Source organism: Dermacentor silvarum, chromosome 3 (assembly GCF_013339745.2).
Source record: "Dermacentor silvarum isolate Dsil-2018 chromosome 3, BIME_Dsil_1.4, whole genome shotgun sequence".
NCBI lineage: Eukaryota > Metazoa > Arthropoda > Arachnida > Ixodida > Ixodidae > Dermacentor > Dermacentor silvarum.
Genome location: NC_051156.1, coordinates 41,383,396 through 41,527,574, shown reverse-complemented (window position 1 = coordinate 41,527,574; position 144,179 = coordinate 41,383,396). Strand labels below are relative to the sequence as shown.

Sequence of the window (144,179 nt, the reverse complement as noted above, 5' to 3'; positions counted from 1 at the left end):
GGTTAGAGCACTGCACGCGCTCGGGCTTACCCGAAAGCCCAGGCCCGGCGCGGCCCGTGGGCCGGGTCGTGCCGGGTAGGGGAGTTTTTTCACGGGCTCGGGCTGGGCTCGGGCACGGCATGTGCTTTTTGACCCGGGCCAGGGCCGGGCTCGGGTATTTTGACGCGGGCCCGGGCCGGGCTCGGACTTTCTGGTGGTGTGCATGTAACGTGCAGCGAGTTATCCTGGCGCGTCTCGACTCTGAAAAACCTGTTGGCCCGGCGCAGCTCGAACCTAGCAGTGCTACTCCTGTGTACTTCCCTTTTCTTCTTCCGTCGTATTTTGCGTTGCTTGAACAGAATGTAAAAGTCCAGGAAGACCGAAGTCGCCTCAAACCATAGGATGTCATTGTATGCCTTACCAAAATCAATGTGATTATTGCTTTCAGCGCGGTGTAATCGCGTTCGCGACTTGCTGATTCTTCAACGGCGAATTGTTAGAACGATGACTGGTAAGATAATTCGTCACGTGGCTGAAATACGGTACTGCTTCCATCCATGATTGCACGCATGTTCTCAACCGGCAGCCTAGTAGCAGCGCATTACGCTGTACCATGGCGTAACGAGAAACTTTCTTTTTCCAGTTACTCCATCCATGCGCTGCGCTCCCTACCGGTCGTGGCTGCGCTTGGGTTAGAGTATACTAGAATACCGGTCGAGTGGCACGAGCGGCTGGGGCGGCGCATGCTTTACAGTGAGGCGCCCGACGTGGGAAAATACCCTGGCGGCGCTGCGATACAAGTGGATTGGGCCGCATCAAGGTCGCTGGCAACTGCTGGCAATACAGCTCGGCAGGGTCATTCGTACTAGTTCGCGCGCTGGTATTTGCGTTCAGACCGCTCAAATGGTGTTCATAATTGAATATGACATGTATTTATGCTTTAAGAATAAATTCCTTTTATTCTCTTTATTATTTTATTGTTTTGATGCCGCTCGGTGGTCATTTTGGTCTCGGACCGAGTTCAGCCGGGCTCGGGCCTAAGGTAACGAGGTGGCGGGCTGGGCCGGGCGGGTAGGGTATATTTTATCCGGGCCCGAGCTGGGCCAGAGTCTCACCATAAAGCTTTTGGTCGGGCACGGGCGGGCAGCCCAACGTAAAAACGCGCCCGGGCCGGGCTGCACAAAATCGGCCCGTGCAAGTGCTCTAATATAGGTACAGTAGAAATCGAAAAGCAATATATATATATATATATATATATATATATATATTGTAGTGGGGAATATGCATGTAGGGGCCGTGGACTCTGCCATCGCTCCGGCGCGAGAACCGAGCTCGAGCTGCTGATGCCAACAGCTAGGCCTGTGCATAAAAAGCCACTTGCGATCCCTCGGACGAGCTTCAATAAATCCCCCGTTCATTTGGTGGAAGTGCTGGGTAACCTCGAAAACTGGAACTCAGAAGCCGGACGCTACCCACTGCTGCAACCATGCCTGACGACACCGCCCAGGAATATTCACTTCAGCCTCCAGGGGTCATCGTTTCTGGTGTGTTGCGCCAGCGTGATCCTGCCGTCTTTAGCGCCACCGATGATCATGACGTGGAGGATTGGTTGTCATCGTACGAGCTGGTAAGCCGGCGCAATAAGTAGGACGACGCCACCAAGTTGCACAACGTGTTGTTTTACTTAACCGGCGTCGCGAACCTCTGGTTCCGAAACCACGAACAGGATTTCAACGCATGGACTGCATTCAAGACCACTTTTTCAGAAGTGTTCGGGCGCCCCGTTGTGCGCAAGCTTCGAGCTGAACAACGCCTACGTGGGCGCGCACAACATCACGGTGATACGTTCACCAGCTACATCGAAGATGTCATTGACCTGTGTAGGCGGGTGAATTCATCAATGGCAGAACAGGACAAGATAAAACACATTATGAAAGACATTGAAAGGCCTTTCAAATGTTGTTAGCGAAAGACCCGCGTACCATGGCCGACGTTATCAATTTGTGCCAAAGTTTTGACGAGCTACGGAAACAACGCAGCTTAGCTTGACGCCCACCACCTACGGAAGATTCGCCAGCAGCATTGGTTATTGGCGACAACCAGGCAACTTTTCTGACGCAGATAAAAAAATTAGTGCGGGAGGAGGTTGCCCGACAGCTCTCCATTTTGCCGACCACGGAGAAGCCTTCTCACTCTTTGGCTCCAGCGATCCGACAGATGATTCAAGAGCAAGTGACCGAAGCTCTTCCATCTCCGTGTCAGCCGGCTCCCGTGGCCGCACCTCTAACGTATGCTGAGGCGGCTGCACGGGCTCCTCGCCAACCGGTGTTCTCTCCTCCGCATGTGCCTCGGCAGCCGGCGGCTCACTTCTTCGGAGCTCAACAGCAGGATACAAATCCTTGGCGCACTGATGGTAACCGCCCCATATGTTACACCTGCAACACCCCGGGACATGTAGCGCGCTTCTGCCGCCGGCGTTCCGCAGCCTTCATGGGCACCACGCGAGCTGGGCCCCAGCTACGGATTCCGACCATATCGTATGCCACAACAGCCGCCACCGAAAGTCTACGTTGCTGATGACGTTCCAGCTCCGGAGTACCAGCCCTTTGGTGCTCGTCGCTCGCCTTCCCCTCGCCGCCGCTCTCTCTCACCTATGCGTCGTCGGTCCAGTGCCAGTACTGAGGCGGAAAACTGATTTCCGCAGTTCCTGAGGCACGAACTGCGTCGTCGTCGGAAAATCGAAGTCCTCGCTTCTCCCCCGCTAACGTTATTGAAGTGTCAGTGGATGGCATCAAATCTTTTTGCCCTCGTAGATACAGGTGCCGCTATATCCGTGATTAGTGAAAAGATTTGTCGTTTATTACGGAAAGTGACCATGACGCCTTCGGTACTATCGCTTCGAACAGCCACTGCTCAACAAGTTCAGCCAGTCGCTATGTGCACTGACAGGGTGCTGATTCGAGACATTTTGTACTCTATTGAATTCTTTGTGCTAACCTGTTGCTCCCACGACGTGATTCTCGGCTGGGATTTTCTGTCGCGCCATTATGCCGGCATTGACTGTACACGTGCTGAAGTTCAGTTCTCCGTTCTGTGCGATTTGCCATCTCACAACTTGCAAGTTCCTGATGTTAGCAGGATCTTTGTAGCTTCAGATACTGACCTTCCTCCACACAGTATTTGTCCCTCTTTCATGCACATCGCTTGCCGACGCGACGGTCTTGTTCACACCCGCTGCCGTCTTCAGTCGCCGCCACCCTATATCGTTGCATTTCGCCCTCCTCATGGATTCACCATGGTGCTATGGAACTACTGGTTTCTAACCCAAATTCGCACACTTTGGCTTTGCGCTGTGGCGAGACTATTGGCACCATCCAGACTGTTGACGCTGACGTTATTGTGTCTTTCCCTGCTGCCGACGACCGGGCTACAAGTAACCTAACAGCACCTGACGCCCCATGTGCCATCTGACCGGATCTCACCGGATGTTTATTGGCGCTCTATTGCCGATGACCTTGACCCGACACAACGTGAGCGCCTACTTACCCTTTTAACTGACTTTCACGCCTCTTTTGACTTGAACCGAGCGTCAGTAGGCCGCACCAGTACCGTTTTTCACCACATTGATACGGGGCGACACGCGCCGTGGACTCGGCCACCGCTTCGGCGCGAGACGCGAGCTCGAGTTGCTGATGCCAACAGCTAGGACTGTGCATAAAAAGCCACTTGCGATCCCTCGGACGAGCATCAATAAATCCCCCTTTGTGCATCTGACGTTGGTCTGCAAGGGACCACCATGAGTTGCACTTCGCTCCTCGAAGAGGGACAGGATGCGACTCGGGTGGGCTCATCATTGTGCAATGTGGTGAACGTGGTTGAAATCGTGGGCCCGCGACCACTAAGAGGTTTGCCGTAATGCCTAATGCCTTTCTCTCGCATTTAAAAATAAATTGCCATTGAAACTTTTCCTGTAACAATTTACAAATGTACAGCGCACAACCACAAAACGAACTGGATGTGCACAACAATTGCGGTACAATTCCGTTTCCATTATGCTTCTTATAAGGTAGATAAGCAAGCTGTCATATATAGCTTTGCGGTGTTGAGGCGTCGCTCTTGGAAGGATCCAGTCATTGAGTGTGACGACTGACCTCTGCAGCCCAGCAAGGCAGATTCTTCGCAGTCAGGAATCTAGGCACCTCACCGGAAAGACGACTGGTGTTGCCTTTTCATGCATGTACAATTTTCGATTTTTTATTATTTAATAGAGGTCTTTCTCTCTGTCTGTTTCCATTATGACATTGTGTAGATTTCCAATGTGTGAGCACCTCCCTTTGAATGTAGGTTGTTTTCAAAAAAATATTCTTTCCGTCTTTTTACTCCACTCATGTGTTAACTGTTCTGAAGACAGCATTATTTCTGGAGGATAAATTTGTTCATCTGGACATAATTGTATGCGCCACGGCCAACAACGCGAAAGAGAAGCGGCATGAAGAAAAAGCACGACAACTCTTCGTAACACATCTGAATTAGTAATGAACTATGGAAGTCTTTGTTGCAATATTGTACTGACTGCCTGCATAATGTGGTCACGAGGGAGCCAAGAACGCCTTTTTTGTCAGTGTTTCAACGCTTTCTTCAGAAATTGTCGCGCTGCATTAGAAGTAGCACTGCATCGAAGTGAATGATGACTATGTGATCACAGTTCCCTGGCAACACTCCTTCAACCTTTTTGCACCACTTAAGTGATTCATTATTGCTTTACATTTTTTTTCTAAAAAAACACCAAAAAAATTGCGACCTTGCATCGCGGGGGTATCCAGCCTGGTTTGAAACTAATATCTTTCATGTGTTTGCAGCGCGTGTACGTTATCGCTAGCTTTATAAGGAACGGGAAGCCTTACACTTTGGCTTCATTGAACATCGTCACGTGCTCCAGTATTGCACTTCTAACCGCAAGGTGCACAAACGGTTTCATTTCTCTACGACAAGCAATATTACCGTTGATTCATCCTGGAAAGGCCCGAGGTCAGGGTTCAGGTCTAGAAGTTCCACACTGGCCCCATGCGACAAGACGCTAAGAAGCAAGGCGAGGACGGTTGAGTGAATAAACATGGTCGGAGCAAGAAGTTTACTCAGCGCTTCGATGAACACTTCGGTTCACAGAATGCAGAGAACATTTTAACGATGGAGTATATATATGCTTCGGCCGAGTGGGCCGCACACGTGGTATCATTTTTAGCTCCGGGGAACGAGGCTACGAATTCCATGCACGGTTGATGTTAGCACCAGCTGACGAAACTGACGTCCGCGGTTAGATTTATATTGTTTTATTCAGTTGCTGGGTTTTTTGACGAGGTACGTGCACTCCGTGTCAATGACCCCCAAAAAATTACTTCGAAAGGACGCCATGTTGATTGAAATAGTCGGACACCATGGGCTGCATGCACCATGGGTAGTCGACAAAAAAAAAACACGAAACAAACTAATTTGAGACATGCCACTTGTACGGCGGCAAACCCTATCATACTTCTGTACGAATAAAAGGCAAAGAAACTTTACTAAATATAAAAGCACTTCATTGGGGCTATGGGCAGTGCTATGAAAGCGATCCAGTCTGTGCGATCGCTTAGACATTTGACAATGCGGGTGTTTGTCGCGTTGGGCGGGAGCGTGCAGACCCCGGCCCTTGATTTGGAGTAAAAATTAATTAGAAAAAGCACGTGAGACTCTATTTTAAAGCTGATCCTATGTATTGTATTACTTCTTCATTTTTTGCAATTACAGAGGTGTCTCTTACTATAGTGTCACGTTTGAAACTGTGTAAAGGTGCAGGCGGAGGTCTATTTCGCGCACTCTGGCCCTCTGGCGTTGCCATCAGGACATCGCTGCTTTTTAAACTGCTGGCCGAGTTGTTTATGAAAATGCCATGTTCGCAATCCAAAATTAATTCTCGGAACAAAGCGAACGGAAAAGGGCAGAAATAATTACTCTTTCGCTGCAACAGAAATGATGCGGCAGCTTGGAAAAGAAGAATATGTGGCTGATCACGAGCCAGGCGTTTAATTTCTGTCAGAAACTCAACAGATGGAACTCTGGCATTTGTGGAAACCAGCTCGTAAGCTTCCTGCAATATATGATGCAGCTTTCTTGCACGCTACACACACAGAAAAAGAAAAAAAACATGGTATTTTTTAAGGTGTTTAGATGACATTGGGGTTAAGGCATAAATATTTATTTCGTACAAGCCATGTTTAACCACAACAGGAGTAAATACAATGTTCACAAACAATACGAGAGAAAGCATTATTTTTTTCATCACTAACCATTTATTATTATTTTTTTCATTATTACCATAGATTGTGGGAGGGCGCCGAAGATTTGCAGCAGTACAATGGCCGCATCGGCTTCCAGCGTCAAGCATACGCAACGTGTTGGAACACTGGCGGACATGATGCATTTTGGAAAACCTATTGGAGGGTATCAAGAAGTTTTAAATTGGAGCACATGAAAGAAGACGTTAGGCATTATAATCAAACGTACTACTCGTACCAGATAAATAAGGCAAAATATGAACTCCGTGGGAACAAGATGGTCGTATCGAAACATTCCACTGTGCCATTTGATGTCAAGAACTTAGATTTTGCTTCATTGCAAAACAAGAAAGAAGGCACCAGAAAGGCAGTCACATTGCAGTTCTCATTGCAGTCACAGTTCTCATTGCTTTTTATGAATGTACGAGAATGGCTGCAGTAAAAACACTACTACAGTCATTTAGCTGCTTAAAAGACAAAGGTTTAAAAACACGAAAGTATTGGTCGCTGACAATAGCCGCACATTTCACACTAAGGGCCCGGCCCATTCACACTTGCGACTAGGCGAGGTCGCGCGACCAATTACGACTGGCGACCAGAAAACTACTCAAGACGAACGATGTTCACACTTACAAATGCGACCGACGAGTCGCTAAACCGAAATGTATCACGATATGCCGTTCACGTCTGCTTGAAATGTCATCGCCGCGTAAAATAAGCGTCAGCGTATACGGACGTCCTGTTCCTTCGCATCTGATTGGTTCAGCTGTTCTGCGACTGTGGTCGCGCGACTGAAAAATCGAGCATGAGCGACTGGCCCGAAACGGTCGCATTTCGAGAAAAGCGACCATTTGCGACTACATGCGACTGGTTGCTTTGCGACCAACTTGGTCGCGCGACCTCGCCTAGTCGCAAGTGTAAATGGGCCCTAAGAGACACGCAGAGTAGGGTAAGGAAAATGACATAACCTACGCTTTCCGGAGGAGAATACATTAGCGAAAATAGCGATCAGAGACATCAAGTAATTCGTCTCAACGTGTCCGGATTTCAAGGGCGGATGCTACGGAAGCGGCAGCCGCGCACCATAGTAACGTGCACACAGTGGCACTAGGCTGCCTTTTGCGGCCTTCGGAGTAAGCACATGGCTCCCAGCTAGCCCAGCATTGGCTCTGCCAGACATGATAACGTTACCTCATGTCTGAGTTTAAGCATCGTCTTAGTGTTGCCACAATTGAAAGACAAGAATGATACTTGTATGCCCGAACCAGTTTCCTGTCATCATGGAGGTACACACACTCTTTCCATGTTCCACAAACATACGTCCAATAGGTTCTTCTTCTTTATGGGGTTTTACGTGCCAAAACCAGTTCCGATAATGAGGCACGCCGTAGTGGAGGGCTCCAGATTAATTTTGACCACCTGGGGTTGTTTGACGTGCACTAAAACGCAAGCACACGGGCGTTTTTGCATTTCGCCTCCATCGAAATGCGGCCGCCGGGGCCGGCATTCGATCCCGCGACCTCGTGCCCAGCAGGGCAACGCCTTAGCTGACTGAGCCACCCCGGCGGGTCATAAGTCCAATAGGTTATCATGCGAGTTCCACTTGTGGTTCAACGTACCACGTAGTTCAACTGTCATAGGTTAAAATAAATAAAAAGAAGCGCAGATTCTTTATGTGTGATAGATTTGTCAAGAGAACTGACAGTCGGGAGTGGAGTTCAGCGTTGTTTGTGCGGGCGGCTACATGTAAGGGCCATGCGGGCTAGACAAATGCAAGTTAACCCCTTGCAGTCAGCGTCACAGCCTTGCCGACTGCAATGTGACTTCGCGACACCCACAAAACCTTCGTTTCTCTCACTGATATCGAGGCGAATATCTACTCCGAGCTAGTTCGTCTTTATTCATCTTTATATTGCCTTGTAGAGCGAAAGAAACAACACGGACAACAGAGAAGCACACACGGACAGACTCGGCGTTATCTTGGTTTGTGTTGCGCATGCGTATTCACGTTCACGTTTATTCGCATGCAATACATATTCACTTGAGGATCAGCGCCGTTAGTGTGCGCTTCTATGTTGTCCGTGTTGTTTGTTGCGCTCTACAAGTCAACTGAAAGGTGATTAGTTGATAAGGTTAGATATCGCCAGGCTGTCCCATTGTATTTCAGATACGTAAAAATCTCCAAATCCCATAATGTTACGCTTAGGATGGGAAGTGATGATATGTTCAATTGATTGTCGACACTCACGGAATGAAGATGGATTCGGCGAGGGTGATATGCGAAATTCCCCTAATAGCATATGCTCTTCCCCACCCCAGGACAGATCCATCCAAACAGAGTCGGGCTAAGATTCAAAGTCAACGCGCCGCACGCATTCATGCGTACTACGCACAGTGATCAGGACTCCTGCCCCGATGCTCTTACCACCATTGCTGTCATGGTCGCTGTAGTAAACGCTATAGTTAGACGGAAAGTAATCTGCACAATGCGTTGGCGGGCTAGTTGGTGCGAATCCATAATTACTTCTTTAGCGCAAAAACAACGCACACGTGAAAGACGACAGGACAAGGCGCTACTCTCAACTGACATAATTTTATTGCATCCATCCTTTATATAGAGCAGAAACAAGAAGAACATGCGCAGTCAGCACCATGCGCGGCCACCACCACAACATCTGAACGCCAGAGTGCACTCATGACACATAATCCAAAAAACCATATTCAGCGCTGTACAAGCTTAAGGAAGGCACACTAATGCACTGCGAACCCAGTGACTGTATGAAAAAAGCTTCTGGCAATTCTCGGGCGGTGGTATCACGGCTCTTTTTCAAAATCGTAGTGTCATGAAACATAGCTTTGCACTTGCACATTTTGCAATGTTGAGCTAAATGGGAACTTGTGCCTGTCGGTATAGATCGCTCGTGTTCTCTAGGGCGCTCGTTAACACAGCGGCCTGACTGCCCTACGTACACTTTGCCACATGACAACGGAATCTTATATACTACACCGACGCTACAATCTACAAGCTTCGCGTGGTTCTTTTCACAATCCGGTTTCTTACTTGTTTTTGAAATACGGCTGCACAACATTGACAATTTCTGAGGAGCAGAAAACACTACTGGGATATTGTGTCTAGTGGCGACATTCTTTAGATTGTGAGCCACTCTATGGCAATACGGCACAACTTCAGGCCTCTTCTTTTGAGTAACACAGTTACTTTTGTGACACTTCCCTTTCAGTCTCTAAAGCAATACCTCAGAGACCGAGGTCACCATCACACTTGGATAACCCGCCACCTTCAGCCTATTTAACTGTGCAATGAAACTCTGGTTCGTACTGTGATGACACGATTTCTTTAACGAAGATTCTAGACACATCAAGGCAATGGCGCCTTTGACAAGCGTGCAAGCGTGCAAGCGTGCAAGGATGCTTTCCTTCTGCACAAAGAATGGACACGTTCCTCAAGAAGTGGCTGTTCTCTTCGGGAGCGTCAAGCCTTCCATTGGTCACGTGCGGCGAATGTGTCGGATTCTCCGTTCTGAAATTTGGCGGCAGGTACGTCTTCTGTACGACTGGTTGAAGGCCGTCTGCTACTCGCGGGACGCCTCTGTTGTGGCCGATAGAAAGCTTCGTTCCTACAGACGTCTGTCAGCTCAGACTACAGAATTCTGGTGGACACGGCTTTTGCTAGTCCTCCGGTCCAGACCCCCGCACAGAAAGGAAAAAACACAACCTGTCGTCACTGGATTTCAAGTACTCGGTGACGTCAGGCTTCCTGATGAAGTTGCAGAGGTGTTAAAAAATGGGCCAAAGTTTAGCACGGAACCAAGAATTCCTGCACATGAGCTGCTGGCCTTGAACAGGCGCATCGCAAGGAAAGCAGAACCAGAAGACCAAGAACGGTGCCTCCTGGATGGAGTGGATTGCCTTCGTAGGACCGTCACCAAGAACGCGCCACCTTCGACAGCTGTGATCAAGAGAGTAGTATCTTTCTTTAGACACAATGAACTTCGGTTGTTACTGAGTGACAAGGAGGGCGGGTTCGTAATAGCTCCGGCTGTTGTCTTCAACAAAAAAGCCATCCAGGCTGTCGACAAGAACTTCCTTCTGGCAAACGAGAAAGCTCAGAAGGTAAAACGCAAAGCCATTTCTTTGATGGAAAATATTGGCCTAACCAAGATTGAAAAGATGTCAAACAATGTAAGGTGCTTGCTCTGGAAGTTTTTTTCACTGCAAAAACGCACAAACCGGATGTGCCATTCCGTACAATAGTCAGTGAAAACAAATGTTGGCAGGTTTTGGTTAGCCGCTTTTTGCAAAAACAGTTGAAGCTTTTAAAAATTGATGATCCTTATGGTATAAAGAATTCTTCAGATGTTGTTTCCTTTCTGGGGGACAACCAATCAGTAGCCGACTTTTTTTTCTGTGGACGTCGAAGATCTTTATTACTCAATACCGCATGATGAGCTATTTCGTAGTGTGAGGACCTGCATCGAGGAAAATGGCGAGGTAGATTTTTGCTATGGAACCGGGTTGTCCTCGGAAAGTTTTTTGTCCCTTCTCGAATTTTATCTAAGTGCAACTTTTATCTGGTTCGAAAATAAGCTATATATTCAAAGAAATGGTGTTTGTATTGGTTCATTTGTGGCACCTGCTCTGTGTAATATTTTTTTATCGTTTGTTGACCGCGCTCTTAAGAGTGCTTTAGACAATGACTTGGTTGAAATTTTTAGATATGTTGACGATTTTCTTGTTGTGATAAAACAGACTAACGCTGACAATGGCAAAGGTCTGACTTTCACACATGAGCTATCTAGGGACGGGAAACTGCAGTTTTTAGATTTGCAGCTATCTTTACAAGCAGATCACGCATGTTGGATGTACTCGCCACGTGCACGTAAGGAACTTTTACCTTATGCGTCTGCGCATTCAAAGATTGTCAAACGCACCATTGCCTTGATGTGTCTAGAATCTTCGTTAAAGAAATCGTGTTATCACACTGCGAACCAGAGTTTCATTGCACAGTTAAATAGGCTGAAGGTGGCGGGTTATCCAAGTGTGATGGTGACCTCGGTCTCTGAAGTATTGCTTCAGAGACTGAAAGGGAAGCGTCACAAAAGTAACTGTGTTACTCAAAAGAAGAGGCCTGAACTTGTGCCGTATTGCCATAGAGTGGCTCACAATCTAAAGAATGTCGCCACTAGACACAAGATCCCAGTAGTGTTTTCTGCTCCTCAGGAATTGTCAATGTTGTGCAGCCGTATTTGAAAAACAAGTAAGAAACCGGATTGTGAAAAGAACCACGCGAAGATTGTAGATTGTAGCGTCGGTGTAGTATATAAGATTCCGTTGTCATGTGGCAAAGTGCACGCAGGGCAGTCAGGCCGCTGTGTTAACGAGCGCCTTAGAGAACACGAGCGATCTATACTGACAGGCACAGGTTCCCATTTAGCTCAACATTGCAAAATATGCAAGTGCAAAGCTATGTTTCATGACACTACGATTTTGAAAAAGAGCCGTGATACCACCGCCCGAGAATTGTCAGAAGCTTTTTTCATACAGTCACTGGGTTCGCAGTGCATTAGTGTGCCTTCCTTAAGCTTGTACAGCGCTGAATATGGTTTTTCGGATTATGTGTCATGAGTGCACTCTGGCGATCAGATGTTGTGGTGGTTCCCACGCATGTTCTTCTTGTTTCTGCTCTATATAAAGGAGGGATGCAATAAAATGATGTCAGTTGAGAGTAGCGCCTTGTCCTGTCGTCTTTCACGTGTCCGTTGTTTTTGCGCTAAACAAGTAATTAGGAAAAGTAATCTGTTGATTATATATTGGAGAAAAACTACGTCTCTGTCAAAACAAATATACAAGTGGATGAAAAGAAATTGCAGTGAAATTGATTAGCTATTCTCCTCAGTCAGCGAACATTCTATATTAAAAATTAAGATTTATTTTGAGGATCATCATTGCTAAGACTTTCTAACTTACTTGCGTCGAGCAAATTGTCGCGGAGATGCCCTTTAAATAGGTTAAATAACCAGTTTTTGGACACGCTGAGGGGTCTTGCAGGCGCAGAAATCTTCCTTCATCGGTGCTGACGCTGAAAGAGGCATACGAATTATGCTTCGTATTGAGGAGTTTGCAGTCAATGGCGGTGCTCCGACGGTTGAGAGGTCCGCCATCTATTCGGCAGACGAGGTGCCAGGAGAACATCTGTACAGAAAGACGGATGTCGGACATGGGACTATTTTGACGATCGACTATTTTGGTCCTCGGTGAAGCAGTCTGGACGGTCGCTGCATAGGTATTATTTGGCGAGTTATTTGACGAGACAGTGAAACAGAAAAAAATAGCCGAAGTAGGCGAATATGGCTTGGGTGAAGTGCCAAGATAATGACGCAGGGAGCACCTGGACCCTTTGCGTACCTACACTCTAAGAAAATAAAAGAATATTCCTGACCCCTTTGTAAGAGTCTGGACTCGTCACCTATAGGACGCACTTTGGAAAAGACAGCCGAACTCTCTTTCGGCGGAGTCCCGAGGCTGTGCTGTATAAAAGGTAGTTAATTAACTCCTTACACAGTAGTCATTCACACTCGGCTCTAGTAGTCTACGGGACCCTTTCAAGAGGGTTGGAAGACAACTGCTGAGAGAGTCCGTTAACTATTCTAGATGAGTCAGACGACTCTAGAAAAAGGGTCACATGATCACTGGTGAAGGATGCAGCTAACTATTCTTCATAAGTCCGATGACTGCAGCAGCTTGTGTCAAGTTACCCTTTGTGCGTGTGCAGGACTCTTGCAAAGTGTGGTCCGTTGCATGAATGGCGGCACGAGAAAGAGCGTCGGCAACGGCGTTGGACTTTCCGCTGACGGGCTCGCGGTGTGGTGGTGCTGATGACGGTACTTGACCGGAAAAATCACATGCCATGATTTAATGGATAGATGGCGGACTGCGAAGACAGTGGGGCTCGAGCTCCGAGTGGCCGTAGGCTTAGCGAAGCGGCTGAGGCAAGTGTAGGGCAGAAGCTGAGAGTGATGACATGACGTCTGGAGTCACAAATTTGTGCGTGAGGAAAAACAAGACAGAAGTTGGTGACTGGTGTCCCCAAATTATAAACTGGGCCCGCTAAATCAGGCGGGACCACGCGCCGCTGGAATTCAATCTTGCAACTGCCAATTCCACTGCTCTTGCACCGTCAGCGTGCTGGGCCTGTCGTCGTTGTCTTTTTGTCGGATTGTTATGGCAAGAAGTAGCGCGCTACAAGGGGGACAGGAGTGGGCAGTTAGTTGGTGCACATTATCGAAGAGCTGTATACTAACAACTGTAACCGTATCGTGGCTGCCGATGGGTTCACCAAGCCGATTCCCATCTTGGCGGAGATCCGTCAGGGCTATCCAGTAGGCGGCCTCCACATTAAGCTCTCCATCGACCCCATCGTCCGTCACAACCAGGGGGGCGAGCGTCGTCACAACATCCTGGCGTACGCCGACGACCTTACTCTCACGGCGGCGAGTCCATCGTCTTTGCAGGCTTGGATTGACCGAGTTGACGCACTCGCCACAGAGTTGGGTATGTCGCTCAACCCTTCCAAATACTCCTCCCTCCACCTGAGTGGCACTCGCCCGGTCGGCAAAAGGCCCTCGTTATTCTCGTTCGCGGGTACCACTAACCCCTTTATGGTTGGGACGCCCGGTTAGCTTTCGGATCCTCCCCGATGACGTCACCATTCTCAACCAGGTGATCCTGAGGAGCACAGCGCTACTGACATCCATGCTGGCTCGCTGGCAGCGCCTGGATTCTGTCCGGACGTTCGTATTCCTGGCATTGAAGTCCATGTTGAGGTGCGGCAACCTGGGCAAGGACGATTGGCAACACCTCGACGTTATGCTGCGTGGCCTCACGAAATGGACGTTATACCTCCCTGCGAATGCATCGAACGAATACACCTATGGCAGTCCTCACTCAGGAGCGGCGGCAATGCCATTGCTGCTTAGCTGAGTGACATTTGCCATCTCGAGAGTGCGTTCAAGCTGCTAACTTTCGGAGACCTCGAGCTGCCCGACATGGCATCCGAGGGCTTGCGTGAGATGGTGTCGAAGCGTCTCCGCCGGCTGGCTGAGAAACGAGACGTAGAAAACTTGCCTTAGCGGGGCCACAAGGGGAGAATTCCAGGGCGCCTGCGGCGCAACTTCGCTCGATCCGGACGGAAGCACGCAAGGGTTCACGCCACCTGGATGTCCTCTAGGAGGTGCACCCGGACGGAGTTCGGATAACCTGCGGTGATCACACTCTCAACCACAAACATCGCAGGCGGGTCATCCGTACACTCTGGGCCGTTCAATCGGCCTTCCGGGATGCAGCCCTCCATAATAAACCCAACCGGGGCAAGGGTCTGCCCCGGTTGGGCAGCCGCCGACCCCGCCCGTTCGCACTTCATGCACACCGGGCGTTTCATCTGGTTTCCGGACTGGCGGTTCATCTAGAAGGCCAGGCCCAATCACGTTCCACTCAATGGAGCCTGTATGTGGGTGAGGGCTGGACGGGACCAGTGATGCAGGTTGTGTGGCTATACCAGAGAGACGCTGCCCCACGTCCTGTGTCACTGTATGACGAAGAGTGTTAGTACACAGCCCGAAACAAGACCATGGTGGCTCGTCTGCGCACTGCATGTCGGTATCGTCATTCCATGATATACAACAACCGGCCCGTCGGAGACACGAATTTTCGGCCTGACATCATCCTCGCGCGTGGCGAGGAAGCAGTCGTCATATGCCTGTGTTTTCCTTTTGAAAACCGCCCACATGCTTTCACCGAGGCCCGACGCGCCAAAGTAACCAAGCACGAGCCCGTACGTCGACATCTGGCATGGCGATACCAGCGAGTTACAGACCACGCAGTCATAGTTGCTGACTTGGCTTCCTCGGACCTAGCCAACGACCTCGTGTGGCGGCACATCAGCTGCCGGTCTTACCTCAAGTTATTCAAGAGGTGGCCGTCAGCGACGTGATTTCTGCATCACGTGAGATCTTCCAGCTCCACGCCGCCCGCCGCTAGCGCCTCGCTGTTAGTGCGTGCTCTACGTGGACCGGCCTGTGTCTTTTTCATCTCTTTCGCCCTTTCTCCCGGTCACTATAAACTGTCTGGTCCTGTTTCTTTTGCCAAATATATTGTAAAGAAAATTTGTTCTTACTCTTGCGCCTGGGTTCTTTTCGGATCCCACGTCTGACAAGGGTAGTGACCAGGGCGCGTTACAGCTCTCGGAGCCCACCACCCGGCGTCCACAGGGGTACGTGCCATTGCGCTTAGATCCTTTCTGCACTATCACTCGTAGGGACCCGTATTTTAACGCGAGACAGCGTTAGCGCCCAGTGTTGCAGAAAATCCGGCGTCGGAAGTCGGCGGGCGCGCTGGCGTCGTTGGCGGGAATGATCATCCATATAACCACTCCGATCGCGCAGGTCCTCCACGTGGCCCAAGGCGTGAGGGAAAAAAATTAATTTCCCATACTAAAATTCGTCAGAAAAATCATAAAGTACGATTAAACACAACCTACAGGCGTGATAGCGTCGGATTTTAATATTGACACATGTATTTGTTTATATTTCACCGGTGACCGCTTTCCACCGGCTCACAAATGTTAAACGTTATCGCTCGGCACAGGACGCGCCTGCATGTATCGGAAGTTTTTCGAACGTTATCTATGCTTCTATTCGTCGTCTATGTTCTCCGACGCTTATGTAATCTGACTGTACGAGCGACGCGAATTTTCTAGTACCTTCTGGAAGGCACGCGGGCACCAGGAATTATTCTGTAACCTTAGGTGACTCATGTATAAAAGCCGATGTATTTCGTCGCTATTCAAACTTCGACGATCGCCGACGGTGTTCGCCGCTTTCGTTGTGCTTCGAGTGTAGCTTGCTTTTGTGGGCACAGGTTCGCCCAATAAAGAATAAGTTTCGTCATACACAGTTTTACGACTGTTTTTCTTTCACCGTCGCTACTACGTGACAATATGAATATACGAGAGAACATTATTTTCTTACGCGAAGCTATTGAACATTGCCTGTTTCTTATGCCAGGCTATTGAACATTACCTTTGTTTTGTGCATATTAATCTTCAACCCCACGCTTACACTTTCTTCTTTAAGGTCCTACAATTCGTCCAATACCGACACAGCAAAAATGACAATGACTCAGCAAGAAAAAGATTAACACCCAAAAGCCCCTGAAATGGGTTCCGACGTGGCTACTAAGTGAAGAAAACACTAAAGGATGCTGATAGAAGTCATAGACATGACCATGACTGAGCAAAAATGCAATGAGCCAGCGAAAAAGATTAACACTCAGACACCAATGGACTGGGTTTGGACGTGGGTTCTAAGTGAAGGAAACACTAAAAGATGCTGGTAGAAGTTATAGTGATGAGCATGACTCAGAACAAATAACAATGACTCAGCCAAAAAAATTAACACTCAAACCCCACTGAAACGGGTTCTGACGTGGGTACTAAGTGAAGGAAACAGTAAAGGATAATGCTAGAAGTCATAGTCATGACCATGACTGAGCAAAAATGACAATGACCTACCGAAAAAAGATTAACACTCAAAAACCACTTAAATGGGTTCGGACGCGGGTACTAAGTGAAGGAAACACTAAAGGATGCTGGTAGAAGTCATAGTCATGATCATGACTCAGCAAAAAGGACAATAGCTCGCGAAAAAAAGATTACCAGTCAAAAACCACTGCAATGGGTTCGGACGTGGGCACTAAGTGAAGGAAGCACTAAAGGATGATGGTACAAATCATAGTCATGAACATGACTCAGCAAAAATGACAATGACTCGGCGAAAATAAGATTAACACTCAAAAACCACTAGAATGGGTTCGGACGTGGGCACTAAGTGAAGGAAAAGCTAAAGGATGATGGTAGAAGTAATAATCAAGGGCATGACTCAGCAAAAATGACAATGACTCAGCGGAAAAAAAAGTATAAAACTTAAAAACCAGTGAAATTGGTTCGTACGTGGGCAGTAAGTAAAAGAAACACTAAAAAATTGTGGTAGAAGTCATAGTCATGACCATGAGTCAGCAAAAATGAGAATGGCTCGGCGAAAAAAAGATTAACACTAGAAAACCAATGGAATTGGTTTGGATGTGGTAGTAAGTGGAGGAAAAGGCTAAAGGTTGGTGGTCGATGTCAAAGTGATGACCATTACTAAGTCTCTCTTAGGTGTAGCTAAAGGAACTCCTGAGGACTCATCAAATGAATCATTACATGTGTGTCATGTAGGTTATGAAAGAGCCGCCTACGTCTTGGTGCTGGCATGGTCGTTTCGATAACTTGGTAGGCTCCCCGCACACTGCTTTTCATAACATCGATGCCCACAGGGCGCGGGATCTGCCGGCTTTTTTCTTTGAGAAATTCAATTTTTGTTCACTAAGCCTTGCGCCACGCGGAGGGCCTGTGTGGTCGGGGCGGTGCGAGATGATGTGAATCGGCATGCTTATTTCCGGCAGACGTCGATGCCGAACGCCGACCCCGGATTTTGAGGGACACGGGGCCCTTAACGCTCTCGCGTTAAAGAACGATGCCATTAGTGAACAAAAGTACGAATTTCAGCTTGGTAGATCGACCCCGACAGCACTACTCTACATCAGGGATTGCGTAATTAATGGGACACTAAATTCAAATAAAAAGTCAAGCTAAAGTGATAGAGCAATGCCCTAGAATGTCTAAGGCGTCAATACAATCGCGAACAGAGCTTTATGAATCGAGAAATTGAAGTAAATGCAGCACACGATAAGAGACTCCCCAGGGACAATCCGGTACTTACCCGATGACGAAGGCACTCGTCAAAAAAATTATGTCGCGAGTCCTCAACCACTCATATTAAAAAGATTGTTTCATTGGATTATAAGACGGAAAAAAATGCTACTTGTCTACTTCTATTAGGTACCTTGAAAAAATACCTTTTTGGCGTTGGACTTGATAACGACGCGGGCGGTCAAAAGGTTTCGTTTTCGCTCGACTCTGCACCGCGCGCGCTTTCGAGTTTCAGAAGTTTCGTTATCGCGTAGTGCTGCGCTGGTGTTACTGGCTCGCTAAACTCGCACTTGAATTTGCTCGCAGCTTGAGAGTGGCCACGGCACGTACAGGCGGTGACCAGCTTCGTCGCCCGACATCGCATTGCTGGAGTCCTCGCTGCTTTCGCGCTCGGAAGAGTGGGTGTCGAAGCCGCCGTCCTAGTACGCAACGACGCCGGCAGCGTGCGCCCTCAGCCGCATTTCACGCTCATCGGAGCTTCAATCGCTAAAATCGAGCCCAGCATCGAGAGCCAATGTGTCGTTGTCAGGGTCGTCAACCAGTTTGTCCATGGCGACGAGCGTCGACGATCACCGTGTTCACGATTCGGCGCGCGCTTTACCTTTCTCTATGGTGGCTAGCCATCATACTTCTGTTTTCACACTGCCGTCGGCTCTGTCTTGGCTCTGTTTCTGGCCGCGCGTTTACGCTTACTGCAAAAAGAAAAAGAAAGCCGTTGCGCCGTCTGCGGGCGCCGTTTTACTCACCGGCGGTACAACGTCACTGTATGGCCATGACGTCACCACTCCTCGCTCGGGCGGGTGAGTGGAATTGCGTTAGAGGTACGCGGACGCTTCACACGCAATTTTCTGTTCAAATAAATCTTTTCTTGGCACGAAACAACCGTTTCGTGGTTTCTGGTATGATGTTTTAACAGTCCACGTTGAAATAATATTTGCTTTTAGTGTCCCTTCAGCGGGGACGCCCTCCAAAACACCAATCTGAGCACCTACCCTGTGAGTCTATCACCTTCCGCCTTCAAGATGGCAGTCCTATACGACACGTCCCTAGTATCCGGGTCCTCGGTCTCACCATCTCTACCAACGGCTCCAATGCCTTGGCTCTCAACAAGATCTGCGCCCAATCTCAAAACACCCTACGGCTTCTTAAACGCATCTCCAACCGACGAGGGGGACTCAAAGAAGAAAGCCTTCTCCGCCTCGTGCAGGCCTTTGTCATATGCCACATCACCTACGTTGCTGCGTACCGCAACTGGTACCGGGCTGAGCAAAACAAGCTCGACACCCTCATACGAGGGGTCTAGAAGCAAGCACTTGGCCTCCCGCATTACACCAGTACTGAACTCTTCAACCAACTAGGAGTTCACAACACCCTTGCTGAACTCATTGAAGCACAACAACACTCTCAGCTTGAAGGGCTCACCCTTACTGAATCGGGACGCTTTATTCTATCTACGCTTGGCTTTACATACCACCAGCAACAGGGCCCCAAACAATCGATCCCGACTGACATTCGTAGCTGGATCCACACAGACCCTATTCCTAGAAATAGGCACCCTGAATATAACAGGGCCCGGCGCCAAGCTCGGGCCGGAGCAATCATAAAAGCCTTTGCTCGTGTACCTGGCGTTACATTTGTTGACGCAGCCCAATATTCCCATGTCACACGATTTGTGGCAGTCACCACACGCGATGGAGTCCTACACCACGCCTCCAGCGTCACTACCCCCCCTGCCGAAACGGCTGAAGAAGTGGCCATCGCCCTGGCCACTCTAGATCCCACCTGTCACACCATCGTGTGTGACTCTCGCTCAGCCGTCACTAACTTCAGCAAAGGCCGTATTTCTCCTCAAGCTCTTCGTATCCTCCGCCAGGCACCACACACTAAAGAAAGCATGATCTCCCTGACATGGATCCCGGCCCACGCGGGCACTGTCCACCCACACCTCCCCAACCTCAACGAGGTAACCCACTCCATTGCGCGAGGACTAGTCAACCGTGCTGGAGACACTGGAGACGAGTTGTACACCAGGGACAATCTGACAACTTATAACGATCTCGTTAAGGCATTTTACCTTAGTCGCCGAACCTTCCCCCCACCTCACCCCAAGTTCACCCGGGCGCAGGCTACCACCCTGCGTCTGCTACAAACAAATACGTACTCTTCACCCGCCCGCCTCCACCTTACATTCCCTGAAGTTTACAATACCCCCAACTGCCGGTGCTGTGGCACTCACCCGGCTACGCTTCCGCATATGCTGTGGGAGTGCCCAGCACAGTACACACACATTAACACCACGACCCTCTCGTCGAGGTTGCGTGAGGCTCTGCGGAGCTCCGCCCTCGACGACCAAACCTGGGCGACCCAGCACGCCCGTGAGGCGGTGGCGAGGCAAGCCCTCGACGTTCCCTCATGGGAGGCTTAGGCCCGGCCATCTTAAAGTGCTGGTTCCGCAATAAATGTTTATTCCTCCTCCTAGTGTCCCTTTAACAACATTCAAGAAAAACTTTACACTACGGCGATCTTTCTTGATTTACAAGAAGTGTTTGATTACCTAAAAAGCATGATATTTTGATTCGGAAACACGAAATATATGGTATATGTGGAACTACGCTTGCTCTAATGAAAAGCTACCTCAGCAATTGCAAACAGTATATAACCATTCATGATATTAAATCTCATGTATTATCAAGTATGGTGTACCACAAGGGTCAAACCTTCGTCATCTGCTCTTTATTCCGTACATAAACGACGCAGTAAATACCTATTTCATTCGTCACCTTGTCATGTATGCAGACGTACGCACGTCATTTTTTCTTGCGTAAATTTACAAGCAGTTGAGGAAAAAGCAAACCGCTGTTTGCACGAACTAAAAACATGGCGTATAGCGAATTGGTTAAAATTAAATGTAAAGAAAAGAACATTTATGCTTATTCAGCCGCAAAATAGGCCAACAGGTTACAATGTTCTTTGCAATTTGATAGTGAAAGCATCACACAGGCGTACTCGCATAAATTTCTCAGAGTACGTTTCCGAAGTGATCTGAGTTGGTCAAATATCAACGTCTATAGGCGTAATTCGCTGCTTACATAATATCCTTCTGGGTAGTTTTAAAAGCCACCTATATTTTCCCTTATTCATTCTCAAAGTATATACTGTGTTTTGGTCTGGGCCGGGAACCTTTAACAAAACGGATGCCGAGAAGCTGATATCACTGCAAAAGCGTACTGTACATTTAAAAAGTTAAACAACTCAAAATGATGTGTCACTCTTTCCTGCGAATAATGTGGTGCAGTTTTCATACTGTTACAAACATCAACTAGTGGGGATAGTATTCAGGAAGATAAAGCAAGATTTCGAACTCTTTTCTCATATGTTCCTGACAGAAATATCTCATATAATCTGCGGGTTAAGTCACGTTTTGGGCCGATATGTCGTACAATCTATAGAATGCAGTCAATAAATATCCAAATTATGGCGCTATGTATCCTGATATCATAGAATATGCAAAAATAAACCACTAACATGTTGAAATTTAGGAAGAAATTTACCAACCTGTTAAAAAAATCAACTATCTACATGATGGCGGTGCCCTTGGCGCAACACTGCCAATCCAAAGATGTTCGGATTGTAATTGCATTTCTCAGGTAGGTTCTTCGAAAAAAAGTTAATTAGTGGCGTTGAAAAAAAAATAACTTGGAACATTTGGGTCTGGCTGGGAATCGAACCCGGGCCTCCAGGGTCCGAGACGAGCACATTTCCCCGAAGCCACGGCTGTTTTCGTGTGTTTGTTTAAAGCGAAGCTTAATGGGCTCACAGGTGTGGGCGGTGGCGGTGGTGGCGTTGGTAGCGGCAGTATCACTCTGAAAAGTGAGCCGATCCTGGCGATAGTGTTGCAAGGGCCCAAGCAACATATGCATTGCCTTATACCATGTGTCTCAAATAAGTACAAGTCCGTATTGCCACATTTGTGAATAATTCATCGTATATTGCTAATTTAGGTAAATGTGTGAGGTGCTTTACACATATTAATGTATAACTGACACATGCTCTAGTGGTGCAAGGCTGTAGTAAAGAGCGGAGGTGGTGCTAAACCTAGCTTCTGCCAGGTTTTACTAGGCTTGGCTAAGGCTACATGTGTTCGCCACAGAGTGAACGAGACTTCTCCCGCCGTCGCGGCGGCTCCGAGTTTTATCTCCCTGGTGACGTCATAGCCAAGGTGCGACTCCGCACTTTCCGGGGCTACCGTGGTCGTAACCTGCCGAGCCGCCGCCGGAGGCGCCTGCTGAAGTCACGGACACTGCGCGCGTTCTTCGCCAACGCGGGGAAACGCGGACGGCGTTGGAAGCAGCTCTGGGCGTTGTCTCGTTGGTATTTCTACAATTTCTTTCTCTCGCTCTCATTCTCTCTCCCGACCATAGCGCGCGCCGCGCGCATGCTCTCCGTCCCTCTCCTTCACGCGCCATGTCAAGGCAAAGATAGATAAACTTTAATCCAAAGATAGTTTTGTCTTGCCCCAATGGGGCATCGCTAATGGTTGGGCCCCTAGTCCAGGGCTCCGCTGGCTCTTGCCATCTCTGCTCTCTGGATCAGCTTGAGCTAGTCGTCGAGGGCCGAGCTGGACAGCAGTGCCTCCCATTACTCCCTCATGGTATTCTTGTCATGGTGTTCTATGTTGTGTAGCGTGCACTCCTACGTAATGTGGTATAGGGTTGGTGTGGCCCCACACCACGGGCATTCGTCCCTGTAGGCTGTGGGGTGCATGCGATGTATTATGTGTAGGTTCGTGTAAGTGCCTGTCTGGAGCCTACGCCAGGCAGCGGCATCCTCCGTCTTTAGTATTCGATGGGGTGGGGGATATCGCAAGCGACTCCCTCTGTGGTATTTCAGGATTGCTGAATACTTGGGGTCAACTGGGTCAGGGTCATCTGCAGTCGGCGTGATGAGTGCTAGCTCGGTTATTTGCAAATTCTCGAGCTGCTCTGTCGGCATACAGGTTACCCGTGATGGCAGCGTGACCCGGTATCCAAATGATGGTTTGGATGGTGTTGTCGTCAGTGTCCTCCTTGGGTATTTGGACTAGGACTTGTGCCGCAGGTCTTGCGATTCTTCCCTGTAGGAAGTTGCGGCAGGCCTGCTGGGAGTCCGTGAGGATCGTCAGTGGTTTGTTTGCGTGTTGGCCTTCGCGGATGGCTAACGCGATGGCCAGCTCTTCGGCTTCCGTGATCGTGCAGGGGCGGGTGGATGCACTGGAGCTGACGTGGCGTCGGCGGTCGCAGACCACTGCCACTGCGTCCCCTTTCTTCGTTCCGTACATAGCGGCGTCCGTAAAACGGGCCGTGGTATGGAACCTGAATGTTTTGTCTATGTACTGGGCCCTCACTTTCCTCCTTCCGGAGTGTAGGTTAGGGTTCATGTTGCGTTGTATTGGGGCAATGTGATACCTGTCCTGGACGTGACGAGGTATCGTGCAGGTTTCTTGGGTTCGTATTGTTGTGGTTTTGAAGCCCAAGGTTTGTAGGACCTGCCGGCCCTTGAGAGTCCGCGCAATTCTATGTTGTTGTGAGACGTGAAGGGCTTCTGTGAGTTCACTGAGGGTGTTGTGTAACCCCAGCGCCAATAATTTCACAGTCGATGTACTCATGGGCAGGCGGAGAGTGTCTTGAAAGCCATCCTCAAGAGCGTGTCGGCCTGTTTCGGCTCGGATTGTGTGAGATGGTAGTAGGGCAGGCTGTATGTGATTCTGCTCACCACCAGGCTTTTGACCAGTCGGAGGGTGTCCCCTTCCTTCATGCCTCTATTCTTGGATGTTACACGGGATATCATGCGTGTACGACCCTCAAAACCAGTGCCTTGGCACTGGTTTTGAGGAGCGTACATGTGCACGGAACGGAGAGGAGGTGAAGCACACGCCGCTTCGCGAAGTGGTTGCTAGACAACGCGCGGTGACATCATCGACAGGAGCAGTTTTTCTTCGCACTTCGCGGCGCAACCTAGAGCTTAAACAGCTCCACTGTTAAAAGAAATGCTTTGTCTGCTTCATTATTTATTGTGTGGATGATGATGTACCCAATCATCTCTGTTAGTAGTCTATTGTTTTTGTCTTGTTCTGCTTTGCTGTACCTGTCCGAACTGCAGCCCACTCAGGAGACATGTTGTCTCCTTTTGCTTCTCTTCGTGGGCAGTTCCTGAAATGTCCGATTTAAGCGAAAATGAAAATTTGCCTTATTTCCGGGCCCATGGACAGAGACGTTATGTCTTTGCGTATGCGGGTGCGTTTTGTTACGCCTACGGGCGCCGGAATCGCAGAAAGATCTCAAAACTTGGACGCGATATGCGCTCATACCTAATTTTTTGGTGAGTTTAGAGAAAGCGAAAGCTAATTTCAATAGTTACTCGCGATCAACGCCAGTAAGAACGTAGCCATCACCAGAATTTACGCTTAAGTGCGAGCCATGGGTGCCGCCATTTTGGACAACGCTATTTCTTAGCTTGCGTAAATTATTAGATAACTGTGCTCCAGCCGCGCTGTGGCGCGCATGATCTGTCTTGCACCCTATGCGCATGCGTGACGCCCGTGGCCGCGAGCTATCGCATGCCGGCAAGTGTAATACGTATTGCTTGGCCTTTCCGATGCTCTGCCCTCTTGTCGATGAATGCATCCGTGGGGTAATGGTTTCAATGTCGGGCTTCTGTATTAGACGTGCCGTGTTCTAATTCTGCCGGAATACCCAGATACAGCGGAAGAGGTTGCGATTGCGCTTGCGCTTACCGACCCCTTCTGCGAGGTAGTTCTTAGCGACTCACAATCCGCAGTTCGTAACTACGCGCGGGGGCGCATTGCCTCCGAAGCTTTTCAGATCCTAAGGAAAGCTGGTCGACAGCACTTCGATAGCACCGCAATCATGTGGTTCCCAGCGCACGTCGCCACCCCCACCGACGAGGGCCCCCCTAACTTGAATGAGGTGGCACACCGCTCTGCGCGAGAACTGACTCGCCGCGCAGAGTCTGAGACACCCTCTTCGAGTTCGGACCTCCTGGTGCGAAACACGCGAGAACGCTTAGTAAGTTATAACGATATCACCAAGCACTACCAGTTAGGCAGGAGGATATTGCCCCCACCTCACCCCAAACTGAAACGTTGCCAGGCAGTCGTCTGGCGACAACTGCAGACACACACCTTCCCCAGTCCGGTGCGATTGCAGCACATTTTCCCCACGCAATACCCGAGTGCTATTTGCAAATTATGTCAGGCAACTAGAGCGACACTCTCACACATGTTGTGGGAGTGTCCTGTTATAGCAGCGAAAATGGCAGTAGCTCCGGAGGCTCTTGCGTCGAAGTGGGCCGCCGCTCTGCGCAGCTCCAACCTCAAGACACAAGAGTGGGCAGTCCAGCGGGCCCGGGAGGTGGCGACGAGGCAAGGCCTCGAAGTCCCCTCATGGGAGACCTGAGCCCGGGTCATTAAACTTCGCCGGATTTGAATAAAGTTGTTTCCATCCATTCTGCCATCGGAGAATTTTAACAGAGTTCATTCAGGCAAAAGCCTTAGGTGTCTATGATGGCGGTGCCCTTGGCGCAACACTGCCGGGACGAACAATTGGTGACGCCGTAAAAGATCTTCGGATTGAAATTGCAATTTTCAGGAAGGTTCTTGGAAAAAAGCTAATTAGTGGCGTTGAAAAAAAATAACGGTACACTTCGGTCCGACTGGGAATCGAACCCGGGCCTCCAGGGTGCGAGACGAGCACACTCCCCCGAAGCCACGGCTGTTTTCTTGTGTTTTTTTAAAGCGAAGCTTAATGGGCTCACAGGTGTTGGCGGCGGCGGTGGTGGCGTTGGTGGCGGCGATGTCACGCTGAAAAGTGAGCCGATCCTGGCGATAGTGTTGAAAGGGCCCAAGCTCAATGGCACATACCAGGGACAAAAAAGAGAGGGAAGGCAATAAATAGAGAGAGAAAGAAAGAGAGTGAGAAAAAGAAACAATGAAATAAGGAGAGAGGGAGAGATAGAGAGAGAGAGAAAGAAAGAGTGAGAGAAAGAATGAAAATCACCACGAAGGTCAGAAATTTCCCTGACGCTTTTCATCTAATTATAATATTTGCAAATATTATAAATTAAGTATTTAGGCGGAATGGAAAAAATAATTTGAGTGTCTGCAAGCGACGGCAAACGACATTATCGTGGTTCTGTCCAGCTACGTGGCATTTGCATAATTTGAACGAAGCTTTATAGGCTCACACGCGGAAAGATGGGCCGATCCTGGTGATCATGCGGAAAGGGTCCAAGTTCAATGGCACATACCAGGGACAAAGAGAAAGAGAACGAAATAGAGGAAGAGACAAGAGAAAGGAAGAAAGAGAAAGAGAGAGAGAGAGAAAGATCGAAAGAGAGAAAGACAATCACCACGAAGGTCATACACACACACGACAAGCTTCGCTTACCCCAATTTTCTTGACATGGGAAGGGCTGGGGATTTCAACATAGGAACTGCCATGCACTGAACCGTTTTTCACAGGTTTGCTAACCACCGAGAGAGGGAATCACACATCTACATAAAGACCAGTCTTTGCTGCAGGCGCTTCTGCCACACCTGCCATGTCTTGCTAAATTCATCTGATCATCAACTCATCAGCGCGCAGTCCGTTGACCACAGCACAAAAAAAAAACTTTATTACTTAACCATGTTTTGATGGGAAAAACTTAACACTTAACAAAAACTTAACAAAACTTAGCAAAGAAATCCTTAATCGCTGTTTTTACTGGATATCTTTGAAAACGCTCGAAAATGTCCGACTCCAGCTGGCTTCCATATCGAGACCGACATAGCGGTGGTGGTATAGTATATCTATAGTGTTCCAGTAGAGGCTTTTCCGTGTTACATGTTTTAGGTATTTTTGATAAAAACGCTGCTCAAAGAATCGAGCTGCCTGTTCTACCTCCCTGTAGAATTTTAGAGTGTGCACACGTGGGACTCCTTGGGCACCATCAATCCACTAGCCCAAGTACCCACCGCCTAGTTGTTTGAAAGAATGACGTATAATATGATTAGTTTGGTTTTTGAAAAAAAAGCTACCTGTGAACTTTTAGTTTTACCTCTGCGTTAACAAGCCCTAGGCCTCCTTTCCCCTTTCTTAAAAATAGATGACTGCGCCTCATACGCTCAAAACATGACTCCCAGATAAATGTTGCGCAAAATCTATGTACACGATTCACGTGTGCCGGCAAACAGGGCATCACCTGCGCTGATTACCACACAGCTGGAAAGAACATAGTATTGTACACAAGAAGTCTGTTCATAAATGGGACAGTTCTTTCGTGCCACTACTGCACTTTTGCCGCGAATGTGTAAGTTCTAATCATATTATGTCCGTTTTTTAGGTTGGTAGTATCAAAGCCCACACCGAGGTACCTAATGATTGAAGTTTTGAAAGTTCAGCGAATTCTATCTGATCCCTCGAGTTTGCCACTTTCATGTTTTGTCGTTTCTTTATTAGGTGCTTTTTTTACTTGGGAGCGCTTACCTACTGGTTGCCTTGGTGACTTACCTTCCACTTCAATTGCTGCTTCTCAGTTAAGCCTAGTTACGGTTTCATTCATTGCCTCTATGTTGTCTTCATCTTCCTGTTCTAAAGCTGCATATTTGTTTGCGAGCAACAGCCTGAATTGGTCTGCTTTTACCCTTACTGCGTATAGGTTGACCTGTTTCTTCTTGACTAATATTATTCTTTTTTCTATTCAAATTGAGAGAAATCCTAGACCTCACTAACCTATGGTCACTGCACTTTACCTAACACTGTAATCCTGTACTATGCTGGGATAGGCAGAGAGTGTGGAATCTATTTCATTCCTTGTTTCTCCATTAGGGCGTTTCCAAGTCCACTTCTTGCTGCTGCGCTTCCTGAAGAAGGTATTGATTATTCGGATCCTATTCCTTTCCGCGAATTCTACCAACATCTCTCCTCTAGCGTCCCTAGAATTGATGCCGTAGTTGCCAATTGCTTGTTCATGGGCAAAATAAGCCGTCTTATATAAAATGTGAAGACCCTAGAACCGTTTGTCATTTTATTAATTGTTTGCTGTTCCCCGAGCCGCGCGCGTGTCCGAAACGCATTAGGCAGGCCAAGTCCCAGTTTGACCTGCCGAGGACGCGAGCGTCATCTGCATGGTGTTTAAGCAAGTAACCTACCTAGGCGCGCCGCTGTTGTCTGGTAGAAATGCTGGAAAAGAGGCTTGTGTTTCAGTTTCCTCGTATCAGAATTATGTTTCCTCGCACATTCACATTACAATCCGGCATTACCATGCCTGCGCGTTGTGGTTAATTAGCACTTTACGATTTCTGATGGATTGACTGGGCATGACAGCACTACCAGCATGCAGACTTCAGTTAACCCGTTTGTCTACATTGTGCAGATCCTGTTCGCGTCCATTTTACCTGCGTGCGCTGGACAGGCGCAACAGTTGGATTCGACTTGGGCTGCGCAAGGGTACAACGTCACAAGCTGCTTCCCGCGAAATCTTTCGCTGGATTATCTGGTGCATCTGGTGAATCTGCGAACAGCTACACGTGTGGACCATTCAGCACTCTACAAGACAGCGCCACCACACATCGAGGCTATAAAAGGCCACACCGGCAACGTTTTGGCCACTGGGCATGACAGCACTACCAGCATGCAGACTTCAGTTAACCCGTTTGTCTACATTGTGCAGATCCTGTTCGCGTCCATTTTACCTGCGTGCGCTGGACAGGCGCAACAGTTGGATTCGACTTGGGATGCGCAAGGGTACAACGTCACAAGCTGCTTCCCGCGAAATCTTTCGCTGGATTATCTGGTGCATCTGGTGAATCTGCGAACAGCTACACGTGTGGACCATTCAGCACTCTACAAGACAGCGCCACCACACATCGAGGCTATAAAAGGCCACACCGGCAACGTTTTGGCCACTGGGCATGACAGCACTACCAGCATGCAGACTTCAGTTAACCCGTTTGTCTACATTGTGCAGATCCTGTTCGCGTCCATTTTACCTGCGTGCGCTGGACAGGCGCAACAGTTGGATTCGACTTGGGCTGCGCAAGGGTACAACGTCACAAGCTGCTTCCCGCGAAATCTTTCGCTGGATTATCTGGTGCATCTGGTGAATCTGCGAACAGCTACACGTGTGGACCATTCAGCACTCTACAAGACAGCGCCACCACACATCGAGGCTATAAAAGGCCACACCGGCAACGTTTTGGCCACTGGGCATGACAGCACTACCAGCATGCAGACTTCAGTTAACCCGTTTGTCTACATTGTGCAGATCCTGTTCGCGTCCATTTTACCTGCGTGCGCTGGACAGGCGCAACAGTTGGATTCGACTTGGGCTGCGCAAGGGTACAACGTCACAAGCTGCTTCCCGCGAAATCTTTCGCTGGATTATCTGGTGCATCTGGTGAATCTGCGAACAGCTACACGTGTGGACCATTCAGCACTCTACAAGACAGCGCCACCACACATCGAGGCTATAAAAGGCCACACCGGCAACGTTTTGGCCACTGGGCATGACAGCACTAGCAGCATGCAGACTTCAGTTAACCCGTTTGTCTACATTGTGCAGGTGAGAAAACGTTATGGTACGTGCACTCGCACGAGCAATCCGTTTTTGGTAGTGCTGGAATGCCCACGGCCATTTTCCTTTGTGATCGAGACGGCAGTGTATCTGGGGGGCCTGCTCTTACTTGGAGGGGACATTGAAACCAATCCAGGACCGGACCTTGCGCAGATCGCTAAGGACCTTAAGGGAATTGCAACAGATATCAAGGACATTAAGGAAAAGCGGCTGGTTGATATAGAAACCAAATTGGACGCGTTCACTATAATGGAAAGAAAACTTGATGCTTGCCAAAATCAGGTTAATAATATGAATCGTATGATTGAAACGCTTGAAAAAAGAATTGACGACCTGGAGAATCGTAGTAGGAGGTCGAATCTGATCGTCTATGGCATTCCCGAACTTGAAGGGGAAACTATTGAGGCACTATAGGATACAGTAAACCGAAAAATCGTCCAGGACACGCTTGGTTTGGTACCGGTAACTATAGAACGCATCCACCGCTTAGGCAAGGCCAAAAGAAACAAGGCAAGGCCTGTTATATTTAAGCTCGTAAATTCACGACAAAAAACAGATATTCTAAAGAGAGGTTATAAACTGAAAAACACGGACTGGTCTATCGGGGAAGACTTTTCACAAAAAGTGCGAGAAATCAGAAAAAAGCTTTGGGATAGCGCGAAAGAAAACCGCGAAAAACACGAGAAAGTGTCCCTCGCATTCGATAAATTGTACATCAGTAATCGGCCGTACGTCTGGTGTGACGAAAAGAATGATAAAGTGCCATTGCAAAAAAACGACGAAGCGATAAGCCGGCCAGTCACTCGCAGCAATGCGCAGTCAAGGAACTAACACTCATGAATGTAAACGCCAGGAGTATACTGAACAAGCTTGACAAATTTGAAGATCTTTTACTTGATCGCGATCCCGACATAGTTAGTGTCACTGAAACATGGCTTTCATCTGCAATCCATAGCCAGGAAATAGCCCCGCCAAACTACTCAGTGATTAGAAAAGATCGATCAAGTCGAGGCGGGGGCGTGGCCCTACTAATTAAAAAGTCCATTCCTTTTGCGCATCTGCCAACGGTTGAGGAAGCTGAAGCAGTATTTTGCAAGATTCTGTGCAATGGCACTCCAATTATAACCGGATGCGTTTACCGTAGTCCGTCCTCGGGTCACGAGTGCATAGAGGCCCTTCAAGAATTCATGCAACAACACGCACGCAACTCTCGAGTCATCCTCATGGGAGACTTTAACCTTCCAGACTTTAACTGGGCTACTATGCATTACACATCATTTGCCTCGAATGCGCTAGTTGACCTCATGCTTAACTTCAACCTTCAACAGGTCGTACTGCAACCTACACGCACGCAAGGTTCCACAGCAAATGACAGACTTGATATTTCTTAGCACTCATTTTTCTGCAAGTCACATCCAGGTTCATATTACTGAGGGTATATCAGATCACCAAATACCACTATGTCTACTACCATTACATAGTACATTAAACACTTTGTCACCTGTAGTAAATGTGCCTAACTTTGCAAGAGCTGACGACGGTAGCATATCTACTTATCTTGTGCATGAGTTGCAATCGTTTTCTGAAATGGCTTTGGAAACATCTACAACTGTTAACACGCTATGGCTCTATTTTAAAAGCATTGTTCTTCATTGCATGAGTAACTTCATACCTCTTAAGCGTAAACGACCCCGGTCAGACAACCCATGGATAACTCGAGAAGTCATCCACGCAAAACGACGAGTTAAACGGCTACGCCGTACAAATAAAGCAGTGCTAGTGACCCAAGTAAAAATTCAAAGCTAGCTGCCGCTGTTGCAGACTTCAAAGAAAAGAAAAGACAAGCGAAACAACAGTACTTCAAGGAAACCCTTCCGAACCTTCTTACAAGTAATCCGCAAAGATTCTGGAGATATTTTCGTGTGAGCTCTTCCTCTGCGTCCACGCCCTCGCCAGAAGAAAGCACCACTAGAGCAAATGAATTTAACATTTTTTTTCATTCAGTGTTTAAGGAAGATAACGGCTTGCTACCTCCGCTAGGAACGACTACTAATGCGAGTATTGATCCCATAGACATCACTGATGCCGGAATTTTTAACCTCCTACTAAAACTAGATCCCAAAAAGGCTAATGGCCCTGATGACATTCCTAATATTTTCCTCAAAAGATATGCAGAATTATGTAGCGCGTACCTCGGCCTGATCTTTCGCAAATCAATTTTAACTTCCAAATTACCAGACGATTGGAAAGTCTCTAAAGTAATTCCAATCGACAAATCAGGAGACACAGACACGCCGTCTAATTTCAGGCCAATATCATTAACAAGTACATCCTGTAAGTTGCTCGAGCATATAATTCTGAAACGTATCACTAGTTTCCTAGAGAGAATAAACTACTTATCACCTAATCAACACGGTTTTCGTAGCGGTTTGTCAACCATTACTCAGCTCACTGAAGTAGTTCATGACCTTGCGTGTGCCATCAATAACCACAGTCAAATTGATTTGATATTACTTGACCTAGCTAAAGCAGTTGATTCTGTCTGCCACATAAAACTAATAGCCAAACTATAATCCGTGCTTGGAAAAGGGGCAATAACCACCTGGATTAAAGACTTTTTATTAGACAGATCCCAATTCGTAGTAACAGAAAACATGCCATCTGAAAATGTACCAGTAACATCCGGAGTTCCGCAGGGATCTGTGCTTGGGCCAGTCTTATTCTTAATATTTATTAATGACATGACCAGTAATATAGAGTGCAGTATAAAGTTATTTGCTGACGACTGCATTATTTACAGAGAAATTAACAGTCACAATGATCACCTCCTACTTAACAGATCTCTTAGTATGCTGGCAGATTGGTGCAATAATTGGCAGATGTCAGTAAACGAAAAAAAATCCGTGACCATGACCGTCTCAAGAAAGAAAGAACCCTCTTGCTACACGTACCTCATTAATAACCAACCCCTTGCAAAAGTAATGGAACACAAATATCTAGGTATTACATTAACATCTGATCTGAAATGGGACACTCACATAACAAGCATCACTACCAAAGCGCTGCGCAAACTGTTCTACCTTAAACGATGCCTAAAACTATCACCTCCGTCCACCAAACTCCTAGCCTGCACGACCTTCGTGAGACCTATTTTAGAGTATGCTAATACAGTATGGTTTCCGCATTCGAAGACTAACATTAAAAAACTAGAAACTGTCCAACGTAAGGCTGTGAGGTTTATTCACAACAAATATAAACGTACGGATTCCCCTACTAACCTGTTGGTTGCCTCTGGCCTTCAGACATTAGAAGCTAGAGCGATACAGTCCCGATTAATATTTCTTTTTCAAATTCTTCATAATACTTATAAAATTGATCATTCCAAATATGTCGCTTATTCACAGTCACGTGAAAGCCGACATAAGCATTTGCATACATTGGTGGAATATTCTCACAAGGTCGACGCATTTAAACACTCATTTTTCCCGTCTACAATACGAAAATGGAACCAATTAGATCGCAATATAACAAGCACTAACACTCTCTCTGAGTTCCGCACCAAAATAGAGGCACTAACTTTAAATTGAAAAACAGCATGTTTAGCAATTGAACAGGCTGACTGTCTCATCGTAAAGGATATATATAGATATTTTAATCACTTGATTGCCTTTATTTCTTTTCTGCGTGTTAATTTTTTTGGTGCGCTTTCTTGTTTCATGTTGAAATTAAGTGTATACGTACTACTCAGTGAAACTTTTTCCGTCTTGTATGTTGCTGTATACATTGTTGCAAATCACACGAGTAAATATGTATGTCGCAATTGTACATTCCTAGGCATATATATGTATAGATACATTTTTTTTTCTCTTTCGTCTCACTTTTACTCTACAATGTACCCTCAATATGCCCATCTGTTATGCTCTCGATCGAGAGCGGCAGTATTGTAAATAAATAAATAAATAAATATTATGTTGAGAAATTTAACTTTTACGATTTTCACACGGAGGGAATGCACGGTCGGGGTGGTTTGGGATGATTTACTTGTCGGGCAACGCTCCCGGAGCCGACACCGGATTTTCTGTGACACGGTCCCTTTCACGCTGTCGCGTTAAAACATTCTGCCAATGAATGGCACGTCTTACCACATGCAGTAACGATGTTTAAGAGCTAGGCAATACAGGCACGCCTGTACCCACATTGCGCGCCTCATTGAGACAGTTCACGCCAGACACCATTGTTTTATTCCAGTATGACTTTCTTGGCATTCCGCCATCTTTCTACGGTCCACAAACCTTCGTCAACACGCTCAAGTTCTTGGAAGAGACCCCGGCACGGTGGTTTGTAAACTTCTCGCTTTTCACTGCACAGCATGCTTTGGCCCAGGAGCTTGCTATAAAGCACAGAATTCACCCTAGATAAAATAGAGAGAGAAAAGAAACATCACTTTAAACGTAAACAAAAAGGTTTAGCCTACTATCACATCACCGAACAGACATATTTTTGTTAGTTTTGGAGTTACAAATTGAACAAGAAATGAAGGAGGCCAACTTATGAATATCGCAGGTTGTCTATGTTTTTAGTAGCTAAGTGATCACGTAAGCTACGCACACGAAGAGGCAGAGGATACGTGACGCGCTATAAATAGACGGATATTGTTGTAACTGAACTCGTATGCGCTTTAGCTCAAAACTTTGACAGTGGCAGACATAAGGGTTTCTGCGATTTTAATCAATGTACTCGAATTGTAATGTTGATTATGTGCGTTAACATTCGTAATTGAAAGCAAACGACACTCAACATCACCACCTTAATTGAGAATTTTGTTGCAAAATATTTGAAATCAAATTCTTACCGAATGCATTTCTCCAATATCTGCTCTTTTCTCTGATTTCTTTTGTTTTTGCAATGCAGGAAGTGTAAAATACCAGTGACTGTATTTGCCAGTTTTATGGAAAATGACAAAATATGTGCCATAAAGACAATTCAATTCTGTTCGGTTTTTACAAGACGCATATGTCTTAAGCGCTGAGTGGTTATATTTCCGCGATTGCAATATGAGCGCTAAGCACTCTGAATACAAAGGACTATGAATATTAGAGGGCTTGATTATTTTAACAGAAATTATGATTTCCGTAAATGCTATAAATATGGCTTGAAAATGCAATGTGGATCTGTTTCAAATGCAACTCTCAATCTGCAAATAAATTACCTGTTTTATTATTTTGGAGTTCATCAGAAATCAAAATGTTTCTTAGCGGATTTTCACAATTTTCTCGAACTACATGCTCAACGGACTATCCAACTAGATGTGTTGGAATTTCAGGTACTTTCAAACAAACTAAAGAATGCTTTGTTATATCATGTTCCTAAAGCAGTAATGATGATGACAACGAAATTTACGAACTGCATCTTGTAGTCTATTGTGCTACTTCCTGCCACCCACGTATTGCACGAATGCAAGAAAAATAGGATTATTTCTCAGTGAACGTAACAGAATGAACAGAAATATTGGGTGGAGTTTAGGGTAGCGCTCTTCTAAGGTGGAGACTAGTACCAATAGCCTTTTATTGTTGCAGACATGTAACACATCACATGGCTGAGGAGATTGAAAAAGAAAGCCACTGTATCGCAGCTTGAAGCTCCCATCCCCCGTAAGTACATCAAGCAGTTGTGTGCCGACGGATAATCCACTCGATAAGAATATTGCAAACAGTACTTTAAGAGAATACTATAACATAACTGAAATTTAAAATTATACATTAGCACAACAACTATTAGAGCTACAGAAAGAAATCACAAAAATATTTTCCTAAGGTTCTAATAAGAGATGTTTTTCATAGACAAATCATTTAAACTATGGTTATTTAGAGTTGACGGAAGAGCACATTTCCGTGCTTGCATTCCATAATTTGTGCGCAGCCGTGGGACATAGCAGAATTCATGGTGTCATGTTGCATAGCGATTTGGGTTCCTCTGCAAATTCGCAGTTTACGATAAAAAAAGTAATTCTGTGCTTAATTTGCGACTTATACACGTAAACTAGAGTATAGCGGAACTGAGGGAGCGGAAAACGGCGCATTGACAATAGCTTTTAGCACATCCTTTTGCAGTGTTATTAATTTGTTCATATTTGTTATCGTGGTAGTTCTCCACACCAAGTGGCAATATATTGTGTGTGATTCAAACAGTACACCTCCCGCACCTCCACCAAAAAGATGTTACGGGAAGTATTTAATTAACCGTGAACGGCTACCGCTTGCCTAGTCAAGACTGCACAGAGCGCAAAGGTTCCAGCAGGTTTTCAGTCCGACAAGAGAGCCTCTGACCCAGCCCCACTACAATGTCTTTGTCTTTGCCATTGCTCGTGACAATATATAAACCGCTTAGTTTTTTGAGGCAGTGTGTTCTAAAATCTTCTTAAAATACCTAAATTCCGGGATAGGTTTCCTGTCAAGATATCCATGTGCGCGTCCCACAACATAAATTCATTAAAAGTCACCCCAAGAGCTTTAACTTCACTTGCAATATCGATTACATTTCGGCCCAATGTGAGAGTCTTGTTGAGTGTGTACGACACGTTTGTTGCTCGGTATAAAACTGCTTTAGTTTTGCCTGTGTTTATCGAAAGAGCGTTCTTCAAAGGCCACGCTTGTAATTTTTTTAATACCACGTGTGCTTTTGGTGTTGGCTGTTGGCGTCAGTTCCTAAAATAAATAAGGTTGTGTCGTCTGCGTAAATGCGTGTTCAACTTCACTGTCTATTTGCAATAAATCATTAACATAAATATTACATAACAAAGGCCCTAAGATGCTGCCCTAGGGTATGCCATGTCTGTTGTGCTTATAACACCATTTTGAATTTCCAATCGTGACATATTGAACGCAGTGACTGATATAGCTCGTGATCAGCTCAAGTACCGCCCCTCTTGTACTATATGTAGAAAGCTTTTAATTAATGTCATGTGATTTATTCTGTGGAAGGTCTTGGAGAAGTCTACATAAATACCTGGTGTAACACTTTAATTTTCTATGTTCTTTATAATTATTTCTTTCTGTCTTAATTGTGGCAACTCTGTAAAGCATTGTGGCCTGAAGCCAAATTGCACAATGGTGATTAAGGACCTAATCGTTCCATAAAACTGGAAATGCGCACAAATCTTATTTTCTCAAGGCCCTTAGAGAAAATAGATAAATCCGACACAGGTCTGTATTTATTAGGTCCTTTTTGGAGGCTCATTTATGTATAAGGATAACTTTTGCTTTCTTCATTTGCTGCGAAAACATCCGATTTTAAAGACAAATTATATATGTGAGTTAGTAAATGGTTGATTTTATTATTAACATAGATATTAGGTTTCATTTTAAGACCGAACGGGTCTTCGCTTTTGCTCATTTTCATTTGTTTAAAAATGGACAGCACTTCAGCACTACTACAAGAAGGAATAAATATTATGCGACGTCGACCGGTACGATGCCTTTATTTCCGAGCAGCCGCCCGAGGCAGAGACGAAGCACCGCACGAGACAAAAGATGATGATGAGTCGTATGTACAGATGACGACGACATGCACGAATAGCGTTCACACAAGATAATGAGTCGTATGTACAGATGACGACGACGACATTCCTAAAATGCGCTCACACTAACTCCCCCCCCCCCCCCCCCTTTCAGGAAAGCGGTCAGCCAGACGGCAAGCTAGAAAGGGTAGGTACGGCGAATGTAGGGTTTCAGGCGAGATACGTGAACGATTTCCCTAGCGCGGCGGCGGCGGTCAGTAGCTGAGCTGACAGGAGTGACGCGGTAGTTAACGGTTAACGGTTAACCAACTAATGATCAGACGTCCAATCCAGCACCGCCACAGCAACAACGCAGACCTAGGATGCCGCCCTTCCACTAGACTACTTTAAGATCGTCTACCACCAGCAAGCAGGTCTCAACCTCGCCAAATGGAACACCGTTGCAGTTATTCACGCCATCGGCCGAGCGAGTGGACTATTGCAGCAAGACTTCAATGACAAAGTACGCGTGCAAGTACAGAGAATCGAAAATTTAATCATCGCAAGCACGGCCGACAAGGAAGATGCCAAGATGCTGGTCAGCATCAACAAAATACAGCTTGGAGGCAATTATCACAACGTAAAAGGCAACATACGAACCGCTGATGACGTCTCCAGAGGCGTCGTCAATGGCATCATACCCGGAACGAGCACCGCAGAAGTCATGGCAGGAATCCGAGCACCGGCAAGATACACCGTTCTTCACGCCAGAATGCTGGGTCAGTCGACCGCGGCAGTCGTATTCTTCGAAGGACCGCACGTTCCCTATTACATCATCTTCCAGAGCATTGATTTCCGCTGCAGACCATATCGAAGTCAGTGCAGTACTGCCGCACCTGTGGCACCACCGGACACCGTCAAGACGTCTGCCCGAGACCAGTCCCGGATTTCTGCTACAAATGCGGCAAGACCGGAAAACCACAAAACCGCGATCGCAAACCAACCTGCAAGCTCTGCGGAGAAGGGCACGAAACTGCAAGTACAGAGTGCAAGAAGAGACTGAAGCCAAGCCCACCACGCTACAATATACGGCAACAGCGCCTCAACAGGCTCCAAGAAAGAGACAACCGCTGGAGCTCCAGCAGTGAAGAGTTCCCGGAGCTGAGCACCTCGGCCACCAGCTTGAGCAGTATCAGTGGGGGCAGCTCCCCAAGGCGCAGCAGGTTCAAGTCAATACTGCGAAATGACTCGCGCTCCTGCTATCGTTCTCGCTCGCGCTCCCACTCGGTCAAGCGCGCAAGCTACGCCGACGTGGCAAGTGGCTCGAGCGCCTCGAGTGGTACGAGCAGCTTGGACTCCTCGTCGACCGAAGCCACAGCCATACGGGTCCTCTAAAACAAACAGCAGAACCAGCGGAGCAAACTGCAGAATCAGCACAGCCAATTGCAAAGCCAGCAAAACCTCATAGACAATCTACTACGCAGTCAACAGAGACAGCAAGAGCTCACCGACAAACTGCTCCAAAAATGCAAGGAACAGCAAGAACTCACAGACAAGCTGCATCAAAAATTCCAGGAGCTCGAAAACATTAACAGACAGTCGGGAACGACGCTGACCAAGGCGGATGTCGAAGCCATAGTAGATGCAAGGTGCCTGATATTTCAAGAAGCCTTTGTGAACAACATTCACGCCACGGTGGAAAAAATCGTCCAATTAGCAGTCGAAAAAACAGCCGTAACCTTCGAAAACAAGATCGCCACGCTAAACGCCAAGATCGATGGGATCGCGCCACAGCTCAACAATTTTATCGCGCATCTAAAGAAAAACTACGTCACCAATGCACAGCTGGACAATTCGTGCCACACGACTCGGTAGAAAGCGCGGGCGAACAGCCACAGTGACTCTCGCTCCATCTCGCCCACTCGCGATCGCCGACGCGAATTCGAATCCATCGACGATGGCGACCACTAACCACAAGGTGAAGAACCAGCATTCAACCATACGCATATGGCAATGGAACTCTCGCTCGTACCGCCCTCGACACGCAAGCCTGCAAGAATTCATCAAGCTGAATCAACCCGACGTCATAGCACTACAGGAAACCAACACGCAGAATGTCCGACTGCAAGGATACACCACTTATGCACACACCCAACGCACTGCCATACTGGTCAAGAAAACTCTCACGGCGCAAGAACACGACCTAGAGAACACCCAGACAGAACACACCCTAATCGAGGTTTTACGCGAACGAAAGACGCAGAAAAGCCTATTCGTGGCCAGCGTGTGCAGCCCCTCTCGGGACCAGTTACCGGACTTCAATCATTTTGTACGAAAATCAAGAAGTCCACGAATGACCACCAAGTCGTAATAGTGGGGGACTTCAACGCCTCGCACACGGCATGGGACTATCATACCACCACGAGGAAGAGTGCTAGAGTGCACGATGCCGCCCAACAACACAGACTCACCCTCTGGAATTATCCTCTCCAGACCACGAGAATTGGAAACAGCGTCTCCAGGGACACAAATCCCGATCTTACTTTTACGGCGGACGTCCCCTGGGCAGAGTGGAGTCGACTTGCGGAAACCCTAGGGAGCGATCACCATATCCTCCAATTAGATGTAGCACACACCCGTAGACAAACCAAGACCGGAATTGCACGACTAACTGAATGGAAATCCTTTAGGGACAACCTAGATTCCGGAGCAACTATAACCGACAGTGACGAGTGGCACAAAACTGTGCTAGATATAGCAGAACGCCACACCAAGGTCATACAACTCGATGCCGATACGCCCGTGGTTGACGCGCATCTTCTCCACCTACCTCTGGGAAGCTAGAAGTGCCCTCCTCAAGAGATGGAAACGACAAAAGCTCAACAGAAAGCTAAAGACACGCGTCGCCCTCCTTACCAAGCAGGCTCAAGAATATGTGGACCAACTCGCCAGGCAGAACTGGCACGCTTTCTGTGACAAGCTACAAGGGACTCTGAGCACCAAAAGGACATGGCATCTCCTACGCGCACTCCTAGCCACGGAACCTACCAAAGCGGAACAGAAGCAACATCTCCACAGACTTATCCACAACCACGACGGATAAGAAGAACACCTCCTCCGAGAAATACAAAAGAAGCTCTGCGGAGATGCACCTTTTCGCGCGTCAACTAGCAGCAAAGTATACGCTGGAAAACCGAATCTAGAACTCGACCGACCCTTAACGCAGGCAGAACTCCACGTAGCCCTAGCCAAGCTGACTAGAAATACCAGCCCCGGTCAAGACCGGATTGCCAACAAGCATTTACGCAACCTACCGCAGCAGGCCACTGCGGCTCTCCTCCGGTACTACAACGAGTGCTGGGAGAAAGGAGAACTGCCTGCTGTATGGAAGCACTCGGAGATCACTATGATACCTAAGCCCAACAAACCTCTCAGGTTGGAGAACCTACGCCCGATCTCCCTCACCTCGTGCGTGGGAAAGCTCTTCGAAGATATGGTGCACGACCGCATTGCCCAGTACCTCGAAGATAACGGCCACCTACCAGACACCATGTTGGGCTTCAGGCAGCACCTTTCAATGCAGGACGTACTCTTACAACTGAAAGAAGGCCTCCTCGATCACCTTAACAATCCAAGCAAGTACTGCATACTGACAGTAGACGCCAAGGGAGCCTTTGATAACGTCAGTCACGACGCGATCCTCAACAACCTCGAAGGCACCGCCTGCGGCACTAGGACCTACACGTACGTCAGAAACTTTCTGACAGACCGCACGGCAACCGTCGGGATCTGTAACATCCGCAGCGAAAGCTTCGAACTTCCAAACAGAGGCACCCCGCAAGGGTCGGTCATCTCACCGCTACTTTTCAACGTGGCTATGATCAAGTTACCCAAACTCCTCGAGACCATACCAGATCTGCATCACGCGATGTACGCTGATGACATCACGCTCTGGGCCAGAGTTGAGAACATTGGAAGGCAGCAAACCGCCCTACAAGAAGCCGTAAACACCATCGAAAGCTATCTCCAAAACTGTGGCCTCCGCTGCGCCCCCGAGAAATCTGAGCATCTTGTCCTGAAAGCAAGAACGAGAGGCAGGCCACCCAGCTACGAAGAGCCCGACCCCTACGTCACCCTCAATGGGACGCCAATCCCGAAAGTCGATACGCTACGAATACTGGGACTCCTTATTCATAAGGACGGATCCGGAGCGGCCAGCCTACCAAGACTACAACGCACCCTTTCGCGACTCACGCACCTCGTCAAGAGGATCTCAAGCCAAAGAAGCGGCCTCAAGGAGCTAGACACGCTCAGAATAATACAAGCACTGCTCACCAGCCGCATCACATACGGCATGCCGTACCTGGCTTTAAAGAACGCAGAGATCGAAAAGATCAACATCATGATAAGTAAGGCAATCAAAGTCGCCCTGGGACTCCCCCCATGGCTTCTACTACACGTCTCCTTAAGATGGGCGTCCACAACACGTGGCAAGAACTCGCTGAAGCGCACAAGAACAGCCAACTGGAACGACTCAAGCTTACACCCACCGGGAGATCAGTACTCTGACACCAAAACTACAGTGAGACGTACGTCGCAGACACGGACACGAAAGAACGAATTCCATCGGACATTCGAGAGTACCTCTGCATTGCACCCATCCCGCGCAAAATGCATCCTATATATCACAAGAGTAGAAGGCAAGCTAGAGCCAACGCCAACAAACGAAGATTCAAGCAAGACCCAGACGCCCGCTACACCGACACCGACGCGGCCAAGTATCCACATCGAAACGCATACGCTCTCAGCGTCGTAGATTCCCGAGGCCGCGAGTTAGCATTCGCAACCGTCAAGGCACGCAACCCGGAAACGGCGGAAGAAGCGGCCATCGCTCTCGCCACCACCACAGGCACAGACGCAGCAGTCATTTTCACTGACTCTCAGGACGCCTGTAGAAATTTTTCGAGGGGCCGCATCTCGGCTGATGCTCTCAAGGTACTACAACGACGTAGCACTCCGCTCCCGTATACCTGCGTAACGTGGGTACCCGGACACGAAGGACTAGAGTGGAACGAAGCGGCCCTCACCGCTGCCCGCAAGCACGTCAGCCGGGCTCCCCTCGCCCCACACGCCCTCCGACCCGTGGCGGAAGAGGTGGAAGCCGCACCCAACAACTATTCGGCGATATTGCAACACTACAGGCTCGAGCGCCGCGTGTACCCTCCACCGCGCCCAAACCTCGGCAAAGAAGAAAGCGTGGTACTCAGACGCCTACAAAGTAATGCCTACACTCACGGCACTATAATGCACCGCCTCTATCCGACATTCCTCAGCTACCTCTGCCCATTCTGCAACGTTCCCGACACCCTAGCACACTTGCTCTTGTAATGCCCGTGGCATGAAGACAGCGAAATGCAGCCGGAAATGGACGCTAACCGAGCACCACATGCAAACGAAGACCACCTATTCGAAACGTGGGAGGCCAAGCTCGCCCTCGGGGACATGGAAGACCAACGACAACTCGTCGACAGGGCCAAGAGGGCAGCCGAAGCCACAGGGTTCCTGAACTAAGGAGCCTTCCCACCTCAGGGTGATACCGGGCTTTGCTCGGGACGCTGTTTCAAGAATAAACGTTTCTCTCTCTCTCTCCGGAATGGTGGCGGTGCTGGCGCGGGCAATTTCACGGCAGCGGGCGATGCGAGCAGCAAATTCTTCAGGAAGAGACGGGGATGGAGCAGTAGGTGCTGAAAGGAGTCTAGTGTCCAAGACGAAAGACGGCGCACGACCGTACACAAGGAAAAAGGGACTGTAATTGGTTGTACGTTGGACGGCAGTGTTATACGCAAACGTCACGAAAGGTAGAATGGTGTCCCAGTTGGTGTGATCGGGGCGAACATAGAATGACATCATGTCAGAAAAAGTTCGATGAAAACGCTCTGTAAGAGCATTTGTTTGCGAATAGTACGCTGATGTGGTCTTATGGGTGGTGTCAGAGGCCTGATAGACTTCACGAAGGACATTCGATAGGAACGTATTGCCACGGTCACTCAGGAGGACACGAGGTGCGTCGTGGCGCAAAACGATACCGTGCACGAAAAACTCGGCAACTTCGGTGGCAGTACCAGAGCAAAGAGTAGCTGTCTCAGCGTACCGCGTTAGATGATCCACTGCGTTAACGATCCAGCGGTGACAAGCGGGCGTGAGTGAGAGGGGTCCGTACAAGTCTATGCCCACATTTTGAAGGGGGTGGTTACTCATACCATCAAGTGCACCCGACACATGTGCGCTTGTCACCTACGATACTGAATAGTCATTAAATTTGTCTGCAAGTTCAACGCCGCTACAAATATTGCCTTCTAGAAGTATACTGTCAGGGGAACCAGAGTAAGAGTGCCCCAATAGAGAGTTTAACTTACTCCAGAGTATTTTTTGGTTGGTGACACCCCTAAACATGTTTGCGTGATAATTGTCCCTGGTTCTTCGCAATAAAGCATTTAGTCCTATTACGAAACGACTTGAACTTTGTGAAATCATCTGGATCTCGACTTTGTAAGAACGTTTGGTACATGTTATTTTTCTTTGTGATCATTCTCATGAGCTGTTTGGTAATCCAAGATTTACGGCCTTTCTGCGGTTTTTGTATAGTTTTTTTTTTGGGGGGGGGGCGGGGTTTACGTGCCAAAACCACGATCTTATTATGAGGCACGCCGTAGTGGGGGACTCTGGAAATTTGGACTACGTGGGGTTTATTAACATGCACCTAAATCTAAGTACACGGGTGTTTTCGCATTTTTCCCCATCGAAATGCGGTGGCCGTGGCCGGGATTCGATCCCGCGACCGCGTGCTCAGCAGCCCAACACCATAGCCCCTGAGCAACCACGGCGGTTTGTATAGTTTTTTCTGGGAATGCATTTCTGTATAACAAAACAAATTCCTACAGGAAGAAGTTAAAAGCTTAATCTGCTTACTCGTGATTGTATATTGACTGCCAGCTATGTGTGCTCATCCTGGATTCTGCGCTGGACAAGATTAACGTCACACTCCACGGCTCAATCGTGGACAGCTCAAATTCCACATCTGCATGGTTTACAGCTATAAAAGCGTCCCCGGTGGATTCCTTCATCAGTGGGCGAGGCAACAGTGGCGTGGGCACTATGCTAATCCGCTGTCTTTTCATCACACAGGTATGTTACCTTACCAATCCTCAGTGCATCCGTTCTGATAACCGATGTATGCTGCTGTTTCCTCGCCCACATGATCGATATCATGGCTTTGTCTCTATTTCATTGTATTCTGTACTTCTAAGTGCCGTCCGCAGACTTTTACTAAGCGGAGATGTGGAATCTCACCAAGTTCCTGACGCCCGTTCTCCGCGCGATCCTGCTTCACAACTCCAGTTGACAGATCTTAATAATCAACCCACGGTTGCGGAAATGTTTACAGAACTTCTGAATGGTCAAAAGAAATTAGTTCAGGATACTGCTGATAACAAAATGTTTCAGTAATCTGTCAACGCAAGGTTTGAAGCTTTGAAAACCCGTGTATGTTCTCTGGAATGACCTTCAAAGTCTAGTGATGCGCAGATTTCGAATGATCACCTGCGTACCCTAATGATAATTATTAGGTACTTTCTACCAACGTTGCCAAGTCATTCCAGAACACCCTTAAGGTTGCATGGCCGCGCATAGAAAGGTGTCATAGACTTGGCAATAATATTAGAGGCCGGGCGCGTCCCATTATCATGAAGTTCTTGGATTTTCAGGATGAGGTGCTCGTGCTGAAAATTGATATGAAAAAAAAAAAAAACACCGGTTTCCGTGTTTCAGAAGACTTCTCTCCCCAGGTTCGCAATATTCGCAAGAGGCTCTGAGAGGCGTCTCTCTCTTATAGGGATAACGGCTCATCTGTCCAACTTCGTTTTGATCATGTATTTATTGACGAGGTGCGATATGATTAGGATGGCACATCTAATACTCATGTAAGATCATCTCCTGGCTTAACTAAATCTACGAAAATAATTCCTAAGGCTACATCTTCTTGACCACATGGTACCTGCAATAAACTTTCCATTTTAAATATTATTGCAAGAAGTGTTGTCACTAATTACTCAAAATTACTTTCTCTAGTCTGCTCTTATTCCCCGCATATTATAGACTTTACTGAGACTTAGCTGCATGATGGCGTTCATAATTCTGAAATAGCTCTCACTGGCTTCAATGTTGTTCGTAAAGACAGAATTCGGGAGAGGGGGCTGCGTTGCCCTATTTCTTCAATCTAACCTCAACTTCGCTGTACTTCCTGCCCCACCTAATACTGAATCCTTGTGGTGTAAGGTCCAACTAGAAAATATGTCCTTCATTATCGGGGTCGTTTACCGTCCCCATCATTTACACAATCTAAATCAATTTCTTCATATTTTTAATACTTCATTAACGAACATTAGTTGCATGGGCGATAATAATGTTCCTGGCGTGGACTGGTCATCTATGACAGCAAGCGGACGTGAAGTAGCTATGAGAAGAGAGTTAATTCATATTTCATTGTCCTGTGGACAAATTAGTGTGTTCACCAATTAGTTCAGGATTCTACTCGTCGAGCTGCTATCCTTTATCTTGTTTTGTCTCACTTCTTCTCTAATTAATACCGCTTCTCAATGTAACATTATTGATCTAATATCCCACCACAAGGGTGTTTTGCTTTCCGTTCCGGGCATCGTACCAGAATCCTGTTATACCTACTGCACGTTTCCTGACTTTAATCGCGCTAATAATCTGGAATTAACAGACGCCGTATGCCATTCTTTTCACGAGTTTGAGCGAATAAGCACCACTAATGATATAAATACCTTATCAATGTCTTCGTAGAACTAGTCAGTGTGTTAATTGTATCAATCCTTTAAGAACAAGGAAAACAAACAATAAAATTCCTTGGTTGACTAGGGACCTGTTGTATTTATCACGCCGTGTGGCCAGATACGTCTATCAAAACGCTCCGGCGACTCAACGAAGTTCATGCAAATTGTTAGCGCCAAAAATCAGCTTTGTGCTCAAATTAATGCCTGAAAAATTTTCATTACGATGTTACCTTACCGAAGCTATTGAAAGCTGTTCCTTGCAAATTCAGGAAGGCTATCCTACTATCTGGGTCATCATCACACATGCTAACAATTAACAACGTTAGTGTTTCTCATCCACTGACAATTCCTTCTGCCTTTCACGCCTACTTCCACTGTGTCTTTACGACTGACAATTCAGTAATCCCGCTTTTTGATTCAGAACATTCAGAACCTCACCCTCGAATCGACGATCTGTTGGTGTCATCAGAGGGTGTACTTAACCTAATTTTAAATTTAGACACCAATAAATCATCTGGCCCCGACGGCATCCCAACCACTTTTCTAGTTAGATGCTCTCTTTGGTGTCGCAGATACTTCACAATTATTTTTAGAAAATCTGTCTCAACAGCCACGCTCCCTTCCTCGTGGAAACTTGCTTCAATTATCCCCTTATTCAAGTCAGGTAACGCTCAATTATTATCTAACAATAGACCCCTCTCCTTAACAGCGCATTCATGTAAATTGTTAGAACACATTGTCTTTAAACATATCATGGAATTCCTTGAAACGAACAACATTTTAAGCACTTTCCACCATTATTTTAGACGTGCTCTTAGCACTACAACTCAAGTGACAGAATTCGTTCACATCAGCAGCTCTTTAGACATACGTGATCCGGTTGATACCATTTTTATAGACTTTGCTAAGACCTTTGACACTTTCTCACATCCTAAACGATTGCCCAAGTTGTTCGCTATACTAAAAAACGCATCCTTGGTTGGTTGGATATCAGAATTTCTTTCCCAGCATTCACAATATGTACGTTTCAAGTCTACTAACTCAACTTTGATGTCTGTTTCATCAGGGGATCCCCAAGGTTCAGTGCTAGGTCTCCTTTTGATCCTGCTTTATATTAAGGATCTCTCCTTACACACCTCTGTTAAGATATGCCTTTTTGCAGATGATTGTGTCTCATATCATACCATAAAATCTCCTATTGATCATGCCACCCTTAACGATTCCTTCTCTGACTTCTGTAAGTGGTCAAAATCATGGCAAATGAATATCAACTTTTCCAAGACCGTCATTATGGCATTTTCCCGACGTGCATGCCCCTTGTCCTTTGACTATGCTTTTAACAATTTTACGTTACACCGAGTGTTCAAATTCAAATATCTCAGTATCCTTGTAACACCCAATTTTTCATGGACCAAACACATTCATCTCACGTGTAACAAGCTCCTTAAAAGACTAGGTTATTTACATCGTAACCAATCTTCTTACCTATAAAACGCTCATTCGTCCAATTCTCGAATATGGTTGCGTTGTATGGAACCCCTATAGAAAATGTGACATTAAAAAACAAGAATCCATTCAAAAAAGGACAGTGCGCTTTGCCTGCAGAAGATAGGACAAGGATTTTTCCTCATCCAGTTTTCTTCCCCATCTTGGTGTCACTACACTTACAATGCGTCGGCATCTGGAATGCCTGAAATTCCTTTAAACTTTAATCAATTCTCCCCGCTTCGATACTCTGGGGAACTATCTTACTTTTTCTAAACCTTTATCTGCGAGGATCAACCACGCCCTTAACATTTCAACCTTTTTCGCTCGCACCCACCTCTTCAAATATAGCTTTTTTTTCGTCAATAATTGAAGCCTGGCACTGGTTGCCGGGAAGCATCTGTTCACTATCATTGAAATAATTCTTGGAAGCCTGTTCATGTTCATGAATGTTCTTATGTTTGTTCATTGCACCCCTCCATAGCCTGATTGAGGCTTCAGTATGAATAAATAAACATAAAATAAAAAATAATTTTTTTACCAGGTGTGTCGCTAAGCTTCAATGGAACCTCACTTACTTTCGCTGCAGGTGCCTTACGAAAATAGTTGTTGAATTCTAGTAGGAATTCTATTGACGTCTTGTTGCTCAATCAATAAAAGTTTCGTGGAAATATCATGGACCCATCATTGTAGATTCGTTGATCATTATTGCAAAGTGGCCCCCTTGGAACCATTGTAATTTCATCTACCAGTTATTGTGTTGATTTCATATGGGATTCCCATGGAATAAACATTGTATTTTACTGAAATGTAAAGCCGAATGCAACATAAAAATTACGGATTTTAAAGTGGACTACAATGGTAAATAAATTAATTTTGTCAATTCTTATTGAGGCACTGGCGTGCATTGGTCACTTTCAAGCTACCTTTCGTAGTCTTTTATTCCAAGACGCCTCTCCCTGTATTGTTATGGAAAATGAACATTGAGTTTGGTAATAAAAAGAACATATGAATACTTTTTTGATCAAGGTTTTCATCAATTTATTTCTTCTTCATTTCACTGGCCAGCATAAAGAACAGGCTACTTGTTATGCTGATACAATGGTCGATGGGGACTTGGTGCACGTGTATTCTGAAAATAAATACAACGTACGATTAGTCAAGCGTATACACTTTCTCAAAATTAAATAGTTCATAACAGGCACTGATTTTAAAGAATATAGCAGTCAACTCCTTGCTTTGTTTGTTTATACCTGTTGATCGGACTGTAATGAAATTATGGATCAGATATGACGGTGGGCATATCTTATTACATTCACCCGCAAAATTACATTCAAATTATAAACACTGATAATGATTTTGGTCACACAAAAAGAAAATTCAGTGGTTTTTATGCTAATTGTTGCACAGTAAGAGGGAATCCTGGATTAATTTTGACGCCCTGCGGTTCTTTAACGTGCACGGAAATGCACGATACATGAGCGTTTTTATAGTCCACCTTCATCAAAACGCGACCGCCACGGCCAGAATCGAAACCGCCACCTCCAGCTCAGCAGCGCAACGTCATAACCACTGGGCTACTGCGACCGGGCAGGGATGAAGTACTGCTTTTCCTGCTCTAACGTCATTTGATGAAATGTTCGTTCTGCCACAAACAATATATTGGCCGAACAAGAAAACCAGTGCTCTTTGAATGTTAAATAAAATGTACATCGCAAGAACTCAGGGAAGAAAATTCCGAAAGCAGACACAACTAGCATTATAGCATACTAGGTCACAATTTCGAATAAATTAAACAGGATATTCTACAATCACGTTTCTGTCTGCACAGATACATAATATATAATCGTACGTTACCCACGACTTCAGGTCATTCTAACCAACAGGTATATTCTGTTTAAAATACAGCTTTTAATTTAACTGTTAAACGAAGAATGCAACTAGCAGCCCTTCATTTTAAGTCAACTTTTATTATTTTCTGTAATTTTGTAATTAAGGTAGACCTGATGATACTACCCGTCCCAATCTATTTTCTTTCCACACACAACTTCTTAAGTAACATCGTGGTCTTTAAATTATTAAAAGCACGCCCAAAATTACGCCGAAATGTTTTTTTGCGACGGGATAAATGTTCAGAACTAGAACAGAAATTGGTGGCGTCGATCCTATTCGCTATGGGCACTTAATTTTTTTTTTACAGTTGTACAAGAGGGAAGATATTTTATTGCGATAGCAATTATATGGACACTCAAAAGCAGATTTCTGCCGTCGGCGTCGCCGTCGCCGTCGCCGTGAGGTTCCGTATGACGTCAATGGAGATGAAATCGTGGCCGCGCGCCGCCGAACGCTGTATGTGCGAGTGAAAGGGCGCGAGGGACGCGCTCTTTCACGGGGAGTGAACGCACGGCGGAGAACAAACGCGCGTTCTGCGCCGTGCTTCCTTAAGGGCTGCAGAAGTAGGCGTCTCTTTCCTCCTTTACAATCACCATATATGTAGAGCAAACGCGCCTTCTTCCGATGCGCGAGAGGCCGTGGGGGAGGGGGGGAAGGGGGAGGGAAGGGAGGCGACGTTTAGCTGCGGCACCAAGTGCCTATTTATATCAGAGGCTCCGGCAACAGTCACCAACGCCGCACGCATTTTGAGCGAACGCGGGCAAAATGCCGACGGCGTCGACAACAGTTCGGCGCGTTGCCGGTGCTGCTGCATGTCCAAGTTTATACAGCTGATAAAGCTAATATCATTACTTGGTTGAACTTGATCCACAACAAATCAGCCGGGCTGTTTCGCTCGGTGATCCGTGCTCGTAATACCGGTGCCACACGTGCAATTTCGATCCCGACTGAATTTCGATCCCGACAAATTCGATCCCGATCCTAAGTACACATTGGGACACCCGTATACGGGTGGAAATGGTGACGTGCCATGTGTTAACACATGGCCCGTCACCGTTCCACACACTTACTTAATAATACTTTCATGACGATACAACAAAAAGACTGACGGGGACTTTAAGGTTATTAGAAAAAGCTGCGCGGCATGGGTCATACTGCAACAGTACCACGTACAACGCATTTAACTGAAAAATTAAATCTTGCTTTATCACATGGCGTACAATCGCGATCTGATTGTGAAGCAAGCAGCGGCGGCGGACTCCCGGATTAATTTTGACCACCTTGTGTTATCGTGCCGATAAATACGAGTACACAAGCGCTTTTGCATTTTTCGCCATCGAATGCGGCCGCAATCGAAACCGCGACTTCGAGCTTAACAGCGCAACGCCATTGCCACTAAGCTACCGCGGCGGGTATACGGACGAGCATCAGAATACAGGAACCGGCATCCCTGTTTTAAGCGGTTGGTTGCAATTAAATTCAAGTGGTTTGATTGTGTCCAGCCTGCCCAATCTGCAATCCTGCAAGCCAGGCCGGAAATTATTCCGTTTAAACCGATGACATGTCCCACACCTTGGCGCTCGACTGAAGGCGTTATACATGAACCACAGACACCACGCATGCGCTGCACCGCCGCCGCACAAACTGTTTTGACACTGGTGCCGTGCACCACACGTGAATGAAACATTCAACTGGGACAGCCGTATGAACACACAACACGAAAGAGGTTCTCACCGAAGACAAGCGCTATCGTCGGGGCCGCTGGCGTACCGCTTCTTCCTTCGTGCACGCTTCCGCACAGCAGTCGACCGCAAACCTCCACGTCAGCCGATGCTCTGCTGTTATCCGGAATGATTGTGGCACGGACGGGGTATAAGGACATCCAACCTTTCGTCTTCTATCCTCATGACAAAAACGCGTCTCATTATTGTGCAACCGCAAACACACAGACACACGGACATCGGAGCATACCAAGCCGACAACGCGCACACGGATACCACAAAAATATGCAAAATGGCGACAAAGCAAACGCCGGCGGAAAAAAAGAAGATGCCAATGTTGCCTGTTCACTTTTTGATACGTATGAATTAAAACGTTGAAAAATAACTTTTTTATATAAGTTCTAGTATTTTTTTTTTCAAAGCAGTAAGCCTTGCACAAAGGCTCATACAATAAAATACGTTGTTCTGCGAATGTAACAAGGCTTCTTCCTTCACGCGTGGATATATCACCCGCGTTCCCTCTACGCGCCACCAGCCGCGTCCTATGCTTAGGAGAAGCATATACGACGGGACCAATTTTACGGTAATTGAACCGTATAGCAGCGCCAGCGGTCGTCGAGCGCTTTTCAGCACTCACATAAATTGGACCACACAAAAACTAAGTACACTTTATACTGACTGAGGGGCTCGCACTGAAACGTGGCGCAGTAGGGGTGGTCGAAAGTGGGGAGTTAGTTAACTTCGTTCATGTGAACATAAGTTCATTCCATGCTGCACGTTAAGTAAAAAAAATAAACGGAAAACCAATACAAAATAGTCAATGGAAAACTTATTGAGCAATGCACGATGGAAGTTTCATTGAAGTCTCGTTGTGCTGGCTCAGTGAGTGTTGAAATTCCATGTAATTTGAGGTGAATGAATGATGGTACAACGGCTCAACAACGGAAATTCAATACCCATTTTCGTAAGCGATGGGTAAACTCTGATGCATATAACTCCGGTTATTGCGTTGGTACGTGTGAAACCTCTTGATTAACTGACTTAAAACGTCTGCAAGAGTCGGCATACACATTCAACCGCGATGTCTTAACCGCAATTTCTCAACTACGATGTCCAAGACTTCATCGCCTCATGATATTGTTATGAACCATGCACCTATCTTCCGGACGAAATAGAAGAAGCATAGCAGACGAGAAAGAGGACGAGCTGTATCCTGGCCCGCCTCTTTATTGTTGCGGTGGCACTCGCTGTCACTTGTAAATATTTTACATAAAAACGTTTTGACACCACCCCGTATCAACTCTTCGGGAAGCCAGTCGGGCGCTGCGAGCCGCCAAGAAGGAATTTTCGTACCGGACCCAAAGATCAAATGAACCTTATGTCGTGTACATTCAGGACGCGTTAGCTCTGTGTCGCCGGGCTGACCACGAAATGCCTGAAGCTGACAAAGTCCGCCGCGTATCCGTTTGTTCCTCAGGCCCGTTCTTACGACGAGTCCTGCCCGGCAGAATCGTTGATCCAAGCCATCGTGCGCGAAGAGTTGGCGAACGCAGGCATTCATCCCATCTGTGCCGTTAGTCGCCCTGCGGTCAGAACTTCCTTTCGGCCTCCTCGCCCATAATCGACCTATTCCGGATACCGTGATTCGAAACCAGTGGCGCACGCACGCTGACAGTCCAGTATGTTTCAAATGCATTGCGATACGCCATATTTCCCACCAATGTCACTATCGTCGGCCGTCGCCACCTCGGCCCGCGTACGCTTACCGCACGGAAGACAGTCGGTTCTCTTCGTTTGGTGCTCGCGATGACTTCCTGCACACTGATGTTCCTCCCCGATTCCATGCTACGACCGCTCGCCATCCCCACAAAACCGGCTTTCGCGATCCGCTGTCCCGGCGAACGGCGTCGCCATACCCTCATCATCCATGTGCGGAAAACTGAATAGTGCAGCTTCCAGAGGTAATGATGAAATGGCCAACCAACCCTGAAATCCTCTGTTGACCCTGGCTGTTCGAAAAAACCCTTTGGGCGTAGAAGTGAATGGCGTACCTGTTTGGGCGCTCATGGAGACTGGGGCGCAACTATCTTTTATCAGCGCTCGCCTTTCTTCTCGTCTCCGCAAGGTTCTTACGCCGGCCACGTCGCCTGTCGTTCGCGTTGCCGACGGCGGTATCCCTTGCGTCGTTGCTATGTGCACTGCGCGTGGGAGCTGGCCACCAGACCTAAGCTCTATTCACCGTTCTACACCAGTGTCCCCATGACGCGATCGTCGGCAATGACTTCCTGAGCACCCATTTTGCCCTCATTGACTGCTCCTATGGCCTTCTACAGTTGGAACTATCTTCTGTATCCGACCTCCACACCGCGTCGCCACGGCGTTTATGTGTCGTCGAGGTTGTGGTCTACTTGTTTGTTACCTTGACGACGTCGTCATATTTTCACCCACATTCCCCAGTCATCTCCAACGACTATCGGATATTTTTCAGCTCCTTCGCAGCGCTCGGCTTCAACTACACTCTTTCAAATGCCATTTCGCACACCGAGAGTTCACAGTACTGGGTCCTCTTGTTCATGCGGCCGGTATCCGACTAGACCCTGCGAAAGTACGCGCTGTTGCCAACTTTCCAACGTCCCGTTCTTCGCAACACGTCCGCTTGTTTTTTTTTTTTTTTTTGTCGTGTTCTCTTCCTTATGTCGCTTTATGAAAGACTTTGAAGAGACAGCACGGCCACTCACATGCCTGCTCAAGAAAAGGCAGACGCCCAAGCGTCTGCCTTTTCGCAGCTCGTCGCACTACTCACTACGCCACCTGTGTTGGCTCACTTTGACGATTGTGCTCCCGCGGAAGACCGTGCAGACGCCAGTGGCCATGGCATTGGCACTGTTCTAGCTCAATGTCAATATGGTCAGGACTGTGTTAATGCGTATGCGAGCCGTCTTCTTTCCACCGCTGCGCGGAATTATTCGATTACGGAGAGAGATTGCCTCGCTTTTGTTTGGGGCGTCACAAAATTTCGCCCTTATCTGTATACAGAACTTTTACCTTCGTCAATGACCATCACGCTCTCTGCTGGCTATCTTCGCTCAACGATCCCACGGGTCGCCTTGGACGCTCGGAATTACAACTTCAAGAATATTCATATGCGGTCATCTACAAATCTGGCCGTTTGCATCGAGATGCCGACGGCCTTTCCCAATACCCGTCGACCAACCGGAACCTGCACCGAGCGACAAAAGTCCTTGTGTGCTTGTCATTTCCGAACTCTTCAACATTACTGCTGAACAACGCCGTAACCCGGTCCTACGCAAGGTTATCAACCGTCTCAACTCCCAAGTTCGGGCGAGGCTCCTGGACGAGCTGCAGCTTCTCACGGCAGGACCAGGCACCCCAGAGAGGCTCCCCCTTCTGCGGCAGACCGGCACGATTGATCCTCCTCGGGACGCCACGTCAGCACTCTTGAAGGAGTTGGGACGCGTCCCGACGCTAGGCCTAGGCAGGTAGGCCTAAGCTACGGCGACCGCCGTTGCGGACGAGCCGACGAGCTCATCACCGACGAAGCACCAGCGAGCTCCCTACTGGTAAAGAGACGACGCGCCGACAACAAGGCAAAAGCGACTATAGCATCAACGAGTACACCTACTGCTGGAGAAAAGGGACCGACGAGCCTCGGACTCGGACAAACGTGCAACGACGAACGCAGCAAGGTGACTCTTTGTTTGTAGCGTCTCAGAGATAAGACAGGGTTGCCTGACTTTGAAGAGTTAGCCGCCACGGACGCGCATAGGCGCCAAGTAGAATGTTTTGTACATTAGGTTTTGTACTTTAGTTTGTATTTTGGATCATGCCTCTTTCCGCCTTTGTGCTACACGATATTTTACATCGTGGCACTTTGCTTCCTGATGGCCCTGAGCTCTTGTGATTCCAGCACAACTCCGCTCGACTGTTCTTACCCAGCTTCATGATGCGCCAACAACGGGTCACCTCGGCGTTTCACGCACGTACGATCGCGCACTCCGTCGGTTCTACTAGCAAGGCATGTCTCACTCGGTGCACCGTTACGTGGCCTCTTCTGACATTTGTCAGCGCCAGAAAAAGCCGCCGCTTCCATCTGCTGGCCACCTTGAGCATCTCGATGTTCCATATGAGCCGTTTCATCGCCTTGTCCTTGCCTTACTTGGTCCGTTTCCTCTGTCTGTCTCAGGAAACAGATGGGTCGCCATCGCTACAGACTATGCGACGCGGTTCGCGATCAGCCGTGCTCTTCCCACAAGCTTCCCGACCGACAATACGGACTTCTTACTTCATAACGTCATTCTGCAGCATGGTCCACCTCGGCAACTCCAAACTGACCGGGGCAGACAGTTTCTTTCAAGTTGATCGAGGACATTCTACGGTCTTGCTCGACGCAACAAAAATTGTGAGGACGCTTAAGCTTCGCATTTAAGAGTGGAACGCGATAGCATTTAAACATCTCCCACTGCTACTTAGGGGTACGGTTGTTAGATGGGTAGGTGTGCCATCCGCCGGGCTCGAAGAGTAGTTCAACGCTTCTCCGCATCATGACGACAACATTGGCGCTGTGGTCGGAGGTTTGTCGCAGGCGGCGCGCGTAGTCTGCTGCTGCGGCCACATTACATTGGAACTGCGGTATATTTACCATCGTATTTAAACTGAAAACCACATTCACGGTGACTTCATAGAAGGTTCCAAATTTTTGAAGGCAGCAGAGCTCTGTCACTTGCGAAGGTAACGTACTTGTCTTTTCCGTCCCCTGTTTGTTTCCCCGTTTGAGGTCCAAGAATATAAGAACTACTAACGCTGTTTAGTACGGTAAACACGTTAGGCTTAATTCTACCAGAAGAAGCACACATTCTTCATGGACAAAATAGCCCTTTATCAGTTCTAAAACGAGAAAGGCGAAGTATGCTTTGCGGAACAGATGTATACAGTAGCATGTAGGGTTGTACGCGAACGTGCAGGCGTATTCTTATACCACGGAATGCGCAAGAGAAATGATTTGGCTTGAAGAGATGTAAAACACAATGGCATAAATATTGATATTCGTACGGCTAAAATCCTTTGGTTCAATTTCCTTGACTGTATCGGGGTTGTTATAAATTTATAAAATATATTATATACTTGTTCGTAATGAAAAAAAAATGTTATTACGTTGTTCGATTATGTATGATGAGAGCAGTACCTTGCAGCATAAAAAATATTAGTTTGGACTCGTGAAAATTGTATATATGTATATTTGAAAGAAATAATAATTTAGGTAATTCTTCGATCACACACGCAAACCATGCAGCAACACCAAGCGTTTATTGCAACTATAGCTTTTAAAGGAAACACTGCACTGCATCACAGCGCTCAAAATGCCTGTAGCGTAGCGTAAGGTGCTTTCTCTTTTCTGGAGTACGCCACAATCCGTACGGCGTACGCCGAGCCAAGTTTTGGTCGTCACAAGGAAGTGCAGGTGAGTAATGTGTTAGCTTGATGATGCTGTTCGTAATCTCGGTATTATGCTTGTCACAACCGATGACTCCTGAACGCTTGAGCTGGCGAAAGGAAAAAAAATGCCAGCGGCAGGGCATATCTTGCCAGTCGTTGTGTTGTAAACCGCGGCCGCTGCACTTGAAGCTGCTTTTTTGCACGCACAAAGATTTCGTCGGCCGTCTTTCAGCAGGTTTATTTCTTCACTTGTCTACAAATACTCATTCTTCACCTGTAGCACACGTACGCTACATCTTCATTCGCATCCTATTTGCTTGGAGCATTTGTATACGTTTGGCCAATGCCTCTAGAGGAGGCATTGGTTTGGCTCGCTGTCTCTTCCGGATTATTTCAACGGCCGACATGCCGTTGGAGTCTCGCTTGTTGTTTTTCGAGGAATTTTCTTCAATATGTAAGGCGCAGCGCCGGGTAGCACCGAAGGAATAGTGTCACTCATTAGCCACACATACGCCATCGGAACCTGCACAATCTTCCTGCCGGTCATACGCTCGATGACATGCTCAATGGAGTGGCGCTGGCGGTTGAACTGATGTTGGACTAATGCGGTTGAAGCATTTTTTCAGCACGGCGAAGGGCAAGCTCACGTCTCTCGGAAAGTTCTGGGTCTCAGCGCATCGAAACCAATGATTCTTTCGCGCGTGGCTTGCATGTTTGTAGGCCAACTTACAATTCGGCACAAAGCAAGTAGTGCCCTTCCGGCTTGTTTTCTTCTGTGCAGGAACACTTTCACACTGTCCCGTAGTCTCACGAGCTTGTTATTCACGAATATCCCCACAGCATTAACTTCGCTCCTTAAACGTCTAAGGAAATTACAGCAACTCGGAGCTCTATTGTGACTGCGAGCGCGGCGCTCCGTGCCGTGAGCGTGTTAACAGACGATATAATTGACCGCTTTTTAAAATTACTCAACGCAACAAGTAACATCGCACTGTTAAGCACTCTCTTAACATAATTTAACCATTTTTCTTTCAGCTTTTACTATGAAAACCTGTTATTTTAAATATAAAACGCGCGCAATAACAACACTCTCAGTAGCAGACGACGCGCGCTTCGCGGCAAACCTCTGACTGCAGCGCCACTGCTGCCGTCATGATGCGGAGAAGCAATGAACTTCGGCCACACCTACCATCGGCACACCTACCGATCTAGCCGCCGTATCATGGTTCCCGACGACTGCAGCTTATGCAACCGCAATGGTTACTGGCAAACACTGGCTGCGAACGCTATGCTCGTTGGCAAGCTTTCTGGTGGAAACACGGCCTCTTGCGTGGGCCTATCCCGGAGATAGTGCACCACCACGCCAAACAAATTACATAATTTTCAGGTTTCGTACTTGTTTCGCACTTTTAATATTTCAGTCTGTGAAGTTTTAACATAAAAGGCATGCGCTGTGGGTGTTTTGTTTCATGACATTTGTTTGTGGATTGTCATTCTCAAAATTCCGAGGAATAGCTTTGCCAAGAATGCAAGACGAGGTATGAGCAACATTAATGATAGAATGGTGTAGTATGGGGATGATTTTCTCGGCCGAGGGCGCCAATGCCGACGCCGACGCCGGATTTTCTGCGACACGGGGCCCTAAACGCTATCGCGGTAAAAACTGACTACGGCCTACCATCCACAGACCAATAGCTTGACGGATCAACTAGACCAAACAATTGCCGACCTGTTGGCAATGTATGTGTGCGCCGGCCACCAGAGTTGGGACACTGCATTGCATTTTGTGAGATTTGCGTATAACACGTCAGGATCTGAGACCGCTGGTTATTCGCCGTTCTTTCTCTTATTCGGCCAAAATCCTACGTGCCCATGGACACGTTGGTGCCTTCTTCCGCGGGCCCCGGTACCGAGTATCGAGTACCGAGTACCGTGCTGACCATGCACGTCAAGTTGTCCTCATTCGATTCAGCGAGTCGCATATCGTCCGGCAATCTCGACACAACAACCATCACAGGACTACCCACTTTGGGTCTCTCGTCCTCCTCTGGTCCCCAGCGTGCTGTGTCCGGCTTCCTGAAAAGCTGCTGTTCTCGTACACCGGCCCATATCGAGTATACCGCCAAGTGACCGACGTAACGTACGAAATCGCTCCATTGTGTTGGTCCCCATCGGCTCAACCCCGCACCGACATCGTGCACGCCACCGCCTGAAGCCCTACCATGTCCCAGACACTGATTAACCCTGTGTGTGCTGTAAATCTTTTCTGTGCCGTAGTACTTCGACTGCACCGAGTGGGTGCTTTCGCCGCCGGGGGGTAATGTTATGAGCCATGCACCTATCCTGTGAACGAAATAGAAGTAGCATAGCAGACGAGAAAAAGGATTAGCTGTATTCCGGTCCGCCTCTTTGTTGTTGTGGTGCCACTCGCTGTCACTTGTAAATATTGTACAGAAATCATTTTATTTTGATAGCAATTACATGGACACTCCAAGGGGATTTCTGCCGTTGGCGTCACCGTCGCCGTCGCCTTGAGGTTCCGTGTAAAGGCAAAGGGCGATAAAATCGTCGCCGCATGCCGTATGCTGTATGTGCGAGTGGAAGTGCGCGAGGGACGCGCGCTTTCACGGTGAGCGAGCACACGGCCGAGAGCAAACGCGACGTCTTCTGTCGTGCGAAACGCCTTGGGGGGTTTGGAGGGAGAGAGGGGAGGCGACGTTTAGCTGCAGCACCAAATGTGTATCTTGCGACCGGGCGCAGGTGAACTGGCGACTCAATCTCCCACGCGAAAGGAGGACAGTGGGAAGGCAACGCGGGAGGTGGGAGGTTGCGGCTTATAGTCTGCCAGCAACTGCGTACTTGTACATTGCGCGGCTGCGCGCTGTCGCACCCACCCTATCTTGAAAGCGATCTTCACAAGGCTCTTACCTTTATATGCGCTGTGCTTTCGCCGCTAGGTTTCCGTTGAAGAGATAGACGACACGAATCTTCACTTGTTGCCGCAACGCTTGCTCACGCCAGCGTTTTGACAGTGGTTGTCTGCGGCCATCGTGTGATCTGTTGATGTGTGCTCGTACGCGCTGACACCATGCTTGTTAATTCAGTTAGTATGCGAATATCTCCAAGTTTGTGCAGCCGATAAAACTACTATCATTACTATGTCTACTAATTTGCTATCGCAATTGATGCTTCGCCTTTCGGGCCAAACTGCTTCATGTCAGGGCGTGCCAGTGTCAAAATAAGTGCGGCGTCATGAATTAGCAGTTAAATAAAATTATGAGCTTTTAAGTGCCAAAACCACGATCTGATTATGAGGCACGCCGTAGTGAGGGACTCCAGAAATTTTGACCACCTGGGATTCTTTAACGTGCACCTAAATCTAAGTACAGGGGTGTTTTGGCATTTCGCCCCCATCGAAATGCGGCTCCCGTGGCCGGGATTCGATCCCGCGGCCTGGTGCTCAGCAGCCCAACACCATAGCCTCATGAATTAGCAGTGCTTGTACAGTTGGTTTGTTTGTTTCAAATTCCATGTACAGGATGTACTCTGAAACCTTTGCCGTTGGATATTTGCCCTTGCGGAATCAGTAGAGTGTATATTAGGCTCATCTGTGAATATAGTAGGTCTGCCGTAGGCTTCACCAAGTAAACACTTTCTTTTGGTGCCTGGAAAGTGAATGAAAAGTCCGTGCTTACCAGCTCTTTTACTTATTTCCTGTGTCGAGTACTCTCATTGGGCGATTAAATTTTATCATAATTCGCTGTAGCGCTGCCACCGTAGTATGCCTGGTCTTCTGGGGATCTAATGATATTGCTTCGGCTACTGATGTTGCTCTACTCGTCAACGGCTAGTAAAAGGTCATTGCGAGCGTCTTTCAGTGACTGGAGGAGTTCGTATAATCTCAAATGTAGCATCAGCATCATGATGAGATGCTGATAATTATTCGTCACTGGAAGAAAGACCAGTGCCACGATTGATGATTCCCGCAGGTCGCGGTCGGCGCGTTGCAAGAGCAAACGTTTCTCGTTGAAGTAGTCAGTAACAGATACTTCTTGGTTCTAGAATTCAGTGACCTTTTCCCAGCATTCTATGCCTTTCTAAGTGAAGGCCGCAGAAAGCTAGCTCACCATAGAATCCATAGTACACCTGTTTTGATCGGCAAGCGCAACTCGAACCGCATTTCGTAGACGGCGCATATTAAAGATGTGATCACAGTCCGTGATCCAGTTGTTCTGCGAGCGTGCATATTCATAAAAGTAAGGCCACGTTCATGGACGTGATAACGTACCACCAAAACGTTCTGGCTTGATAAGGTCTTCCATTTTCTGTGTTGTCCATGTAAGTGTCGATGACAATATAGACGAAATCGCTCGTTGTCGCTGCGCTTGCTGTTGCAGATTTCCCAAAAGGTGCTGTATGAGGTGGCCGGTTGATCGAGTTTAGCTTTTACGCAGGGTTTGTCTACTGAAACTATTGATTCAACATTTGAAGTTAGTCAGACGCATACTCACTCTGACTGACCCAACAGAGTCGAGTTTCTCTAGCGCTGAATTGGCTATATCGGCTAAAAAGACCATGAAGTCCGCTGTGATGGCCTTTTCAGGTAACTTGACGGCATATATCCATCTTCCTCTTTATTCATCACCAGTGGACGACCATCTTCATGCCGGGTGAGGGTAAATGACACCGACATGGTTTAAAACTTTCAATGCGCCGAAACGTAACAGTCTATATTCAATCCTAATTACTCTATATAGCTGCCCCTTCTTCCCCATCAATTGCTTTGGTCTCTTCTGTGCGCTTCTTCCTTTTCTTTCATGAGTGTTATGTGTCATTCGTCTTTTTTCAGCACGATTCCTGACAGTTACATCGCTAGAGATTACAACCTCGCCTTCAATGAAGCGTCTCCATGAACATTTTAGATTGGAAATTTTAAGGTGGAGTAATAAATTCAAGCGAGTACTAGTTTTACATTGCCTGTATTTACTGTCTTGACTAAATACCTGTCGCAAAATACGACACAGAGTTAGTGTTGCAATGAAAATACCTTACAAATGTGCAAAACAACATTTACACGCGCCCCTTATAGTTTCCTTAATCATTGCCTAGAGACTCTCTACAGGCAACCACCGTCAAGAGAGCGTATATTTTTCATACAGGAAACAAACAAATTATTGGCTTGCAGTGCGTCGTGACGTCTGTATCACCAGTGCGAACGGCCTCTCTACAATGTATATATGGCTAATCTTGCTAACTATGACTTTTTTGCAGATGAAGTCGTTTTGTTAGGAGAAGCGGCAGATCTGGAAGTTTAAAAGGGAAGCATAATTAACATCACCTTATTGTTTGTCCCACTTAGGGTCGAAGCACTCTCCTAGCGAACTTCTATGACCCCAGTCCTGCAATAGTTGTACTCACAAGTTGTACTCACAAATTTCCTAACCTCATCCCACCCCCTAATTAACTGCCATCCTCGAGTGCACTTCCCTTGTCTCGGCACCATCCTGTAACTCTGATAGAGCACCAGTGAAAAGACAAAGCACGTAACTGAATCGTCACCGAGTCAAATCAGCGCGTACAGCGCGTCGTAATTGCAGCCTCCGCGATCAACTTCAGAAACATTTTCAGAGCTAATTGCGGAGGCCACGCTCCGCTGTGCTGAGTACGGTGAACGCCACCTAAGTGGCGTTGGTAGTGCTTCTTGATGCCAGCGTCCCTTCGAATGCTGGCATCGAGGCGTCGTAGTGCTGAGACCACCGAAGCGTTCACTGTCGGTGCGCGTTAGTGTCATAATGCAGTACTTCTCTTTTCTGCTCGTAGGCGGCGGCACCGCCCCGAGCAAGAGCGCGGGTACACGGAGGAGTGTTAGATATATAAGGCGCGTCTGTGTAGCTCTCTGCAAATGCGTTTGTGGCGCAATGGGTTAAACGCTCGGCGATCTATCGTCGCGGACCGAGAGGTCGTGGGTTCGATTTCCAAATTTTGCATGTTTGTGGAACTTTTTCTTCTGGTTTCTTTCTTTGTATTATGTTCTATGACGTATTTCCGTGACGGAAATACGTCAGTGAAGTCTTGGTGGACCCCGGCATAAAACACTTTCGTGTTAAAAGTACGCATGTAAAGATTCTGCTACCTACCTATCCTACCCCAAGCCATCTTCACGCGCTCGTGAAAAACAGCTGTGCACAATAACGGGCCAACGATAAGCCGCGCAATCATCATAGGTTGCAGACAGCGCTACTTCCAGAGGAGGGAGCCCGATATTCTTATGATTGATGCCAGTTATGACTCAAAAATCAACTTACCTTTTTGGGGCTAGTTCTTGCTCTTTCTTAGAGGCAAACTTGGGGTTCGCAGTGTAGCAAAGACCCTGCAGATAAGGGAGAAAATACAAAATGTTTGTTCATAATCGCAAGAACAAAGACAGGAGCGATGCAGGCTGTCTTCCCCAATAACTTTTTGAAAGAAGATTGTAGTTATTCTGTCACTAAAAAAATGGAGGACGCTTAAGCTTCGCCTTTAAGAGTGGAACGCGACAGGGTTATCGGGCTCCGTTCGCATCACATTTTTCTTTATCAGTACGCTTCGCTGCAACACACAACATGGGAAAGCCAGCTTACACTGATCCCCTTAAAGCCGGCTTCAGATTTAAACCGAAATGCATTGCTTGAAAGACTATTTTTAAAGGAGAAATTTAAGCCGTCTTATGTCAAAATGTGAAGGCCCTAGGACCTTTTTTATTATGTTATTAATTGTTTGCTGTTGCCCCGAGGCGCGCTCGTGTCCAAAATTTACAAAGGCTCGGTTTTCAACATTCCGCTCAATGTTCCCTAGAACCTAAGTACAGCGAAACAACATCAAAACTGGAGGACGGTTAGGCTTCGCCTTTAAGAGTGGAACCTGATAGTATTGAAAGATCCCTGACTGCTTATCAGGCTTTTTTTCTCGTATATTCAAATTACAATGCGATGCTATCACGCCTGTAGGGTGTGTGGTTAGGTTGTACTTTACAATTTTTCTGACGGATCTTACTTTGAGAAATTCAATTTTGGTTCACTAACGCCTTGCGCCACGCGGAGGGCCTGTGTGATGGGGGTGGTTCGGGATGATGTAGTTCAGCATGATTATTTCCGCCAGACGCTGATGGCTTAACGCCTACGCTGAAGCCGACGCCGGATTCTGTGCGACATGGGGCTCTCAACGTTATCGCGTTAAAATGAAAATGCTCATATTGTTCCACCACATTACTACTTTTATGGGAACAATCGCACTAATAGAAATGGGACAGCCACCAGCAGTAATTACGGTGGTCCGCCGCGTTCGTCCTTCGCGAAACATACTATTAAAACACGACAGACTAAAGAACGAGTGATTTGCTCAAGCTGTCTAGTGTCCGCGCGCACACTTTCATGTACATATCAGGGTGATTCATGGACTACAGAGCCAGAGCCACGGCTTTTCTTCTAAGCTGTTAGCATTTTAAAAGAGTAATCGCAACCACCCTCCAATGAAGCCATTAGCATTGCGTCCACTTGAATCACTCGTAGCATTTCCAGGAGGGAAAAGAAACAGAAAAGGAACACCGAAGATCGGCATTTCTAAATTTTCGTGTTGACCAAGTGCAGTGTGACAACTTATGAACTGTGTTAATTTTGTTTCAAAAACTGTTCTAACATTGTATTGAATGAAGCCTGGAACTCATATTTAGACATTTCCCTGGAAAACGCTGCAGTTATGTTTCACGTTTAAGAATTTAGAGGTATGACGTACGAAGCAATTCACTCAATAATATCTGTCAGGTGCTTACAAATGTGTGCATCAAATAGATGGTTAAAGCTGAATATTTGTAATGAATTTTCTGGCACGAGGACCATATGTACTTAAAAAGTTCCAGGGGCATGGTAATTGTTTCTCAATGGTATAGTCACTGAGTTTTAAAGGGTAGACGTGACACAACTCTATAGAGCGCTATACAACATTCGCTGCAAAGTCTGTGAAACGTGTATATTTCAACTATGATAGTGACACGTGAGGTGTGACATATGCTATGGGCACAAAAGGTATGCAGCAGGGGATGATAGGGGATGATATACCAAAACGTGGGCCAGTTCAGTTGATTTAGCTCACAGAGCCATTTCCGAGCTTTGTAATGCGCGGTTTGTCCTCCTTGTTATGGTCCTGAAAATCAAACCATTCTTTCACCGCTAATTGTGCCATGTAAGCTGGAGTTGTGTCCATGGCCTCTTGCCAGATGCTGCTGGATGCCTGCTCTTGTGAGCAGTCTGTTCGCGGTAAAGGCCTCGTCGTAGGAGGTGCAGCCTTGGATCACGCTAGCCTGGAAGTCAATATATCATTCCTCACGTGATGCCTTCCATCACGGTCAGTGGCCTTTATATCCACTAGGCCGCTGGTTCTTGAATAATGGCAGAGCGGTGCCTGCCGCGTTCGCCCTAGGAGCTCTAGGAATAACCTAGAGCCCACGCTGTGGTGGCCAAGAAGACGCCATCGGCCGCTGTGACGCTGCGTCCTTGGGTATGGTACATCGACATAACTAGAGCACTCCACAATTGACAAGTGCTTTACTGCTTTCTTGAAAGAGATGTTTTCCTAGATACAACCATGATAATGATGATCACATGGTTGCATCTATGTACGTCTGTAATCGTTTTCCCGCCTACCTAGGTCACGGGGTAGTCCATGGTCACGTGGGTAGTGCAATTATGTCCTGTGCTGGGGTAACAGTGTTCGAAACCAACCATCGGACCAACTTGAGTCACTAAGTATGTGCTAATACCTACATAGACACCGTTCTTCAACGAAACTTCTTTCAGGCGGACAGGGGTCACTGCAGATGGGGGACTGGCTAGGGACCGCTGATGGTAGAACGTTTTGACGCGGGCTTGGAACACTGCGTATCACTCGGTATATGCTGGTGATCAATGACCGTCTCTGTCGCCAACTTGGTTATCTAAACATGTAACATGAGGAATGCGCTGCTCTACTATGACAAAATATTACCTGAAATTCCTCCAATGTTGAGCGGAATGAAACCCAGGTCACAAGGGTTCCTCCAAGACAGTAACCCGACGCTTTTGCAGACTACGCCACAATTGAACTGGTTATGTGACGTTTTCAATGAACTTCTCTTACGTCAACGCCTTAGCAAGATTCGTATTGAATGCACTGGATATGTGCGTTTTTGAGTGAACCTGTCGCTAACTTTGCTCACTGAGCATGTGCCACTGGGTGTGCGGCAAGCGAGGGAACAATTCTTAGCGTTCGCAGACACCGGCGCACCACGCTTTTCGTTTCGAATGCATACGCGGACTTCTCGGTCATGCCACTAGGCGTTTCTAGTGGCATGGCCATCTATCTAGCGGTATTACGTATCTAGAAACAAGCGCGAGAGAGAATCCCGGTTGTCGCGTAACACGTTTCTATGCTTTCGCACGCACCGGCGGGGCTTGTATTTCGCAGGCTGCGTGCAGGCTTCGCGTTACTGCCGCCAGATGACGCCGAGTGCTCTTATGAAAGCTTAAAAGAGGAGTCGATCCCGCTGCCATACATACCTCATACATAACTTAGGTTGTGTACCTATGTTGATTCTGTGCTCACGCATTACAGTCGACCATCATCGTTATATGGGTTCTGCCGACTCTTTTACTAACTTCATTTTAACGAATGTTTATTTATCTTATGGTGCTCTAGAAGTCCTCATGCTGCCTTATTTTAACGAATGTGGTCAAAAAGTGGCAGCCAAATATCCATATCCTCGTTTAATTGCCTGTAACTTATGCTCCCAAGCAGCTGGAATTCGTTCAAGAATTCGTATGGCGTCACACTTTTTAATGCGCTTTATATTGTTGGGGTACTTTGCGTACTGTGATGGCGGTATGCATCTATGTAGGTAAGCATCTATCTGTATATTTTTGTTTATATGTATATTTGTTTGCAGCTGTATGTGCCACTGAGTGTGCCGCACACGAGATAGCAATTATCAGCGTCCGCAAGCACCTGCAGTGCCACTAGGTGGTGAAGCGTGTCCACAAAGAAGCGCGATAGATGAGACTGGTTTCTTCATGACGCGTTTCTGAGCGTTCACGTGCACCGGTGCGCCTTGCACTTCGGAGGCCAAGTGAAGACTTCGTGGTGGCTTACTGAGTGTTTTTAGGAAAGCGAAAAAAATGAATCCGTTGATGCATAGCTCGTTTCAATGGTGGCAATACTTTGTGTCGCTATATTGATTGAATGATTTTTTATTTTTATTTATTTAATTTCAATATACTGCCGACCTTCTCGGTCCAAGCAGGAGTGGTACATCGGATAAACGCATTAGCGTCGACAATCATGGTGGCATGGGTTTCGCGTCAGTTTTAATGGGGTAGCATTCTTAGGGTACATCACGCATTTTCTGTACGCTATGTATGTATGTTTATATGTTTGTATCTACTTTTTTTGCCGCCTACCTGGGTCATTGGGCAGTGTGTGGTCTAATAGGTAACGCATCGGGCTGCTGTTTTGAGGGAACATGGTTCCAAACCAATCATCGCACCAACATGGGTGAGTGCGTACATGTCAATGTGTAAATACGTGCTGCTTTTACATCGTAAGCTGTTATGGACTCATTCCGATAGCCGTTTCGATTCGCGATGGTGTCCGCTGACGCCGCCGCCATCGTTGGTGACCTGCCGTAACCGCTATAGCCGTAAATGCGAAAAAAAGTACCCGATTCCCAACGGGATCGAACCCACGCCCGCTGCGTGGGAGTCAGATACTCTACTTGCTATCGGGTAGGGGAAAATGCCCTATAAATGCTCCCCAGGCAGGCGCGCTGGCGCATACGACCCGAGCCTCCGCCAATGTGGTGGCGCTATCTAGGTAAGGCACCTGCAAACGCTTCGTGCGCAGGCGCAGCCGACGCGATGCGATTCAGACAAGACGCGAAATCAACGCGATCCACAGCTGCTTGAGCCTCCGCCAGCATGGTGGCGACATCTAGTTAAGGTGCCTGCAAACGCAGCGTGCCCGACATGTAAATTGAAGTTGTAAGGCTTCATCGGGCTCGGCAGACTGCTGTGCAGAGAGCATTGCAAGCCGCAGCTCGCCGGCGACGCCGGGCGGACAGTTCAAATCGTCCTCGTCAAAACGAGGCAGAGAGACTTTGCTGCGAAAAACTGAAGCGCATGGTGCCGAAATTGGAGCTACTCTTGAGCTACTCCACCAGCTTACGCGTGTGCCGCGCAGGCCTGTGACTTTTTTACTAAACTTCTTTTACACCGACATGGGTCACTATAGATTGGTTATGTGCCACTGGGAATGTGCCGCTCTACAAAGACAAAAAAGATACCCTAAACTTCTCCGATATTGCATACAATCAAACTAGCATCAAAATGGTTCTTCAAGGACGGAAACATGACCAAATAGCAGACTTCGCCACGAATGCATTATGTAAGTGCCGCTTTTCAATGATTGGTGCAGTGGCTGCACTTAGGTGGAGGTAGCGCCATCGCCGCAACACCAAAGACGCGCGGGGTCGCGTTGCACGGCTGGCACTGGGGTTCACCGGCGTTCCGGGCACCTGCTGACGCAGTCATGAAGACTCTGACTTTACAGCGAAGCTGTGTCTGCGGACCCGGTGCCGTAGTCCGTTCGCTAAAACCCACGTGACCTAGCGGGAGAGGAATGGAATAGCTAAACCCCGTAAGAATGCTGTGAGAGGTTGCAGGTGAAAAGAATGGGGAGGGGGAATGACGTAAGTCGCGCTTTCCGATACTCGCGTTGGAGGGGGAGAGTGGCGGTGTACGAAAAAATGCAGCCAGTTCCTTGAAGTGAAATCTGTCGAAACATAGGAGCTGTGGTCGTTCTGTTTCTGCGATTGTCCCGTATTTTTCTGCGTATTACCGCTAAGCGCCGAGCGGCGTCCATCATGCGAAGTGCGCGTGGCGCAGACACCTGCTATTACACGCCGGCGCCTCTCCTCCTCTTACCGGCGAGCGGGACACGTGGCCTCTCCGGCGCGGCTCCTGCGTGAGGACGCCGTTATCGACGGCGCACGCCGGACTAATAACAGCTCCCCTGTTAAAAAGTAGGTCAACTAAAGAGTTGGGTGTGAGTGGAGCTCGCCTTAGCGTTGGTTGTATATATACGAAGATTTGGTCAAGGACTAAATATTTTAGTCCTTGACTAAAAATTTGTGCGCCCGCAATTGGAGTACGCATCACCCATTTGGTCACCTCATCAGGCTTATTTAATCAATTCCCTCGAATTAGTTCAAAATCGTGCTGCACGTTTCATTTCCAGAAACGATAACCGTCACTCAAGCGCAACACAATAAATCATCGCTCTCCCTTTCTACATCGCGATCAATGAGAATAATCGCCCTAATCTGTCTATTCCACAAGATAGTCTATAGCGTCAATCATTCATCGCTGCCTCTTGCACAACCTTACCGCACCTCACGTCGTTTAAACAACCCTTTAAGCTTCCAACGCATTTCTGGTAGAACCGTTGCATTTAATTCATCGGCTTTGCCGCAGGCTATCATTCACTGGGATGGTTCTCCTGAGCACATCGTGAAGATCTGTGATCCAACTAGTTTAAGGGCCGAAGTAACGGCCATTTTTTCATAATACTAATGCGTTATAAACTATTCTATAATATTGTGTTTACTTTTCACTGATGGGTGTTGCCAGTCAATAAGCCTTTTTTTGCAGTCATGTTACTCATGCTTCTCACATTATCCAAATCTATGTAATCCCCCCTCACACAATGCTCCGATGCTGGAGCCTGTGAGGCAAAGTGAATGAATAAAAACAAATAAATAAATAAATAGCGCATCTTCCTCTTCACAACCTCAATCTCTCTCTGTCTGGGAACGTCGTACAATTAATAAGCGTGAGGAACGAACGCACTAGGAAAGCCGTTGCCCGTGGACGCCGACGCATCCCATCCACCGCAACGCGCTAGGAACTCCGTCGCCGATGGACACTGGCGCGACCCATTTGCCGCAAATCGCGTCGTTCGGGCCAGCCAAGCAGTCGCGAAGGCACAGCTTCGCTGTTTGACCATATTCACGGAGTGGAAGCGAAAGCTTTAGTAAGGACGTCGAGCCGAATTTCGCCGTCGCCAGTAATTTGACCTTCACTTGACCGCAGCTGCGCCGTAGCCTTGGCAACGCATCACGCGACTCGCCGCCCCGAGCCCCGCCGCCGGCGTGGCGCATGCGCTCTCCGCAGCTGGGTCGCCAACTGCCCACGTGACTAACCACGCGCCAAGTTAGCTGGCGGGGGCAAGAACCCTTACAAAGGTTGTCACCACCCTAAAACAGCGCTTGCATGTAGGCTCCCTAGATTCTTACGGAATAGCCCGCCCCCTGGTGTGTTTTGAGCACGTAGTTTCGCCTTGGTCCCTCCCTCAGCATCGACGATGCGCGACGCCGGGTGACGAAACCCCAGAAAGCACTGGGAAAACGCTGAATGTGTGTGTGTGGGGGGGGGGTGGCTTAGGAGGAGCACCGCGCTCGCCTAGTCAGTGCGAGCGTGGCCATGGATGAGAGCTAGGCCGGGCAGTCTTCTGTGCGCGTTGCGCGTGAGCGGGAGGGTTTGGGCCGTTGTCGGCAAGCGGCGTCTAACCACCCCATGGATATCGTCCGGCGAACTGCTTCACTGGAGAGGGTCCGGAATGCCAAGCGCGCGAAGCTAGCGTCGGAAACTGAGGAAGAGCGAGCCGTCATGCTTGCAAAACGCCTGATGCGGTAGAACAACGTTAAGCTAATCAAAAGTTAACCAATAGAAACCAACACCTAATCAAGCTTAACAAAGCATTTGCTTTGCATATCCAGGGTTAACTGAGCTAAACTGCAGCCATTTTTTGTTTGGGCATGCCGTCCCTTCTCCACGCTTTGCTCCGACCATGACAGGACCCCACAGTCACCACAATCTGCCGAGCGTCAAGGCACCACCGACTCTGTCACTGTTCCACTGCCGGCGTTTTGGGGGCACAGCGCGGCAACCCACTTTCTCCAGGTGGAATCCCACTTCTCCGTCGCCAGCATTCGCACCCAGCTGCGCAAGTACCACTTGGTCGTCGCCGCGTTATCCCCACATATGACGATCTCAAAACCGCACTGCTACAGCGCCTGACGCCATCGTCACGCGGTCATCTAGAACAGTTGTTCTCCATAGAAGAGGTAGGAGATTGTCGGCCTTCACAATTTTTTTTGTACTTGCGTTCGTTGCTGGGCCTGAGCGCGGCTAACATATTGCAGTTCTACGCGAGTTCCCGCAGCGCCTGCCATAGAACGTCCTTCCAGGTGCTGGTAACGTCAGCTTGCCTAACCTGTTTCTTTGGCCCATGCAGTGCCTGCGTTGCCGGGGATCTGGTCACGTTTTCCGAGACTGTAAGGTGCCACGATGTTCCAAGTGCTGTCGGTTCGGGCACGTCGACGCGCAGTGCGTCCGCTCGTGCGCCACGGTGATGGGGGGCGCGTTTAGGCAGACGCCGAGCGATTACGTCATGGACGCCAAGGAGGCGGAAGATGCGGCCCGTGGCTATAGTGCCTAGAATATACTTACATTCTAGGCACTGTACCGTGGCGTCGGAGACGCGACGGCATCACTGACAACTGGAGTGGCGACGTCTTCAGAAAACAGACAGAACTGGGTAACCCAGGAACACATCCACGAAGCACTTCAGGACGAAGCAGAGGAGTCTGTGAAAGACATTGAAGGTCGTCGAGTAGTGAATATCGCTGTGGAGGCCGAGGCCATGAACAAGGGCCCACCTACTGAGTGCTCGGCGCGCCGGCGTTGCAGTACAGATCAAGCGGCCTCGAGACGTGGCCGCAAGCACGGGAAACGGGACCATCATCACGGAGCTCGAGGCACCGCAAGCAAAGGTGCCTTCAGGCTGGCGTGATACGTTGAGGACCAAGTTTCATGCCCCACCCAAAAAAGACCTGTTGACAGGCAACCACTGTAGAACTCTGAATGAGGTCCACAGAATGGCCCCCGAGGCGTCTAGCGGCTTGCTAGAGGTGCCAGGTAAGCGCCATGCTCCGGGCCTGCTTACTCCCTTAGGCTAAAATGGTGTCGACCCCATCAATTAGCATCGGTACAGTGAACGTTCGAGTTCTAGCAGCAAAAAAAAACAGGCTCAGGTGTATCTGTTGTTGGCCGAGCATCACCTCGATGTCTTGGCAGTGCAGGAAACGAAGGTTAAGCGCGATAATGAATGAATGTGTATTGTTTAGTGGCGCAAGGGCCAGATATGGCCAAAGAACCCCATGCCAGTGTTTGTGAGTTTGCAGTGGAGCCTGAGAATTCTGAGAATTAGATGAAGGGTAGCTGTAAAGGGGCCTAAAAATAGTCGCTGTGATGTGCGTAAAGTATACATATGCTAAAATCATGGCAATGACTAATGAGGTGTACTATGAAAACGAAGAATGCATTGAGAAAGAATGATACCATATTTAAAATATTTAAGATGCAGTAATTAGCAAGAAGCACTACTGCCTAAACAGAGCCCTTGAACCACAAGGGCCTCGAGGCATGTGGTACAAAAAACTACTATCACAGCGGACCGCATGCAGGACCACATCGTTCAAGATATTGACAACTGCTTTGGCTTTAAAAACACGATGGACTACCGGCCCCGACCTGGGTGGAGCCACCGGAGTGATTGGCGGGGCCTCCGGCCCCGCTTTAATTCTTTCTCCTCAGGACCTCAATAAAGTTCGTACTCACTCACTGGCTTTAAAAAGCGGTTCTTCACCAAGAAACATGACGGGATCAAGGCGGACATGATGTCGGAATGCTTGTGGAAAACATTTCTTCTGCTGTTTCGGCTTCCCGGCACTCCAGGAGGATGTGGAGGACGTAAAGCCCCTCACCACCTCTACCCCAAGTTGGTGGTTCATCACCAGTCAGCAAAAAACTTTGGGTGCCATATGTATGTCCTATTCTGAGACGACAGAATAGGACAACAGTCCATCGTGTTTTAGTTACGGGGGGCCAGAAACTAACTGTGGTTTAATCAAGTGAAACTTATTAGTTGTTTCAGCATCCCACGAGCATTGCCAGTGGCTTCGCAGTTTATTTCGCAAAAAAGGTTTCAGATCTGTGGAAGCGGCAGGATTAATAGCTTGCGATGTAGTTGATGTGGCCAACTGGTGTGCTAGCACATTGCCCTCGATGTCTATAAAGCCAGGCACCCAGCATATAATCACATGCTGCTTAGATATCTACGCTTTGCATAGAGTGGAATAGAGCTCAAGGAGTACAGAATTTCTGTGTGTACAGAGTGACTTCACAGCTATCACGACACTTTAGGTGTCTGTAAATATGATAGTCTTTTGAAGTTTTGATTTCTTTATATGCTTTACAGCTGACAAAAGTGCATAGGCCTCAGCGGTAAAGATACTTGTTTCCGGGTGGAGTACACCGGATTCCGAGAAGGATGGGCCGCCGGCTGCAGAAGAAACCCTGGCATGTGACTAAGAAGCGTCTGTGTAAAACTCTGTACACGAGTACTTGGATTGAAGTTCTAGGAAATCAATCTTAATGTGTGCCTCTGGCGCGTCCTTCGTGACTTGTATAAATGATGTGTTACAATATATGAGTTGCCACTGCCACGGAGGTAACAGTTCAGCTGGAGCGTTAGGGCACTGTTTAAGAATAGGAACACCCATTTCCTCACTAAGCTTTCCTACACGCAATGAGAACGGCTTTCTCGCAGCAGGTCGGTTATGGAAGAGTGTGGAAGCGGTTGTTACATTCATTCATTCATTCATTCATTCATTATTAGAACATAAAATATACAATCTGAGTAATTCATCAGCCCGCCAAATCAAGTTGCTTTTGAGCTGGACAGCGCAGTGCTTTGGCCTCAATGACACAGTTTTGTGCTTCAATCAAAGGAAACAATAGGAAAAAAAGTATGTACAGCAGGAAGATAAAAAGAAATATACATATATAGCTACACATTTTCTTTATGTACCAATAACCCGAAGGCAGCGAAAGCATTGATGCTTTTATGCGGACCAGTGTATAGTCTCTCACCAAAGCATTGTACATGTTTTCTTTCGCTTTTCCCCATTCCTCCTTTTCCGTTATCCTCCATCGCTCGACTAATTTCCAATTGTTGTTCCTGCACAAGCAATAACGTAAACAATTGCATATTTCAGCAAAGAAAATATTGTGTGTACAGCACGACCCTCCATTCCATCATATGTAGTAGTGAGATGTAGTGGTGAATTGTTTTGAAACAAAAACAGACACGAAAAATAAACACTAAGAACACAATATCCTAGTCTATTTTATAGAATAGTTAGCAAAATGCCATTGTAAAGAAACTCCCATCACATCGATTTCTCTTATTATTCCCAGTCGTTTGCCAGAACCATGTGGTGTATGAAATGTTTTATTTTCCTGAGTGACGATACGTTGGTTACTTCTGGTATTTTGTTAAAGTAGAACGGTACATAAAATTCCCTCGTTCTTTTACCATAGTTCGTGAACACTTTAGCCCGAACGAATGTCTCAATCTTGCGCAAATCCCGAGTTTTTACGTTTTTTGTTTTAAATGTTTCATCGAAATAATGCTTTGTATGTACTACCGAAAGAAAAAGTTGTTTAATATCAAATATGCCATGTTCTGCCATCAGCTCGCTGTGGCCAACAGCGCTGCTGTTTGTTCCGTATGTTATGTTATGCGTTATTTTCTGTATTATTCTATTTAACACGCTTAGCCTATATGGCGAGGCCAGTCCGTATATCGTGAGGCCATATCTTAATACAGTTTCACCCAGAGCCTTATAGGTGAGTTTTCTTAAGCGAAGATACACATACAGATAACTGCGCATACTGTTCGGAGTCTTTTAGCTACATATTGTATGTGATGGGCAAATGAGAAGGATTCATCCGAAATAATGCCAAGGTACTTTATTTTGGTAGCATACAGCAAACTTTGGCAGGAGCATCGGTTGCAGCGCTCACTATGCAAATATAGATGTTCGGTCAGTTCCACTTTTTTGTACGGGCTGTGGAAGCAGATTAACTGTATTTTTTCTTTGTTAACAAATATATAGTTGTTCTCAAACCATGTAATTATTTTGCATATATCTTCGTGTATTAAAGTAACGCTTTCATTAAAATTTTCATGGGGTAGTATTAAAGCAGTATCATCCGCAAATTGGTATAATTTTGAGTGCAACGACAGATGGGAAAAATCATTGACATAGAAATTAAAAAGCAGTGGGCCTAGCACGGATCCTTGTGGAACTCCATGCTTTATGTGAATTAAGTTGCTCTCTATATTTTGAATTTGAACGACCTGATGTCGATTTTTGAAGTAGTCTTTTAAAACCTCTAGGATGGTCCGCGGAATCTCATTTGAGCTAACTTTCCAAGGAATACTTCGTGATCCAACCTATCGAAGGCTTTTTTAAGATCTAAGAAAAGCCCAATTACCGTCTTATTTTTATCAATTTCACTATTCACTATGTCTGCAAAGTCTTCTACTAATGTGACTGTGCTTTTCTTGCGACGAAAACCATATTGTGGGCTAGACAACAGATCAAATTTTTCGCTAAGGGAAACCATTTTTTGTGAATATGCTTTTCCAGAACAGACGACGATGCTGGCAAGATTGCTATAGGTCTATAGTTCTCGCACTGTTGCCTTCTCCCGTTCTTGTAAATTGGTCTAATCAAGGATACTTTCATTGCGTTAGGAATTAGACCCCTCCGAAATACTTCTGAATAAATATATAGTAGTACACTTTTTAAACAAGTAAAGTTGAACAGTATCTCACGAAATCTAATCCCATCATATCCTGGCATTCTGGTAATGTTAAGTGATCTTATTACATCCCAAACATCAAGATCAGTTACCTCACTCAAGTATGCAGAGCTGATGTTTATCTTAAGTGCTATTTTGTATGCCACCCTAGGGGAATTTTCTCGAAGTTTTATAACAGTATTTGCAAAGCAGTTATTAAATTCGTTTGCTACTTCTTCCATTTGTCGTCTGCAAATTCTTGATTATGACTTCGTCTATGCTGCGCTTTGTTTGTCTGCCCGTTAGTGAATTTATTACGTTCCACGACTTTCTCAAATTAAATTTACACTCATTAAGCGTTTTACTATAGTATTTATTCCTTGCTAGCCTTACTGTAGCCGTTAGTTTATTTCTTCTTCGCCTGAATTGTTCTCTCAGCTGTACGTCTGATTGATTGGCCTTACTTCGGCGCCACAGCTTTTCTTTGATGTAACTTAACTCTTTAATTTCATTGGTGATCCATGGTTTTTCTACTTTCCTTTTTTATAGTAATTACCTTTCGACATTTATCATAAAATGATTTCAATGTGACAATTAGTTTATCGTAAGCTTGTAAATGGTTTAGTAGTGAATAAGGTATCCCAATTAAATTCTTTAATTAATCTATCCATCTTCTGACTATCGTAGATATCAAACTTATACTTAGTTTCTCCACGTAACCTGGTTATGTCATCACAAAACATTGTGAGAGCAGTAAAGTAATGGTCAGCAACCTTTTCTTTTACGATACTTGTTACTGGTTGCATGCTAGAAACACACGTTAGTAATGTGGTCTATACATGACATTGTAAGTTTGTTACCTAAAGATTCTTCTCGCGTAAATCCTGTAATGTTGTTTTATAATACATAACTTGAAATGAGAGTCAAATAATCACTGACATATTTTTTCGTAGTAGAATAGGTATCTATGCTCAGGTCACCTACGAGAATTATGTAGTCTCGTTTCTCTAGTGTCGTTAAAAGATGCTGTAATTCACCCAAAAAAGTGACTATATTTTTATCTGGTGGCCTGCAGATCGCGCAGATTATAAATGATGCGTGTGCACTTTCGATTGATAACAGTAGTACCTCTGCCTCGTTGATTGTTATGGACTGTCTTTCGCCTAGCCAATTGTTTCTAACGTACATTATAACGCCGCCTCCTCTTCTGTCGTGGCGGCATACAGCAAATTGTTCAAAATCGTTTATTTGATATAATTTAACATTGATGTCATCTACGTTCCCTTCAGTCAGAATAATAACATCTGATGCATTTTTGTATGGCTCTACATAAAGCTCTAATAGGTCCGAGTTCTTATGTATGCTTCTGATGTTAATATGGATCAGGTCAAGGCATGGAGATTTTTCTTCCTCGCAGATGTATCTCTGCCGATAAGTGACCTAGTCTTTAATTGAGCTGGATTCTACTTCCATGTCTATGTCATTTTGGCTATACTCGCTTCATTTTCAATTCTGATAACACCGGCTCGTTCTTGTTTTCGCGCAAATACTTTCCCATTCTTCACCCACACGAACTTGTATGCTTTTTCCTTGGCGGCATTCTTTGCCATCCACAACAACTTCTTCACATATGACGTCAGGTTTTCATTTATGAAGATTTTATCCGACTTTAGCTGAAGCCTTTTGGCTAGCCATGTATCTCTGATTGATATTGTTACGCGAACGAAGGATTGAGTACTGGAGACTATTTACAAAATATATTTGCACAGGATAGCTGCAGCGCTGGCCAGTTCAGCCGACAGCTCGAGAGCCAAACGCAATTCGTCTTCTTCGTCTGGGCGCCCGCGCGCATCGTCCATAAGAAACACGCAATATGCATGTATCATTATCCCCGGCGGCAGAAGCACCGTCCCGGTGCATCTAAATGTCAGAGGGTACAGGAGGGTAATATGGTTTTAGGCGTGCGACATGCACAACGTCAGTGGAAGTCGGGGCAGATGGGGCACTGGTACTGACTGGGGCGATTTCATACGTAACTGGAGTCACGGCACGCAGCACTCGATATGGGCCTGTGTACCGAGACAGGAGTTTTTCAGACAGGCCAACGTGACGAGTCGGTGACCACAGGAGTACCAGAGATCCAGGCGAAAAGTGAACGTCTCTGTGATGTCGATCGTACAAACGCCGCTGGTTCGCTTGGGAGGTCAGGAGGCGAGCGCGGGCAATTTCGCGAGCTTGGGCAGCCCTGGTGATGGCGTCAAGTGCATATTCGCTGGTCTCTGCTGCGGCGGTTGGAAGGGATGTGTCCAGTGGCAATGTGGGTTCTCGGCCAAACAACAGAAAGAACGGGGAATAGCCGGCAGTGTCGTGGCGCGAAGAGTTATATGCAAATGGGACATACGGTAGGACGAGGTCCCAATCAGTATGGTCAGACGAGACATACTTTGCAAGCATGTCTGTCAGGGTTCGATTGAGACGCTCCGTGAGACCATTGGTCTGTGGATGGTAAGACGTAGTCAGCTTGTGCCTGGTTGAGCAGGACTGCAGTATGTCGGCGATGACTTTTGAAAGAAATGTCCGACCACGGTCAGTGAGCAGTTGGTGTGGAGCTCCATGCTGCAGAATCACGTCGCGTAAAAGAAAATCGGCGACATCTGTGGCACAGCTTGTTGGAAGCGCTCTGGTGATGGCGTAGCGCGTGGCGTAATCTGTCGCCACAGCGACCCACTTGTTGCCAGACGTTGATAGAGGGAAAGGGCCAAGTAAGTCCAAGCCAACGCGAAAGAACGGCTCCAAAGGAATGTCGAGCGGTTGAAGGCACCCGGCAGGGAGCGTCGATGGTGTTTTCCGCCGCTGGCATTTATCACACGCCGCAACGTATTTCCGTACGGAGCGGGCGAGGCCTGGCCAAAAGAAGCGTCGGCGAATCCGGTCGTAGGTGCGGGAGACGCCGAGGTGACCTGCCGTTGGAAAGTCATGAAGTTCTTGGAGAACAGCTGACCGGAGGTGCCGAGGAATGACGAGGAGTAGGGCAGGACCGTCGGGGCGGACGTTGTGGCGGTATAATACACCATCCCGGAGAACAAACAAATGAAGGGACGAATCAGAAGGCGAAGATTCCAAACGATCAATGATGGCGCGCAAGGAGGCATCACGGCGTTGCTCGTCGGCGACTTGTGGCAGCCGAGAAACCGAGAAAACGCAAACGTCGGCATCGGTGTCAGGGTCGGCGGGTGGTTCGTCCACTGGATAGCGTGATAAGCAGTCGGCGTCTTGATGTAGGCGGCCCGACTTGTAGACTACCGCATAGGAAAATTCTTGTAGCCGCAGAGCCCAGCGACCAAGCCGGCCGGTAGGATCCTTGAGTGAGGAAAGCCAGCAGAGCGCGTGGTGGTCCGTGATTACAGAGAAATGCGTGCCATACAAGTACGGGCGGAATTTAGAAACCGCCCAGACGAGGGCCAGGCATTCACGCTCTGTAATCGAATAGTTGCGCTCCGCTGCTGTGAGGAGGCGGCTAGCGTAGGCGATAACACGATCGCGTCCCTGTTGGCGTTGGGCTAAGACGGCTCCGATACCGTGACCACTGGCATCGGTACGGACCTCTGTAGGGCAGGACGGGTCAAAGTGGGCCAGAATAGGCGGCGTGGTGAGAATGTTGGTCAGGTGGGAAAACGCGGCAGTTTGAGCGGGACCCCAGGTAAACGGCACGTCCTTCTTCAGAAGATCCGTAAGTGGTCGGGCAATCGCTGCGAAGTCTTTAATGAACCGTCGGAAGTAGGAGCAGAGTCCTACAAAACTTCGGACGTCTTTGACAGACTGAGGTACAGGAAAAGACGTGACAGCACGAATTTTCTCCGGGTCTGGTTGAATACCGGAAGCGTCGACGAGGTGGCCCAGCACTGTAATCTGCCGACGACCAAAGTGACACTTCGAGGAATTTAGTTGGAGCCCAGCCTCGCGAAAGACTTGAAGAACAGCTGATAAGCGCTCGAGGTGTGTCTCAAACGTAGGTGAAAATACGAGAACGTCGTCGAGGTAGCAAAGGCATGTTGTCCATTTGAACCCTTGAAGCAAAGAGTCCATCATACGCTCGAATGTGGCTGGGGCGTTGCACAGACCGAATGGCATAACTTTGAATTGATAAAGACCATCAGGGGTGACAAATGCGGTCTTCTCTCGGTCCCTTTCATCCACAGAAATTTGCCAATAACCAGACCGAAGGTCTATTGATGAGAAGTAGTTGGCACCGTGGAGACAATCGAGGGCGTCGTCAATGCGAGGCAAGGGATAGACGTCTTTTTTAGTAATTCGGTTTAGATGACGATAATCTACGCAGAAGCGCCACGTGCCATCTTTCTTTTTAACAAGCACAACGGGCGACGCCCAAGGGCTCGACGAGGGTTCAACAATGCCTTTGGCAAGCATCTTGTGCACTTCATCTTGAATAACCTTACGCTCTGAAAGAGAAACGCGATATGGCCGGCGATGAATAGGACTGGCATCACCAGTATTTATGTGGTGCTTAACATTTGAAGTCTGGCCCAACTGTCGATTGTTGAGGTCGAAGATGTCGTGGTACGAAACCAAAAGGCGACACAGAGCTGCTGCTTGTTCAGGCAATAGGTCCGCAGCAATCATGGGACTAAAGATTTCGTCACGGCAAATAGCATCCTGTGGACATGGTGAAGACTCGGAGCAGCCGTCGACGGAAAACGCCGTGACGTGGTCATCTCCTATAGCGCGCAGCGTTGCAACCGATATGCCTTGGGGTAGAACTTGCTTTGTTAGTCCAAAATTGACGACGGGAAGGCATGTCCGGTTATCGGCGACGGTTACGACGGAGTGGGGCACAGTGATATCGCGCATCAAAAGGACATCAGGAACAGGAGTAGCGACGTAATCACCATCGGGCAGAGGGAAAGATGATAGCAATTCGACGAAAGTCAAGGTTTTAGGCGGCAGGCGGACGAAGGCGGTCGGACTAAAGTTGTTCGGCAGTTCAGCACGAATATGCGCGAGTAGAGGAAGTTCGAGGCAAAGGGTACCGGTAGAACAGTCGATCAAAGCTGAATGCGCCGTAAGGAAGTCTAGTCCGAAGATTAGGTCATGGGGACAATTGGTCAGCACTGTAAAAAGAACGGGAATGTGGCGGTCGGCGATACTGATCCGGGAAGTACACATTCCAGTGACGGCAACAGCGCTGCCATCGGCGACGCGTACGGCTCGTGTAGTAGCAGGCGTGAGAACCTTTTTCAATCGACGACGGAGGTTATTACTCATGATGGACACCTGGGCTCCAGTATCTATTAACGCCGTCAAAGGGACACCGTCGACGTGGACATCAAGTAAGTTCTGGTTCGTTGGGAGCGTCAATGGGGGATTTTGACACGACGAAGATAATGCAGCGCTACCCCCAGGAGCTGCATGGTCTAGTTTTCCGTCCGGGAAGACCCATAATTGGTCGGCGACGAATAGCGGCGTGGCTGGGGCGACGGGGACCGACGGCGCAGAGGTGACGGTGAGCGAGCGGGACGACTGTCATCGATGGATACGTCAGAGGTAGAAGGCATACGGCGAGGCGAGTAGCGGCGAGGGTCGGCATAAGGGCGCGGAGACGGGGAGAAGTAGCTCGAATACGGCGAGATCCAGGAGGTGCGGCAGTGGCGAGCGACGTGGCCAATGCGGTGACAACGGAAGCAAATGGGCTTGTCATCCGGAGTTCTCCACTCTGTAGGGTTGCGGTATCTGGGAGGGGAATACAGATTGGTGCTAGGCGCAGCTGTCGGCACCAGTCGGGCGTCAGGTCGCGAGACGGAGCAGGCAGCAGGAAAACCCAGGTTGGCAAATTCTTGCCGCACAACTTCCTGAATGAGGGAGATCGCCGGGGCTGGTTGGTCAAAGGTGGGGTCAACTGGGCGTGGATGGAACGGGGCAGGACTTACAGCCTCGAGCTCGCGGCGAACAATACGTGTGACGGTCTCATTGGACGGGGGTGAAGCGGTAATGGCGACGCAGGAGGACGTCGCAGCCGTGTTAGGGAGCCGGGAGAACTGCGGAATGACGCGGCGGCTTTTGGCGAGCTCAAAGCGGCGGCATTCCTTGATAATGACGTCGATGGTGGACACATTGTTGAATATCAACAAGTTGAACGCATCGTCCGCGATCCCTTTGAGAACGTGGCCTACCTTGTCAACTTCGACCATGTTCGCGTCGACTTTTCGGCAAAGAGCGAGCACGTCCTGTATGTACGAGACATACGATTCAGTAGAAGACTGCACTCGAGTAGCAAGCTCTTTCTTTGCAGCCAGCTGCCGACCGGTCGGATTTCCAAAAAGGTCGCGGAGCTTCTCCTTGAAAGCATCCCAGCTAGAGATCTCCTCCTCGTGTGTCCGGAACCAGACACGAGGTGTTCCGTCCAAGTAGAAGAGGACGTTCGCGAGCATTATGGTAGGGTCCCAGTGGTTGTTGCGGCAAACAAGCTCATACATGCCGAGCCAGTCATCAACGTCGACATTATCTTGACCGGAGAATATGCCAGGATCGCGGGGAGTGGCAACCGTGACGTACGTTGTGGTTGGAGTCGGAGTAGTAGGAGCAGACGAGGTCTCGTCAGCGGGAGCCATGGTGGAAAGCTGGACGGTGCGGCCGCTGCGGAGCTCCGTGGCGAGGACGGGGAACGGCACGCTCCACCAAAATGTTACGCGAACGAAGGATTGAGTACTGGAGACTATTTACAAAATATATTTGCACAGGATAGCTGCAGCGCTGGCCAGTTCAGCCGACAGCTCGAGAGCCAAACGCAATTCGTCTTCTTCGTCTGGGCGCCCGCGCGCATCGTCCATAAGAAACACGCAATATGCATGTATCAATATGTTCGAGAATCTGACCAGTATAGGCGGAGTTGCCCCTTCCCGAGCTCTAATTCTGTGAATGGCCTCTAGCTGCCCATCCATTGGCTTAGTCAGACAGAATTTGTCAGCACAATTGTTCAACACATCTGTAAGGTTTTCATTGTTTGACTGGGGTATTCCGTGGATTTCAATGTTACTTCTCTGGGAGCACTCTTCTAAACTTTCAATCGTTAGCTTCATCTGTGCGACCTCATCTGCCAGACTTTCTGGTTTAGTACCTAAGTTCATGGTTGTTGTCTGCAGAGCTTTAATATCTTCCTTTTGCGCTTCGATCGCCTTCAACAGCGAGTCATATTGTGAAGACATGTGTTCAAGTGATCTCTCCATTCCTACAATTTTTTTTGTGTTGTTCTTCCAATTTAAACAGTGTGTCATTATGTTTCATCATTTGTGTTTCGGCGGTTCTTTCCAATTTTCCTAGGCGTTCCAACACATTGCTGAGCTTCGACGACAGTTATTCAATTGAAGCCTTGGCATCGTTCAGTGATGAAGAAGGATGTTCAATATTTGCTTCTACTTTCAGAAAATATCTAAAACTGCTGTATGACCGCTGCAGAAGAAGCGACCACTAATTCGACTCTACCTAGAGGCTCTGGATTGGACTTGTCCTGAAAGCACCAGTCCCGAGATGGATAAAACAGCGTCTAGTATTTTTAAAGCATTTGGCGTTGCAGAATTATAAATTATAGTCCCGAAATCAAGGCGTGAGAGGACAAGACGTTTATACAAGTTAAGCAAACACTTTCGATCACTGCCCCATGTTGTGCCCGATAGAAGCTTTAGGAGATTCGTTGTCTTTAGGCACTTTGTCCTCAGATACTTAAGGTAAGAAATAAACGTCAGCTTGGAATCTGCTTGGACGGATGGATGGAGACGACGGAATGCCTTCAACTGCCGTCCATGACCTGAGCGCCATCTGCGTGCCCTACTCAACATGGACAGATGTGTTTAGCCCATTCTGATCCAAGATTAGCCCAAGATCTGACACATTCGCAGCGATCTCAACTTCTGACAATCTTTCAGCACTTCCGCCGTTTTTTCCACGTTACGCAAACATCTCTTGGCCGTGCATCAACAGTCGAGCATCACATCAACACTGGCTCTCACTCACCGCTGCGAGCCTGCGACAAAGACCATATCACGTGTCCGCTACAGAACGTCGCGTCATTCCTTAACAGGTTGATGATATGCTCCGTCAAGGCGTCATTCAACCTTCACAGAGTCCATGGGCCTCTCTCGTGGTACTCGTCACAAAGAAGGACAGTTGCATCCGCTTCTGTGTTGATTTTCGACGGCTGAACAAAATCACGCTGAAGGACGTCTACCCACTACCACGTATCGATGATGCTCTGGACTGTTTGCAGGGAGCGGCGCTCTTTTCGTCGTTGGATTTGTGGTCAGGCTACTGGCAGGTTCCGATGGCAGAGGCCGATCGCCCGAAAACTGCCTCTGTTACACCAGACGGCTTTTATGAATTCACCATCATGCCTTTCGGACTTTGCAACGCACCTGCTAGATTCGAAAGAATGATGGATAATGTTCTGCGTGGCCTCAAATCGAAAATATGTCTTTGTTAGCTTGACGACAATGTAGTGTTCGCCCTTGATTTCACAACGCACCTGTTCCGCCTCCAGCACGTACTCACTTGCTTGAGCAACGCCGGTTTGCAACTTAACCTTACGAAATGTCGATTTGCTGTTTATCAGCTCACAATTTTAGGCCATGTCGTGTCAAAGGAGGGCATTCGCCCGGATCCCGAGAAGCTACGTGCTGTTACTGCGTTCCCAAAACCTACCACCATCAAAGTGCTACGCAGTTTCATCGGCCTCTGTTCTTACTTCCTGCGATTCGTTCGACACTTTGCGTCAATTATATCGCCTCTCACGCAGCTCCTTGGTGGCACTAGAGATCTCTCATAATGGTCTCCAGAGTGTGACGACGCCTTCACAACCTTGCGCCGTCTTCTCACGACGCCACCCATTCTTCGTCATTTTGACCCTCAAGCGCCAACCGAAACCTATACCAACTTATACTTATAAAGGAGACTTATTGAGCTTAGTAGCGACAGCCGGTTGTAACATGCACCGTGCACAGTCCTGTAGCTCGAGCATCTGCGGCGCGCTTGATGCTGCGGATGTTGCTGACTCTGCGCCGATGTTCGTTATCTTCCGTACACCTGGAAAGTTTCGAGGTGCGGATGGCCTTAGCGCTACACTATATAAACATTCAAAGTAAGCTAGCCCAAATTATGGCGGCAGTATTTAATGAGGCCTATAACTAAAAGGCACCAACCCCTAAGACACTGACAAACCTAAAATAATCTGCTCTTACACGGCAAAATATCTACCAAACTGCGATTATAAAATATTTGTATAAGTTCTGGCGCGACGTGCTCAGAAGGTGATAAAATACGTAGTTGGGTCAAATCAGACGTGCGGCATACATAATCGTTCTATTGCCATGAACATACACAAAATGCGGAGCATGTTTGCGTGTTGTGACGCCATGCAAGCTGGAGTCGCTGCCCTTCTAGACCTCACAAATGCCTTTGACTGTCTAGATCGTAGTATTTTGTTCAATGTGTTGAATCACGTGAATCTAGGCAATATCTTAACTGAGGTGGTGTTCTTGGCGTATCCTGGCTGTAGTACGATAATAATTGTCAACCAGTCATTAGGGGTCCCCATTAAATTGTAGCGTTCTGTATGACAGGGATGTCCTCCCATCCCTCTTTTATTTACTATATATATCGAAACCTTGTGTTGGGGTATTATTGAAAATCAATCCATTCAGGGGTTTCTTGTACAAGCCACTGAAGTTATGCTTCTGGCGTATGCAGACGATGTGGTTGTATGTTTCACTGATACATAGAGCATCCAGAAAACAATCTGTACTGTGAAAAGCTTTGGTCAGGTCAGAGGCAGGTATGTAAACTGGGGGAAATATCTGGGGTTCTGGCAAGGCGAATGGTAGTCGACGCCTGACACTTTCACCAACGCAAGGTGGGTCACAACGCCAGTTAAATATTTGGGCGTTCCGCTCGAGGCTTACGTAGAAAATGAAGAATATTCTCGAATAGAAACAAGAGCGATTAAAGAAAACGTGGATAGATGGATGGCGCGACATCTCTCAATGTTTGCCAGGGCTACTGTCTGCAACCTGTTTTTAGAGCGGAGCTGTTACAGCCTCGCTAGGTTGGTCTTGTTGTCCGCAGTGTCGGTGAGCTAGGAGAGAGTGAAAGCACACCATAGGAGGAGCACACCATAGGAGGAGAGAAATACAGAGTGCGAGAGAAATAAATAAATAAATAAAACAGAACGAAATTTGTTCCTAGTGGGGAAATCCTTATCGGTGATAAAAGTCAAGTCCGCGATGGACGAGCGTCATAACTGCGCTATACATCCACGCTTGCAGAACGTACATTTATGGGAACCATATGGCTGCATTGTACCAACGATTGTTGCACAACTGTAGTCGCACAAATTTATTTAGTGGGGTGAAGGATGACGTTTGTGGTTGATATACCTGTTTTACGACAGTTGGTAAACCACGTTTTTTTTCGAGGTGTGACCGACCCTTTTCTGTTAACTGTGATTCAGGTTGGGCTCAAATGTGCACGGAGCGGGCACCGAAGTCATGTGTGGTCCGATTCGCGGTTATTTAAAAGAGGTGGTAACAAGCGTACGATTTTTGGCTGCAAGGTTTTCGAACGAAAGTTTGTTTGCTGCTGCTGCTAAAAGGAAGCTGTATCGGGATTTGTGTGAACTAGTATTGCTTGTCCCTATGTAGAGGGCCATTGGCAGCACAGGCCAGGGCATGGCGGTTCCAAAACGAGTGAAAAGAAGGCGAATTAGCTCAGGAGCGAAATCTTTTTTTTAAGTTACATACAAATGCATTAGCAGTAAGAACTTTTTTAGAGGAACGGTTTTTTTTTTCTACCGTGGCGCTCACACTGTCTGATATGCAAGAAACTGGATCATGTTTTTGTTCACTGCTGGGAGGGGGTATATTTTTCTGACGTGCTTCAATAAACGCTAAAGATATAGTTTCCACTAGATCATCATGTTAAAAGATTTCTGAACATCAGCAGCTCAGACAGAGTACAATACAACTTGATAATGCTTACTAGCCTGCACTGACTGTGGCACGCCCGAATGGTGGGTTTTCACTGTGACCCGGGCGCGGGACCCGCCCGCTTGTTGTTCCGCTAGTGTATGCCACTTTTTGTAGAGATGCAGAGAATGCAAAAGTGTATTCCTGAGTAGCTGTCGAGGTTTGAGCCCTTGACAGTGCTGAGAGAATTTTACACGACATTGCCAGCAGTGCTGGACTGGCGGGTCCGTTTCGAAAATAATTTCGTATTGTATGTTGTAAATTTTTCGGTTTTCTTTGTGTGAACATGTGTTGGACTGTAAGCGGTAATGATAAAAAAACGCGTCCATGGCGTAATCTGTACTAGAGGCCCTTGGTTCGAATAGTGCCGTTCGGCCCATTTAACAATGTTTTGTTTTATTACTCATTACACAGTACTTGGTTGAAAATTACGAGTTCACAAAGTTACGAAGCCGTATCAAGCCAGAAGGGCGGAGTGTAGGCGAATCCACGTACGTCCCGTAATTCCCATGCTGGCCTAACCATCGCGCTTGCAGGTCCCATAGACACTAGCGGCAGACTTCCCTCTTGTAATTATTGTATGAAACTCTATGCTGTGAACAAAGCATATTTTACTCGTTGGCGCCGCACGTTTCATCCGTAACTGAAGTTCATCCCGGACCCCGGCATCATATGCTTTCGTGTTAAAAGGACGTGTATTCCCTACCTCGCATTTGCGACGCCCTTAACTGCCTCCTCGGTGCTCAATATTTCTCTTGTATTGACCTTCGCTCCGGCTACTGGCAGATTGTCACGGACGATGTAGGCCGGGATAAGACCCCCTTTGTAACATCCCACCGTCCATACCAATTGAAAGTGATGCCATTCGGTCTATGCAACCCCTCGGCCATATTTGAATGCATGATGGACTCCTTTCTTCATGGGTTCAAATGGTCCACATGCCTGTGCTACTTGGACAACGTTATATTATTCTATCCAGCATTAGCGACGACCCACGAGCTCCTCTCAGTACTCCTGAATGTTTTTCGTCGAGCCGGTCTGTATCTAAACGCATCAAAGTACACCTCCTTGATGCGAACGGAGTGCAACTGGACCCAGGCAAAAACCGTGCTCATACGCCCATCCCTGTTCCGAAGTGTGTCAAGAGTGTGCGCAGCTTCATCGGCGCGCACTCGTACTTCTGCCTCTTGGTGAAAATTTCGTTGACATAGCCCGACCACTAACAGGGCGTTTGAAGCAATACGCTCTTTCCAAGTGGGGCGATGAAGAGGCCTCTGCGTTCTCGCATCTAATCCCCATTCTCAAAAGACCGCCCGCTCTGGCTCATTTTGATTTTTGTGCACCTGCCGAAGTCCGCACCGATGTCAGCGGCCACGGAATCGGGGCAGTACTAGCACAACTCCAGCGTGGCAACGACTGTAATATCGCATATGCCAGTAGGCTCCTGTCAACCTCCGAGAGCAACTATTCCATCATTGAGCGTGAGTGTCGGAGCCTTGTTTCGGAGCCTTGTTTGGGTGGTCGGGAAGTTTCGTCCATACTTATATGGCCGAGCCTTTTCAGTAGTCACCCGCCGTGGTTGCTCAGTGGCCATGGTGGTGGGCTGCCGAGCACGAGGTCGCGGGATCGAATCCCGGCCACGGCGGCCGCATTTCGGTGGGGGCGAAATGCGAAAGCACCCGTGTACATAGATTTAGGTGCACGTTAAAGAACCCCAGGTGGCCGAAATCTCCGGAGTCCCTCACTACGGCGTGCCTCATAATCAGATCGTGGTTTTGGCACGCAAAACCCCATAATTTTTTTTCTTTTCAGTCGTCACAGACGATCACGCGCTTTGGTGGTTGTGCTAACTGAAATACCCTATAGGATGACTTCGTCGCTTGGCCGTACGCCTACAAGAATATTCGCAGTCTGTCATATTTACAAATCTGGCCGTCTCCACAAGGACGCTGATTGATTCATCGCTACCAGGTCGACGAGCCTGACGACGCCGGCAGTAGGACCGCCAACGGGATTTTTTCTGTTTGCCGTCGTTAACATCGCAGATTAGCAGTACCGGGACCTATCTCTGCGAGCACTCATTGAGAGTCTGCACTCGTCACCTACCCACGCCTCTGTTCACCGATATATCCTCCAGGGTGGCATTCTCTACCGAAGGAACTTACTCCCTGGCGGGTCTGATCTGCTTCTTGTCGTGCCCAAACATCGACGACGGGCTGAGCAATTTGAGGTCCATGATGCACCCACTGCAGGACATCTTGGGGTCTCTCGAACGTACAATCGCGTCCGCCGCCGCATCTATTGACCCCGCTTCGCTCGTTCCGTCCGACGCTATGTTGCTGCCTGTGATTCCTACCAGCGTCGGAAAACGCCTCAGGAGTTACGTGCTGGTCATGTCACCGTCCCTGTGGAACCATTTTTCGCTGTTGGATTCGATATTCTCGGCCCCTATCCCACGTCATCAACTGGAAGCAAATGGGCAGCCGTTGCAACTGATTACGCCACCCGCTACGCCATCACCCAGGCTCTTCCGACCTGTTGCGCCACTGACGTCGGAGACTCTCTTGCGTGACATTCTCTTGCTTCATGGCGCCCCGTTACAGCTGCTTACTGATCGTGGTCGTAACTTTTTGTCGAATATTATCGCCAACATTGTGCATTCCTGCTCGACTAACCAGAAGCTGACCACCTCATGCCATCATCAAACCAATGGACTGACAGAGCGGTTGAATGGGGCCCTCACAGATATGCTGTCCAGGTAAGTTTCGCAGGAAAACCATGACTGGGACGTTGCTCTTCCTTACGTCACATTTGCCTATAATTGTTCTAGGCAAGAAACCGCCAAATTTTCTCATTCATATCTATTGTGCGGTTGCTAACCTACCTTGCCCCTAGATACTACACATCCTCCGGTGACCTCAACAAGCTAGTTTGCGCGTGACGCCATCGCCCTGGTCGACCATGCACGGCAACTTGCCCGTACTCAACTGACTGCCTAACAAACTACTCAGCAGCGTCGGTATAACGTGACGCACCGTGACGCACAGTTTTTGCCTGGTGCACTCGTGCTCCCGTGGTCACCCTCTCGTCATGTCGGCCTTTCAGAGAAGCTTCTTTCGCGATACACGGGGCCCGACCGCGTGCAGCGCCAGGTGACGCCAGTGACCTATGAAAATGCTCCTGTGACTTCTACCTCATCCTCTATTCATTCATCCATTGAGGTCTTGCGCGTGAGTAGGCTCAATGCCTACTACACTGCTTCCGAGGCCGGCCTTTATTTGCACCGGGACGGCGCCATTACCGCCGGGGTAGTGCGATAGACGAGTAAATATGATGACGAAAAGGCGAGCAGTGTGAAGAAGGCGACGATTAGAAGATAGCGCTGGTTGTTGCCGTCTGACCCAGTGCAGCGTATTCATTTCTAAGTATACTTGTATATAGCTTCTCGTCTGGCTCTTCCCACGAAACAATATTTCAGCTGTTAGTAATAGTAAGCAAACGTAACCTTGTTTTCCTGAAATAGTTTAGCACCTTCCGGGCACATCCTTCATATGAATCGCCTCTAGACTAGCACTGTAGTGGTGATATTGTAGCACCTATATTGGCCGAATGCTCGAGAGACTTCCTTTTTTTTAGACATTACTGCAGGCGAAATGGGCATTATTATCTCTTCTCGGCAAGGTACAACACGTTTTCGAGTTATATTCCAGCTTTATTATCGCCTGATTGCTCCTCACATTTAAAGTATAGTTTCTTTCGAATATTGAATTGCAGTGGTAGCTAACGCCTACTTGGCACTGTAACTGACACTAGAAGGTTTAAAAAACTTTTGAGACCTCCTTGAAGCGGCAGTACCTACATCGTAAACCACCACATCGGCTTTGATAAGCACCGAATAGAGTAATTTGTCCGTAGCGTTCAAGTTGTTGGCCACTTAACGAGCAACAATACTTCAGCACATGCGTGTCTCATTGTAGGTCTATACTCCTCTATGGTTGTATCGCACTAAACATTTGAGTGATTGGCGTCCGTAATTCTTACCAATTATTCCAAATTACGAAGGCTTGTTGCCACTTCATAACAAAACTCCCGATCCAAGCAATAAATGATCGACGTGCGCGCTCCGAGAATGCAACCACTTTAAAATTGTTCACGGTCCTCTTGACCACCTTAAAATACCTTTTTTTCTTTTGCTGGGGATATAAGTATTACTTATTTTCATTATGACGCAAGCTATAAAGTGTTTGTTGATTGCTAAACATTCAAACAAGTTGTAGAGACGACAAAATTGTTTGCGAATAATAGCTGCTGTGGTTTTCATTTTTCTGGACTGCAATGAAAGTGCGTCAAATATGAAACAGCAGAACGATACTAGGCGCTTGCTTCTAGCGATGTTAGTGCCTTCAAACATGATATGTATGAACAACTGACAACCAATGCTGCACGCAGACCGAGAATGTGAATAGAAAGCAAGCAAAATTGATGGGCGATGGCCACACCCATCGTCTTCGATACCTCGACATACACCGCCAAAAGCCATTCACCCTTTACGTAGTCTGTCAACACCAAAAAGGTTGACAGTGCTTCAATTGTAGTCATGCAATAGTAATCGTGTAACGTTGGCTTCACTTGCCTAATTGCTTCAACAGACAAGATAACTAGGCAAAAGTAGAAATCTATGTCATTGTTTTGGATACATCTACGCTGCTCAAGGCTGTCCTGCAGCATAGATGATTCGTTCGCAGCATGTTCGACGGCATTAAAGTCGCTGCGCGTAAGCCCTAGTCACTGGGTACCTTTTCAAATATTGCATGCTCAATCCCTCAAAAAAATTAAGGACATACCAGTTAGCATCATGAAAATAAATTATTGGTGTTTCTCAATAGGCTCTACAACTTCTTCATTGAAGATATTGCCTTTAGAGCATCTCTTTAAAAGTTGTTTAATAGTTTACTGGTAATTATTTATCTAAGTCTATAGTAAAAGCACTTTTCAGTTGCTCAAGAAAATTTACAATATTAAGGTGTTTGCATTCGCGTAACGCACTGAGGAAAACTTTTAATGTTGGCATGAGTTAGCTGAACAGCCCTCTATATAGTACAGATGTTCTCATCACCATCAGACTAGTTTTGTTAAACGAAGTTTATAATTTCTATAAAACAAGAATCAAATATTCCTGAGTTTCCATGCAGCCACGTAGAAAAATATCACTTACGTTAGCTGCAGTTATGAAGAAAATCATCTCTTCGCTGATAAACTTTATGTAGCCGAGTCTCAGCTGCGTGTCCATATTGACGGTCTTATGATTGTACATCAACCTCCACATCTGCAAAGAGAGAAGCACATATAGTAATACAGTGTGCAACGACTATGTTTCTTGAAGTCAACAGGAGCGTCAATCTCACATGGGCAGGTGATATTTTGTGTGAAATTGAATGATTGGACGTCGCTTGATGTTTTGCGGTGTGAAGATAACTGCAATTGTGCTTATCTCTCTGGGTACTCAGTTGCATCTTTAACATGGATTTTACTGGCTGGCACACAGATCAATACGCTAGTATATTGCCGTCGAATTAGTATTGTATCAAGCTACTCAAGAATCGGGTAGCACATTATTTTTAAGCAGAAACAACATATCCACGATAAACATCGGCCACCGTGCTTTCTGTTTTGTTTTACCTCTCAACTACGCTGCGACTTTGCGTAGTTGACTTGAATTCTAGTGCGCTAAGCTCATTTAGAAATCTTAACAACTTCGTTCCCCAAGGCTTAGCGCTGGCCAGGTCTCTCCTTGAGTTAAGTGAAAACTGCAGGGGCGCAAATATATTCTACCTAAATTTAACAAAGAAAATGTACATTTTTACGCTACAAGCCTCCCCAATTTTTGCCTCAATTAGAAAAAGGAATGATCTTGTTTAGGTGTAGAAACATGGCAAGGTTATACTTGGTCATCGGCAAAGACAAGTATAGTCTCCCAGCCCTTTTTAACTCCTATATCTTGCCCGGTCTATGGTAACTAGTAAGCGATGACGGCTAGTGAGACAGAAACATTTCAGGAATTAGAGGACGAAATTATTGGCCAAGTCATGTGAACATCACCTCTATCGACTACAATAAATTACGCAAGCAGAGAAGAAATTGCGGATTTCATTTTTATAAATAGCCTCTTGCTTAAGCAGCCATTTAAAAGGTCACAGTGCTCCTTTAAAATATTGGTTTAGTGTTCTAGAGAGTGAATGCATTGATTAATAAATTTAGTAAAAGCCCATTCCCGAATAGACACATTCTCGCCAGCACGAACAACCCAACGCCTAAGTTGAACGCGTCAATTGACGAAGTATTCGGGATACGTGCTATGAATATCCTATGAAAAACGTAGCCGAAGAATATTACGTCAGATACGGCAAATCGATAACATGCTGGAAGAATGTCATAACCGAGAGCAAATATTACCGTTAGAATTGGATGCGTTAACCGACGACGCCATGTTCCGGACATTCGACAGCGCAGTTGTCAGTCGCACGTTCATGATAACACGTTGTCAGTAGCACGTTCGTAACAATAGGTACTGCGAAACGTGGCCCAGTTGTATAGCGCCGGCCTGGGCTGCGGGAGGTGGTGGGTTCAATTCCCAGCGCTGCCGGGTACCCATTGGTTCAAATGAGCAGAAGTGTACCCCGGCCTGGCGTTCGGCTTCCTTGAAGGGTTATGCGCTTGGAAAACGAGCCTGCACTATGAGTACCCGTCGAAACCTTCATGAGCACAAAAAAGTGGTGTTTGGACCGCTCTCATGGCGACCATTTCCCATGTGGCGCCGCAAATGCACCTTTTCAGGTGGGGACGCTTTCGGGTTGGAGACAAACACTCTTTTCCAAGCGTTGAGGTCCCATAATGGCCGAGCACCCGGCCGGGAGTGCGCTTGTACCTAGATTACCGGTAGGATCCTGGCGCCAGCACTTGTCTCCCACAGCCGCGGTGGATGATCTTCAACAAGGCCTGCCATGTGACTGACGGCCGACTGCAGCGTCGGCCAAGCGGTAGCGCATCCGGCTCAAATGCGGGAGGTACTGAGTTCAAATCCCGGTTCCACATAAAAAAACGCCTTTTTTCTAATTGGTAGTGATGTCCCTACCAGAAGAAAGTCCGTCTCTTCTCGCTTTGAGGCGAATATTGACCAACATGTCTTTTTATAAACCTATCATACGGTATATGTTATAGCGCTGCTAAACTTGTTTTACGATTATGGATGAGATTTCGAATAAACAAGCACCAAAAAATTATCTGCGATGTTTATTGTAAACGATTTTGCCGTAAAAATACATGCCAATTCTTGGTCAGACGTCACGCAGAATAGCGGATAATGGCGTCACGCAGAAGAGCTTAATAAACCACCCCTGTTACACGTACTACATGAGTTGGCCAGATCAATTTGCTCCTGCTAATTCCAGCTGAGGTGTCATCTACCGAGGGCTGTTCTATACACCATCGTAACTTATGTTAGGAATTGTCCTTAAACATATCATATAGACAAGCTTTGCTTATTCAGCGATCTCTGACTTTACCTTAGTTATTTGCGGCCCATTGAATAAATCTGGCAAAATATCATAGTTATATATTTTCGCGATAGAGACAGCCCTAGTTAGCACTCTCTGCTAAAAGCTTTTCAACTTTTACTTATTCTAAAGCTCTTTTCGTAATTACGGACCTTCTTGGCAATTTGGTGTGACGTAGAGCATGGCAAAATGCCAGTTGACCTTGCTGGCAATGGCCTTTCTACTTTTCTAGTGATATTGTCACGTAGTAGTCACGGTGAAGAAAGCAGTACTAAAGCTATGAATGACGAAGCTAATTCGTTATAGGGCGATCTTGTGCCCAGCAAGGAAAGTAACCCACATTACAAGAACGGCGAATACAATCGTCGGTCGTCGATAAAAACTGATCAGCGGCGAAACGCGTCGGTTTTTATACATGAGTCATCGAAGGTTCCAGAGTGATCCCTGGTGCCCGCGTGTCTTCCAGAAAGTACTGCGCAATTCTCGTCGCTCATACAATCAGTTTACATAAGCGTCGGTGACCACAGACAACTGATAGAAGAATCGATAACGTTCGAGAAACTTCCGATGCATGCAGGCACGTCCTCCGCCGAGCGATAACGTTTAACATTTGTTAGCCGGTGAAAAGTAGTCACCGGTGAAAGATAAACTAGTTAATGCGTCAAAACCGTCCCCTTAAAAAAGCATCATCGCGATGCTACAATCAGGAATGTAAAAACAAAACCATGCATAAAAAAGAAAACAACAGCAAACAACAAAGTCCCTAAGCTCGTCAGCGGGCGTTGAAAGGCTTAAGACGCATCACGTGGATGACTTCAGGTCGTGCGCGGCGCCACTGTGATTGCGAAATGCCGTCTGGAACGACCTCATAGTCCAGTCTGCCAATACGTCGGATTATCTTATAGTGTCCGAAATAGCACAGTAACCGTTTCTCGCTAAGTCCTCGTCGGCGTATCGGAGTCCAGACCCAAACACGTTCTCCGGGCTGGTACTCGACGTGGCGTAGTCGAAGATTGTAGTGTCGGCTGTCGGTTCTCTGCTGGTTCTTGATGCGCAGGTGAGCGAGCTGTCGATCTCCTTCGGCACGCTGCAAATAGCTGGCAACGTCAAGATTTTCTTCGTCGGTGACGTCCGGTAGCATGACGTCAAGCCAGGTTGAACGGCGCCATCTGTGTCGTTTCTTGCGCGGCCGTGTTGTATGCGAAGGTCACGTACGGAAGAATGGCCTCCCACGTCTTGTGTTCGACATCGACATACATTGTCAGCATGTCGGTGATGGTCTTATTTAGGAGCTCGGTGAGGCCATTCGTCTGCGGGTGGTAGGCGGTGGTCCGGCGATGGCTTGTCTGGCTGTATCGCAGGATGGCTTGAGTTAGATCTGCCGTAAAGGCCGTACCTCTGCGGTGAGGAGGACTTCTGGGGAACCATGTCGCAGGAGGATGTTCTCAACGAAGAATCTGGCTACCTCGGTGGCACTGCCTTTGGCCAAGGCTTTTGTTTCGGCGTAGCGGTTGAGGTAGTCCGTAGCCTCGAAGATCCATTTATTCCTGGACGTCGACGTCGGGAAAGGCCCCAGTAAGTCCATCCCAATCTGCTGGAATGGTCGTCGAGGTGGTTCGATCGGTTGTAGAAGCCCGGCTGGCCTTGTCGGCGGTGTTTTGCGTCGCTGACAGTCTCGGCATGTCCTTACGTAATGGACGACGTCGACAGTGAGGCGAGGCCAGTAGTACTTTTCTTGTATCCTCGCGAGCGTGCGGGAAAAATCGAGGTGTCCAGCCGTTGGGTCGTCATGGAGAGCTTGCAGAACCTCTGGACGCAATGCTGAGGGTACCACGAGGAGGTAGCTGGCTCGGAGTCACGAGTTCTTCTTTAGGAAAATGTCGTTTTACAAGAAAAACGACACCAATGCTCCCCTGAACACCTTCAGCACAACGATGCTCTGCCTTCCAGGTAGTCTACAAGGCTCCTTAGTTCCGGGTAGTCTCGCTGTTGTCCGCTCAATTCGTCAGCACTGATGAGTCCCAAGAAAGTGCCGCCTTCCTGGTCATCGTGTGGCAACAGTTCGACGGGGGCGCGAGACAAGCAGTCGGCGTCAGAGTGTTTTTGCCCGGACTTGTAAACGACGGTGATGTCGAAGGCCTGAAGTCTCAGAGTCCATCTTGCGAGATGACCTGATGGATCCTTCAAGTTAGCTAGCCAGCACAAGGCATGGTGCTCGCTCACTACTTTGAATGGCCTGCCATAGAGGTAAGGGCGAAACATTGATGTAGCCCAGATGATGGCGAGGCACTCCTTTACTGTTGCGGAATAATTTGATTCCGACTTCGACAGCGACCGGCTAGCGTAACTTACAAGCACATCTAGTCTGTCAGTCCTCTGCACAAGCACAGCGCCGAGTCCTACGTTGCTTTCTTCGCTGTGAACTTCGATATCGGCGTTTTCGCGAAATGCGCAATTATTGTCAGCGATTGCAGGCGCTTCCGTTGATCAAATGCTTCGACTTGCGGCGTCTCCCACTTGAACTCGACGTCGCCATTCGTGAGATACGTCAGTGGCTCGGCAATCCGGGAGAAGTCCTTGGCGAAGCGCCTGTAATGGGTGCACAGTTCAAGAAATCTAAGCACTGCCTTCTTGTCGCCGGGCGGAGGAAAGTCAGTGATTGCCGCCGTTTTCTGTGGGTCAGGGCACACTGCAGACTTGCTGATGACGTGGCCCAAGAACAAGAGCTCCTCGTATGCGAAGCAGTACTTTTCTGGCTTAAACGTGAGTCCAGGGGTCTTGATTGCTTGAAGCACTGTTTCAAGGCACCGGAGGTGTTCTTCGAAGCTTGAAGCTTGAGGAAACACAACGACGTCGTCCATGTAGACGAGGGAAGTGTGCCACTTCAAGCCAGCCCGTACTGTATCCATGACGCGTTGGAGAGTTGCAGGTGCCGAGCAAAGACCAAACGGTATGACCTTGAACTCAAACAGTCCGTCTGGTGTTATAAAGGCAGTCTTCTCCCGGTCCCTCTCGTCGACTTCGACTTGCCAGTAGCCGGTTTTAAGGTCCATCGACAAAAATACTTTGCCATGTAGAGTCCATCCAAGGCGTCGTCTATCCGCGGGAGAGGGTATACGTCTTTCTTTGTGATTTTGTTGAGGTAACGATGATCGACGCAGAAACGTAGGGTTCCATCCTTCTTCTTCACTAACACCACGGGGGATGCCCACGGGCTCTTGTACACCTGGATGATGTCGATGCGTAGCATTTCGTCGACTTGTTGCCTTATTGCCTCGCGTTCGCGCGCCGAAACTCGGCACGCGCTCTGACGGAGTGGGTGGACATATTCGTCGTTTATGATGCGGTGCTTGGCGACATGGGTTTGTCGAATTTTTGACGACGCCTTGTATTGAAGGAGCAGGACTTTTAGCTGTTATTTCTTATGCCTGGGAAGGTTTTGATTGATGTCGAAAGCTGGTTCAGATACTGCAGTCGTCGTTGCAAGTTCGATATATAGAATCCGTAAAGGCGAAAGCACTGCTGGCTTGTACTATTTCATCCATTTAGGCGACCGTGGTGCCTTTGTTAATGTGCTTGTATTCGGGGCTGAAGTTTGTGATCATCACTCTTGCTTTCCTTTATTCCTGAAAACAAGTGGTACAAGGTTTCAAGGCATTAGGAAAAAAAGTTGCTACGAACAGAAACTTGACTAGTCCTAATAACCAGAAGGCAGCAGACAGCAAGAAGAGAACAGATGAAACAGATGGGAGATGGCTTTCCCTTCACGTGGCTCAGCAATGCCTCTAGTGAAGCAAATCTCATGGTCGAGCAGTAAGTGATGATCGCCCTCGACGACGCCCTGTATGTCTCCAGGCACTTCGGTACCGACGGAAATCGTTACGCTGGAGCGAGGCGGAACGGTAACTTGTTCTTCAATCACATTCAAGGCATGATAACTGATGTTTGTAAACGTCGGTATCGCTTTGTGCGTTGAAAGCGTTATCGACTTGAACCTTAATTCGATGACTGTACCGTGTTGATTTAGAAAGACCATGCCTAGGGTGACATCCCTGGAGCAGTGTTGCAGTATAACAAGGCTCACCGGGTAAGTGCGATTGTTAACCGTTATTCTCCCTGTGCAGATTCCAGCCGGCGTTATCAGGTGGCCTCCCGCTGTCCGAATATCGAGTCCTTGCCAGGCCATTTTCACCTTCTTCAGCTTGGTGGCGAACGGGCCACTGAAGACGCAATAGTCGGCTCCAGTGTCGACGAGCAGTAACGCTATGACCATCGGTCAGCACGTCTAGGTAGGTATACAATCGCCTGGGGCTGCGTTTAAGTCGTGTCGTCGGATCACGGCTGCGTCGGCTTGCTCCGCTGCTGTTAAGTCGCGTCGGCAGTTCTTCTTTCGGCGCGAAGTGTTGTAGTCAAGGCTCTTGCCAGGTGGCGTGCTGATACCTCGTCGTGATGATTAGCGAATCATCGTCGACGGCGGAGAAGGATTTTCGGCATTGTGTCACACAGCAACCGCGACTCCATCGGTTGCTGCTTTTAGTTTCCCGGGTAAGGGCTTGGAGATCGGCCCCGGGATGCGCTGGCTTACTGACGGCGATGCAGCGAGATGTAGCGGCCTGGGACGGCGACCGTGAGGGTCGTCGTGGTTTCCACTGGGCACCGGCGAGGTAGTCAGTGATGTCGCGTGGTTGTTCACCTCGCACTGGCTGCGGCGCGTTGACGGCGAATCTCCGTAGACCCATCGCGCGGAACTGGCAGAGACGGTAGGTGTGGCCGGCTTCTCCGCAGTGGTAGCAGAGTGGGCGGTGATCGGGGATGCGCCAAACGTCGGTCTTCCTCGGGCCATAGCGCTGACCGACAGGTGGGCGCGATGGCGTGGGGGGCGGCGGTGGTGGCTGGCGAAGGAATGGCGGCGGCGTAGGGTCCTGTCGCTGGCGCGGAGGGGCGATAGCCTGGCGTGCAGCAGCGGCGCAGCTCATTGCTTGCGGCTGAGGCTGCGGTGGTTCGAGAAGTCCTAGCGATTGCTGGGTTTCCCCTGTACGATATCGATGATCGAAGCAACTTGAGGCTGGGACGACGGTAGCAGCTTTTGCAGCTCTTCGCGCACGATCGCCCTGATGTTCCCTTGCAGGTCGTCGGAGGAGAGTCCTTGGAGTGTGGCCACGAACGGCGATTGTATTGCTGGTTGCGCATGTCCAGTGTTTTCTCGATCGTCGTAGCTTTCGAGAGAAAGTCTTGGACTGTCGTTGGTGGATTTCGTATCAGTCCGGCGAATAGTTCCTGCTTAACTCCCCGCAATAGCAAGCGAACTTTCTTGTCTTCGGGGATAGCGGGGTCGGCGCGCCGGAATAATCGAGTCATTTCTCCGGTGTACATACCAATGCTCTCATTGGGGAGCTGTACATTGTTCTGCAGCAAGGCTTCAGCTCTTTCTTTACGGACGATGCTCTGAAGGTGTTCAGGAATGCGGCTCGGAAGAGGTTCCAGGTTGTTAGTGTAGGCTCTCTATTCTCGAACCAGGTTCTGGCGCCATCTTCAAGAGAGAAATAGACATGACGCAGCTTTTCGTCGCAGCTCCACCTTTTGAATGTAGCGACCCGGTCGTATGCCTCCAGCTAGCCTTCGGGGTCTTCTCATGGCAAACCACGGAAAGTCGGCGACTCCCTGGGTTGTTGCATCACGACTGCAGATATTGACACAGGCGCTGTCATGGTAGGTTCTGCCGAGGCATGGCTTTTGTCCTCTTGGTCTTGTCGAGCAGCGGTTTGTACTCCGGTGGCAGGTTTAGCAGCCTACGGCTAGCTCGATGGTCGGGGTAGGCGTCGACGTCTTCTCGACGGTGTGGGCTCTGCTCACGGCTGGACGGGAGGCGGGAGTCCGGTACAAGGACATAAAAGCACCTCCACCAGATGTCACGTAGTAGTGACGGTGAAGAAAACGGTACTAAGACTGTGAATGACGAAGCCTGTTCTTTATTGGGCGATCCTGTGCCCAGCAAGGAACGTAACTCACTTTACAAGAGCGGCGAGCACAATCGTCGGTCGTCGCTAAAAACTGATCAGCGGCGAAACGCGTCGACGGCTTTTATACATGAGTCATGGAAGGTTCCAGAGTAATCCCTGGTGCCCGCGTGTGTTTTAGAAAGTACTATGCAATTCGCGTCGCTCATACAAACAGACTACACAAGCGTCGGTGGCCACAGAAAACAGATAGAAGAATCAAAAACGTTCGAGAGACTTCCGATACATGCAGGCGCATCCTGCGCCGAGCGATAACGTTGAACATTTGTGAGTGGGTGAAAAGCGGTCATCGGTGAAAGAGAAACAAGTACATGTGTCAATATGTTCCACTTTTTTCTCCTATCATGTAAGGACAAATTAATGTGTTGGCACTTTGCCTTGCTATTGACTATAAGTTCAGTATAACTTTAAACTTCACGCTTTCACTGTATGTTCTGATTTTTCGCTAATTATCCCAGTTTAATTGTTCCTGAATTAGAGAAATTCATTTCGCTAGTCTCTGTAATAACAGCATAATAAACCACAATTATAAGTTATTACGCGCATGCACAAAATTGTTACTGAGTAATTATATTCCTACAATGGTGCATGAAACCTGTTCGGCCTTTGCTTTTAAACTATTCAGAAATTTGTGAACTTGTCCGTAAATTTATGATGAATTCAGCTTCTTTGTCATCATATGGGAACATGAAACACATCCAGTTATAATTTATTGAATCTAAAATATAGCTCATACCCCGATGGGTAGGAGCAAAAAAAAGAGAAGAATTGATGTTATGTCAAGTATTGTGTTAATATTATTTATTCAATAAAAATATATAGTTAAAAACGGCGAAATTCTATTGCTATTCTAAGGAGAAAATTCGGTTCCAATATTCGGAAATCGCGATAGAAATATCTGGAACTCACTCGGTACACCAGCTGCACTGCAGACTTCTCATAGAAGAGGTCCCACATCATGTCCGGTCCATACTAAAATAGAATAAAGCAAGAAAAGTTCCTGTAATTATTTTACTCAAAATTTGGTGCTTTACGTACCACTCACGGAACGTTCGTCCTAGCTATGCATTACAGAAATAAATTCTCGGATTTTACTTGCCAAAACCGCGATCCGATTAGGCGGCACATTGTAGCCTGCCACATTAACCCCATTCAGGAATATTTTGATCCCCTTGGTTCAATAGCGCACACTCAAATCACGGCTGTACATGGAATTTTTGCCTTTTGCCCCCATGGAAATGCGTCCGACACGGGAGCGATTTGATACCGCGACCTCGTAATTAGCAGCGTAACGTCAAACCACTTAACAACCGCGGCCGACACTACTGCATTACTGCTACAACTTAGGAATAGACACCGTGTTGAATCTATGTTCTAAACAGTGGGCTCTTATGATGCGGATACACATACAGAAATATAGAGCTATACAATTTAAGCCTTGGGTATTGTCCAGGCATAATTTTTTGCAGGTAATATGACACTAGTACAGAATTCTTAATTACTGAGTAACCTATGCATGCAGCCTGTGTTAGCCCAAGTTACGCCACCCTAAGTTACAAATGCAAGACCATACTACCAAACTGCCACAGGGTATACATCGATACGACAAGGTTGCTGAAATTGTGACAAGAGTATCTAAATGTGAAGAAAAATCGCCAGTAGCTTCCAGTTTGCAGACCGAGGTACAGACATAAAGTGTAAATTTTCACAAAATTTTTTGTCATCGGTGTTTTACCTTGTTCTCTTCAGGCTAACACAGAATGCATTAGTCGCTGCAGTAGGAATGTGTCTGTTTGCAGGCTAGTATAAACGACAACCTAGACTGATAGTGCCGTTTATTGGTATCGAGGTGCCCTCCCATATACAAACATTTTTTTATGTGAGGAACGTGTGCTTCAAATAACTTCACTACTTTTGGGTCTGCCTCATCTTAATATAAGCGTAGAAGCGACTGGAGGTGTGTACCACAGTGGTCAACCTTGGCCGTCCTTCTAAAGCAGACGTAACATGCTCGCAAATTTTACGCATTTTCACGAAAAACAAAGCGGCCCTTTCCAGCAACAGCGCTTGTCTATCTAGCACTTGCAAAAGCAGGATCCAGCCCCTAGAAACTTAAGCGGAAGAAATGCTTCATTTATAGCAAGTGCTACAGGTATGACGCATCTACTAACAATTTGCAGTAAACTTGTACGCCGTTTAGAAATAAACGCGCTGTGCAATTACCTGCTACCTTCCTAGCAAGTGTGTCTAAATACAAACATTTTCGCTAGTTGTTAAATAAGTACTTAGTATTATACTTTCATTTGTATTCACCAAAAGTCGGAGTGTTACAAGGAAGCGCGACGAGTTGAGCACCTTTTCGAACTATGGGCTCATTAAAATTTTGGAGTGCAAAAAATAACGAGAAAGATCAAGCTGCGCCGTGTCTTTCCGTCCTCAACCGTGCAAGTTAGAAGCAGTCCTTAAATCATTTGGCCGTGTTTGGCACGTAAAATTGCTAAAGCAACGATTCGTGTATGTTAACCTTCACGAAGTAGTGTTCAATCATGTATTTTTCATCAGTGTTTGCGAACAGGCACTCTACTTTGCAACTGGAAAGTAGAAAAGGCGGTTTCTGCACATATAATATAAGATACATCTTCTTCTTTCTTGAGTTTTACGTGCCAAAACCAGTTCTGATTATGAGGCATGCCGTAGTGGAGGGCTCCGGGTTAATTTTGACCACCTGGCGTTCTTTAACGTGCACTACAACGCAAGCACACGGGCGTTTTTGCATTTCGCCTCCATCGAAATGCGGCCGCCGTGGCCGGGATGCGATCACGCGACCTCGTGCTCAGCAGCGCAACGCCTTAGCTGACAGAGCCACCCCGGCGGGTAATATAAGATACAAACAGTCTGTCACTAACTACGGGCCAACTTTGCCTAAATGCACACGCTGCATAATGTAGAACTTGGTACTATCACGAACCGCAGGTAATGTGAACTGACCACTTCTTGCATAGTTTCCGAAATAACTTCTGCAAAGACTACTTATGTGAAATGTAGGTTGTCTGCTTGATCGCGTGCACAGTAGTCATTCTCGCGGTATCAAAGCCGTGCCTTCAATCGGTGTTCTCGTGACAATAATACTGTTTTCTTGTCCATCGATATACTATACAGTTGGAGACATTCATAGAATTATTTAGCGCACTTCTTGTGTTGAATGCTGCTAGTCAGTGCTGTAACCACGAAAATTTTTTTGGAAGCGGGGCGGAAGGGTGCACGCACATGGCCCGGGACCCGGCCATCTCCTCGAAAAGCACGAGGTCTAAGCAGGTGGCATCTAGGTACACAAAAATTTCATAAGGCCGGGACAGGGACGTAGCACGTGTCCGTTGTGCTCTGCTTCTCGTTACGCCCCTGCTACTCTTTAGTATATCTGTACCAAACCGCACTCTATCGGCCGCTCAGGGCCAGTGATGCCAATTTATCAGTTTTCCCGCTAAGTTCAGCGGTCTTTAGCAGGAAAATGTGTTTGATTGCGGGTGGCGGGTTTTTTGGCGGTTTTTGGGCAATGTTGCCTCTTTTTTGGCGCCGCAAGAACTGACGATTTATATATAATATTTTGGGATTTGCGTCTCGAAAACATGCAACTTCTTATTCATGATCCTCTCAAAGTAGGCGCGAGTTATGATTTTTATCGACAAACAGCGCGCGTTCAGCCTTTTTGCTCCATGTCCCCATGCCTTCTCTGAACCGCAGCTCTAGCAGTTTCAGCAGTTAGAAGCAGCTTTACGCTTTGCGATTTTCGCAGACGTACTTGACGTGATTTTGGATTGTGAGATAGCTCGGGATATAAAACCAAAAATTCAGTCGGCTAATGCAGATTTATCAGTAGTTGTGTTGCCATGGTTCAGCGCGAATGATGACAGTGTTTTCTGCCAGCTGAGTGTGATTAAATCTAAGATAAATAACACTGTCCACTGAGATGACTGCGCGGGCTGGTCCCCGAAAAAATTGTTTGTTCTGCTTCACTTACACGCTGCCCAGCCTGTTCTTAAGATCAGCTCAATGCAGATATACGGCGTCAGCGATAGCACCGATCTCAGACAACAAATCCACACAAAGGACGCGCGACCGCACCAATACGAAACAGGACACTTTCCGCGATTTTAATGCCTACCCGGTTCATCAACCTGATTTCCGACCAGTGATTGTACTTGACAGAAGCATAGCTTGTAGCTTTGTGTCCCAATATGTGTCCCAATATGTTTCCGCAATTCCTAATGTCATGAAAAGGCGCGTATTAATAATTGATAATTTATCGTTTATCCCATGATGGCCAAAAAATCTTTATTGCCCAGTGTCACTTCTTTTTAACTGTTTATTTACTTATTTAAAATTTTCTTACAGCCCTTGTATGAGGCATTGGGTAAGGGCGGCGTCGCAGTAAGGAAGAAATAATTATATACATATAATGGCTATATAACAAATTACAATATACATACACAATTATTACCACCATATTAATGTGGACACAACGTCTCATGCAAATATTAGAGCATTCTAGAAAACTAATAAGAGACGGTAATGTACATATTAAAGAAAAGACAAAACATACGGTTCATTCAGCAAAGAAAATAACCATGTACAGAAGTAGCCACTCCAATGACACAGAATAAACAAGATACAGGGATAATAAACAATATAATTAACTCATAAATAAAAGCAATAGAGCGTACACAGCGCGTATAATTCGAAAACAAAAAAAATGACATCACTCATTTTGTGGAAGTTACGCAGTGGAATATGAATTTATGAGCTGGCGGAATTTACTAGGATTGATTTCGGAGACGATGAAATCACGAAGAGCGTTCCATACCCGAATGGCACGTGGAAGCGCAGACCAATTGAATGCATGGGTGTTCCTGTAGATGCTAGTGGAGCTGAGGTGATTATGTAATCTGCGTGATGTGCAAGGTGCGACTTCGAGCCGCAGAGATTTTCAAGCCACATGAATGTACTTGTGAAGTGATGAGAAGATTGCAAAATCACGACGAGTACTTAAGGGCGGGAGTGAAATATCAAGTTTAATTCCGGAGATGCTTGAACTGTAGGTATAGTTACGTGAGATATACCTTACTGCTCTACTTCGATCTGATTCTAATAAGATCCTTAGGTTATGATAAGGCTACCAAATTGGAGAAGGCAAACTCGAGCTGCGGGCGAACAAATGTATTATATGCCAGCTTGCGGATGTTGGAAGGTTAATTACCTAGGTTTTGGCTAAGTACCCTAATGATGTTGAAGCCTTAGCACATGTGGTGGTAACGGGATGGGACCAGGAAATGCTTCGTACGGGATTAGTGCCTACGTACTTGTATGAAGTAGCTGGAAAAATCAGGTTATTATTTATGTGATAAGGCAATAGAGACTGAGTGTTTACAAGTGAATGACGTTACTTTACTTTTAGGTGAATTTAATGTTATTAACCAAGTGTTACACCAATAAAAAATAAGCTGAGGGTCGATTTGAAGAAGTAGGTAGTCACCGAGGCTGGTTATAGGGCGGTGAATAATGCAATCGTCTGCGAACATTCGGATTCGGGACGCCAAGTTATTAGGAAGGTTATTATTGTATATTAAGAACAGTAGCGGCCCAAGAGCACTACCCTGTGGAGCGCCGGAGGTGACTTAGGAAGGGGGCGAAGAAAGATTGTTAACCATTGTAAATGGTCCATGATTAGAAAGGTCCACGATTAGAAAGGTCCACGATTAGAAAGAGCCGTTTCATGCCAGTAAATCTAATCTTAGTTCAGTTAACTTCGAAATCAGTGGCAATGGGCTACGCGACCAAACCCTTTGGAAAAGTCGAGGAAGATGTTATCAATCTGCAGAATATGGTCTATGGCAAGATGCAAGTCAGTTGTGAACTCTTAAAAGTGTGTCTCACATCACAAACCGTTCCTTAAATCGTAATATTAGTAAAAAAAGTTGATTGATTCCAAAAGATTTGTATATGTGAAAAGTACTTGTATGCTCTAGCATTTTATAACGAATACAGGTTGGTGATATTGGCAGGTATTTATCTCGTGCAAATCTGTCGCCGTTTTAGAATATGGGAGCTACTTTCGCAGTCTTGCAATCTCACGCGAGCCGTCCTGAAGTTAGTGACTGCCTGAGGATGTCTGAAGATTTTGTTAGAAGTCATAACGGTGTTCTTTAGTATTTAAGAATTGATCTCATCGACACCACAATAATTAGATATCTTAGTTGTTAGCAAGAGATGCAATGCCGTCTACGGTAATGTCGATGGGCGTCATGAACTCATAGTCAAAGTCAGGAACATCAGGTAGAGTGCAATTATCTTCAGTACTAAATGTAGTAAAATATGTCTAAATACTAAAGGTACTAAAAATATGTCTTGAATATCTGGAAGGGACACGTGTTCGCTATAATGTAAAGAAGTGCGATTAGTGTCGCGGTTCTGAGATATGATTTTCCGAAACTTTTTAGGGTTCGAATTGAGCAGAGATGGAAGGTCATGTGAAAAATACTGATCTTTAGCAGCGCATAAAGTGAATTTGTAGTCTTTTTTTAACAGTGACTGTATTTTCCCCAAGCCGATTGCGCGTCGCATCGTTTAGCACTCCTGTATACGCGTTTATTTTTGTTTCGAAGTCCCGAGGGAAATTGATGAAATAGAGTTCGATTTAACCTTGGGTATTTTAATTACTGGGATATGATCGTTCACGAATGAACGTAATTTTTCTCGAAAGAGTACCCAGTTTGTAAAAGTAAGGAAGAAATGCATGGTTGTAATACATTTTTAGATGTGCAATATTAGAAGCATAGTCAAACTCTTTATATATTCGAATTGTGTTTTTTTACGGCGCCCGTTTATGGTAATGGAATATTACGGTTCAGTAGGAGTAGACTGTAGCCGCTGAGAGCATCCTAGTATGTTATTTGCCGAGCTATTTCCGGGATGGTTGTAAGTACTAAATTCAATGTGTTTGAACCGCGAGTGGGTTGGTTGACAATCTGGGCGAAGTTGAAATCTAGGGTTAAATAAAATATTCTAATGGCATTCGGCAGGTAGAGGTCAGCTTTTCCCAGTCGATGTGAGGTAAATTAACAGCCCCTAAAAGATAAATCATATCCGCTGGGAAGGCCTTAATTGCATTAGCAATACACTTGCGCAGATAAAGGTTTAGCTTGAATCGGGAGGACGGTAACAGGCCCCAATTAGTACTTTCGTAAAACATGTTAAACAGGTCGCCTAAACGACCTCGAGATTTCAGTCTGAGTTAACGTAATAAGAAGTAATCATTGTTTTAATCTCAAGGATGAGGCTACCACTTCGCCTGTCAAAGCGGCCATGCCGGCAGTAGCGCACCCAGGATGTCTGCCAGGGGGGCCGGGGGGTTGACAGTTTGCCTATACCATCTAAACAGCACTAATTTCGATTTCTTCACGGGAAATTGTAAAAAAAATGCGCTTTTTGCGAGTGTGCAGACGATTGCGCGTCTTACATCTTAGTTGCAGTACTCAAATGCGTAAGGAAAGAAAAGGGGTTAAACAAAAGGTGGGGTTAAGTCGGCCTCAGGGGGGGGTTACAACCCCCGAACCCCCCCCCCCCCCCCGTCGGTGTGCCACTGCATGCCGGTATATATCTAAGTGCTTGCGAAGGAAAGAAAATTTGTTATGAGAAATATCTGTGTGCAGCCAGATATTTTATGTGGGCGCAATGATAATGATAACTATTTATTAAAATAGGGATGGCTCATCGCCCTCTTAAGGGTGATAGGGTGGAGAACTGGGAATTAACGGCAGAACCAGCTAAGGAGACGCAATAAAACACGATTCCAACGAGATTCTGATTGTTTTCTGCATTTCGCGGGTTTTAGGGGGATTTCGGAGTTCGTATCGCGGGATTTAGAGCTTTTTGGGGTCCCGCCTTGCATTTCCTTTAATCTATAGTCGGATACACTGCTTAGCGTTTCCAAGAGAATTTAATAAAATTAAAATAAATTCTCACATCTAGGAAAATAACACACTATGTATTTGTTCCGACATCTACATCCAACTTTTATATCTTAATATGTCTAGACGTCTGCTTAAAGGGATATGGACACAAAATTTGGCGGGTGGTTTTTTGCGTCGGAACAAAAGTTGAACTTGTTGAAAATGACGAATGCAACAAGCTGCTTTGAGAAAAAGAACGAGAAACATCTTTTTTTTGCGATTTTCTGTTGCACCTTGCCTCCAAGCGGCCGCCGGCAGAAGCTGAAATTTTAAGTCATGACACCCACCCGCGCGCGCGCGCGGCCAAGGTCGGCCACAGCCGTCGGAGTGTTTCCGGGGGTGTCGGTCGCTTGCAGCGTTTGTTTAACCCCTTTCGGCGATCTTCGCACGTGGTTAGTCCAAAACCTAATCCCCGCCGGCGCTCCGCGCAGGTGGTGCGTCTTACATGCGCTTTCCCGCGGTCGTCGCTTGGTGGTGACGCGTTCGTCGCGGCGGAAGCAATTGCCCAGACATTGCCTGTTATACCAGCATCGTCGGTCGTGACACGCCATCGCACACGTTTCCCGGAGACGAGAAGGTGCGTAAACTTTGAATACCTGCCTGTTAGTCATCACGCACAGCCTGGAGACCTCTAAAAATGACTTCATTTGCGCGGACCACTTAATCGACGATGATTATGTGACCAGCCCGGCTGTGCTTTTCTGAAAAGCCCTGGCATGCCGCTCAAAAGGCAATGCTTAAAGCCTGACGCTGTGCCATTGGTCTTCTCACGAAAATGCAAGACAAATGATTAGCGGCGATTGGAAAAGGGGAGGCCAAAAGAGTATCGGTACTGTTTTCGTTCACTTGCAGCTTTCTTGAGCAGTGTGAGGGCGAGGCTGGGGCGAGATGCCCGAGGCTGCGCACGAAGGCAGTAATGTCTTTAAAAATGTTGGCAAAGCATAGTACACAATACAAGTCTAGCGAGCGCGACTCACCAGATCAGACACACACACAGCTCTGCTTCTCCACAGAAAAAGACTGGGCAGAACAACAGGCAGGTAATGCCATCTGTCGGCATAAACTACTATTCAGTCATCCACGCAGTGCTGAAAAAATTAAATTATGGGGTTTTACGTGCCAAAAGCACGATCTGATTATGAGGCATGCCGTAGTGGGGGACTCCGGAAATTTGGACCACCTGTGGTTCTTTAACGTGCACCTAAATCTAAGTACACAGGTGTTTTCTCATTTCGCCCCCATCGAAATGCGGCCGCCGTGGCACGCAGTGCTGAAGTACCCCGCAGCTGCCTCGCCTACGTGCGCTCTTGAAAAAGCAAGTTTACAGAGGAAATGACAAACAATTCTTGCACATGTGTCTGGTGCAAAGCGAAATCTTCGCGATACGGTTCGCGAAAACCAGACCGGCACTTCCACGGCCGCCTGCTCTCTTTGTCACTTGACGCGGAAGGCTCGTAACCGTAAGCGGTAATATTTATTGCCAAGTTGGAATGGTCCTTGTCTTCAGACGTGTTCTCATCTGCTGGTAGAGGCACCATAACTCGAATCCATGCTCGCGATAGCGGCATCGGCGCGCTTCGAATGACCGCGGCCGGCCGGCTGGCTATCCAACGAGTGGGTCGTGACGTCACGCCTTCCAACTCCCGCGGGTCGGGCGGCGAGGCGCGCGCTCACAAAAACGCCAAAAATAAAGCCATCGGCTCAAAAATGACCTAAGTTACCACTTCTTTTCGATATAATCACACACGGAGGATTCATTTTCAGCGTTTTCGTAAATTTTTCAGATTTCGTGTCCGTATCCCTTTAAGGCAAATGCCTTAGATCTCTGTTTCAAGGTCGCGTTGTGAGGTACAGAAAAACGGAGCGCGCCGGGAAAGTGAAACAGCAGCGCCGGAGGAGGGCTCTCAGAAAGAGCGACGAGCACTGTCGCAGAGTTGAGCGAAAGGGCAACCGCGGCGCAAGGGTGGAGGAGGGAAATGAAGGGATGCTTACAAAGTTCTAAGCATCCCGTGTAATTTTTTTGTGACACCATCAAACAACACACTTGAAGGCTCGGAAGCCGCGCATAACATGACATCTATAACGAAAATAATAAACAGCGCCAGTGAACGACGACAAACGACTTTGGACCAAATTAAAAAAGTTGTCGCAGTTTCACCTTAAAGGCGAAGCATCAATTGCGATAGCAAATTTGTAGAGAACTATATGGAGTAATGATAGTAGCTTAATCAGATGTATAAACTTGGACATGCAGCAGCACCGGCAACACGCAGAACTGTTGTAGACGCCGTCGGCGTTTTGCCCGCGTTCGCACAAAATGTGTGCGGCGTTGGTGACTGTTGCCGGAGCCTCTGATATAAATAGGCACTTGGTGCCGCAGCTAAACGTTGCCTCCCCCCCCCCCCCCCCGGCCTTTCGCGCGTCGGAAGAGGGCGCGTTTGCTCTACATATATGGTGATTATAAAAAGTTGTCGCAGTTTCACCTGAAAGGTGAAGCATCAATTGCGATAGCAAACTTGTAAAGAGCTATACGGAGTAATGATATTAGCTTTATCAGCTGTATAAACTTGGACATGCAGCAGCATCGGCAACACGCAGAACTGTTGTCGACGCCATCCGTGTTTTGCCCGCGTTCGCTCAAAATGCGTGCGGCGTTGGTGACTGTTGCCGGAGCCTCTGATATAAATAGGCACTGTGTGCCACAGCTAAACGTCGCCTCCCTTCCCTCCCCCACGGCCTCTCGCTTGTCGGAAGAAGGCGCGTTTGCTCTACATACATGGTGATTGTGAAGGAGAACAGAGACGCCTACTTCTGCAGCCCTTAAGCGAGCACGGCGCAGAACGCGCGTTTGTTCTCCGCCGTGCGTTCACTCCCCGTGAAAGACGCGCCCCTCGCGCCCTTTCACTCGCACATACAGCGTTCGGCGCGCGGCGATGATTTCTTCTCCAAATGACGTCATACGGAACCTCACGGCGACGGCGACGGCGACGCCGACGGCAGAAATCTGCTTTTGAGTGTCCATATAATTGCTATCGCAATAAAAGAGGATAGAGACAGAGACGCCTACTTCTGCAGCCCTTAAGGGAGCATGGCGCAGAACGCGTGTTTGGTCTCCGCCGTGCGTTCACTCCCCGTGAAAGCGCGCGTCCCTCGCGCCCTTTCACTCGCACACACAGCGTTCGGCGGCTCGCGGCGACGATTTCATCTCCATTGACGTGATACGGAACCTCACGGCGGCGGCGACGGCGACGCCGACGGCAAAAATCTGCTTTGGAGTGTCCATATAATTGCTATCGCAATAAAATTTTTCGAGCAATACCGTCGAATTTCCCATATTAATGACAGTTGGAACGCCGCTTCGCGTGGGCCAATTACAGGCGGCGAATATCCCCCATATTAACCCGAACTAGCCAGTACCCAGTAAGTTCTTCCTCATCCCTCGCATTAAGATTAATCTCCGCGGAAATATTTTCTGGAACAACGCGGAAGCAATAAGTCAAGTGCATCTATCTCCTCCTGAACTCTCAAAACGAGGAGCTCTAAAGTGATAGCCAGCGGCAGCTCCTCCATAAGTGACAAAAATGCGTGGCCTTGAGGGTAGGATGTGTAGAAGAAGATTAAATTCACGACATGTCTCCTCATCGCTTATGCTTTGTCTGCTCCATAGCGACAGTACACATTTTATGAAGATCCTACGTATCTTTGCATAACTTAGCATCGGTCACGTCCACTCCGATCACACGTAACCTCGTTCGGTACGGACTCCCCCGACCACACGAGCACATTTAGCCACACCTCCCTATGTATTGTGTCCATCCATACCTAACATCTGATAATGATAGATAAAACAATGTTACGTGGCGGCATGCCAGAAATATATTTGGCCATATTGACACGTGTATTTGTTTATATTTTTCACTTGACAGCGTTTCACCGGCTAACAACTGTTACACGTTATCGCTCGGCGCAAGGCGCGCCTGAATGTATCAGAACATTCCCGATTCTTGTAGCCCATTCTATCACTTGTCTCTGTTGTTGCCATATCTCGATTGCCCGCTTGATGCGAATAGTGTTGTGAATTCTGTGCGTGAATAGTGTGCGAGCCCCAGTGACCACACTGGAACGTTCGATGAGCCAAGTGTAGATAGCCGACGCGTCTAACCGACAGATCATATTTCGACGATCGCCAACTCTTCTCGTCGTGATAGTCGTGCTTTGAGTGTCACTTGCTTTTTCTGGGCACATGTTTGCGCAATAAAGTTGGTTTCGTGAGTCACTTTATATTACTGTGTTCTTCCGCGTCACTGCAGCGTGACAATATTCCTTGTCCAAATGTCCATCTATGTTTTGCTTTGCAAAATCTGAAAGTGCTTAAAATCTATCGGTGACTTGATTGGCAGCTTCAAAGCACCTGAACGGATCGCTCCTAATTGCGAACTAATCTATGGTAAAAGAGCGAGTGTTATGGGGTTTCAATTTATACTACAAAATACTGAATATAGGCTTTTTTTGAACTTTACGTTCAGAAAAATGCAATTGCGCGGGTTCGTCTCACGAGCCACATTCGTAAAGGTCATTCTACTCTTTGACTTAAGGCGAAAGCCTTTAATGGGTCATACTCGCGGTGTCCCACCATCCGTCCGTCCGTGCCCTGGAACGGTGCCAGCTGTGGCCTCTCCCCCTCACACTCTCTCAGCAATCACGTGATGCCACAGCGGTGCGCGCCGCAACTCTCCTTCGTCAGACGTCTCGTTGCAGCAATCGAGTTAGTCGGATGGCTCCCAAGAGGCCCGGTGATGATTCCATGGCAAGCGGTTCGGAGAAGCGCCCCAAGAATGTGGATTCCCCTCGATACCAAACGCCAGAAGAAGAATGAGCGAATGCGCATGCGGCGGTAGTCAGTTGAATGAGCACAGGCTTTTGTCGAACACACTTTGGAATTTACAAAGTCTCCTTTAATTTTTGCATTAGAAGCTACCTAAAAGAAGCCCCGCCATTTGCAATCTAAAATGGTCACTTCGAATGTCATGTACGCATCAATGCACAGCAGCATTTCAAACGTGGAGCACCGCCGAATGACTGTCGTCTTCACAGTGCCTTTTTTGCAGTTGCGGCTGAGGCTCAATTCGAGGTAATAAGGATGCACTTCATTGGGGAACTGTTCAGGGAGGCGCTTGAGGCTGTCATCATCATCACTATGCTCATCAACCTTTTTTGGTGTCCACCTGCAACAGGAAGGCTTCTTCCCGCAATCTCAATTTTTGTCCTTGCTAGCGCTAGCTGATTCAAGTTGTGCCCACAAATTTTCACAATTCATCACCCCACCTAATTTTCTGCCGTCCCCATAGGCGGGATCGGAACACGGCTTCCTCAAGGAAATCGAGAAAGATACATCTCACAGGCGACGCCTCACACACCCAGACTACACCGGAAAGGCAAACGACGAACTTGACCAAGAAATCGGTGAGGCAGAAGTCAGGGCAACCCTACAGAAACTCAACAATAAGTCGGCACTTGGAATAGACTGGATAACAAACAAAACGCTAAGAAATTTAGTCGATATGTCTATAACTATGCTACAGAATACATTAACGATTCCTGGGAAGCCGGGCAAATTCCGCAGCAATTCAAGACGGCACAAATCGTGTTAATACCCAAACCAGGAAAACGAATGCAGATGGAAAACTTGAGATCCATATCTCTCACTTCCTGCTTGAGGAAAGTCATGGGGCGCGTTATTATACCGAGGACAACTAATTACCTCGAAGACGGGGACTTGCTCCCACCCACGATGCTGGGTTTCAGGAGAAATTTCTCTTGCAGAAAGTTCTTCCTCGCTCATCTGCTATCATCATCGTCATCGTCATGTTCCGTAAAAACGCCATGTTTGCTCCTCGACCGCTCTTACTGCGTGGTCCTTCGCGGGTTTCTACAAAACTCTACGCAGAACACCATGTTGCAACTCAAACATCAAAAATTGTAGATCCTGGTAGATCGACAAAGGCTATTTTTGTGTTGAACCAAAAAAAAGGCATTCGACGTCACTCACGCAACGGTACTCGGTATAATAAGAGAACTTGGCCTAGGAAAAAGAACGTACGAGCACGTTAACAACTTCATAACGGGTAGGAAGGCAAAGATCTTGATAGGAAAACCAGTCTCGGACGAGATCGCGATAGGTATATAGCGCAGATACGCCACAAGGTTCGGTAATGTCACCGATCCTATTCAAACTAGCCCTAATCGGGCTATCGGCTAAGTTGCGAGAAATCGAGGGACTCAGTTATACCTTATACGCGGAGGACATCACCTTATGGCTGAGGGAAGGAAACAACGGCATAATTGTACAGATGCTTCAAACGGCAATCGAAACAATGGAACCTAGTAGGGACAGGGTTAGCTTTCTCGGCAGAGAAATTGGAACTGTTATTGTACAGACCGACTCGCAGAGGTGGCCAGCATAGCAACTACAGAGGAGATTGAAATTATGACGGGGAAATACAATTGAGAACGGCCGACGGAAAGGTCCTGGTAGAAGGTCCTGGTCCTGGTCCTGGAGAGATCCTGGTACACGGTTGACAAAATCAGGGTATTGTGGAAGCTCATTGAGGTCAAAGGCAATAACAGAGAAACCCTCCGAAGATTGGAGGGAACGGTATCGCAAACTATGAGACTGATTAAAAGAATAACCAACAAACACACCGTGCCTCTTCTTGTGTCGTCTGTTTGGCGCTTTAAATAATTTAGTAACATGCACCAACTAGCCCAACAAAAAGTTCTATTTTGACGTATTCACACAAAAATGGTTAAACATATCTAACCATTTGGCGGTATGGGTGGTGCCATGCGGTACCGGCCGGTGGCATGAGGGATAATGGAGCGTTCGCTAATCCTTCCTGCGTTAGAGAATGCGTTCTGAGTCGCTGTCGTTGAGGCGCTCGGCCTATGGCCGAGGAGGCTCGTCTTTGAGGAAGTGACACTGGGAGTAGCGGTGCGCTTCGGAGTACGGCCAAGACACGGTGGTAAGGGGAGCGCCACCGATAGCACAAAGTGCAGCATAGTGCCACAAAATAATACCTCCAGAACATGCTAAACATATTCTCGGAGAGCAAACGGGCTGGGCTCTCCATAAAATTTCCAATTTTATTGCGATAGCAATTATATGGACACTCCAAAGCAGATTTCTGCCCTCGGCGTCGCCGTTGTCGTCGCCGTCGCCGTGAGGTTCCGTATGACGTCAGTGGAGATGAAATCGTCGCCGCGTGCCGAACGCTGTATGTGCGAGTGAAAGGGCACGAGGGACGCGCGCTTTCACACGGAGTGAACCCACGGCGGAGAACAAACGCGCGTTCTGCGCCGGGCTCCCTTAAGGTCTGCAGAAGTAGGCGTCTCTTTCCTCCTTTACAATCACCATATATGTAGAGCAAACGCGCCTTCTTCCGACGCGCGAAAGGCCGTGAGGGGGGGGGGGGGGGAAGGGAGGCGACGTTTAGCTGCGGCACCAAGTGTGTATTTATATAAAAACGTTGTGAGGCGAGAAGGTGGTAAAGACTTCCGACACAGCTCGACGAGTGCCCCGTTCTTATGTCGAACACCGCCGAGCCGCCCCCAGAGGCTCCGGCAACAGTCACCAACGCCGCCCGCGTTTTGTGCGAACGCGGGCAAAACGCCGACGGCGTCGACAACAGTTTTGCGTGTTGCGGGTGCTGCTGCATGTCCAAGTTTATACAGCTGATAAAGCTACTATCCTTACTCTGTATAGCTCTCTACAAATTTGCTATCGCAATTGAGGCTTCGCCTTTCGGGTGAAACTGCGACAACTTTTTAGTCTGATAGCAATTATATGGACACTACCGGCGAGTTTTGGTCGTCTGCGTTACCGCCAGGTTACGTAAAGTCAACGTGCGATAGTATCATTTGGCACGCCGTTTGCTGCGAGGGTCAGCCAAGAACGACGGCGGCTTGATTGGCGCCCCATGCCGGAGGACACGTGAAAAAGCGCACACAAGGCAGCGAGAGGGGGCAGGAGAGTATGCTTAGCCGTTAGCTTAGCACGCTTCTCCTCCTCTATATATATATAGCCGTTGTTCTTGCCTGCTCTTCTGCCATCTTGCCCTATCTTAGAGGTAATCGCGGGTGGCTGCAAAAGCTGGGTGAGCCGAGTAACGTGATTTCAAGATTCGGAGATGCGTTAAAGAAAGAGGCAGAAGAAAAGTTTGGTTAGATCTTTTTTTGTTCTTCGTCACGCCAGCGTTAAGAGCGCGCGTGTTCGCGGACATTGAGTGGTATCTGTTCGTGTTTGCATGTGCGCACGTACCACCACTCTTGCTAATTTAATTAGTAAGCGAATGTTTACTGCAATTTAAACAGCTATAAAAAGTAAGAACCTTGTTTCTGGTAGCTGTCTAACGCAATGCTATATTTCGCCTTCCGTGCGAAACTGTAAAACATTAGTTTTTATATTTCAAGGGGGCTCAAAAGCACAGCGTTCTGCTCCCGGAACGCCACACGCTGCGGTATCCCAGTGCATTGGCTCATTGCCCAGTGGCGTTGCGCTGCTCAGCTCGAGATTCCAATCGCCACCGCGGCCACCGCATTTCAATAGGGACGGAATGCAAAAACGCTCGAGTACCGGGTATTCGGTGCACGTTAAAGAACCCAATATTGACAGAATGAATCCGCAGTCTCCAATTAGGGGTGCCTCATAATGAGGACTTGGTTTTGGTGCGTAAACCCCCAGAATTTACTTTAGGTTGCAGAACTACTCTTACAGTCGAAGGTGTGGGGTACGCCTTGTAGTCTTGTCTAGAAGCCAAGCCTTTTTTGAGATTCACTTATGGTCACGATTAGTGTGATAATTCTAGGTCTTCCATGCACAGGAAACGAGCTATGGCTTATCCGTATGAGATATCAGCATACATGGTCAAAGAAAATCAGCATGAAGAGTTCGAAGTCATCGCACCACATGAAAATGGTGCAAAAGAGAGATATTGCATTATAAGTAAGACATAAACTTTTAGGATTTCCCTAAGCCAGTGGCAAGCATGAAGCCAGAAGAAATTGTCTCGTATTTATTCTCCTGAATTATACTCTTTATCTCGGAAAAACTGCTCTCAAGTGAGAAGTCTCCATTTTTCACGACGACTTTTTTCGAACCGTTAGGAGTGAACTGATATCTGCAGAAAGGTCGAACTACATTTTCTGAGTCTACTCAAGAAAAAGGGGGTCTTCAGTCAGTAAAGACGAAGTGAGTCAAATTACGATTTCTAACTCTTGACCACCTTTTCCTTAAATATATTTTCATGGTGCATTACCCCTGACTTAAACTGCTGTGAAATCAGCCTAGCTATGGTTTCATGCATTACTTCTATGCTGTCAAAGGCTGCTCTATGTTCACTGTTTTCCGCAGGGGACGACAATCACTGATTGAGTGCATATGGTATTGCACCTTGCAAGCTGTACTTCTTGTGTAGCATAGTTGGCCAGAACGCAACACAAGAAACCACATTGAAACATTAGGCAAGCCAGGCAGTTTCTGCCGTTCACCAGTGGCATGATTTGTAGAATTCAATTTACCTGCAGGGGAACGCGTGCACCTTCGTCAGTCAGGTCGATGCATCAATGACTTGCTGTATAAGCACGTTGTCTCATTTTAGAGCACTGGCCGCACTTATTTTCCAGCAGTACCACGCTTCCGGCTGCCGTGCTTGATTCAGGACATGAACAATGTTTAGCTGAGTAATCAAAGACAACGGGAAGTTATTTATACCACGGAGATGCTTAAGCTAAAGATTCCTGTGGTGGCCTGACGTTCCGCTCACTAAAATAATATTTTTTTGGCCTCAGTGTTTTACGGGCATGTGCAATTATAGCGGATATTGGCATGCTTGTTATTCTTCATTGTTCTATGTTTCCGTTCTTGAATTGTTGTTCAATTTTTATCGCGACTAGAAACTTAGCTTGTTGGAATGCATGACCGCGTATATGATCTGAGAATAATTATGGCTGGCGTTGATCATGCGCTATGATGCGCTCGTGTGGAGACCTTCTATGCAAGTTACATTTTGTGTGCACCCTTCTATTCTTTCTGTATCATGTGTTCTCCACTATTCTGACTTTTCAACTATCTATCGTTTTGCAGTAAGGCAAGCTGCATTGCAGCCTGAAGGCCAGGTGACACTGCATTGATTTCTGAACGTTTGGAAGTTGCTAAAATAACGACCCTCTTCTACACTAAAAATTTGTATTTGCTAACAAGAGGCGCCACTTGTTCCCGCAGTTATAATTGTCATATGGTAGATGAATTAAAAAGATAGGCGAAGCATCGATTGCGATAGCAAGTGGATAGCTATACGATGTAAGGATAGTAGTTTTATCAGACGTATAAACTTGTAAACATAGGCATACTAACTAACATAACAAGCATGTTGCCACGCACGCACAAGAAAACACGAACACATCTCCCTCGATGGCCGCGGAAACTGGCTAAAAAATGCTTCAGTGAGGAAGCGCGGCAGCAAGATCGAGCGATTTGACCGTCGTGCTGCGTCTCGCATCAACTCGAACTAAGCCGCAAGAACACAGCGCATAGCGGACTATGCCCCCGTTGCAGGTGGCTGTGAAGATACAGCGGCCCGGACGTGCGCGCGCCCGTCCCAGGCTGCCCGGAGTGCCCCCCCCCCCCTCCCCTTCCCTACCCTACCCCGGAGCGTTGCGCGCGAAGACCGCGCGCTTCCTTCTCGCTTTCCTCGCTTGCGTGCGCAAGATTGAGCGGCGTCACAAGCTTTCACTCTCGCACATACACCATACGGCGCATGGCGACGACTTTAGCGCCTTTGTACTTTATACGGAACCTCACGGCGACGGCGATGGCAGAAATGCGCCTGGAGTGTCCATATGGTTGATATCGGAATAAGCGCTAGCTCGAAGCGAAGGACAGCTTTCCCTGTGCCGTCGGCGTTGTGTCGAATCTTTCACTTACCGCTTTCTTGAAGCACTTGACTTGCTTGTACACGTAAGACGCAAATGCTTCGATGTCTCTTGACGATATGTTCCGTAAGTACAAGGAGGCGTGGTGTAGTCTCATTGAATTGTTCTTCGAGAGCCTTTTCAGAGACAGCACTAAAATGGTGAGAGGGAATAAATGTTCGTCGCTCAGACAATGTTTTCTTGTATGATTCTGTTGTTACGAACTAGCTCTGTCGTTCTTTTGTTGTGAACTGGTTGTGCCGATAGAACTAATTATATTCGGTATGATGGGAGTGGATCAGCATACTGAGTAGTACAATAAACTTACAGTGTGTCTGAAGCTACGGGGCGTAGTGAAGCACCGCATAGTCCACAACTATGATATTGATATTTGTTTGTGATTGGTTATTTCTCAGATACACACAAAGTTTTAGTATAGGCAACCGCTACCTAATTGCTTGTACATTTGTAGCATCCTAGCTACGGCAAATACATGTTATTTTTGCATAAAAGCAACCTTGGTCCTGTAAACGCAGTCAAAATAGGTTCTCACGAATGGACCCGGTGGTTTACAACCGTTAACGCCTGCGGTATTTTTTCGTCAATAAGCAGAGAAATTCTACAGGAACAAATGCAGAGCCTTTCCACTACCGTGATGATCGAAGCCAGCGAAGCTGTCACTGTGGTGGGTCTGCTATAGTGAATATTGCTATAGTGAATTTATATATTATCATTATTGACTACTCTGAGCGTCTTCGGCATGTTCGTCCAAGAGCAAGCACACCGGTGTCTTGTTTTCTCCCGGAGCGATGTCCAAGTAGTGCGACCACTACGCCAAGTCCTCCCCACGACCATAGACTAGCGTATAAGCTACAGAGTTCATAGCCGCCGCACACTGCATGCCGTCGTCAGGTTCCTGTCGTCGGGATCCTAGGAGATATGGTTAAACGAGTGCCCGTTCTATAGCGAGTCTAAAAGGCAAGTGCTGATAACTGCGCTATCGCGATCTCTACGTCACGAGACGAAGGGACACAACGATTGGTGGGACGTCCCGCCGCCGACTATCGCGAGACTTTTGAAAGAGGCATCGGCGTTGGTGAGGCCTGGGTACAACAATGGGCCATCCGTTATCCGTTTTGACATCTTTGCTAAGGCATAACTGGCGGGAAACCGCCACGCACATGGAGCCTAAACTAGAGGTTCTACGCGTCGTTTTGTCCGCGGACGCCATCCACCAGAACCTAGCTGTATGCAGCGTCGCTGTATATGGCTAGGTATACGGCTAGCCGTATATAACTCGCGGCTACCTTAAGAAAGAATGTTCAAGGCTTCACGGCGAAGCGGAGTAGTTTTGCGATTCGGTTGGCACTTCATTCCGTCGATTGTGTTTCTGCGACGTTCACCAGCTATTGCCGTCCGTTCTAAAGAAATTATGGGGTTTTACGTGCCAAAACCACAATCTGGTTATGAGGCACGTTGCAGTGGAGGACTCCGAAATAATTTGGACCACCTGGGTTTCTTTAACGTGCACCTAAATCTAAGTAGACGGTTGTCGTCGCATTTCGCTCCCCTCGAAATGTGGCCGCCGTGGCTGGGATTCGATCCCCCGACCTCGTGCTCAGCAGCCCAACACCATAGCTATTAAGCAACCATGGCAGGTGCTGTGTGTCCTGGAGGCCACATTGTCGGTAGAGTCTTTACAGACATGATAACCATGCAGCAAGTGGTCCTCTCAATCATAATAACAGTAATAGCGGTGGGACCGCTATCAACATTTTGGAAAACGAATCAAATACGAATTGTAAGTATCCCGTATCAAAGCGAATATCGAACACACATACTGTGTGCGAAAAACGTGAAACAAGTGAGACAAGTGAAAAAAGTGATACAAGTGAAAAAATAACAGCACAATATCCGGGGCAAATTGGATCACTTTTAAATACTAAGTTACTAATATTGTTACGGGCCGCCTCCTTGCATTAAGGAAGAAGACGATGATCGCCGGGAAACGCTGCGCGTGTTCAGCCATCTTGGCCATCTCTGCCAACAATCCCTGTACATAAATACTGTCCCTTTTTTATCTATTTGACGCCCCGTCACACATTGGTGGAGGTGCGGGGTATTCTCGCCAGACGACGGAGCTCCGAAGTCCAACCCCGAGACCCTGGAACGTTCAACGGCAGCGATGGTATCGACGTTGAGGAATGGCTCACGCTATACGAACGGGTGAGCGACTCCAACCACTGGGACCTGACAGTCATGCTAGCCAATGTGGTGTTCTATCTCAGTGGAACGGCGAAGTTATCGTATGACAATCACGAGGCCGACTTTGGGAGCTGGGATACATTCAAAGAAAAGCTCCGTGACGTGTTCGGTAAGACCTCCAGTCGAAAAAATCTCTGCGAAGCAACAGCTGTTTACTCGCGCGCAGACGTCCACGGAATCATATTTGTCTTACATACAGGATGTGCTTCCGCTGTGCCGTAAAGCTGACAGTAACATGCCCGAGTCTGACAGGGTTGGCCACGTCCTGAAAGGGATAGTGGACGACGCATTCAATCTGCTCATGTGCAGAAATTGTGCTACCGTGGATGCCATGATCGAGGAGTGTCAGCGCTTCGAGCAGGCTAAGAGCCGCCGTATTGAACGCACATTCGCCCGGCTTCCCAACACCACTGCAACGTCTTCGTGTGAAGAGCGGCCGTCATCTAACCTTTCGCCGGCGTCGGCTGAATTGACGAGGATTGTCCGCCGTGAAATCGAGGCAATGGCTCCCACTAGCCTCTTTACCAGCTCTAACGCTGGCGACTCGAGCACACCACCGGTTTCACTCGTCCAAGCCATCGTCCGAAACGAACTCGCGAATCTCGGGATTCACGCTGCTTGCGCCGTTGTCAGCCCTACATCCGCTTCCGGGGCCCCGACATCGTTCCCTCGGTATTCACGGTTCGCTCCACGATCGTGAAACCTTGCTGATTGGCGAACTGAAGATCGGTCTATCTTCTTTCCCTGCCGCCGTGTCGGGCACGTTGATCGCTACTGTCACAACCGCTGGTCGTTCCCGACATGTACTCCATCGTTTGGCCATGCTCGCCGCCTTGATCGCAGCCCTTTTGAGCCACTGTTTGCGGCATACCCCTACAATCCTGTCGCTGCCACGACATGGTCCAGCCGCTCGCCGTCACCTAGAGGTCACCAGTCGCGTTCGCAACCGTACCGCCGTCCGTCCTCCCGCTCCCCGCCACCTCGCCGCGCCCCGTCGCGGAGCAACGGTGGCTCCTTCACTCCGGAAAACTAGACGATGCAGCGCCCGGAGGTAACGCTGCATCTACGACTCTGCCCCAAAACCCTCTAGTTACTCTGCCGACTCGACGCTGTGTGTCGGACGTTGACGTTGATGGCGTGACGATTTCTGCACTTGTCGACACCGGGGCTTATATTTCTGTCACGAGCTCTGGTCTTCGCCATCGCCTAAAGAAGGTGGTCACAGCTGCTGTTTCCCACGTTGTAAGAGTGGCCGATGGAGGAACTCCCACCATCCTTGGCATGTGCACCGCCCGCGTCACAATCGCCAGTCACCCAACTACTGTTTTATTTGCCGTTCTTGAACAATGTCCGTGCGACGTTATTCTTGGTTTGGACTTTCTCGCAACTCATTCTGCCCTAATTGACTGTGCAACTGGCCTCTTGCAGCTCGAACTACCTCACCTAGCGGATGCCCCAACCACGCCTTCGGCCTGTCTGCTCTCTCGACTATTTGCACATGCCCCCGCAAGCCGCCATTTACATCGCCATGGTCTCGAGCCCTCCTGTCGCTGATGGCAATTACGTGCTATCCCCGGTAACGGACGTTCTCCTCGCCATGAAGGTCGCCGTGCATAACACCCTCGTGACTGTCACCGGCAACCGCATCGTCATTCCTAATTTAAACTTCAGCGCCTCTCCTCCACTGATTCCGGCTGGCATGTCACTCGCCGCCATCACTGCTGCCGAAGACTGCGAGATATGTGCGTTGGATCCCACCAGTTCCTCCAGTTCGTCCTTCCTTAGCACCACATCCAGTTCGCCGCGCGATTACTTTGTCAGAATGATCCCTGACTGACCTTCCTTCTGATCAAGCTACTGACCTTCGCCGCCTCCTGGAGTCTTACCACGACATTTTTGACTTCGACGATCGTTCTCTTAGCCAAACGTCTCTTGTCCAACATCGCATCGACACGGGGAACGCGAGCCCTATCCGCTGCCGTCCCTATCGTGTCTCCCTCGCCGAACGTCGTGTGATCCAAGGCGAAGTTGACAAAATGCTCGCAAAAGGCGTTATCGAACCTTCTTCCAGTCCGTGGGCGTCCCCTGTGGTGCTAGTAAAAAAAGAAAGATGGAAGCTGGCGCTTTTGCTGTTGACTACCGACACTTGAACAACATCACACACAAGGACGTCTACCCCCTGCCCCGAATCGATGACGCCTTGGACTGCCTCCACGGCGCCACGTACTTTTCCTCATTCGACCTACGCTCCGGATACGGGCAGATTACCGTTGATGCCATGGACCGTGAAAAGACTGCGTTCGTCACACCAGATGGACTTTACCAATTCAAAGTTATGCCTTTTGGATTGTGTAATTCCCCCGCGACCTTCGAGCGAATGATGGATTCTCTCCTTCGGGGCTATAAGTGGTCTACGTGTTTATGTTATCTAGATGACGTGATTGTCCTTTCGCCTACTTTTGAGGACCACCTAGCCCGCCTGCCAGCCATTCTTGATGTGTTTCGCCGCGCTGGCCTACAACTCAACTCATCCAAGTGTCGTTTCGCTCGACGTCACATCACCGTTCTCGGTCTCCTTGTTAGTGCTAGCGGTGTCATGCCTGACCCCGACAAGGTGCGTGCCGTCCGAGACTTTCCTGTTCCTCGCTCAGTTAGCGATGTACGGAGCTTTGTCGGTTGTGTTCCTACTTCCACCGCTTTGTCAGGGATTTTGCCGACATTGCCCAGCCGCTTACTGACCTACTCAAGAAGGACATCTCTTTTTCCTGAGGTCGTGCACAAGCTGCCGCATTCACCACCCTTGTCAGTTTACTGACTTCACCGCCCATTTTGGCGCATTATGACCCGTCGGCCCCTACAGAAGTTCGCACCGACGCTAGTGGCCACGGCATAGATGCAGTACTCGGCCAACGCCAGAACGACCAGGACCGTGTCATTGCCTACGCCAGCCGCCTTCTCTCATCGTCGCAGCGAAATTATTCGATAACTGAGCGCGAATGCATGGCTTTGGTCTGGTCTGTGGCAAAATTCCGCCCTTATTTGTACGGCCGAACGTTTTCTGTTGTCACGGATCACCATGCCCTTTGCTGGCTCTCGTCGCTGAAGGATCCTACAGGAAGGCTTGGCCGCTGGGCGTTGCGACTACAGGAGTACACCTTTGACGTGCTCTACAACTCTGGCCGGATGCACCAAGATGCTGACTGTTTATCCCGTTACCCTGTCGGCCCTCCCGATACCGCCGAACGTGATACCAGTGACTTGGTCATGTCTATTGCAGATCTGGCCAACATACGTGCTGAACAGCAAAGTGACGACACGTTACGATCTATAATTGACCGCCTCCATTCTCGTCCTCCCGACGCATTGCTTCGTCTGTTTGAGATTCACGGCGATATTCTTTACCGTCGTAGTACCACTCCCGACGGCCCCGAGCTTCTGCTTATTCCACCCAAGCATCTTCGTGCTACTCTTCTCCAAGAACTCAACGATGCTCCGACCGCTGGCCATCTTGGCGTATCCCGCACATACGATCGCGTGCAGCGCCGGTTTTTCTAGCCTGGTCTGTACCGATCTGTTCGACGCTACGTTGATGCGATGTGACCTTTCTCAGGGTTGCCTGCAGGCCTTCTGCATCCTATTCACATAACCCAGGAGCCATTCTACCGCGTCGGTCTCGACCTCCTCGGTCCGATTTCCTTCGTCTGCTTCAGGGAACAAGTGGATCGTAGTTGCGACCGAGTACGCTACGCGCTTTGCCATCACGCGAGCTTTGCCGACTAGTTGCGCCACTGACGTCACCGATTTCCTCCTTCATGACGTCATCCTTCGTCATGGTGCTCCTCGGCAACTGCTCACAGACCGAGGCCGCTACTTCTTATCGAAAGTTGTCGATGACCTCCTTCGTTCCTGTTCTGTGGAGCACAAGCTCACTACTGCATACCACCCGCAGACCAACGGGCTCACCGAAAGGCTGAACCGCACCTTAACCGATATGCTGTCGATGTACGTGTCTGACAATCATCGGGACTGGGACAGCGCTTTGCCATACGTCACGTTCGCGTACAACTCCTCCCGTCACGACACCGCCGGTTTTTCGCCGTTTTACCTCCTGTATGGCCACCACCCTGCATTGCCTTTTGACACGCTCCTACCTGCTGATCTACAACATACCACGGATTATGCCCGCGATGCTGCCGTGCGAGCCCATCTGGCATGTCAGATAGCTCATGAGCGACTATCCGAATCACAATTATGCCAAAAGGACCGTTAGGACCGCTGCCACCGGCACCTCTGCTTTTCTCCGGGATCTCTTGTGCTTCTCTGGACGCCTCGTGGCGTCGGTCTCTCCGAAAAGCTTTTATCGTGTTACACCGGACCTTACAAGGTTTTACAGCAACTTAGTGATGTGAACTATGAAATCATCCCACTGAACAGTTCTTCACCATCTACCCTGCCATCTCGTGACGTCATGCACGTATTGCGACTGAAGCCGTACTTTTCCGTCGCCTCCTCAGTGTAATTAGTCTGCGCCGAGCCGGCGCTCAGCCCGGCGGGGCGGTTAGATGTTACGGGCCGCCTGCTTGCATTAAGGAAGAAGACGACGATCGCTGGGAAGCGCTGCACGTGTTCAGCCATCTTGGTCATCTCTGCCAACAATTCTTGTACATAAATACTGTCCCTTGTTTATCTATTTGACGCCCCGTCACAATATTATTTAAAAATACTGCACGAATAGCCTCCTAACATCTTTAGAGCCTGATTGCAAGCGTTATGAGGATATGTGGGTGCGAAAGAAACATTGCTACGACGAAATTAGTGGTTACTGAAGAAGTACCGCAAGTTGTGAAAAAAATGAAAGCGCTGTTGAAGGACTTGCCCGCCGTTATCACAAGTAAAAGCGGGCATTGCAAAGAAAACATCAGGAGCTGTAGCGTAAAAGATAAAGCTATTGCATGACTAGACTGCCGAAAACACGAAATGGCAGACAACAAGCCAATATTGACAGTTTGTTACATACGTAGGCTTTGGCCTACATACGTTTGCTTTGTTCCCACGTTAATTGCTTGGCAACATTTTTCGTTGTTTGACGTGTAATATTGGAATACTACGTTTAACAGACGGAAAACATAACAAACGAAAAATAGAGACCACACCATATCCGTCGGTTGTTGCGCCGTATTTAGATAGTATCCACATTGAAAAATGCCAAATAGATCATTTTCGAACATGAATATGAGTACTTGGTGTGTAATATTCGATGCGTTTTCAAGACTACGAAAATTTGTCCACCCTTATATAAAACTAAAATTAGGCCTTTCGTTTTTCGCGAACCAGCAGTACCGCACAAACAGCGGACTCTCGGAGCTGTCGAACAGCTAGCTGCTCAGAGCGGGCCCAAAACGATGCGTTATCTTTTCGTCCACTTTCACTCACGTTTTACCCATTATTTTGAGAATTTGAGTTTTTGTTACAACTAATTACCTGCTATGCTGTTCTTGGCTTTATTGCCTGTTGAATTGATATGGTCATATTTGACAAATATGGCGCCCTTCTGCTTTCTTACTTCTAGTTCATTTGCTAACAATGCCACAAATAGATTTCTCAACGATGGAAACGCGATGTTCGGACCGCACTGTCAGTCAGCTCTTTCTTCGCCACCATAATGCACTGAGTGATCGCCAGGGGACCAAATGCCGTCACAATACGCCACATTAAAGGCATTTAATTATGCCGCTTGGTGCCCCAGCGCTCAGTCGTGTCGCAAAAAGCACCGGCAGCCACGCACTCCAAGTATCGCCTTTAAATCACTGGGCGCTGCACATAGATACTGAAAAAAGTAATAAGGACATAAGAGCAGTGGCCAAACAACTTTGCAGTGCCATCTAGCAGCCTCGTGGGTAAGCTAGAAGATGGATCAGGCTTGAGCTTAGGGCAGCGCTCAAAGTCAGTTCACACATGTCGATTCGCGTCCTTACCCGTGGATCAGGTGACGACATATAACTGCTTTTTCTTGTGTAATAACGGGGGCGTGGGCAGCGCATGCGAATACAGAAACAGCAGTGCTATTAGCGCCGTCCCAAGTGTTCATCCGACCAAAGCTGCAAACGACGCCCCGATTCACAGGTAAAGACGCGGATCGATAGCCGTGATATGAGTGCTGGCCTGAGTGCATGCGTGATCGAATTTGTAGCTTTATCCGGATGCTACAGGACGGCACTGGGGTGCATTTCGCCCACTGCTATTGCGTCCCGATTAGTTTTGCCTGAACCTGTAAATTTATTTCTCTAGTAACCAGCTATCAAAATGGCGAGAATGAAAAGGAATTCTTACGCAATGATACGTAGCGCTTCACGACAGGCTTCATGATCTTCGTCAAGAATCCGGGCAGGGAGTGTTTTCTGTAATGTAGAATTCGGTACAGCAATTGTCAAGAACTATAAAAAGACGCGGATGGTTTTTTTCTCTGAATTTAAACAGTGGGGCAAAAACATGTCGGTATTACGTCATCATCATCCTATTTATTTTTATGTTCACTGCTGGACGAAGGCCTCTCCCTGCCTTCTCTACTAACTGTAGTAAGGTATGCGACCGGGCTAGATGGTTTAATCAATGACATATAAGAGCTTGAACTTGGACAATGGACGGCGAAAGAGACAGACGTAGACAAGCGCTTGTATACGTCCGTCTATTTCGCCGTCCATTGTGCAAGTTCGCACTGTCATACATCATGGATCTCCAATTACTCCTGTCTTGTGCTAGCTGATTCCAATTTCTACCTGAAAATTTCCTAATTTCATCACCCCACTCAGTTTTCTGCCGTCTTCGACTACGCTTCCCTTCTCTTGGCAACCATTATGTGACTCTAATGGTCCACCGGTTATCTATCATACGCATTACATAGCCTGCCCAGCTCAATCTTTCTCCTAATGTCAGCTAGGCTATTGGCTATCCCGGTTTGCTCTCTGATTCACACCACTCTCTTCCTGTGTGTTAACGTTAGGCCTAACATTTTTCGTTCGATGGTTCTTTGTGCGGTCCTTAACTTGTTGTCGAGCTTCTTTGTTAACCTCCAATTTCTGTCCCATATGGTAGCACTGGTAGAATGCAATGATTGTACACTTTTCTTCTCAATAACAGTGGTAAGCTCCCAGTCAGGATTTGTCAATGCCTGCCGTATGCAGCGCAACCAATTATTATTGTTCTGTGGTCGGGGTCCCCTGTGAGTAATTGTCCTAGATAAACGTACTCCTATACAGACTCTAGTGGCTGACTGGTGATGCTGAATTCTTGTTTTTCTTGCCAGGCTGTTGAACATTAGATTTGTCTTCTGCTTATTAATCTTCAACCCTGTCCTTACACTTTCTCAGTGAAGGTCCTCAATAATTTATTGTAATTTGTCCCCAGTGTTGCTGAACAGGACAGTGTCATCTGGAAACCGAAGCTTACTGAGATATTTGCCGTTGATCGTCACTCATAGGCCTTCCCAGTTTAACAGCTTGAATACTTCTGAGGATGCAGTGAAAAGCATTGAAGAGATTGTGTCTCCTTGCCTGATCCCTTTTTTGACAGCTAACTTTCTACTTTTCTTGGGGAGAAGCCATGAGCTGTGGAATCTTTGTAGATATATGCCAAGATATTCACGTATGCCTCCCTAACTCCTTGATTACGCAGTGCCTCTATGACTCCTGTTATCTCTACTGAATAAAAGGTTGATTGTACTCCGCAGATTTCTCGATTACCTGATTGATGACATGGATGTGATCCATCATATAATATCCCTTCTTGAAGCCAGCCTGTTCCCTTGGTTGAATAAAGTGAAGTGTTGCCCTTATTCTGTTTTCAATTATTTTGGTGAATATTTTATGGAATTCAGAAAACAAAATAACGGGCCTATAATCATTCACTTCTTTAACGTCTCTCTTCTTATGGATTAGTGTAATGGTGGCATTCTGCAAGTTCTCTGGTACACTTGAAGTCGTGAGGCATTGCGTGCGTATAAGGGGCCGCAAGCTTTTCAAGCATGATGTCTCCTCCACCTTTGACTAAAGCGACTGTTATTCAATCTTCCCCTGCTGCTTTTTTCCGGGTCAGGTCTTTCAAGGTCCTTCTACTTCATCGCTAGTTAGAGAAGGTGACTCTGCATTCTATTCATCACTACTTGTAATGAAGATAGCGGGACTGTTCTGGGAACTGTAAAGGTCAGTATAGAATGCTTCCGCAACTTTTACTATATCATTGATATTACCCTATCACTGATATATATATATATATATATATATATATATTATATCAATGATATTACCATGCTTATCCTTCCGTGCATACTTTTTGCCTTGTCTTATGCCATGTATTGCATATGTTCATATAAAAGTAAACGAAATTGGCTATAGGCTGTGGTGGCTCACATATCAAGACAAAGTGCAAATGCAACGGACATATGGGAGGGCCGGTAGAAGCAACTCGAGAAGGCTGCGTCAGCAATTAGGGAACCCATCACCAGCTTGAACATTGTTAAAAGACAAGCGTGGGGCAAAGATCATGTGGTGGCGATCACGTCTGCAATGTGTCAAGTTACTGAGCGGTGCGAAAAGAGTTGAAATTTTAAACGGAAGCCCGGGGGCCCTTGCTATTCGGGAAGCCCTGCTTCTAGCGAGAGGCAATGTCACACGCACAAATGACTCTGCTTAATAAAATACACTGCCTTAGCGCCACCAATTATGGCACGTGACCGCGGTAAATCGTCCAATGCAAGACGCGCTACACCTACAGTGGTAGTGCACCGCGGAGCAAAAAATATAAATTTAAAAATCCAGAGGTGGGGTTCACGACGTAAACGCAACACGGTCCCTCAGTTGCGGTATGGGAGAAGGCAGGGAATTCAGAAGCAGAACAAGAGAGTTTCAACGCGCATAACGAAACTCGCCTCCTGGCATCATGGCAACGCTGCATTTCGATTTCTCATATATTCTCTAACAACCCACTCATTAGAAATAGTTTTGCGATAATGCTGCCCCTCGACGGCGCTCTACAAGTTTTGGAGTATAATGAAAGCTTGCCGTGGGAAAGGGGCCTTCAAAGCAGTCCTCTAACAAATTTCCTTAAAAGCCTGACCACACTGGAGCGAGCGTAGTGCCTTTGAATGATTATGTACCCGAATAACTTTTAATATGACCTAGTGAGAACGAAGTAGTAAAATCGACATACTCACTTCAACCGTAGCACAAGGTTTACTCTCAAATAGGGCTGCGCCAGCAGCAAACATCTGCCTAGACAGTCATTCTAAGCGGATTGTTTAGGTAACCCCGCTCGGCTAGCGTTTGACAAAAGTGCCGCACAATGACCAAGAAGCAGTGGCAGTAGGTGCGAGACGCGTCTCGCGGATTCCCGGTTTCCTATACTCCGTTCCATACTTAGCAGTCAACGCTGTGGAACCTACGCAAGAAGTTCGGGCGGAGAAGTTATCACTCTGCGCGTTCCGTCTATGCTTCGCTGGGCGTTCCGTCCATGCTTCGTTGCGCGCCAACGGCGTTCAATCGCTCGAGCATGCACGCGAGGCTCCTGGCGACAGGTTGCAAATAAACAAACACGTAAAGAATACGAAAAACAAAAAAGCCGGCTGAATCCACGCCCTGTGAGAATCGATGTTATGCGAAGCAGTATGCGGGGAGCCTATCAAGTTAACGAAACGACCATGAGGCATAGGCGGCTCTTTCATGACCTACATGACATGCATGTCATGAGTCCTCAGGAGTTCCTTTAGCTACGATATCTTAAGATATCGTAAGGCGAAAGCCTTAGTCATACTAATGACTATGACTTCGACGATCAACCTTTAGCCTTTTCCTTCACTTAGTCCCCATGTCCAAAGCTATTCCAGTGATTTTTGAGTATTAATCTGCTTTTTCCCTGAGTCATTGACGTTTTTCCTGTCATGCTCATGCATATGACTTATACCACCATCGTTTAGTGTTTCCTTCACTTAATAGCCACGTACGAACCCATTTTAGTGGTTTTTAGTGTTAATTTTTTTCGCTGAGTCATTGTCATTTTTGATCAGTCATGGTCATGACTTCTACCTTCATCCTTTAGTGTTTCCTTCACCATAGCCTCCTATATGTTTTCATGCCCGCGCAGTGGAGCGACGGAGGCCGTCCGCTGCCCTCGCCCTTCCTCCTCGATTTACTCCTGCCTTCTCCGCAAGAAGCGCTCGCACCCCATACTAGCCTGTACATGCTGCGGAGCGTACCAAGCATAGTTCGCTACGCTGCAATGTGTTGAGGCACCTCGAAGTACCTACCAAAGTGGCTCTACAAGCAAAAGTTGTCCCGTGTCCGTCGTGTTGGCCGCAGGTAAGCTTGTGTGTCCTGCTGAAGCAACGGTTCTAATTATGTTTTTTTTTTATCTATCAGGGAAGCATGAGATAACTCGCAATCAGTTTGTGCAGTGCTCGCGGAATAAAACGCGGCTTGTAATTATTAAAGAACAACAAATGGTATGTGCAATTCCATGTGATAAAACGTCATATCGCTGCAAATCTGACCGCTAATACTAACGTGGGCTCTGATGTAAGTGTAAGAGGCAGCGCTACGCCATCGTAGCACAAATTCAGGACGCTGGAAGTGGAAGTACGTTTAATACATAGCCTTAAATCATCGCCTTTAGTTCCTTGCGCATTGTACAATAAATTAATTACATGAACGTTTATTGATGAAACAGCGTTCTGAGCGTTAAGGTTCAGTGTCGCTGAATGAAGCGACCGTTTGTTTACTCCATTTTACGGAACCACATTTGAGTTGCTACCGCCGTCACAACCTATATTGTTTACTATTTTAAACACCATGATTTACGGTGCATATTTTATGCTGCAATACTTTCGACATACCAATTTGGTTTTCTATCCCCAGTGTGGAATCAATTGGGGTGCCCTGCGCCCGACAAGATGACGTACTGCTGCGTACCACGCTGCAAGTCTTCGAGCAAACAACCGACGCCGGGCATATCGTTCCACGAGATACCTAGTGATCCGGAACTGCGAACGAAATGGCTAAAGGTCATTTCTCGGGACGACTGGACACCGAATACGACGTCGTCTTACTCGACTGTATGCAGCCGACACTTCGGTTTCTCCGACTTCAAGGAGGGCTGCAAAACTCGCAAACTCAAGAAAGACGCTGTTCCCAGCATTTTCGAACAGTATCCTGCGTACCTGCAGCCTATGAAAAATAGAAAGAGAAGCGACGTGTCTGTGAGAAAACGTGAGGCAGCTGCGCCAGTGAACACACCACCGCCGAAACGAAGAGCAGTTCAGAGCCAACTGGAGTCTCCTTCGCTTCCTCTCAATGACTTGCCGTCCGTCGACGTCGCCTCTCGAGAGTTATCACTGATGGATTGCTCCGCAACCGAACTGCCTCTACCTCTGCAAAACGGCGCAAGCGAGCGCTGCATCACTACGACCGTGCAGGTGGACAGAGCTGTGCAGGTGTCATTATTCTCGGTTTCGGCAATGGACAAACGAAAGTGGAGACGTATGGAGCGAGACTTGAACGCGCGAATTGAGCGACTCAAGAACACCATAGACAAGTTCAAACAGGAACTGAAAAAGCTCAAGGAAGAATGCTATGTGTCTGCATTCCTTCAAGTTGTGGAGAAAGCGAAAGACCTGGCTGCTTCAATATTAGTGGAACAAGTTCATAATTTCGCGGAGAAGAAACCAACGTGGTCTGAGGTGACAGTGCGCCATGCTGTGGTTTCGCGTAACATGTCGACTCTTGCATACGAACACGTAAGGAGCACAGCTTTCTTCGGCTTCCCTGTCGAAGTACCCTCGAGCGCTTTATGGGCTCATCACGTGGAGAAGTTGGCATGACCGAACTCGTGAAGCAAAGGCTGTCTGCAGAACTCGCTTCTCATCCCTCGTTGCAAGCGAGGGCATGCTCTTTAATTGTAGACGAAATGCGCGTCAAACAACAGCTACTGTATCACAAGCAAAGAGATGCCTTCATCGGCAAAGTGGACTATGGTGTGAACTTCCCCAAAGAAACAACAAATGAGCCTGTGCTGGCCAACTCACTCTTGTGTTTCGTCCTTAACGGCCTTTCAGTTTCGTTCAAAATACCCGTGGCGTACTTTTTCGCGAGAAACTGCACTGGCCGTGAGCTGCACATGCTCATGAGACACGTTCTGAAGGAAGTTTAAGAAACAGGATTTTTCGTCGTGCGCATTGTCACAGACAACCACAAGATCTTGGCTATGCAACTTCTGTGCAACGGAAGCCTCAAGCATTGCATTGACCACCCTGGAAAACTGAATCGAAAGCTCTTTCTTGCATTCGATCAGTGCCACCTGATGAAAAACGTGCGATCACAGTTTTTGTCCCGTGACATCGGAAAGGGCGGCGAAATATCAGCGAACCACTTGAAGAGCCTCTACAGAATGCAGCAAGGCAGCCTTGACGAGAAAGCACGTATTTTCTACGAATATGAAAAAAAATGAACGTGCAGAGAGCAGTGCATGTTTTTTCTCCTCCCGTGAGAGCTGCAATGAAGCTCTTGCAAGAGCAGGCGCGCCACACGTGCGACGCAAGCTTCGCGGGTGTCGGAGCGACGGTGCAATTTAGGGACACCGTGCACCGCTGGTTCGTGCTCATGGACGTGAGTAATTGTACCCAGCACATACATCAGAAGAATGTAGACTGCGAGCAAACGGCTAATCTGGCTGGAGACAAGCTTCCTCGACTACCTGGCCGATCTCAAAAGTCAGTGCCTGGCAAAGAACTTCCTAACCAAAGAGACTTATGAGGTTCTTGTGATCACAAGTCGATCGAACGTTGAGTGCATTAGATATCTTCTTGAAGAGATTTCTTTTCACTTCGTTTGGACGAGGAAAATGTCATCCGACCCAATCGGGTCGTTCTGTGGCTGGCTGAGGAAATCAGCAGGATCAAATGACCAAACGGACGTCCGCGCCGTGCTCACAGGCATTGAGAAAACCCTCAAGACCAGTATCGCATCGGCGTCGAGTACAAGAAACATAATGGCAGCAGAAGAGAGTGATTGCTTGTCAACGCTGCTGCAACAGAAAAACACAAGGGAGCAAACCAGCGAGGAATTCCCTGCAGATGCACGTAGAGAGCTCATGGAGCGACCAAACCGAGATAAGCCTCTACTTCCCACTCCAGATGTGGCCGCATTGGCTATGCTTGGTGGAAACCTCGCAAGATCCGTACGAGGAAACTTCGAATGTGAGGAGTGCTTCGCGCTCTTAACAAAGCCAAACGCCTCGACACCATCGGACTCGCTCATTAAACACCAAGACCGCGGTGGACTTCTTTACCCGTCCGCACAACTTCTAGATGTTCTCTACGCACTACAGAAGTTCGTCGAAGTTCTTCTAGCAAGAAGAAGGCGTATCCATCACCCTCTAAAGGAGGCTGTGAACAATGCTACCGAAATCCTCCGCGAGCACAAAGCTTTGATGTGTGCGAAGCCAGGGCACCACGAGAATTTGCTCAAATTGTTGCTTACGAAGTTCTTTCGCCCAATATTCACCAATTTCGCTATGAAAGCGACAGACAAACAACACGTCGCCAAAGTGTGCACAATAAAGCCACTGTCACGAAAGATCCTGAAACTGTGAGCTTGATCTCACAGCTGGGGGCCTAAGTGAAAGGTCCAGTTTTCACAATATGTCTCGTGTTGCTTGCTTTCAATGTACTGTGGGGATGGAAAGAAACGCGAACAGTGCGGCACCTACATTCTCTGATATTTCACATTTCTTTTCGAGTGGGTGTAGCCTGCATGATAACTAGAAGCCACTAGAATAAAACTATTCTAGTATCTTTTTATTCCACCCAGGGTCACAGCAGGATGAAAACATCGCTCCGCACTGTTTGCGTTTCTTCCCATCACCCCTATACATCATGAACAAACACTAGTGCAACCTGCGCATTTATTTCACAGCTACATCTCTAATACGAGCGCAAGTTTCTCTCCACAAGCACGCGCACAACAGCGTAGTCGCGTCGTCTGCTCTGGTACTGGGTATGGGGTGGCAGCGCGGCGTGGTGGTGAGCGCATGAACTAGACAGACAAACAAGACGTCGCCAAAGTGTTCGCAATAAAGCCACTGTCACGAAAGAGCCTGAAGCTGTGAGCTTGAGCTTGAGAAGGTACGGGCGCCTTGCTCCGCTCGCCACTCGGGCGGGCATGACAAAATATGGGAGGCTATGCATTCACAACCCACGTCCTAAACCATTTCAGTTGTTTTACAGTGTAAGTTGTTATGGGCTCATTCCAATAGCCGTTTCGGTTCGCAATGATGTCCGCCGACGCAGCCGCCGCCGCCTTCGCCACCAGCGGCCGAGTCCATAACCGCTATCGCCGGAAATGCGAAAAAGGTACCCGGTTCCTGCTGGGATGGAACCTGCGCCCGCTGCGTGGCGACCTCCATCGGCGACCCTACCGAGTTACCTGAGTTTCAGCTCCGGAGAGCCAAGTCATCAAAACGGAAGTGGACAAAATGCTCGCGAAAGACATCATTGAGCCAACGTCAAGTCCCTGGGCGTCACCTGTTGTGCTAGTAAAGAAGAAGGACGGCGCATGGAGGCTCCTGCGTCGATTACCGGCACCTCAACCGCATCACGACCAAAGACGTCTACCCACTACCTCGTATAGATGACGCCCTTGATTGCCTATACAGGGCACAGTATTTTTCATCTATCGACCTGCGGTCCGGATATTGGTAAATCGCTGTGGATGATCTCAATCGTGAAAAGACCGCCTTTATAACGCCTGATGGTCTTTACCACTTCAAAGTTATGCCTTTTGGGCTCTGCAACGCTCCGGCTACCTTTGAGCGTATGATGGACTCATTACTCCAAGGATTCAAGTGGTCGACTTGCCTCTGCTATCTAGATGATGTTACAGTGTTCTCGCCCACATTCAGCACACACCTTGAGCACCATTCAGCTGTACTTGCTGTTTCTCGCAAGGCCGGTCTGCAGCTCAACTCGAAGAAATGTAACTTCGGCCACTGTGAAATTACAGTCCTTGGGCATGTTGTCAATGCGTCTGCCATCCGACCGGACCTAGAGAAACTTCGCGCCGTGAAATATTTTGATGCCCCACAGTCCGAAAAAGATGTCCGCAGTTTCGTGGGCCTTTGCTCTTACTTCCGTCGCTTTGTTAAAGATTTTGCCACCATAGCACGCCCTCTGACAGATCTTCTGAAGAAAAGTGTGCCGTTTTCATGGGGAGACTCTCAGGCCGCCGCCTTTTCTCGCCTTACCACCATACTCACCACTCCGCCGATTCTAGGACACTTCGATACGTCAGCCCCTACAGAGGTGCGCACCGATGCCAGTGGCCACGGCGTCGGTGCCGTCTTGGCACAAGTTCAGCTTCGCCGTGAACGTGTTCTCGCGTACGCTAGCCGTCTTTTGTCACCTGCGGAGCGGAATTACTCTATTACCAAGCGCGAATGTTTCACACTTGTGTGGGCAGTAGCAAAATTCCGCCCCTATTTATACGGCAGACCCTTTTCTATTGTAACGGACCACCACGCCCTCTGTTGGCTTTCTTCCTTAAAGGATCCCACAGGGAGGCTTGGACGATGGGCTTTGCGGCTACAGGAGTATTCCTATTCTGTGGTGTATAAGTCTGCTCGCCTACACAATGACGCTGATTGCTTGTCCCGTTACCCTGTACCCACGCCCGCCAACGCCGACACGGATGCTTCCGCAAGTATTCTTTCCATTTCCCAGCTTTTGGACATGGCCCACGAGCAACGCCATGACGCTACCTTGAGGAGCCTCACTGACCGATTGCAATCTGCTCCCACTGATCCATCGTTACGATGGTTCCTCCTCAACGACGGCATATTGTACCGCCTCAATTTTCACCCTCACGGTCCTCCCCTTCTATTTGTCGTTCCCCAACACCTCCGCTTAACCGTGCTTCAGGAGCTTCATGATGCACCTACTACCGGAAACCTTGGGGTTGCTCGCACTTACGACCGCGTGCGCCGCCACTTCTAGTGGCCCGGCCTCCCGCGCTCTGTACGGCGATACGTAGCTGCTTGCAAGTCCTGCCAACATCGGAAAAAGCCAGCAATGCTTCCTGCCGGGTACTTACAGCCGATAGTCATTCCAACTGAGCCATTCATCCGCGTGGGTTTGGATCTCCTTGGCCCTTTTCCTGAGTCCAGCTCCGGCAACAGGTGGATCGCTGTGGCTACTGATTACGCGACGCGCTACGCCATCACTCGAGCACTTCCCACGAGCTGTGCGACTGACGTCGCCGATTTCCTACCCCGGGATATCATTTTAGTTCATGGCACCCCGCGAGAGCTCCTTACCGACCGTGGCTGCACTTTACTCTCCCAAGTCATCGCCGATATCCTACGCTCATGTTCTACGAAGCACAAACTCGCTACCTATCATCCCCAGACCAACGACCTTACTGAGCGACTTAATCGGTCCATTATTGACATGCTATCAAAATACGTCTCACCCGACCACAAGGACTGGGATATTGCGCTACCCTATGTCACGTTCGCCTATAATTCGTCACGACCACGATACTGCGGGGTATTCCTCCTTTTACTTGCTCTTCGGTCGTGACCCTGTATTACCATTGGACGCTTCGCTCCCCTTGGTACGAAATTCACGGACCGAGTATGCCCGCGACGCCATCGCCCACGCTGACCATGCACGCCATCTTGCCCGTACTCGTTTGTTGGCATCGCAGGAAACTCAAAAGCACACTTACAATTGCCGCCATCGTGAGACATACTTTGCATCAGGCTCTGTCGTACTCCTTTGGTGCCCTTGCCGACGTGTGGGGCTCTCCGAGAAACGCCTTCCGTGCTACAAAGGTTCTTACCGTGTTCTACGTCAAGTGACCAATGTCACCTATGAGATCATCCCAGTGACATCCGTCGTGCCAACCGGTTGCACATCACCCGACGTCGTACGCGTCTCTCGGCTTAAGCCCTATTATGCCCTTCCCGATGGCCCCATCTGAAGCACCGGGACGGTGCTTTTTCCGCCGTGGGTTGTGTTACGGTGAGGAAACAGGACGAAGTGGCCACAGCCTCTCTGTGTTCTCAGCTGCTGTCTATCTCCTGTAAATACATTTTTTTAAATAGTTTATACCCGTGACAATATTGTAAGGAACCATTTATTCCAGTCGAGCTCGAGCTACGATAAAGAACAAGCTCGGTGGCTGATGATGATAAATACAGATGAGGAATTTGTACAAGTGCTGATGATGTGTAGAGACGAAGAAGAGTCAGTCATGGGTCGCGCTCACACTAATTCCTTTCCCGCGGTGGAAGAGTCCGCCTGGTAGCGCGGCATTATTATGAAATGCGGCGAGCGTACGGTTTTAAGCGCGATACATGCACAATTTCTGTACCACGGCAACGGTAGTAGCAAGAAATTCTAAGGGGCGCGACGCGGTAATTAACTGGAGATGTCTGCTCAATGACCGTGTAGGGTCCAATAAAACGACTGGCGAATTTTTTGTACGAACTGGGAACGCGCACAGGAGTTCATAGAAGAACTACGTCACCAGGAGAAAAAGTGACAACACGGTGAGTCGAGTCGTAGCGATGCTTCCGAACATCCTGAGCGATGTTCGTGCTAATGCGGTTTCGATAACGGCAGGCTTCGAGACAAGACAAAAATTGTTCTCAGAAGGGCGTTGCTGAGGACACGGGAGCCGTAAAGAGCGAGACGTCCAGAACGAAACTAGGCGAGCTGCCATAGACGATCAAAAATGGAGAAAAGCCGGTGGTATGTTGCAGCAGCCGTATACTGTAAGCAAATGTCACAAACGGCACGATTGCATCCCAGTTGGTGTGGTCGGGGCTGATGTGCATTGCAATCCTATCCGATAGAGTACGACGAAAACGCTCTGTCAAGCCGTTGGTCTGCGTATGGTAACTCGAAGTGGTCTTGTGAATGGTTTTTGAGGCCCTGCAGAACTTCGGTAAGAAGAGACTAGAGGAAGGCTTTGCCGCGGTCGCTGAGGAGAACGCGCGGAGCTCCATGACGTAAGAGGACGTTGCGTAGAAAGAAATCGGCGACTGCAGCAGCACTCCCAGATTGTATACAGGCTATCTCGGCGTAGCGTGTCAAATGGTCTACGGCCGTAACAATCCAGCGATTGCCATTGGAAGTCTCGGGAAAAGGACCGTACAAGTCTATTCCGACGACATCGAAAGGCGAAGCGGGACAAGGAAGAGGTTGCAAAAGACCAGAAGGAGGAGTCGTAGGTCGGTTGCGGCGTTGACAAAGAACACACGATGTAACGTACCGGGCTACGGCAGAAGAGAGGCCAGGCCAAGAGCCCCGACTGCGTATTCTGTCGTGTGTCTTGTGGTATCCGCATTGACCTGCCATCGGATCACCATGAAAGGGTTCAAGCACCTCACGTTGCAGAGAACGTGGTACGATGGGTACCCATTTGTTGACAACGACGTGACAAATATAGCGATGCAAAGCGCCATCGTGAAGTTTGAATTGTTTAAGTTGTCGATAGAGTCGGGTGTTCGGAGGTGAAGCAGAACCTTGTATGTGGTCGAGAATAGTTCAGCAGTATAAGTCGACACGTTGGTGGGAAACAAGGGCAGATTGGTGATTAGGTTTCAACCAGTATAGCGATTCAGCAAGTCGATACCCAGCACCTCCACCACTTATAAGGAACCGTTTATTCCAGCCGAGCTCGAGCTACGACGAAGAACAAGCTCGGTGGCTCATGATGACAAATACAGATGAGGAATTTGTACAAGTGATAAAGATGTTTAGAGACGAAGAAGAGTTAGCCATGGGTCGCATTACACACACATGCTCTATATAGAGATAATCATACAGCCATACGCTGTCATAAGACATTCTGGCATACACCGTCATAGGACCCTATGTTTACCAATGGAGCGCATCTTGTTGCGGCTTACAGACTCGGTGATTTGCGAGAGCAGTAGCCATGGTATGCTTACACATTAAAAAGCATGGCATGACGAACACCCACGCTGTTCGCGCACGAACGTGCAAGCATGAGCTTCAGTCCTATTGGTGTGCACGGGACGCCAGCGGTGCCACTAAGTTAAGGCTTTATCGTTAAGGTTACGTTTAGAGAATAGCACACTTCGCTGCAGGTGTTCTTATTTCAGTCGAGTGCGATCTCAGATATAAAATGCTGCCTCCTTGGTCTAATATTGTAGTGCAAGTAGCACCGGTATACGTTTGCTTAAACCTAGGGATCGCCTTCACCTTTTAATAAAAAAAAAGTTGCTAAATGTGCGTCGTCTACTGAACAAGAGCAAACCTGCAGTCTGCAGGTGTGGGCAACGCCGGAGGCAGCATGAGGAGAGGGTAAGCAAGAAAAGGCAGAGGAGTGAGAAAATACAACAAAATAAAGGCAACAGATAAGGAAATCCGCCTTGTGGAAGGATTCCATTCGTATTTTTAAAAGCTTTACTGTTCTTACGAAGTCACTTTTCTAGACAGCATTTTTATAGCGGAACGTATTTAGGATTGTAGAACATTTTGACAAAACATATTCACCGGACATAAGCAACAATATATGCAGAATTATCGATATCTGAATGAATCGACGTTGCTTTCTTCTTGGCGAATCGGTACGTAAGCAGTCTTCTATCGCTATTTGCTAGCTTAGATACTGACCTATCGTGCTTGTAAATTCAAGGTTAGCTCTTCGCTGTCACTCTTTCTAATTATTTTTACGGCAAAACATATATGTCACCATGCGCACCATTCATTAAATAAAATGAGCAGCTTTCTTGAAGCGTTCGGCTAGTCGCCTTGATTGACAATCATCGTCCATAATTGTCAGTGTAGTTCATTACTCTGTCTTTTCTTTTTCAACCTGATCGTATTTATCATTGCCCCTTTAGGATAAGTAAAATGCCACTCCAGATGTTCGCCGGGGTCAGGTTCTTGATTAGGATAGAAAACTGAGCTAGTTAGTAAGCGTTTATGGTGAATTTCTGTGCAGCGCTCACAATTAGGACGAAGGATGCAGAAGGAAATCCACGCAGGACATACACGCTGTCAGCGCATGTCCTGCGTGTATTTTCTTCTTCATCCTTCACAAATATATAACTCTCGTGGCGGATAATTTCTGCTTGTATTGGCCTGTTGTGTTTCGCAGCGATAAGTGTTAACAGGCGTAGAATAATTCTAGGCAATATGCGCCACGTACTTGCATAGCTGTCGATTTAGGAGGCTACTTACATGTGAGCAGTGTCAGGGTGGTAGTATGGAGGCATTGCCACGCCGAGGGGCACAACTAAGAGAAGAGACAAAAATCGCGAACTATAATTGTCAGATGAAAAGGAACCAGCGAGCGCGCTACAGCATATTTATAATCTCGACGAGCCAGATTATAGGGTGTTAACGCAAAAAATTTGTGCAAATCTTTACTTCCAGCATTATAAAATGAATGATATCCTCAAGCATGGGACAACATAAATATCGCGGTAACTTAGGTTGCAACATCAACTGATTACTTGCTATGAGAGCTATCCCCCCTCCCCCCAAACATAATGCTCCAGTGTGTAGTCAAAACCAAAAGACAAATCTCAAGTGGCTGGAAGAATATGCTTCAAAATAGTTGTTAAAAAAGCATTCTGGTAGCACATCCCTGCGCATCATTCGCTGCTGTTTTCAACACTCAAGCAATCTTGTGCACTGAAGATGGCTGGAAAGTGTCCGAAGTTGAATTCGTTTGGTTAGGCTCTATCAGCAATCTTCCCGCTTCACAGTATTTGATATAAGCGTGAAAGAACTTCATGTGTGCATCCTGTTTTTTTTTTTTTTTTTTTGGCTGGACGGAAAAAGAGGACGAAAGGTTTTAATCGAGAACCTCACGCTGTCGTTCACCGTCTCGCCTTGTAAATTTTGTTTATATGTTTCTTATTTTAGATATTTCGGCTAACAGTGTCAAGAACACGGGCTCAAGGTATCTTTCGGGTCATAGAACCACGTTTCACAGTGAAGGTATCACGTGCGTTCCTTTAAAGGGTCCCTGAAGCGGTTAGGAAAATATTTGTAGACGCGATGGATGCAGCTACAGTAAAACACTCGCCCCACAATCTATGGGAAGCGTTTCATATTTAGATAGCTACGGACGATTACAAGTTGTCCTTCTTCCTAGCCATAATTTTTCTCAACTCATTCGCAGAGTGAGTGATCGGCGTGAAGCTCCGCCTTCACTGGCTCTGTGATATGATGTGACGCCATGTCAACTACATCCGATTGTCTTGGAGCCAGCGCGTGAAGACTCTCCAACCTCTACGATAGCCGCCTGACCTTCGATCTCCAGCGAGAGCATCCAAGCAGCACGCGTTGCGAGCGTTCTGTCGGTATTCGGTATGCGAGATTGTCCGGTATTCCAGTAACCGCAGGTGAGCTGGCCGTTTTGGCGGATGGCCGGGGGTGTAAATTAAAGCCCCTCCGTATAACTACCGCAAGGATGGAGGGGCTTTAGCGTGAACGTAAGCGGCCTGAGCCGCCTGTACGTTGTAGCCACCTGGTGACGGAGAGCTTAACCAGCCATTCAGATAGCTAATATTGCTTTAATCAAGTTTAAAACGTTCTAAACATTCACAAATCCAACGTCTTCTCGATTACAATGCTGTCCAAAATTTACGCCAGTACCAAAGTAACTTTGTTACTTGGTTGCTTCTTATCAGCTCTGTATTTGTCTGGTTGAGCCCTATGCCGTCAGGCGTCTGCACCGTGCAAGCCGCTGACGTTTACGCCTCCACTCATCCGGTAAAACACCCAGCCCGCCTGCGCTTGCGTTTACCCGAATACTGGACATGCTAAAATTTTCGACTGTGGTAGCAATATTCCGGCGTGAAGTGACGCGAACTATCGCGTAATGCTGGTGCCGATCGGATACCGAAAGGTCGATGCGCTCCATGCACTCCGCACCTATGTTTCTTTGTAGGGAGACACGATGACGCAGCTTGACACGTGGCTGATCTCAAGATTTACCGCTCAGAATATAACAAGGGCAAACCATGGCGCTCGCGAAAAAATACAAAAAAGGTGGAGGAAAACATTGACCGCACCGCTTGCGTCAGCAAGGAGAAAGTTGTAACACAAGTAGATGACACTAGCTGTATGCCGGATGTGCTTCAGTGGGGTGATAAATAGTCGTCGTATATTCTCTTTCTGATTACGTTTATTCCTACTTAGCAACAGCATTTGTTCACCATAAAGTTAGAAAAATAATAGATGACGCAGCCTAGATAGCCATTCGAATAGCTCGCCCGATTGACGTCAATAGGCTAAGTACGGCAAGTCTAAGAGGCGGCTGAAAACTAAGGGGAGTGGCGCCGCTGCAATCGGTAGGGATGCATATTTATTAAATCTTATAATAAAATACGCGCTTTACGCGGAGCGCTTAAATCTGTCGCCTATTGATCACAAGGACGTAACCTAACGGCTCAGTACGTTTGTAGAAGAGAGAGAAACGAAGAGGGAAAGGTAGGGAGGTTAACCAAGGGCGTGCCCGGTTGGCTACCCTACACGTTTGTACAAAATTCTGAAAAGGTTTGTACAAAATTTTCAGAATGGTCCCTTCAGGAGCGTCTTGCCCTGATTGGTACGTAGCAATTTATATAGAAGAGAAACACAGGGTTCGCTGCGAAATTTTATGGAACAAAAAACTCTGTCTACGTCACGAGCACAGAATAATTTGACACAGGCGGTAGTAAGGCTGATCGCGAGCCCGAAGTCGATACATTGGGCTCGAGATTTGAATAGTAGACATAAAGTAATGTGTATAATAACATGTTGCGCGTTCTACAGTGAACATTTGTGAAGGAAGAAGGAAGTGTGCGATGGCAATCACGGGGCGAGGACAACTCAAAAGAAAAAGGTTGGGGCGAGAAAAAAAAGT

General features: G+C 47.6%; 2 protein-coding genes across 2 annotated transcripts in view; both read right to left on the bottom strand.

Moving 5' to 3' along the window:
* The window catches only part of LOC125943756 (uncharacterized), a 46,919-nt gene extending 41,763 nt beyond the window's left edge, over positions 1-5,156 (bottom strand). The window contains exon 1 of the mRNA XM_049663262.1: positions 4,981-5,156. Within this exon, the coding sequence (XP_049519219.1) occupies positions 4,981-5,094 (114 nt within the window). The 5' untranslated portion in view covers positions 5,095-5,156. The remainder of the gene's footprint in view (positions 1-4,980) is intronic.
* Positions 5,157-33,960: 28,804 nt separating this feature from the next.
* LOC119445412 (uncharacterized) lies at positions 33,961-101,314 on the bottom strand. Its single transcript, XM_037709703.2, has 4 exons — positions 100,916-101,314; positions 91,652-91,762; positions 62,939-63,003; positions 33,961-34,141 (listed from the first exon to the last, which is right to left on the bottom strand). Exons 1-4 carry the CDS (start codon positions 100,964-100,966, stop codon positions 33,970-33,972), a joined length of 399 nt encoding a protein of 132 aa, XP_037565631.1. The 5' UTR covers positions 100,967-101,314; the 3' UTR covers positions 33,961-33,969.
* Positions 101,315-144,179: the final 42,865 nt, after the last annotated feature.

Bases quoted from the DNA above. Each gene is read 5' to 3' on its own strand.
- LOC119445412 (XM_037709703.2), bottom strand. From the start codon at position 100,966: ATGATGTGGGACCTCTTCTATGAGAAGTCTGCAGTGCAGCTGGTGTAC. The intron at 91,763-100,915 runs GTGAGTTCCAGA...CTCTCTTTGCAG, and splicing joins CAGTGCAGCTGGTGTACCGA to ATGTGGAGGTTGATGTACAA. The intron at 63,004-91,651 runs GTAAGTGATATT...CCTTATCTGCAG, and splicing joins TCTTCATAACTGCAGCTAAC to GGTCTTTGCTACACTGCGAA.